General features: G+C 48.8%; 3 protein-coding genes and 1 non-coding gene across 6 annotated transcripts; 2 read left to right on the top strand and 2 right to left on the bottom strand.

Moving 5' to 3' along the window:
• Positions 1–6,975: 6,975 nt before the first annotated feature.
• MYH7B (myosin heavy chain 7B) lies at positions 6,976–35,311 on the top strand. 2 transcript variants are annotated; one of them, XM_064465794.1, is made up of 42 exons: positions 6,976–7,127; positions 7,827–7,930; positions 9,679–9,822; positions 9,926–10,082; positions 10,187–10,214; positions 11,362–11,458; positions 12,301–12,324; positions 14,242–14,334; positions 15,119–15,182; positions 15,300–15,398; positions 16,449–16,552; positions 17,102–17,240; positions 18,529–18,647; positions 19,459–19,608; positions 19,937–20,107; positions 20,805–20,984; positions 21,069–21,201; positions 21,689–21,765; positions 23,283–23,370; positions 23,831–23,948; positions 24,562–24,685; positions 25,179–25,315; positions 25,751–26,006; positions 26,580–26,822; positions 27,222–27,398; positions 27,742–27,887; positions 28,463–28,553; positions 29,188–29,577; positions 30,016–30,142; positions 30,348–30,466; positions 30,696–30,892; positions 31,075–31,424; positions 31,948–32,072; positions 32,385–32,500; positions 32,628–32,820; positions 32,913–33,116; positions 33,248–33,373; positions 33,544–33,714; positions 34,034–34,138; positions 34,564–34,659; positions 34,824–34,961; positions 35,106–35,311. In XM_064465794.1, the coding sequence occupies exons 1-42, from the start codon at positions 7,031–7,033 to the stop codon at positions 35,112–35,114; spliced, it is 5,826 nt and encodes a 1,941-aa protein (XP_064321864.1). In that variant the 5' UTR covers positions 6,976–7,030; the 3' UTR covers positions 35,115–35,311. The 2 variants fall into 2 exon arrangements, with proteins under 2 accessions (XP_064321864.1, XP_064321865.1); XM_064465795.1 differs by lacking the exons at positions 6,976–7,127; positions 7,827–7,930; positions 9,679–9,822; positions 11,362–11,458; positions 12,301–12,324 and having other exon boundaries at positions 10,051–10,082; positions 35,106–35,309.
• A 1,716-nt stretch (positions 35,312–37,027) lies between these two features.
• On the bottom strand, positions 37,028–75,084 carry TRPC4AP (transient receptor potential cation channel subfamily C member 4 associated protein). 2 transcript variants are annotated; one of them, XM_064465797.1, is made up of 19 exons: positions 74,914–75,082; positions 65,120–65,248; positions 64,766–64,882; positions 61,724–61,781; positions 60,586–60,641; positions 58,871–58,999; positions 57,500–57,701; positions 55,342–55,530; positions 53,635–53,777; positions 48,680–48,811; positions 47,941–47,999; positions 45,400–45,501; positions 43,498–43,581; positions 43,068–43,158; positions 42,568–42,708; positions 40,870–40,978; positions 40,535–40,647; positions 40,090–40,296; positions 37,028–38,452 (listed from the first exon to the last, which is right to left on the bottom strand). In XM_064465797.1, the coding sequence occupies exons 1-19, from the start codon at positions 75,058–75,060 to the stop codon at positions 38,315–38,317; spliced, it is 2,346 nt and encodes a 781-aa protein (XP_064321867.1). In that variant the 5' UTR covers positions 75,061–75,082; the 3' UTR covers positions 37,028–38,314. The 2 variants fall into 2 exon arrangements, with proteins under 2 accessions (XP_064321867.1, XP_064321866.1); XM_064465796.1 differs by lacking the exon at positions 37,028–38,452 and adding an exon at positions 38,459–38,890 and having other exon boundaries at positions 74,914–75,084.
• Positions 75,085–79,473: 4,389 nt separating this feature from the next.
• Positions 79,474–87,514, bottom strand: EDEM2 (ER degradation enhancing alpha-mannosidase like protein 2). Its single transcript, XM_064465798.1, has 11 exons — positions 87,366–87,514; positions 87,178–87,288; positions 87,054–87,093; positions 86,593–86,698; positions 85,401–85,526; positions 84,449–84,660; positions 83,129–83,270; positions 82,702–82,826; positions 81,834–81,978; positions 80,534–80,655; positions 79,474–80,120 (listed from the first exon to the last, which is right to left on the bottom strand). Exons 1-11 carry the CDS (start codon positions 87,476–87,478, stop codon positions 79,629–79,631), a joined length of 1,734 nt encoding a protein of 577 aa, XP_064321868.1. The 5' UTR covers positions 87,479–87,514; the 3' UTR covers positions 79,474–79,628.
• Positions 87,515–132,139: 44,625 nt separating this feature from the next.
• Positions 132,140–132,211, top strand: TRNAE-UUC (transfer RNA glutamic acid (anticodon UUC)). The gene has a single exon. It is a non-coding gene; the product is annotated as a tRNA-Glu (tRNA).
• The last annotated feature ends 8,980 nt before the right edge of the window (positions 132,212–141,191 follow it).

The raw sequence follows: 141,191 nt of genomic DNA on the forward strand, positions 1-141,191 counted from the left end.
CTGGTGCTGTCCTTTTCCCTGTAACTGAGAATAAAACAATACCCAAGTATTGTCTGCATTGCTGGAGTGATGACATTGGAGTCTCTGCCAAAAGAGCATCTAAAAGATCAATGAAACCCAGGTTATTTATAAATGGGTAGTGTCATTTCTTCCCCAAAGTAATTTCACTTCCTTAGCTTTTCCACCAGGCCTTTCTGTGCCGTGAAGTGGCCACGGAGTGAGGTATAAATAGCACTGAGCCAGGCTGCGAGAGAGGCAGCAGGACTGGCTGGTGGAAGACAAAACTGCCTTGCTGAACCTGCCTTTGGCTGCACCTTTACTTCCCTGAGCTGTGCCCAAGCTTCTGCAGCACCAGGATGGGGACCAGACGTGGATGCTGAACCCCTTCTGCTTGGGGGGGAGCAGGTCCCTGCAGGCGCAGCCACTATGCCAGTTGTGCACCGACCCAGCAACTGGTCCCCTGGGGCCAGAGTCCCACCAACACCAGGACTTGCTTTCCAGAGTAGCTTTTAGGGAGGTTTATTTCTCCCACCAGCAAACACGCAGTAGCATGGGCTACGTGTGTGTGTCCAGCTCAGCTGCTGCGCTGGGATGCCCAAATGTCGTGGGGCAGAGCCTTGCTTAGGGACAGGGGACATCTTGTAGGGGAAAGCCGCTGTCCACGAGGCGGTGTTCCACCAGGGCATATCCAGACTAGAGGCTGGAAATCAGACATTGCTGATGGCTGATGGCCCATAGTGATGCGGGAAAGTCTCCTGTCGTGATGTGAGGACATGCAGGAATATTGCTGCATCCTAGGTGGCAGCCAGTCTTGAGGAAGGTTCAGGTCCCATGAGGAACTCCCATGTTTTTTGCCACTTGAACAGCTGTACCTTGTCATGAGAGGATAAGCTGAGCTCAACCTAGTGTAAGGCTTGATGACCAAGGGCAGTGGAGTGGGGAGGAGAAGCTGAGCAGTGGCTGAGCCCCCATGAGCAGAAGGCTGGCTCAACAGGATGGGAAAGCAAAGCCATGGCCTTCATCAGGTCAAGGAAACAACTGTCTTGTGGCTAATGGCCGCTTCCATCAGCTTATCTCCTCAACACCACCCTAGTCTAGTTTCCCATGGAGAAAGAGACCGTGTGTGAGGAGTGGAGAGAGCAGGAAGCTGTGATGGGATCATCCTGAGGACTGATGCTCTGCAAGCGGCTGGTTGTGTGGGCTGGCTGTATGTGCCACCCACCCTCGTGCTCCCAGATCTCAAAGCAGATGAAAACTGATGCAAAACGGCAAACAGCTAGGGCACTGCAGGGGCAGACCCTGCACACGGACTGGCAGAACCATGTCCCAGCTGTGGTTCTGCTCTGTCTCAGCACCTCTCTTGCAGCTTCCAAGGCAGATCTTGGCTGTGATTTCCAATGGCTGCTGTGTGCCAGGGCCTGTCCTGGCAGGCCAGCTGCAGTTAAGGTGCTATTAAGTATTCAAATGAACAGGGCAAGATTCTCTGTTCTCTCGTTGTTTTGAAGTGCATTGGCAAGACCTCAAGCATCTTCACTGAAGGCTCACACATTCCTGTAATTTTTGTAGTGTTTAGTACAACCTTCATTCCTAAACAGATGCTTTACAGTGGCAATCCCCAGAAGAAAACCCCTCGAACCACAAAGCTGGTAAATTCAAAGCAAACAAACAAAACCTCTCCAATTTCCCCAGCCTCTAGGTGGTCTCACTGCCTCCATGCCTGCATGGAGACTTGCTTGCTAAGTCTGGACACTAATTTCTCACATCATATCTCTTCCACGTGCTTTCTCAATCTTCATATTAATTTTGGAGACTTTCTGCATGCAGTGTAAGCACAATACCCCGAGGCTCAGCCGCCAGTGTGCCTATGCTGCCCAAGCCTCGTGCCATGGCAAGGTGTGTATGGCTGCACCAAGGAGGTCATGGCAGCAGCAGCTTCATGCATGAAGGGTTATAGAGGCAGCACTTCACCCCTGGCCAGAGGACAGCCAGCTCAGGACAGGGTGACCAGCACTGTCCCTGGGCTGAGACGTCCACGCAGCAGGCCACTCGTGCTGGGAAGTGCCCAGGGTGCTGTGAGATGAGGGGATAACCCCATCCCAAGCCCCACGGGAGCATCTCCCCTTTGGGGTCCCTGCAGTAGCATCGCTGCTGCACCCACCTCCTGCTGATGTTGAGGGGTGCATGGAAAGCTGTGCTGTGGTGGTGGCTGCTCTCCCTCTTGCCATGGTAGGACAGGGCTGTAGAATCTAGGGGTTTGCTTTGGAGGGAGCCTTGCATGGCCAGGCTGAGCCAGAGGGACGCTGTCGGACTGGCAGTGCTGGCCTGTCACCTCTGCCTGTCTCGCTGTAAGCAGACATTCTTGCTTGATGGAAATATGCCTGAAATAGCTCCTCTGCAGATTGTCTTTATCTAATCAGCCACCTTCGCACTCCCCTCCAGTGCATTTCAGGGAGCTGATAACGGTGATATGTTAAGTGTGGAAACCTCTAGTGAACTGCCCAGCATGTAGAGTAATTCTCTTTCCTGCCACTTATCAGAGCCTGCTAATGGGAAACATTCCTCCCAGGGGTCAGGGAGCAGCCAGGGGATTTCTCTGGAGAGGACAGCTGAGCCCCTGGCACCCTCCTGGCTCTCTGGGGCTGGGTAGGAGCTGATCTGACCACAAAATGCTCATTGGAGGGGCAGCTGGTGGTGTCCTGTCCCATGGGGAGAGGCTTGTCCAGCCCTCAGGGGCACGGCTGAGGAGCCCCATCCTTTTCCATCATATCATGGGACACCAACGGGGCAAGCACAGAGCGACAGGGGGAAGAACGGGGGTGACTCAGTGACCAGGGGAGGTGCTCCCACTACGGAGGATGGTTGTGCAGGGCTGGTGGGACATTCGGGCAGGCTGTTCACTTCAGGCAATAAAAAGCTCCCCTCCGCTCAGGCTAAAGCTGTGGGTTCCTCGCTGTGCCCGTGGGGTTTCGTGGGAGGTCTATAGGAACCCTCTGAGATCCCTGCCCCACTGAGGATGCCCCATCACACCTGCCTGAGCAGGGCCCAGCTCAGGCCTCGCCAGCAGCGAGGATGAGCTGCCTACCGCCCTGAAAACCACATCACAAACACCAGCGCCGAAAAGGCCTGAACCCAGCGGAAGTGCACTTCAGCAGCTGCTGGAGCAACCATTCCACATTTCCCTTTCTACAGATCTGCTCGGCCTTTGATGGACCCTGCTGGAACCTCTTCAAAGAAGAAGAGAAACTAGGGCGAACAGAAGGAACTACAGAAGGAATCTCCGAAAATAAAATCGCTTTAAAGATAAGGCAGGGGAGGGGGTGAGCAGAGCGCGGGGCGAGTACATGCCCTGAGAAGAATGTGTGAGGCTGGGCCAGCTGGTAGGTCTGGGCAGAGAGCTCATCCCACTGCCGGGGCACTCGTGGCAAAGGTACTTGGCACTGGACCCACCAAAGGCCTTGGATCCCTCCAGGGTGTGGGTGGAAACCTGACTCCAAGCCCAGGACAGACAGGCAGCAGACCACCATGGTAACCTCAGAGGGACCTGTGGTCCACCAGTGCCTGTGGCTCTTCAGGACACTGAAACTCTGCCATCTTGGCAAGGTTGAGCACCTCTGTGATGCTGTGGTCAAGGGATCTCAGGACTGGTGTCACCATGATGGTCTCCCCAGGGGAGTTGCAATAGACACACCCACAGAGCCCAGCTCTGCACCAACTACTGCCAAATCCCCATGAGGACCTGAGCTTCTGAACACCAGCCTGGTGAGAAAGCCCACATGGGACATAGACATGGGAGCTTGCACCATGTTTTAGCCTGATGTGCTCAAAGTCACCTTGTTCATGCACAGACTCCCTTTCATGGGAGCATTTTAATTCACGGGGAAGACTGGGACCATGCAAAGCCCCTACGTTACACTGTGCGGCCAATGAAAGCAACATCCCTGAGCCCAGCCATCTTCTGTGCTGGGGCTCCAGCCACAGGGGACAGGTCTGGAGTCCACCTCCATCCCATCAGTCTCCCAGACTTCACTCCAAAGCAGGGTGGGAGGGCAGAGGACCCGCCTGTCGGAGGTGTGTGGAGGAGATGGCACTGGGAACCCAGACTTGCAGGGTGTAACAGCAAAGCGTGCCTGCCTGCTGGATGGAAAGACTGAACACTGCTGGGGCTTCAGCAGAAACCCCCTTCAGTGCCTGGCTTAGGTTCAGGGCAGGTCCTGGGGCTGCAAAAATCCCTCTGCAGCCTGGGCTGTGTGCCCAGCCTGAAGCCACATGCCCTAAGAAGCTCTTGGTGCTGCAATTCTGGCTGTGACAGAGGCCATGCCACATGCAGCCTGGGCACAGCCCTGTACAGCTCATCTTTAATCACCCCATGCCTCAGTTTCCCCTACTCTCAGGAGGCTACAACGACCCCAAGTTACTTTGGGGCATGAGGGTACTGAATAGGGAACAGCAAAACCCTGCAGCCATGAGCCCTGGTTCTCCAGTAACACCTCGGTGGGGTTATTTCTGATTTCTGTGTCCCCAGGAGATGACCACACGGCTGGGGAGCCAAGAGGCGGTTTGGCACCGAGGCATTCCCCGGCCAAGGATGGGGGAAGCAGCCATCCAGACCATCTAGGGGGGCCAGATGCTCCTCCTCCCTGCACGTGCATGTGGGGGTCCCAAGTCACCCAGCTCTGGTTAGGCTGATTTCCAGCTCTGGAGGCAGCTGCAGCTCGTTTCACACAAGTCTGCATTGAATCCAAGCAGCCCACGAGTGCCCCTGCTCCCACAGGGGACACGGAGTGTCTTTGTGTCCGGGAAGGAGCAGAGCAGCGCTGCAGAGAGGAGTGGCCGTGTTCCCCGGGGGCTGAGTGGTGGCAGCCCACCCTGGCTGGGCGTGCACACGCCGGCAGCAATCGCCGGGCTGTTCCGGGGGCCCTTTGCCCTGGGAAGGTGTGTGCTGGTCCTGCTCTTGACAGCGGCACGTCCTGGCCTGGCGTGGGCAGGAGGGAGATGGGGTGCAAAAAACCATCTAGCCCTGCTGTGCTTTTTAAATGCACCAGAGCGAACGCAAAGAAAGGAGTGGAGCACTTGATGGACAGGCATGAGGGTCCTTCGGGGAGGCAGCAACATAGCCAGCCCAGAGGGCAGAAACCTCACTGCAATTCATATGCCAGCAACTAAAATGGCTTTTCCTTGAGCCTGGCACAGAAATCCCTGTGGCATGGGTGTAGGTCTGGCTGCCCCGCTCCGGGTCCCATTCCCATCTGGGACAGCCCATGGTAGTGCTGTCAGGACAGAGGGGTGCTCTGGGCTGCGATCACTGTGTTGTACATAGTGTCTCTGGGTGCTGCCCAGGTGAAATAGTGTGGAGGAAACCCAGAAGCCTCTCTGTAGAGAGAGCTTTAAGCTGGTCTAGCCATGAACCAAACTCTCAAGCCAAGGCGGGCGAGCTCTGGGAGCAGGACCCGGGGGTCCTGGCAGAGCCCATCCATGTCAGCAAGACAGAGCAGGCGGCTTAAGCCCATGCGCTGCTATGGCTGCGGGGCGCATCCCACCCCTCTGACAAAACCATCGAGATTCACTTGCCTATAACCAGAAAAGAAAATTCTGGTGTTCGTGAGGTTTGGTCTTAAATGGGCAGCAGCCGGTGTGCCTCAGGAAACAAGCTGAGCCCTTTGAGAAGAAGACAGGGAGGTAGCAGAGGCCAAGCCCCGAGGTCCTTCCCTAGTCCCCGGCTTCTGGTCTGTCTGGCTGGGGAGAGGCTGAACCAGAGCTGAGCAAGAGGTTGGGATGCTCCAGCTTGGAAAACCAGTGGCTGCACACATCCCGCTAGGCAGCAGCTCTCCCAGCAGGATGCGAGGAAGAAGCAGGAGGACCAATTGCTTAGGTGCAGGAGGAAACGGTGAAGTTCTTGTTCCTCTGCTCTCTGCTGGAGCAGGCAGCATGGGCAGGCTTGGAGTGCTGATCTGCCTCCCGGAGCTGGAGCCTCTCACTCTGCCTTTGTACTCGCCTGACAATACAGGAATAAAAATAACCAGGCTGCATTTGCAGAGAGATAAAAGCGAAGTTTGCCTTTTGTGTCTCTCCAGGCAGTGGGACAGCAGCACCAATGGAGCTGTGTGGACATGACACATGGGAATTTCTGACATATCTTTTCCCACTCTGACCTTGACAGACACAATAAAAAGGGGCTTTGCTGCACGCACACAGCCACTCAGTCCTATCACCAAGGTTGGTAATAAAGAGCATGTCTGTGTGCACGCTTGTCCTCTGCTACTAACCCTCTTCACCTCTGCAGGGTGGATGTTCCTGGAGGAGAGGGGCTGACTCTAGCGGTATAGGGGAGGGTGGGACAGACCTGGATCAAGAGCATTTTTGCTAAGGTCTGCACGCTTTGCCAAGTTGCTGGCTATCAGCAGTGGCTATGTTCGTGATAGCTGTGGCGTTTTGTAGCTCTGCTGTGTGATACCGCGTTAGACAGATTTTTAGAAAGCACTCTCATAAAAGTGCTTTTACAATCAGCTGTCACAGCGGTCTTCTAGAAGGGGTCTTCCCAGGGGTAAAACCTCCAGTCTTGCTTTTATCTTCATGCAGTTTCACCCTACAGCATAGACCGGGTCTTTGCAGAGGTTTTCTGCAGGGCACCAGGGCTCCAACAGGTCTGTAGAGCTGGGTTTTTAGCTGAGTTTATCAAGAAAAGGGGTGTTGTTGGCAATCTCTGATGATGCCTAAAATGCGAATGCGGATTTTGACACGAAAGTGATGCTGGCTCGCCCAGCTGGCACGTGCAATGTGGGGCTGATAGCAGCAGAAGGGAAAGTGTTCAGTAATTGTCTTGTTATTATAGTTATTAGCTAGTATTGTTGTTGCTGTCTTCTCTCACTCTCTAAAATTAAAAGCGCATTTGGTGACTGTGTTGCTCTTGGTTAGCAGCCCCGCGGCGGGTGCTTTCCCTGTGCGCTGACTCCTTGTCCCTTCCCTCCTTTCAGCATTCAGGTGTCTTTCATTCTTCCTTCGCTGTTGCCAACTCTTCCTCCAGCTGGGCAAGATGTCTATGCTGGACATGAGCGAGTTTGGGGAGGCTGCTGAATACCTCCGGAAAAGCTACACAGAGCAGCTGAAGCTTCAGACAATCCCGTTTGATGGTAAGACCCCACGGCAGCTCTCAGCACAGTACCGGGGAGCCCTTGGCCACGGCTGTCTTTGGAGTGCGTCCCCGTCCCTTTCCCAGTGCTGGTACCCATGGTATTGCAGTGCTGCAGAACTGCCCCATCACCCTGAAGGACAGGAAGCTCTCAGAAGTAGGAAAAGCAGGTTTTTGACTGTCCCTTTTTCTGCTGAGGTGTGGGCAGAGGCGGCTGTTGGTCTCCCCCGACCCTGAGGGGCAGGAGGGCTGAGGGAGATGGGCTGAGGGACTGGCAGCAAAGCCTTCTCCAGCTCTGTTTTATTTTGGAGGCGCCTGCTCTGTCCCAGCCACCCCGCTGTTCTGCAGCTCGCCATGCTCGATGCTCCAGGGCCCAGCTTTCTCCTCTTGGCTTGGCAAACAAGGGGAGGTTTGCTTTCTCTCGCCGTCCTTTTTTCATGACGGTCCGAGTACAAGCACACATGAAACAACAGAGTTCTGTCAGACTAAAAGTTGACCCTGGCAAATTAAACAGCCACCAAACACAAAAAAGGTAAAGAAATCCCAGCTCCTATGACCAAGAGCATAAGAAGGAATAATCACTGTCCTTCCACGTTATCAGACTGCATTTATGTGGCTTTCAGTTGACAGTTTTGAATGGTTTCCTACATTTCAACCTGTTTTGTGTCTTCCCTTCCCTTCCCTCTTTTTTCTCCTCCAGGAAAGAAGCGAGCTTGGATCCCAGATGAGAAAGAAGCTTATATTGAAGTGGAAATCAAAGAAAGCTCTGGTGGCAAAGTCACTGTGGAAACCAAAAATAAGGAAGTAAGCAAAATACCTTTCACTTTCCAAGGGCTAACAAGAGTGTGCGGAGGGGGGGATACGTGTGACAAGATCACGTCTGAAACTAGCCAAGCTCTTGCTGATAACCCTTCTACGCTCCTCCACCAGTCATGCCCCGAGGGGACACACACCACAGTGTGTCAGGACACGTAGGCCAATTACTTGCCAAGAGTGGCAACGGTTCAGCATCCCCCCATCGAGTGATTGCTTTCAAGCACAGTTTACTGTGTGAGACAGACCGAAGGGGGACGGTCGGGCTGGGGCCGTGGGAGGAAGGTCTGCCTGAAGTCAGCGCCTGCCCCAGCACAGACCTTTGCAATGCTGAACCGCTGCCTGGCTCATCTCAAAGGTCAAAGCAAGAGGTAAGGGGCCAGCTGGCCAGTTCCTGTTGTTTTAGCTGAGGTTTGCAGCAGAGTAAGCAGTGCTGTTGGGAGAAAAGGCGCTGGGCAAAGAGGTAGGACCAGCACGTCTAGTGGTGAGGCTCCAGCTTTCCAGCAGCAGGAGGGAGGCAAAGCGAGCAACAGTCAGCCGATGTTTGTCAAGGTGATATCAAGTACAAATTCCTGCAAATGAGCTTAATTAATATTCTTTTCTCGGGTATGCGAGTCGTGTGGCCTTGCAACATCATTGCACTAGTGCAAAACTGGGAAAAAAACCAAGGACCTGACCAGGCAGTAGATGGTAGACTTTGTTATTTCTATTTCTTGGCTAGTCTGGTCATGTCTGCTGAATTTAAAATAAGTATACATAGTCGTCTTTGAAAAGTGTCAAGGTTTGGAAAATATTTTTGTTTGAAATCGGGGTAAAAAACCTTTTGCTATCCCAAAAGAAAATTTACTGGGGGTGTGTGTCAATTTGAAAAGTTTATTCTGATGTTTAAAATACTGTGGTTAAAGATCTTCAGCTTCTGCAAACAAAGCTGTTTCCAAACCTTTTTGCCATTGTCTATTGAAACTGTTTGCTTGTTGGTTTTTTTTAATTAATAATTTGTCATGGATTTACAAAATCTAAAACTGTATCTGCTTTCCCTGGGTCACCATTTCCAGCAGAAACAGTTTCAAGAAACATAACCCCACCCTTATCCTTCTATCTACCTTCCCACTTTTAACACCTAACATTTTTTAACACCACGCTTTTCCTATTACATATAAAAAAAAAACCTCTTTGAAAGGTTTCATTTAATCTTTATTAACAAGACCATTTGCTAAATCCATCTTCTTCTCTTCAGGCGAGATATGTAACGCGATAGTTTCCCAGCGCTTGGCTTTGCGGGATTAAATAAATCCAGTTATCAGTGATGGGGTACAGGCTTCAGCTGTTTGCCCAAATAACCAGGATCTCTCCAAGCGAAAGACAGCACTGCTGCTGGATTTGAGGCTGTGAAGAAGAGTGCAGGATGGGGGTGTCGAGCCCATTGTGGGGTGACATCTTGGTGCCCCCCGGCTTGGACCCCCTCCGCCAGGCTCATCCGCAGCCCATGTCCCTGGGGAGGGGACAGGCTTGGGGCTTGCTTTTCCCAGCTGGACTTTGAGGCTGGGGTGCTGGCAGGGCTCCCCTAGCCTTGTCACCCCAAAATGGAGGGCAACCCTGTCTGGAGGACAGTGGCCACGGGGCCAGGGATGTCCCCAGCATGGGACTGTCAGCATGTCCACCCACCCAGTGGGTTTTGGGGGGAGAGGGTGTGTGGTGGGTGCTGGGGTCCATCTAATGTGTCCCCCCTCCTCCGGAAGACACGGGTGGTGAAGGAGGATGAGGTGCAGCCCATGAATCCCCCCAAGTTCGACATGATCGAGGACATGGCCATGCTGACGCACCTCAACGAGGCCTCCGTGCTGTACAACCTGAAGCGCCGCTACTCCCATTGGATGATCTATGTAAGCCGATGGCACCCAGGGCACCGGGGCTCACCCGTGGGGTGGGGAGGTGAAGGGGTGTCGGGGCCCCTCCATCCCTCATCCACCACCTTTCCTCCTGCAGACCTACTCGGGGCTCTTCTGTGTCACCATCAACCCCTACAAGTGGCTGCCCGTCTACACCGCGACCGTGGTGGCAGCCTACAAGGGCAAGCGGCGCTCCGAGGCGCCCCCGCACATCTACTCCATCGCTGACAACGCTTACAACGACATGCTGCGCAGTAAGCCCTCACCTTGGGGACCCCCATTTTTGGGGGTTCCAGGCTCCTAGGGCAGGGGGTGAGACGGGCAGCACCAGCCTAATGCCTTGCTCCTTCTCTTCCAGACCGTGAAAACCAGTCCATGCTTATCACGTAAGTGCCCCTCCATTCCCTTGCCCTGCCTGGCCCCGTGTGAGCGCTCGAGGCCGCCCGTGCTGCCCTCCCAGGGGGGCCCTGATCCAGCACCCCGTGCCCTGGGAGGGCCCCCCCGGCCGCGTGCCCCCGACGCCGGCAGCTGCTGGCCCCCCCGTCCCTTCCCGCCCAGCCTGCCGCCGCGCCAGGTGACAAAGCCCTGCGCAGGCCTGGCGGGCAGGCTCCCCCGCACCCCGACAGCTGCGGAAGCTGCCGTGGGGCGCTCCAGCCGCTGCCGTCCTCCAACGAGCGAGGGGGAAGGAGAGATGGAGGCCAAGGCCGGAGGGAGATGGCGGCAGCGGCCGGAGGGGCGGCGGTGGGGGAGGAGGGTGACGTGGGAGGGTGTAGGCCAGGTTGATTTCAAGTGACATATAGATAAGGGCTATATAAAGGACTCTAAAGGACCCTATGCCGCTGCCAGGAGCCACGGACATTTTTAGCCTCGGCCATAGCCTAATTAGGAAAGGCAGGGGCTGCGGAGAGATGCTTGGCGCGTGTACGGCTGCGGCTCCGCTCCCCAGCTCCCCCCCGGCTCTTTGTGATCTGGGATTACAATGGGAGAGCAGCTAACTATAGGCATGAGCTCAGTGGGGCCCGCCGGCCGCCCGCACCCCGCGCCGGGCACGCCGGGCCCCACGCTCGCCCAGGCAGGATTCGCCCCAGCACGGTGCCGCTGCCATCTCCAAGCCCCCCCAACAAAGCGGGGTGGGCTGAAACTACCCGAGCGGGAACAGTCGAGGCCAGTTCCTGGCTGATCCCCGACAGCTGAAGCCCCGGGGCCAGGGCCGTGCAGCCTTGGTGGGCGCCAGCACCTCCCACCATATCTGCGGCGGGCAGCTGACCCCCCGCGGCACCTTCGAGGAGGCAGGCAGAGCCTGGGCTTGCAGCCGGAGGACACGGCGAGGATGGAGCTGGGTTTCGCTCTAAAGACAAGCACGTACAGCCCCAGCCTGGAGGGGATTGATAGTGCTGGCCTCCCCGTCCCTCCGATACTTTGCTTCTCCCTCCTGGCACAATGAGCGGGGTGGCAAGTCGGCAGGGTCTCTGTTTGAAGTGTTGTCTGTTCTTTGCCTCATGTCCTTGATCTGTGTATTTCTGTTACTCTAAGCGGAGAATCTGGTGCTGGTAAGACTGTAAACACCAAGCGGGTCATTCAGTACTTTGCCATTGTCGCAGCCTTGGGCGACACGCCGGGCAAGAAATTAGTAAGACCCTCTTTTGAAACAAGTTCTTGCTGTTTTCTTCCTTTCTTTATTTCCCTCCCCCCCCGCCCCTTTCTTCTTCTTTTTACTTTTTTTTTTCTTCCCCCAACTTTTTGCATTTGGAAGCGTGTTTTCGTCTTACCCACCCAGGGCTTGGCTTCTCCCTGACTTTTGAACAAGCAAGGCTTGAAATTATTCTGCTCAAGGGGAAATGGATTTTTTTTTATGTGGCTGCTCGATCTGCGCAGCCTGGAAGGGGTGCTTTAGATAGTCTCTTTATCTTCTCTTCCTCCTTCAACACCCCACAGATCTTCTTCTTAAGGAGCATTAAAAGAACGGAGTAAACCTGCCATTTCCCACCTTGCCTCTTTTAAGCCTTGCTTTTCGTCCTTTTCTCCTTTTTTTCTCCTCTTGTTCATTTTGACCCTTTTCTACCTTATGCTTTTCTTGCTCTTGTTTTGATTCTTGCATTTCTTTGGTGCTGGTTTTTTTTTGAGCTGCCCTTGCAATTGCTTATTTCTTCTTGATACGTTGAGGGCCCAGCCTGCTTTTCCCTTGTAGAAGCAAACTGGCTCCTTTAGGTATCAGACAAGCAATACTTCTGCATTATTTTCTTTACTCTTCTTTGGGTTTGGATTTAACTGTTCTTGCATTTTGACGCATTTCTTTATTGAGCTAATCTATTTAACAACTTTTTGGCATCTCTTATAAATTTTAATCCTCCCATTTTTTCTTGGACGGTTTTTGGCACTAAATGGTCATGCCCTGCTTTTCTGACCATGCTTCTTGTGGTTCTTGCCTGGCTTTTCTGGGTTTCTAAAGACAATTTTCTTTCCTTTCTCTAGGCAGCTGTTGCCACTAAAACTGGGGTAAGTGTTGTAGACTCCTAATCTTTAGTGCTGAGGACAAGGTTCTGCTGCACCACAGAGCTACAGCGGGGTGATGGGGAATGCCTGTGTGGGGCATCTGCCTTGGGTCTGGGCGCGAGGGCCACCCCAGCACCTGGGCAGCATTTAGTTCTCCGCTTGGCTTTGTATCTCCCACCTTCCCATAGTTTGAAGCTTTGGTGTTTCATCTCTTTGTGACGTTTTACCTTTCTGAGTCCAACCTCTCCTTCAAGGGATCATTACTCTTCAAACGCTCATTTCTAACCAGCACAGTGTTTGCCTGGGGGCGGTGTGGGCTCCTCCAAAGATAAGGTGAAGCCTCCACTCTCTGAGCCGTTAGTGTTTCCCCAGCCTCGAAGCCCAGCTGAGGGCAGCGGTGCCGAGGGGCAGGGGAAGAGCCTCTTTGGCACAGGCAGCAAGGTGGTCTGGCTGCAGACCAGGGCCCTGATGAAGCCTGGACATGCCACCCCCTGCAAAGACCTGAAGTGTCTCAGTCCACCACATCGCAGGCAGCTGATGATGGGGTGCATTTCTGAGGTGCTTGCTCAGCCCCAAGGAAACAACCGAGTGCCTTTGGAAATCCAGCAAAGGTTCAGTCCCTGGCGCTCCAAGCACCCCAAGGGCTCAGCTGTTTCAGCAGCTCAGTCATATGTCCTTGGCCCTCAGTTTCTCTCCCTGAGCACTGAGGGACAGACTGTAACTGATGCACACTCTTGGTCAGGGGATGCTCATTAACCCATGAGTCTCAGTCCACTTGGGCAAACTTACTAAGAGTGAGATAGCTGGGGGGCTGAATCTGTGGGTCCCAGGGCAGCCCATGGGGCAGCCCCCACTGACTCTCACAGGCCAGGAAATTTAAAGATAACACATCAAAGGATATCCAAGTGACAAAGTACAGTTTGCAGTAAAGCTGTGGTTCACAGCTGCCCCCTGTTTCTTTTGCCCTGTACATGCCTGGACCTGCAGAGGTGGGGAGCAGTCATGGGCTCAACACTGAAAGGAAAGCGCGGCTCTTGGTGGGCAGAGCCCAGAGCTGGTGTTTCTCACCTGAGGAAAGCCCTATGGACCGTAGTGTGTCAGAGCATGGGCAAAAGCTCTCATGAAAAACCCTGCAGGTGCCTGTGCCACCAAACTATACTGCTGTTGTCAAACCCTGCTGTCCTTCGTGTGGCTTGGCACGAGTCTCTTGCTTCTCTCCTTGAATTCTTGTCCTGCTTTGCCTGCATTAGGTGGAGGCTGTCTCTTTATCTTTGAACGGTGCATGTGAAACATGAATGAAAAAACAAGGTTAGGGGAAGATTAATCTTGGGGCTTTCTCAGGAGAGCTCCAGTGAGTTCAGCAGATCATGCCAGCTGGGACCTGCGGTGTGTTCACATCACACCGTGACCCTGCTGTGCATGTTGTTTGTGCAGGGAATCGTAGATCAAGCCTGTTTTCTGGATCTCTTCTTTTGCAACGTACGGTCATTTGACCTGTCCAAGACTTTGGTTTGGTGGAAGAGGAAATGCCTGGCAGAGTCACAGAGCCTGAAGTGTTTTGGACTGTTGTGGTGACAATGCTTGCTTCCTCTTGGTTTGCACATTGTAGCAGCCTAAGAAAGGGGCTAAGGACTGCTGTGTGCAGAGGGGACGGTAGCCTGGATCTTCAGAGGAACCAGTTTAGGCAAGGAGAAGCCCACAGAGAGCACTGCTACAAAACCTAACTCTACTGACCCCTAAACCGAGCTGCATTGCCTCATGAGACAAGGAGATGCCTCAGGAGCAGCAGACTCTTAAAGACAGCTAACGAGCAGCAGGCAGATGGTGCAAGGAGCCCCACTCTCTGTTTCCCTGTGTTCTTGGTAACAGATCCCCTCTGGCTGGGTGGGAGCTGACACATCCTTTGGTTTTATTTTCCAGGGCACCCTCGAAGATCAAATTATCGAGGCTAACCCAGCTATGGAAGCTTTCGGCAATGCCAAAACCATAAGAAATGACAACTCCTCGCGTTTTGTAAGTGTCTTAGCAGAGAGCTGATGTGCTGCGTTTACGTAAGCGGAACACATTGCTTGTGGTATTGTGTTTTTGTACGGTGTGAGCCAAAAGCACGTAGCAGGAAGATACCGCTGCTTCCCAGTGGGAATGGGCTGCTGAGGCCGAGCTGCTTCTGGCTACATCAGTGCAGTAAATGGTGTGCTGGTCAGAATGAATCACCCCGGTGTCATGGCCTGTGGCTGGAGAGAAGTCCCTTGTGGGACCAGAGTTGAGAGGTCCAGTAAGCACAGCCTGGTACGCTGCAGCTGGGACAGACAAGTGTGCCCCTTCCAGGGAGCAGCATCGTTTTTGCTAAGTCCAGCCTGGGTCTGCTGGGGGATGCAGAGCTCCTCAGCCACAGGGGCTTTGATGCATATTCTTGTGCCATGGAGGGAAAGGAGACACTCCTGGGTGAGATTCCTCAGTACACCACAGAGCAGGAGGCTGTGGGCAGACTTAGTATCTCGCTGCCTCGCAGAAGTGCTTAGCTTTAAGAACAGGCCTAAGGACAGGCATTTTTCTGCTGTGAGTGAAATTTCTGCCTGCCTAAAGCCTTAGGCGATGCGGTCTGGCCCTCTGCACATTACAAACCAGAGAACTTCACACACCTACCCCTCACAAAGCCCAGTAACTTGCCTGGCATCAGCAGAAGCTTGACAAGTGGGAAACTACGTGTCTTGTTGTTGTCTGAGGTTTCTAGGAGCTGTTCAGAATTGTACCTGTGTAGCCAAGCCCAGCACTTACCTCCTGTGCACGTTTTCAGGGCAAGTTCATCCGGATCCATTTTGGCCCCTCAGGGAAGCTGGCCTCCGCAGACATCGACATCTGTGAGTAAATGCGTGCCAGCTGCAGCGGGGAGGGATTTTATCTATTTGTGCTGATGCTGGGTCAGCTCCAGGAAGGAACAAACCCTCCTCTAACCCCTCTGCTCTATTTGATTCTAGATCTTCTGGAAAAATCAAGAGTGATTTTCCAGCAACCCAAAGAGCGAAGCTACCACATCTACTACCAGATCCTCTCTGGGAAGAAACCAGAGCTGCAAGGTAAGGCGGGCAAAGATGCAACATAGCCTTTATAGCACGATGGCCTAAAAATAGCCACAAAGAGCTCTGTTGTCAGCTTTGGGGTCCACAGAGAATGAGCAAACCCAGCTCACCGGGCAGGTACTGCCCTTGAATGCTTTGCAGTCTGCACAGAATCATAGGATTGGTAGATAAGTCAGGGTGGAAGGGATTTCAAGAGGTCATCTAGTCCAGCTTCCTTTATCCTCACAGGCTGAGAAGCCAGACTAAAGCTCTTCCCGCAACTGTCTAGCAGCAAAGAAGTAGTCACTCAGGGTTCATGTGCAGGTGGGAGCATGCTTTGTAAAGCTGCCTTGCATAGAGTCCTCACTGTGTCGTGGGTACAGCGCTGACCTCAACATGTGCAGGCTGGAGATTTACTTACTTTGGAGCAGGGGTTTTGAAGTCTACCCTGAGCTCCTTCAGCCACCCTAGTGAGATGACCTGTTTCAGGTGAGCTTGAAAACAGCTGCACAGCTCACTCAGCAGCAGCCCTGGTGTAGACATGTCCTAGATGTGTTCCCCAGGACAGTCCCAGCTGACCTGAATTTGCACTGGGGCAGTCCTGTGCTCGGAGCAGCCCTGCCCTCTGGATGCCAGGTGACACGGCGTGCACAGGAAACCTTTCCACGCTGCAGAAAGATGGCTGGCACAGTCCCCTGGGGTGGTCAGCCTCTTGGCTGAGGGCTCTTGAGCTTATTGCTGGCTTGAGAACAATACCTTATTAGGCAGGTCTGGAGAGCTGTGCAGAGCAGTAATCTTATCTGGTGGTCACAAGGACATGGATGGCCACTTCTAAATCAGTCTGCAGCTGAGCCATGTCCCAAGATAGCAAGCAGGAGGCACATCACAGAAAAGACGGACCCACGTGTGGGCCTGCCTGGCCTTGAAAAGCTGTTCCTACCAATGGCTGATGCCCTCTAGTTGAGGCTGGTGAAGCCTTACCTCTTCATCTGTGTCCAGGGTTGCCCCTCTGCTCCAGCTTTGTCTCTGTCAGACTGGCCTCACCCCCTGCATGTCTTTCCCCAACAGATATGCTGCTGCTCTCCCTCAACCCCTACGACTACCACTTCTGTTCTCAGGGTGTAACAACTGTGGACAACCTGGATGATGGTGAAGAACTCATGGCAACAGATGTACGTGTGCTTCCTTCACACAGATCAGCTCGAGGCAGGGGCCTGGGGGAGGGCACAACCTCCTTCTGGGCAGACATGGGGACATGTCCTGGCTTTTCTGTGTCATTTGCTAAATTATCTGTGAGTTGCCCCTGGTTTGTTGGCAGTTACTCTACACATGCTGAGAGCCTACAAGAAAGAGCAGAGTGACTCTGATCTCCACCAGCAGCCTTCTCCGGGCAGAGAAGGGAGAGTAGTTCCCTGCATTTCAGGAAGGGCCTGTAGCACATGAGCACTTCCCATGGCTCCCATGTGAAGATGAGACCTCAGCTTGGAGAACCTCCTGCTTGTGGATGCTAGGCTAGTCCTTTTGCATTCAAATAGATCTTGTGGGAGCTGGACTTGCGTTCAGAATTCCATGGACAGGATTCCTTGGCTAGGTGCCCACTGGATAGAGCACTCTGCCCAGAGCCCTAGGATAGGAAGAGCACCTTAGGAGAGAGTGGGAGGACCAACCCTCACCTCAGAGTGGTGATTTTGTTCTGTCTGTACTGCTTTGTCTTTCTCCAGCATGCCATGGACATCTTGGGCTTCAGCAATGATGAGAAATACGGCTCCTATAAAATAGTGGGCGCTATCATGCACTTCGGCAACATGAAGTTCAAGCAAAAGCAGCGAGAAGAGCAAGCAGAGGCTGACGGCACTGAAAGTGAGTTTGGCTCCATGCTGGCAGATCTGCTCAGCCTGGGCTGGGCATGCAAATTCCTCCGAGGGCAGACTGTGATAACTTCCCCGGCCTGGTCTGTGAAAGTCAGTGACCATGATCCCAGGCAACCACACTGTCTTAGGACTGGCTGTAGGTGCCCAAAGGGGCTTATTCTTGAGCAGGCATATTTAGGACAGCCTTTTCTGCAAGCACTAGGTGGTCTCATCCGCATCAGACTTGCCTCAGCAACATCATAGGCTGTCACACCCTGACTGTGCTTTACCTTGTTCAGTCTTCTCCTACCCTTCATCACCTCTTCTCTTGCACTTCATTAGACAACCTTCCAGAGCAGGTCGTCCACAGAATATAATCCAGGCCACGATCAGCAAGAACCTGCTCAAGTCACAGCCTCCTGAAGAGCAGTTAGAGTAGGAGACAGTCACTGTCTGATACTTAGCCTTGTTTGTTGCTTAGGAAAATCTGATGCAAATTATAGATTTAAGAGAACAGTCATGCTGCAGAGCAAACCTGAATATTCAGAAAAGTCAGAGCTCAAATATTTTCTATTGCTTTTGCACTGCTGCATTATGCCTGCCTCCCAGGCATCATAGGGAAAGCTTCAAGGAGAGGGTGACTTTCCAGCATGTGGAAGGACAAGAAGGGGGAGCCCTGTCACTTAACTGAAAGCTTAAGCAGTAGCTATACATCAGCTGAGGCAGGGATCCAGCAGAAATGACTACCTGGATCAGGCCTTGTCATCCTAACATTCATGAAGGAAGAGTTCCCCTTGCTTGAGGAATGTGAACACAGGATTCAGCTGCTACCTGGTAATTAAAGAAGATTTTGATCTAGGAGTGGTTTCCATACAGAGGTGATTTTCTAGCTACAATCTGCTATTAGGAATCTATGAAAGATAAGCGAGAAAAATCACCTCTCTTCCAGTCAGTTCAAATTCACCGCATGGGAATCCAGGCTTCCACTGGAAAATGCATAGAGATCCCCAAATCAAGAAGACTCAAAAACCTGATAGGCACCTGATAAGGTGCAGCAAGTCTGCTACGGTCATCTCCAAACAGTAACTTCTTAGGCAGGAGGTCTAGACATTAAAAGCATCACACAGTATCCAAGATGGGAAATCACACTGGACACTGGAAGAGACTCTGGAGCAGGTGGGAAAACTAGTATAGTTAGCATTGATCAGCAGAAGTGCTGGTAATTTTTTTTTTTAATTTTCTTTTTTCCTTCCCCAGGCTTCCTTTCTGGCTCCTCATGACTTTGTACTGCTTTACAGGTGCTGACAAAGCTGCCTACCTCATGGGAATCAGCTCAGCTGACCTCATCAAGGGGTTGCTCCATCCTCGGGTGAAAGTGGGCAATGAATATGTGACCAAAGGTCAGAACGTGGAACAGGTGAGTGTGCCAGGACATGGGCTCCCTGCTCACACGGGTATGTGACTCCTCTGCAGGCAGGCCCATTGTGAAATGTTCTCCACACAGGGTGACTGGTGCTTCAGTTCACTCTATTGGGTTTAGGAGGACACTCCAGAGCGGCATGAGAAGATGTATCTGCAATTACTGGCTTTTAGCAGCTGGGAAGGATGGTGGCAGATCTGGCAGATAGCTTTGGGTATTAACCAAGGCTGGAGGTTCAGTTCAGTATCTTTGAAATGTGGGTTGGATCACAGCCAGAAGAGGTTCAGTTTCTATGGATCTGCTTCAGAGATAGTCACAATCCCATGAAGAGGTCAGCTCTGGAAAGTAGAAAACTCTTCTAAATACTCATCTAAACTGATCTTGCAGGAGATTCAAATTCACCAAAAATGTATCTTGCCAGATTCCAGCCACATCACAGTTAGGAACCCACACCTGTCCTGAATAGTGCAAGCCAGCCGTTGAGTAAAATTCAAGAGGACCTTAGGAGCCGGTATCTTATCCAACGTGAGTTGTAGGCTCCTGCCATGCACAAGGCTTCTAAAAATATCACTTTAGACTGAATCTGTACCCTAAGACCTTGGAGACTAAGACCAGGCCAGGGACACAAGAACACTCTAAAGAGCATGTGAAAACTAATCTTGGAGCATATACTGTAATCATGAACACCCTGGATCTGTCTGTCTGTCCTTTGTGTGCCAAGAGGAGCTCTCTTCTTTGGCCTCTAGCTCCTACAAAAACAGGGAGAAGCATAAGTGCTCATGGCCTGATCTCTGATTTGCTTTGGCAGGTTGTCTATGCTGTGGGAGCCCTGGCTAAAGCCACCTATGATCGCATGTTCAAGTGGCTGGTGACTAGGATCAACAAGACCCTAGATACCAAGCTGGCCAGACAGTTCTTCATTGGAGTACTGGACATTGCAGGCTTCGAGATCTTTGAGGTGAGTACTGCAGGCCCCCTGCAATGGGTTCAGTGGAGTGTTGTAGCTAGACAGCTCAGTCCCCTAGTGCCTGACTGCACGATCTCCTCCAGGAAACTGCTGGCCTTGATAAGAAAAAAAGAGCTCTTGTCTGAATTACTTTATCTGGACACCAAACAGGCAGCTCGCAAGGACTGTTCTAATATTGCTGTGGACATATCTCCAATGATTCCTGGCTGTTTGCCATGGTAGCAGCATCTGAGCCTAGCTGAGATCACTCTTCGCACCCAGACAAAGCAGAAGAGTCTGGAGCTCCTCCTTCTGACTCAGGTTTCATTTGTTCTTGCAGTTCAACAGCTTTGAGCAGCTGTGCATCAACTTCACCAACGAGAAGCTGCAACAGTTCTTCAACCACCACATGTTTGTCCTAGAGCAAGAAGAATACAAGAAGGAAGGCATTGAATGGGTCTTCATTGACTTTGGCCTGGATCTGCAGGCTTGCATTGACCTGATTGAGAAGGTAAAGCATGAGTCAGGGCACAGGAATGGTACTTCTGGTAGGTGGCTTGTTTGTAAAGACTGGAACAGTGAAGGGTTCTGCTACCAGAAATGAAGTTATTCCCTCCCCAGTCAGTGGCAAGTGCCCAACTTTGTCTTCCCCACACTTACAGCTTAGAGCCTGCGGCCCATTGAGTCCTTTTTGACACAAATTTTGACTTCATGAAACCACCAAAATTCTGTTCCTACCCACTGGTGAACCACAAAACCTGGTGCGGCCTTTTACTCTGGAGAACAGTGATGTCTGCCCCTTTTTTCCTGCCTACTTGCTGCCCCTCAGTGACTCCTACTTCAGTACCTGCTGATTCAGAGCAGCTTGTATCAGAGATTTCCACCACTGCATGGAGGAAACTCACCTTTATTTTTGAATGGAGCAAACCTGTCAGGATACTGGAGAGGATGATGGACCTGGGTGAGCCCCCATGTCTTGCAGGCCTGGCCAGTCCCACTCTGACTGGCTGGAGGTCAGAGGCAGCCTGGAATACACCAGTGATAGTTTGCCCCATGGTCAGTGTCCTCTACCATTTCCCTGAATGAGGACGAGGTGTCCAAAGTCAAGCCTTGCCTCACCTTGCTCAATGGCATGGAGAATCTCCCATTCTGGGATGGGACATGGCAACACTGAGCTCAGACCTCTTTATACCACCTTCTCCCTGCAGCCGCTGGGAATCCTGTCCATCCTCGAAGAGGAGTGCATGTTCCCGAAAGCCTCCGATATGTCATTCAAAGCTAAGCTCTACGACAACCACATTGGGAAGTCGCCCAACTTCCAGAAGCCCCGGCCAGATAAAAAGCGGAAATACGAGGCCCACTTTGAGCTCGTGCATTATGCTGGTGTGGTACGTCCCCTGACAGCACTCCACAGCATTCACACCCTCTCTTGCAGGGCTGTCCTTACCTTTGCCTCTCTCCTCTGGTGACAGGTGCCGTACAACATCATTGGGTGGCTGGACAAGAACAAGGACCCCCTGAATGAGACAGTGGTGGCTGTCTTCCAAAAATCGCAAAATAAGCTCCTGGCCTCCCTCTATGAGAACTACGTGAGCTCTACTTCAGGTGAGGACCAACCTCAACCCTTTTTCGACCTCAGTCTCTCCCTCCCTTTGCAGCCAAGCCTCCTCACCCCCACGCCCAGCTATTGGTGCAGCATTCCTGCACCTAGCATCCTGGGCAAAGGGGAGACCCACACTGACCCCTAAAAACCAATCTGAGCTGGGTAGGTGGGTACTCTGGACATGCAGTGCTGGCCTAGGGGCTTTAGGTGGGTGGTTAGGCTGAGCTTGTGTGGTGCTGTAGCGCTGTCCTGGTGGCCCTGTGATGGGGTCTCCTGCTACCAAGAGCTGAGGAACAATACCCAGAGCTGGGTGCTGTGGGAGGTGTTTTTTGTGGTCTGTGGATTTGGTCTGCAGCAGGGCACTGCCATCTCTGCTTTACAGAGAGTGGGGGCTGTGGGTGTTTCAGGGGTGTTTGGGGGTGCTCCTGAGTCCTCCAAGATGCAGCAGATGCTTTGCTGATGTAATTAATCAATATTTCAACTCAACAGAGGAACCTCACAAGCCGGGGACCAAGGAGAAACGTAAAAAGGCAGCTTCTTTCCAAACAGTGTCGCAGCTGCACAAGGTAAGAGCTAGCCCCTCATCCAAGGTCATGAGGGAAGCAAGCTCAGAGTGTCCCAGTATCAGTCCCACTTCCCTGCCAAGACTCTGGGGTATCTTGCACATGAGCTCCTGGGGCCTGAAGGACTACCAGGGCTCCTGAAGGACCACCACTAGGCAAAAGGTCCTAACACCTTCTCATCCCTGGGCAAGGGGCCTGTGCCTGGCAGAGTCCCAGCCCTGTCCCCGTGCTGCTAGGGAAGGACACGAGGCTCCAGGCTGGGAGAGCAATGGCTCCCTTTGAGCTCGGGCTTGTGCTGCTTCTGCCCACGTGATGCTTGTGCTGCTCGGCAGCTCCTTCGCCTTTGAGAGAGCGGCAGTTAAGACTTGTAGTGATGTTTAGATAATGTATTACATGAACATCACTTTAAGTCTGTGCTACTTCTCTCCTCATTCTTGTCGGCGGGAAGGACAGCCTTTGGGCAGAAGAAAATGGAGGAGGATCTTACAGGTCTCTGAGCAGGCAGCTCTCTGCTGTCCTGTCCAGGGAGGTGACCTGAGCTATTATACAGCTCAGGATAATACACCTCTCCCCCTATTCCTATGCTCACCACAGGAGTTATTAGTCCACCTCAGAGCTTAAGCAACTGGAAAACAGCACAGAAGGGTGTGTGAGCCCAAAGCTGTGTCCTGCCGTGGCAGCCTTGTGGTGACAGGGTGCTCAAAGAGGGCATTGCTTGTGTCAGAGCCCCCATTCAGGGAGATATGTGACTTTCTTCCTTCTGGACGAGTCACAGGCCTTGGGGAAAGGTGTCTGGTGGGAAGTTCCCCCCAGATGACATGGAGCTGTGGGAAGGCATTCTCTTCCCCAAGCTGGTCCTGGACAGGCTGAGCCTGTACAAGGAGGGCAGCCTGGAAAGGTCGAGGGTGCAGATGCCTTTCCTACAAGAAAAGGCAGGGCCGTGTTTTGGCTTGAGCCCTGCCTTGGAGAGAAAAGGACGCCCAGGCTGGATCAGCAGAGCCCTCTGTCACGGCCGAAGGGCATGGGCAGCACTGTGGAGGTGCAGGGAAAACCTGATGAAATGAGGACTGCAGCCGATGTGGATGCCAGCACTGTATTTGCAGGGTGCTGAGCACAGGGCTGATGGGCACCAGCAGAGCTGTTTACCAGGAATATACTCACTCCTGTGTTCCTGGCTTTCCTGTGCAGCAAAACTTTGCCTACAAATACTTGGGAAGCATCTGGCTCCTCTCTGGTGTTGCAAAACCTGCAGATGCCATTTGGCATGTCTGCCAGCCCAGTCCCCTCTGCCATTGCTCCCACCCTGGCACAAGGCAGTGGTCCTGCTGCAGGGCTGGGAATTGGCAGGATAGCACAGAGAGCAGCCAAGCAGGAGGAAATTCCTCCTCTCTCATGAAGAGTGGTAAGGGGCTCTCAGTGTCTGCTGTCTCCTTGCCTGTAGTGGGGAAGGGGCTGGAGAGAAGTGTTATGGGGGAGCAGAGCTGTCACCTCATGCCTCATCCCCTGTGTCTGCTCTACAGGAGAATCTCAACAAGCTGATGACCAACCTGCGCTCCACTCAGCCCCACTTTGTCCGCTGCATCATCCCCAATGAGACAAAGACCCCAGGTACGCATGGACTGAGACGGCACCCTGGCAGTTTACTTGGGTGAAATCCACATGTGGGAGCTGGCAGGGACTCTTGCACCCACCTTCTCCCCAGTTCTTCTATTGTAGCAGTTCTGCTGCCACTGAGGCCTGCCCCCTCTCGGTGTGGAAACCCCTGTGACCCATGCCAGTCTCCTCTACCAGGGAGAATTAGTTTTGCCAGGCTCCAATTTTGGCTGTGCATTGGTGGTTGGGCTGCCTTGCACTTGTGCATAACAGCAGGCACAGATGATTCTTTCAGGCTGAGTTCCACCATCCGAGGCCCAGGCTGTAGCACTGGTGCTCAGCATAGGTCTACAGGACAGGTTAACACCCATGTTCAAAACCACAGGCTGTTTCCAGAGTTCAGGTCCGTGCTGTAGCTCCATTTCCCTTGCCCTCTTGGGCTGAATGTCTGCTCCATCTTTGTTCTCACTCATAGGAGCCATGGATGCCTTCCTGGTGCTTCACCAGCTGCGGTGTAATGGTGTCCTTGAAGGTATCCGCATCTGCCGTAAGGGATTCCCCAACAGAATCCTCTATGCAGACTTCAAGCAGCGGTAACTCCCTCTTCTTCCTTGCCCAGCATCTCATATGTGTTCTGAGGCAAGACACACTTGCCCTGGCTCTGACCTGCTCCCCAGCTTGTGCAGGGCTGCTCTAAACCACCATAATATGCCCAGTGCGCGTACAGTTTGGGATAGCTTTGCTGCTGGTTCTGTGGTGCCAGACATGGGTAGTTTGGTACCAGATGTGATAAGACAATAGGGCTGGTGATGTTTGAGATGCTGAATGCAGGGCTGGTGCGGGTGAATGGTGGAAAGGCTCAGGTCCTCCGATCCTAGCTCAGATTTCATTCTGCCCTTGGGATACTTACCATTCTCCAGCTGGCCTCATCCAACCTGCCTGGCCTGGGCTTGAGGTCAGTGGCCTCCTCCTGCGCAGTCTTTCTTGTGTTCAGGGACTAAGATCTAGCAGGGTTCCCTGGTGTCTTCTCTGCAGAAGAGCCCATGCTGCACCCTGGGGTTCCCGTTTCATACATGATTCCAGCCTGCGCTGCAGCGACATGCTTCCAGAGGGAACTGGGATGACTGGGGTACAGGGATGATGATGGAGCCATCAACTCTGTGCTGCGGTTCTCTTGCATGTCCTCCCTTTGCTTTGTCCCTGCAGCTACCGTATCCTGAATCCAGCAGCCATTCCAGATGACAAGTTTGTGGACAGCAGGAAGGCCACAGAGAAGCTGCTGAGTTCCCTGGAACTGGACCACTCACAGTACAAGTTTGGTCATACCAAGGTGAGACCAGGCAGCTGGTCCTTGGGAGGGAGACATTGCCCCTCCTGTCTCTTTGCAATCCCAGTTTGCCCTCCGTGTCCAGCTTGCGCTCTGCCTGGCCACAGCCCTGCTGAAGCCCTATGCTCTGCAGGTTGCCTGTGGTCCTTGAAGGCACTGAGGAGGGCAGAGGAAGATGCAAGCTGGGAAGAACAGGTCTGAGCAGAAGGTCACTGCTGCCTGAGCTCATACCACCCAACACAGTAGCTAGTCCCCCCTGGGGAATGTGATGCCCTCAGGGCAGGGATGGCCAGCTGTGCCTGCACCTTGCATGGGTGCACCTCCAACCCGTGCAGAGCGCGGGTGTGTGCCCATGCAGGGGGGCACCTAAACCTGCAGTACATAGCCCTCACTGCTCTGTGTATCCCTTTTTTGGGCCACATGTAGCCCAGGTCTGCCTGACAGGTTATGTTACTCCTGTCTGCTGTTGACTCTGTTCTCACTCTCTTGCCTGCAGGTGTTTTTCAAGGCTGGTTTGCTGGGCTTGTTGGAAGAGATGCGCGATGAGCGTCTGGCCAAGATTCTGACCATGCTGCAGGCCAGAATCCGTGGGCACCTCATGCGCATTGAGTATCAGAAGATCATCAGCAGGAGGTAGAGTTGTGACGGGGCAGAGGCAGATCTTTGTGTGTGTGTCCTTGTTCCTTCTGCAGATTTCACTGGGTTTGACCTGTGTGACTTGCCTATGGCTGGGAGTGGTTGAGTATGGCCCTGTCCTGAAGGAATGGAGGCAGACCTGTAAGAGGTCTGGCATGGGCCTGGTAAGGAGGGTCAGTGTATCTAGGTCAGAGGAGCCTGTGGCTTCCACTGGAAGATTCAGAGGGATTCAGAGCCAGACCACACCACCCACACCCAGCTAGGGCCATTACCGTGAGCAGACAACGTACTGTTCATTCAGCATGCTGCCATTTGTTCAGCTGGTGGAGAACAGAGCCATGTCCAGGCCTGCAAAAGCCAGGTCTCTGCTGCAGTGAGGATGGGATGTGGGGATTCTACACCCATGATGATGCTGTGCTTGTATCCCTCCAGGGAAGCCCTCTATACCATCCAGTGGAACATTCGGGCCTTCAATGCTGTCAAGAACTGGTCCTGGATGAAGCTGTTCTTCAAGATCAAGCCTTTACTCAAGTCTGCTCAGACTGAGAAGGAAATGTCCAACCTGAAGGAGGAGTTCCAGAAGCTGAAGGAGGCTCTGGAGAAGTCTGAGGCTAAGAGGAAGGAGCTGGAAGAGAAGCAAGTCACCATGATCCAGGAAAAGAATGACCTGGCTCTCCAGCTGCAGGCAGTGAGTGCCTCACCCCTTCTCTGGAAGTGTAAAGATAGTGCAGGGTCCATGGGTAGAAGGAGGAGCAGAGCGTGCTGGATCCCTCCTTCAGCGTCTTGCAGTTCTCAGACCCCCCTCATTGCCACAATCTGTTTACAATGTTAGACTTGGTGCAAACCTGAAGCAAAGTCACAGACTTGCCGTCTCAGGGCTGCCATGGGGATTCATGCTCTCCTGGCTCTTGAAAGGAGGATCTCCTCCCAGGGGGGTGGAGGGATCTCAGTGTTTGCTTACCAAACTGTGGCTAATCTGTGCTGTTTCTGCATCAGGAAGTGTCAGTCCAGTGTTTCCTTCCTCTGGAAAGATTTAGTTGCTCTTAGCTCTTTGCCCCTGGTTAGTGTTTCTGGTTGTTCCATGGACCTTGAAAATGGGCAGTGACTGGAGCTGTCTTTTTGTGCACCTGAGCACCTTGGGCTTGCTCGGCCCCTTCCACAAGGAGAGCTTCAGCTCTGGGCAGGGATGGCATGGCTGAGGAGCCTGCTGGTATGCTCTTGGGGCAGTGGATGAGCACTGTCTCTCCTCTGCCTGTCCCAGGAGCAAGACAATCTGGCAGATGCCGAGGAACGCTGCGACCTGCTGATCAAGTCCAAGATCCAGCTGGAGGCCAAGGTGAAGGAGCTGACAGAGCGTCTGGAGGATGAGGAGGAGATCAACTCAGACCTCACTGCCAAGAGACGCAAGCTGGAGGATGAGTGTGCAGAGCTGAAGAAGGACATTGATGACCTAGAGATCACACTGGCCAAGGTGGAGAAGGAGAAGCATGCCACAGAGAACAAGGTAACTGATCCTCCCTGTGCAGTACAGCCTCATTGCCCTGGGGCCTCAGTGCTTCTGGGGGCATCAAGGAGAAACATCAGGGACAAGGCTGCTGATGTGTAGGAGCAGGGGCAGGGGAGAGTGCAGAGAGGTGTGGGAGAGGGCAAAACCCTCCGGTGCCCTGCCTTATTGCACAGGAGTGGTATGGGCAAATGGTTCTGTGCAACGGCAAGTGATCTGGGGGATTGACAAGCCACCTGTTGGAACCAGCCTGACCAAGGGGAGAGGGGCTGGCTGCTGCTGTGATGCCAAGCTGCTGTTGATCCTGGACTCCTGCCTTTCATGGGCCAGGCTGCTGTATCAGCCTTGCATCCCCTCTCTCTGAGAAGATGCGCTCAATTTTTGACCTTGCTAATCTAGGTTAAAAACCTGATTGAAGAGATGGCTGCTCTGGATGAGATCATTGCCAAGCTGACAAAAGAGAAGAAAGCACTGCAAGAGGCCCATCAGCAGGCCCTGGATGACCTGCAGGCTGAGGAAGACAAGGTCAACACACTGACCAAAGCCAAGGTCAAACTGGAGCAGCAAGTGGATGATGTGAGTATTAGACCAGTGACAGTGAAGTGAGAGGTTTGAGTCACACCTCCAGGAAACCCAAAGGCTGTACCTGGGTGGGATCTGGAGGGCGTGATGGTTATCAAATCCCCATTTAATATGTCCCATTGATGAATAACCCGACTGACAAACTCCCCCGAACCAAGAGGTGGTCCAGAGTCCCCCATGGAGAGCAGTCCTGGGCTGAGGGAATGGGGCTGGAGACCAACTAGGAAACAGCTCTGGATCTGGGGGCTGGGTGAAGTTCCCGCAGCAATGGACATGGGGAAGGTTGGGGCTACAGAGGGCCCTTTCCCTCCCTATCCTGTCTCCCTTCATTCTCCAGCTGGAAAGCTCACTTGAACAAGAAAAGAAAGTCCGCATGGACCTGGAAAGAGCAAAGAGGAAGCTTGAAGGAGACCTGAAGTTGACTCAGGAGTCTGTAATGGATTTGGAGAATGACAAACAGCAACTGGAGGAAAAACTCAAGAAGTGAGTGTGTGATATGCACCTGGGCTGTGTGCTTACTGCAGCAGGCCAGTGCCCACCTCTAAATCAAGCGGACATGTGGCCTCTGCAGGGGCCCCTGGGATGTGCTGGTGCCATCAGTCCAGGCAAAATGAGGGCTTAATTTCCCTGGGCGCTGTGCAGAGATGTTGAGGAGCTTGCCAGCTGCACAGACTGATAGATCAGGGCACTATAGACCTTCCTCTGTGCATGGGGTTGGAGAGGAGAGACTTGCCTGGCAGGATCATAATGCGGAGCTGGGACCTCAGCTGCAAGTACACACTTCATCACTCATGTTCCATTCTCCCAGAACAACTCCTAGGGCTCTCATAGACAAAACCACAGCGCCAGGTTGTCCACCAGTTTGGCCACTCCAACCCTCCCTCAGGGCAGCCCATGCACTGCTTCTTACCCTTCCAGTCCTTTTCCCGTGTGGGTTGGTTTGTCCTCTGGGCCTGGGTGTTACAGTGCAGGAAAAAGTCTTCCTCTGGCTTCAGGAGCCAGAGGGACTTGGCAGAACAGTATTTGTCTGACCAGAGGCTCTGCCTTCTTCTGTACAGGAAAGACTTTGAAATGAGTCAACTGAATTCAAGGATTGAAGATGGGCAAGTGACTGAGGCCCAGCTGCAGAAGAAGATCAAGGAACTCCAGGTATGGTGGAACTGGTCTCACAGCCCAGGAGTCCTAAAGTTCCATCAGATGTAACGTACTAAGGAATCCGTATGGGCCAGTCCCGCTCTGAGCACAGGGGCATTTCCTTGGGGCATTTTATCACTCCAGAAGAGTGATGAAAAAAGTTGGCATTTTTAGCAGAAGCAAAGCCCTCTGCCAAAATGTGGTGGACTGAAAATTTAAAAATGAGCTGTTGAGGTGGACGATAGCACCAGCAGGAGGAACAGCGGCTAGGATGTAGTTTTCTGTCCAGACTAAAACCTTAAATCCAGTGCCCAAACTCTGAAGATCCAAGTCTAGTTTGTTGGGCTTCTTCCTGTCAGACAGGCCCCCAGATTCAGGCTGTCATGGAGGTTCCCACTGAAAAGAAGGTAGTATCAGCCTGATCCTGATGGCAGGGTACAGAGGAGAGCAGGAGCTGTGCAAAATATGCTACCAAAGAGCACCAGGCACGCCTACCTCTGAGAATCCCAAAACAGCCCAAGCATTTGCTCTAGACTGGTGGCTTGTTGCTCCCCAGCATCAGAGGAGACACTTTGCTCCTTTGTGGTGAGCAAAGATGCTGGAGCTTCACCTGGTGCATGGAATATCTGCCGCCTTCTGTCTCTGCCAGGCCCGCATTGAAGAGCTGGAGGAAGAGCTGGAGGCTGAGCGTGCTGCCAGAGCCAAGGTGGAGAAGCAGCGGGCAGAAGTGTCACGGGAGCTGGAGGAGCTGAGCGAGCGGCTGGAGGAGGCTGGCGGGGCAACGGCCGCGCAGCTGGAGATGAACAAGAAACGGGAAGCAGAATTCCTGAAGCTGCGGCGGGACCTGGAGGAGGCAACTCTGCAGCATGAGTCCACAGCAGCTGCCCTGCGGAAGAAGCACGCAGACAGCGTGGCGGAGCTGAGCGAGCAGATCGACAACCTGCAGCGTGTCAAGCAGAAGCTGGAAAAAGAGAAGAGTGAGATGAAGATGGAGGTGGATGACCTGTCATCCAACATTGAATACCTCACCAAGAACAAGGTGGGCACTGGTTCTGTACAGGGCAGGTTCCTCTCTTCTGTGAACATCAGTGCGACTGGTTGCAGTGTGTTCAGCACAGCCATGTCCGTGGCATGGTGCTTTAGGTGGCTCTTTGCCGTGGCCAAGTCCCTCTTTTTCGCTGGCTAAAGATCGTCCCTGTGTCACTATGGTAGTGCTTGCAGGATGCTTTGCTTGCCTTAGTCAAGTCTGGAGGATCTGGGAAGACATTTCCTGGGAGACTGACTGCAGAGAGCCACTGTTAGCTTAGCAGAGACACAAGAGCTCTGGCAGGCTCCTGCCGTCCGCCTTGTGTGCACATGGGATCAGCTGAGCAGGGCAGCGAGGCCCCAGGGTGGTGCAGCCGCTGAGCCCCTTCTGGGAGAACAGTGCTCTCTGGCCAGGGCTGGGTCTCACACAGCCTTTGCTTGGTGCGTGCAGGCCAGTGCCGAGAAGCTGTGCCGCACCTATGAGGACCAGCTGAGCGAGGCCAAGTCCAAAGTGGATGAGCTGCAGCGACAGCTGACTGACGTGAGCACGCAGCGGGGCAGGCTGCAGACCGAGAACGGTAGGTGGGGGTGGCAGCCAGGGGACACATGGCTGCCCTGGGGCTGGTCTTGCACTGGGGAATCCTTGTCTGGGTGGGGGTACAGCTGGGACTGCTGGAGGTCTCCATGTAGCTGAAGGCCACATGGACTCAGGGGGACTGCGAGCTAATGCAGGTTGCAGCCCTTCAGCCCCAAAGTAGCTGATTTGGCTCTGTTTGACCCCAGGGGAGCTTAGTCGGCTGCTGGAGGAGAAGGAGTCCTTCATCAACCAGCTGAGCCGTGGCAAGACCTCATTCACACAGAACATTGAGGAACTCAAGAGGCAGCTGGAGGAAGAGACCAAGGTGAGGTTTCTAGGGCATGGCTTATCTCTGAGTGACACAGATTACAGGGAACAGGACGTGTGTCCCACTGTGGGAGTGGCCCAGATTCTCAGCCTGGGGAGGTGGAACATACCCTGCACACAGAGAGCCCCAAGGGCAGCTCTTTCTGGCTGCCCCCAGGCCTGGTGCCATGGCTGGCATCCCAGAGCCTGAGGCCAGCTGCTCCTCTCATAAGTTCTCCCTTCCTTAGAGCAAGAACGCCCTGGCCCATGCCCTGCAAGCCTCCCGGCATGACTGCGACCTGCTGCGGGAGCAATATGAGGAGGAGGTGGAGGCCAAGAGTGAGCTCCAGAGAAACTTGTCCAAGGCCAATGCAGAAGTGGCCCAGTGGAGAACCAAGTATGAGACGGATGCCATCCAAAGGACAGAGGAGCTGGAGGAAGCCAAGTAAGTCTCATGGCAGAAGTCAATTTCTTGAGGTGATGAGTTTCCATTCAATGATGGGGCTTTCCCAGATCCCAGGGTGAGACTGCACCCTCCTGCTGGACTTGAGGCTGTTTGGGCAGGCTGTGGCCTCCGCTCCTCAGAGCAGTGGGGTGGGAGCACTCATGCCTTGCTGTCGTTGGCAGGAAGAAGCTGGCCATCCGGCTGCAGGAGGCAGAGGAGGCAGTGGAGGCTGCTCATGCCAAGTGCTCCTCGCTTGAAAAGACCAAGCATCGGCTGCAGACAGAGATCGAGGACCTCTCGGTGGACCTGGAGCGTGCCAACTCAGCCTGTGCTGCCCTGGACAAGAAGCAGCGCAACTTTGACAGGATCCTGGCTGAGTGGAAGCAGAAGTATGAGGAGACCCAGGCAGAGCTGGAGGCATCACAGAAGGAGTCACGCAGCCTGAGCACTGAGCTCTTCAAGCTCAAGAATGCCTACGAGGAGTCCCTGGACAACCTGGAGACCCTCAAGAGGGAGAACAAGAACCTGCAGGGTAGGACTGCGCTCAAGCTCTCCCCTTAGACTCTTTGCCCAGAGTCCTGTTGTCATGGGCAGCCTCTGGGTCCCCTGTCCTCAACCATGTGGTGGGATGGGGGTCCCGTGTAGGCAGGGAGCAGAGCTCGCTGCTCAGCCAAGCCTGGCCCTTCCCTTGGAGGGATGCAGCAGCCCAGCAGGAAGCCAGCATGTGTCCTGCCCTCGTGCGGGGGGCAGTCAGGCAGTGCCACTTGGCTCGTTTCCAAATGGTGTGTGTTCTGCTGCCGAGAGTGCTGTGGCGGTGGCCTGACACTGGCTTGGAGGTGTTGCTTTTGGTCAAGCAGGTCTCTGTGGGTCCTTAATGCCTCTTTCATGCCCTCTCCTTCACCCAGACTGCAGAAACATCCCAAGCACAACCTCAGCTGCTCCCCAAGGGGCTGGGGGAACATCAGCCAAGTCTGGGCAGGGGGATGGGGAATTCACCTGCACGGGGCTGGCCCCACAAACTCGTTCCTGACCAAATGCCCTTCTGTCTCTGCCAGAGGAAATTGCTGATCTGACTGACCAGATCAGTCTGAGCGGCAAAACTATCCATGAGTTGGAGAAGCTGAAGAAAGCCCTGGAGAATGAGAAGAGCGATATCCAGGCAGCTCTGGAGGAGGCTGAGGTGGGCCCTTGTTTCCCACTGATGCTTGCATGTGCCTGCTGCCCTCAGGAGCCACTGGCTTACCCCACAGCTCTGGTTGGGTACTGCTGGAGCAGCCAGCCACACCGTGCTGGCAGGTTGACAGTCCTGAGCCGGGCTGCAATCCCTGAGCCCCTCGCTCGTGCAGGTTGTGCAACTACAGCAAGGCACTGGGGTGGCTCCACCTGCCCTGCTCCCCATAGCTCCGGGCTGGGGGACAAGGCCAGGCTGGGGTGGGTGGCTGGAGCGATCCCCCCCCAGAGGCCACCTTCCCACGGCTGCCACTGTCACTAGGGGGCCCTGGAGCACGAGGAGAGCAAGACTCTGCGCATCCAGCTGGAGCTGAACCAGATCAAGGCTGATGTGGACAGGAAGCTGGCAGAGAAGGATGAGGAGTTTGAGAACCTGAGGTGTGTATTGAGAGGGGAGGGGCCAGGCCATCGCTCTGGGGACAGGGCTGGCACCGTGGCCCTGATGGGGCTGCCCCAGGCTGGGTGTCGCCAGGTGGCTGGCACTGATGCAGCATCTCTCCCGCAGGCGCAACCACCAGCGTGCCATGGACTCCATGCAGGCCACGCTCGATGCAGAGGCCCGGGCCAAGAATGAGGCTGTCCGGCTGAGGAAGAAGATGGAGGGAGACCTGAATGAGATGGAGATCCAGCTAAGCCACGCCAACCGCCAGGCCGCCGAGTTCCAGAAACTGGGCCGCCAGCTCCAGGCCCAGATCAAGGTTGGGCGGCCGCGGGTGGGACAGATTCGGTGCTGTCCCTGCTGCCAGCCCCAGCTCCCTCCTGTCCCCGCTGACCCCGTGCTGCCCGGCAGGACCTGCAAATCGAGTTGGATGACACTCAGCGCCACAACGATGACCTGAAGGAACAGGCGGCTGCCCTGGAGCGCCGCAACAACCTGCTGCTGGCGGAGGTGGAGGAGCTGCGGGCAGCGCTGGAGCAGGCAGAGAGGAGCAGGAAGCTGGCAGAGCAGGAGCTGCTGGAGGCCACCGAGAGGGTCAACCTGCTCCACTCCCAGGTGAGGGATCACCAATCCCACGTCTCTGCCAGCACTGGAGAGCCAGGAGCCTGTCCAGCACTGGGGCTGACAGCCACGGTGAACGCCGGCCGCGGCCAGTCACTGTGGCACTGAACCTGCTCTGTCTGCAGAACACGGGCCTGATCAACCAAAAGAAGAAGCTGGAGACAGACATTTCACAGCTGAGCAGCGAGGTGGAAGATGCAGTGCAGGAGTGCCGCAATGCTGAGGAGAAGGCGAAGAAGGCTATCACAGATGTAAGAGCGTGGTGGGGACTGTGCTCTATGGTTTGGCAAGGGTTCCCAGCACCCTGTGGAGCTGGTGGGTGGGAGGAGAGGGGAAGGTTTCAGAACTTCTCCATTGAGCCCCTGCATCGGGCAGGGCTGACTGGCCTTGTGGCAATGCTGCTGTGCTCTTGGCCTTGCAGGCTGCCATGATGGCAGAGGAGCTGAAGAAGGAGCAGGACACAAGTGCGCACCTGGAACGGATGAAGAAGAACATGGAGCAGACCATCAAGGACCTGCAGATGCGCCTGGATGAAGCAGAGCAGATTGCTCTCAAGGGGGGCAAGAAGCAGATCCAGAAGCTGGAGGCCAGGGTGAGAAGGCAGGGGCAGAGCCCTGGATGTGTCCCCCAGGAGCTGAGCCCTGGTGCTGCCCCAGCCCCTGTGGCACCGCACCCTGCAGGGCACCAGCGCTGCCCCAGCCTTCTGGGGCCAGGCTGTGCCACAGGGGGACTGTGGTCAGTGAGGGACAGTCCCTGAGGACCTGCAAGCTGGGGCCTGGCTCCCAGCCTTTGCTTGGGGTGGCGTAGCCTCTGCTGTGGCGTCTCTGAGTTGGGAAACTGGCTTGGCCTCAGCTGGAGCTGGTGCTGGCACGAGGGAGCGGAGAGCTGAGCTGGCCTCTACCCACCCGCAGGTGCGGGAGCTCGAGGGAGAGCTGGATACAGAGCAGAAGAAGATGGCTGAAGCCCAGAAGGGCATTCGCAAGTACGAGCGGAGGATCAAGGAGCTGAGCTACCAGGTACGGCAGCACTGGTCCCAGCTCCAGCCCAGCAGGACTTGGCCCAGCTTTCCCTATGCTCAGCCTCTTGTGTTAGCCAATAACACCTAAGCCCAGCCCAGCCTGGGCTTGTTCCTGGCTCTGCGTGGGGACTGGCAAGGGTGGGACAGGCTTCTCCCTGTCACAACAGCCACCCTCCGCTCTGTGTCCTTCTGCCCATTTGCCAGCACCTCCGGAGCCGGGTGCTGGGACAGAGCAGGGGACAGACCCTGCGCCATGGGGCTGGGTTAGCGGGGTGGGTTGGGCTCGCTGTGTGTGAGAAGGGCCCTGGCACCACGTGGACTCTTGGATAAAGGTATGGGGGCAGCCAGACCCTGGATGGCAGGGGGCGGGCAGGGGGGGTGTGTGTTTCTGGGGTCCTGCTAATGGAGCCGGGGCACTTACAGGCTGAGGAAGACCGGAAGAACCTGGCACGGATGCAGGACCTGATCGACAAGCTGCAGAGCAAGGTCAAGAGCTACAAGCGCCAGTTTGAGGAGGCGGTAAGTGCCCGTTCCCCACCACTGCTCTCATTCTGATGCAGAGGACAGTGCTGCCTTCCCTGGGCTGCCTGGGATGGCTGCAGGAGAAAGGGGCCATGAGGTTGATGAAGGGAGCTCACAGCCTGGGGTCCCCACATGCCCACCTGTCCCCTCACCCCATCCAGGAGCAGCAGGCCAACTCCAACCTGGTCAAGTACCGCAAGGTGCAGCACGAGCTGGACGATGCAGAGGAGCGCGCCGACATCGCAGAGACGCAGGTCAACAAGCTGCGCGCCCGCACCAGGGAGGTCATCACCTCCAAGGTGAGCCCACCGAGCCCAGTCACATCCTGCCCAGCGCTGCCGTCCTCCCCCGCCGCAGTTGCGAGGACCAGAAGGGTGGCAGAGCACTCCCTGCCTCCAGGTCCAGGCTCTCACCAAAGCTCTTCTGGTTCTTTTTTTTGCCAGCACGAGTAGTAGCCCGGCTGCCTGCCCTGTCCCCAGCTGCCTGCTGTAGGTTGGAGGCAAATGGCTGCAACAGTCACTGCCAGCTTTGCACCACGCGAATAAATGTAGCTCTGCCAGGATCTGCTCCGTTGTGTCTGTCATGGGGTAACCAGGGCCTTGGGCTCTGCTGCTGATGTGGGGGGCAAGCTAGGGCCTTTGGGGACATCATTCACAGCCAGGCAGGGGTGGGAGAGAGGCACAGGCTTCCCCTCTTCCTGCTCTGCTGCCCCTGGCTTGCTACAGGCAGGTCTGGGAAAAAGTCTTTTCCTCATCCCTTACCACCAAAACGCTTCAGCCCCCTCTCAGCTGCAGGGGAGCAGAGCTGAGGCAGGGTAGGGGCAGAACGGTGGAGGGGCACAACACACCTGACAGAAACCATTACTCTCGGGGAGAGCACAAAAAAATCCTAACTGTGGCCCTGCAGGGCAGAGGGAGGGTTCTTATGGCTTTGGCCAAGGGACTGCAAAGAAAGACATCTCCACTCATTTCTTTAAAATAGATTTCTTTAATAGTTTCCATTTAATATGTTTATTTGCAGTTAGTAAATTGGCATTAATCTGGGCAGCACGACCCTCAGCAATCCACGGGGATAGTGCAGCGTTCCACAAGTATGTTAGCGACAGGGGTCCCACCTCCCAGCCCGGTCCCAGCGTGCAGCTCCCGGTCCCTCCGCTGGAGCCAGCGAGCTCTCCCCGGCACCATGCGGGACGCTTCCTCCCCGTGCTCTCCATAAATAACACAAAACAAGGATGAAGGACAGAGGTGTCTGGTCCCTCTCAAAATGAGATTCTTGAGGCATCTGGCACAGACAGATGAGCCCGCAGGAACACGGCCCCCCGTTACTACTTGCCTGTGACCCTCCCTGCCCGCTCAGCCCCTGCCCGCTGCAGGCAGGGCCTTTCCCCCGGAGAGCAGCGCTCCTTTGCTGGATGAGCCGCTGTGGGTTTCTTTCCTCTGCCCTTCTCTGCAGGCGGCCAACTCGGCCTCCTGCGTCGGCCTGAAGGCGAAAGCAAAGCCAAGCTGCCTCTGGCAAGCAAGGACCCAAAAGGTACTGTGCTCCCGTGCCGGGGAGGAGGGACCCACGAGCCAGAAGGCAGGCTGGCGTCGTTTCAGCTCAGCCTCACGCAGGCCGGCAGCCAAGGACAGACGCAGCTTGGCCCCTAACTGTACGTTACATAAATACAGAGATGTAAGTGGGACTCTGCAGGTTTATAGCAGCAATTGTTGGATGCACCAATTAACTAGACTATGGAAAAGGCATCCCTTAACTTAAAAGCCTTTTAATTTGAAGCATTTATTTTAAGTGTACATCTATTACAGTTAAGAAGCAAAGATACACCAAAAACACAAATACCCAAGAACAAAAAGTACAGGTGAGAAAGAAGGAGGGAGGGGGCAGGGTGGGGGCGACCTGATGAACAGAGAGTTGCAGCTGCTGCAGGGAGGAGCTCCCCAACAGAAGGGCTGCAACCAGGGTAACCTCACGGGAGCAGGCAGAGCCTGCCCAGGGGATTCGGCTCCCCGGGGAAAGAGACAAGGATCCCCAGGAGCTCCTCCAAGGCTCCAGGCTTATGTCCGAGCTCAGCAGCCCTGACCACCCTGCAAGCAAAGTAGTGACTGCAAGTCCACTGCAGGACACCGAAGTGGGAGATAAGCGAGAGAAGGGTGATGTTTAGAGAGCAAGCCCTGCACCAGGGCCTGGAAGCCTTGTCCACTCACCCAGGCCCCAGCATAGGGATCCGCAGAGCGGGTTTCATTATGCTGACAAAGATTAGAGAGACAAAATGCTACAGCTCTGGGCCATCCTTGCCACCGGTCCCTCTCCAGAGCCTGGACCGAGCTGAAGTCAAGTCATCTCATCAAATAAGTTAAGAAAATTAAAAAAAAAAATTCAGATACATGTTTCAGAGAAAACTGGTTTCTTCTAGCCAGAGCTGCGAGATGCGTATTTCTTTACTTAAATGCAGTGGCTCAGGACTTCAGACTGTATTTCATTCCTGGGAATCAGACTGCCTTGGAGCAACACGATTAACGTTGGTGAGCAGGCAGAGCACGTGCAGGTTTGGCAATTGGACTGCCAAAACCTGATTCCCCCTTTCCCAACACATCCTACAAAGTTAATTTCAACCAGGAGTGTTTATTCCCAGCATTTAACACATTCTGATTATAATAGATCCAGGAAAAACTGACATCTCCAGTAAATATTGCACTTCAAGATTAATGTGTGTGTTGATATTAAGGACTGAAAGCAGAGACTGACATAAGACTTCCAGGCATAGCAGGTTAGCATCAAGATCAATGGTCCTGAAAAGGATTTTAAAACCAGATTAGTTACCCAAGAAGGGACAAGCCGCAAGTGTAGAAAATTAGTACATTTTAATGCTAGTGCTCCGTGAAAAAGCCAACCCTTGTTGCAATTCCACCACTGCTGAAATGTCTCTGTTCTCTGCAGCGTTGTAAAACACCTTCAGATGGGATCTGCAGGAAAGACAGCAGGAGCAGAGGTTCTCTAATGCAGACAGATGGATTTAGTACCAAATGATCCAAAAGTAGATGGTAAAGAGGTGACTGGGGCTAGGGCTCTCGGGAGTTAGAAGCACACACACGCACACACGCTCACACTCTAACCAGCCCGTAACCCCTGATTCCAAACCCCAACAGAAGAGACTCACAACCTGAAGGGAGTCCTCGTGGTGGCTCTGCCCATGGCTGGTGTGGGGGGTCCCAGTCAGACTGGCTCCTTGGACCTCACATTTGGAGGGCAATTTCTGTGCTTTTTGACTTGTTCATTCTGGTGGCCGTGAAAGAGAGCCAGAACTAAATTGGCACATGCAGAGTATCCTCCTCTGTCAGCACAAAAATCTCTGACCAGCCACGCTGGACTGGGAGAGAGGAAAAATAAAAATAAAGAGGCTGGTTTTTGCAAGTGATTATTTTTATCCCAGAACAACTGGAAGATACATCCCTGAATGTGTTGCCCAGAGAGCTTTCAAAGTCTCATCCATTAGAGATCAGAGGTGGGGACCAGAAGGGGTCGGGGTTTGACAATGCAGTAATGCTCCACGGTTCCAAGCCGCACACGCACACACACACTACTCAGCGTATCCCTGAAAATCCATGGGCTGCGAGGTACCCTCCAAGCGCTGTCCATCAGAAGCCAGAGCGAAGAATTACTCCTCAGAAAAGTCTCTGTCAATGTCCATATATGCCTCATCGATGTAGCTAACTATGGCACAGGGGGATGTCCGGTCTGGACTGAGCAGTATAGATACAGTCTCTTTCCAGTAGGTAAAACTAATACATGAGCTCTGTGGGAAGAGATGAAGAGGCTGGTTAGCACGGGCCTCAGGCACCAACATGTAGCAGAAGACACATCCCAAAGGCATTCAGCAGAGAGGAAACTGAAAATCGCTTCCTATTCAGCCTGAGTTTCCCAGCCACACAGTTTCACACCTCTGCTTCACCACTCGGCCCATCCTCCCCGGGGAGTGGAGCAGAAGGGGTGGATGCTGAACCAACTATGCCTTCTACAACCAGCCTCCCACTACCCAGCTACAGGCAGGGTCTCCCAGCACCTGTGGCAACCATAGCCCTGCTCAGAGCAGCACAGGGTCGGCAGGCAGGGCTGCCCATGAGCAGCACACACACGCGCAAAGCCCAGACTGGACAGCAAAGGCGAAGTGTGAACACAGATTGGGACACGGTGGGGCTGCAGAGCAAGCCAACGCTGGCAGTAGCTCCCACTCCTAGGGAAGACACAAAGACAGTAATACACCCTCCCTGCTTGCAACCCTCACACATCATTCTTTTACGACCAAAAGGCCTCTCCAGCAGCCCTACACCACAACAGGTATTACCCAAAGCCTTTACACGCTGGACACACAAGTAGTACCGTAGCGTGCATGCACAGCACAATGTGACCCTGAAATGCAGAGAGCTTTGGTCTCAGCAGAGTCTCCCCTCTGCAGCCCAGCGCACTGTGGACGTGTCAAACCATGGCACAAAAACTGTGACTCAGCACCCGGGTGTTGCAGGCCCCTCCCCAGGACTCGCTGGCTCGGTCCAGCACTGGCCCAAGCGTACTGGGCCAGGTAAGGCTGAGAGAAAAGCGTTACACGTCTACACCATCCACTGCAGCTTCTCCTTCCCACGTGGACTCCCTCCAGTGCACTCCTCCTTTCTGGGGACTTGAAGCTCCTTACTGTAACTACTTCCACGCCCTAACACTGCTCCCCTTCAGGTACCTCCTCTATAGGAGACCGCCTGCACTCTGCTCGTGTCACAGCTGTGGGGCTGTGTGCTGCAGCGCATGCACACACCAGAGAATAAGGGCTTTTCCATGAGTACATTAAAGGCCCGTTAAAACTACCACCCAAGCACTGAGAAGTCAAGGAAGAAACCCGTGCAATCTCACTTTAGCCTTCTTGGGCATATACAAGGGAGTCACCCATGTCATTTCCTCCTCTCAGTGCCCAAGACTGAGCAGCTCAGGAGTGGAAACCTGCAGGCTGCTTTCCACAGGGCAGCTGCCTTGTCTTCTAGCAGCTACACCAGATACTTTTCCTGCACTGTTTGCCACACCATGAAGAGAGGGGACAGCCTGGTTAAGGCGCTAACTAGCCTGGGAGCTGGACTCTGTCCTGCTTCCACATGCCTGTGCAGGGCTGGCCATCTCACCACTCAGCATCAGCAAGTCTCACTTCTGCATGCCAGAGCCTACGGTCTTGTTTGCAGGGAAACCTGGCCCCTACCTTGTGGCAGCCTGACTGCTTGCAGAAGGGACCTGACTGGGTAAGATGGTGTGAAAACCGCTACAGTAAGTTACACTGGGGGCAGAACTTGCTCCCTTCTTTCCCTTACAACCTCCGACTCCCCATTTGTGCTAGGTGACCAGTAGAGAGATACTGCTATGATTGATTCTTGCTATGTTAAGAGGTTCACATACATTTTCTAAGCAGGTGCTGTCCTTATCCTTGTTGAGGTAATGCTGTTGCCAGAATCGCAGGAGACTGTGGAAGTTGTTCAGGATGAAGCCTGGGTATTTTTCTGTATATTCCATCTGTTGCAAAGTGCGCAGATAAAAAGGTAGCTTTTCTTTCCTTCGGGCCAGCATTAGGATAACTAAGCTTGTGTTCAAACAACTGACATTTTCCTAAAAGTAAGAATGACGCAGTAGGTCAAACAACAAAAAAACCCAGAGAGATCGGTCATACGCACATCCTCACAAAAGGGGCTTGCAGTAAGCATACAGAGGGATGTGCTCCTACATGTGTCAAGAAAGAAGGGACAAGGGTCTCCTCAAGAGAAGCCAGGCTCCTCCCTGCTCCCAGCCCAGCTCATCACCACACCATATCAGCAAGATAACTGCAAAGTTACTGTCAGCTCTTTACCTGCGTAAGTGTCTGTACATGAATAATATTAATGAGACGGAAAAGAAAGGACATTCTCATGGACATCTGGGACATATATGATAACAGGCGGCACTCTGACAGGACTTCTGCAACTGCGGCGGAAGGAAAGAGACAATCATCAGGTGGCTTAAAGTTCAGGCACATTGCTCGAAACAGTATGGCAGTGAGAACTGGCGCTCAGGCTGTAGCACCAAACCTGCAAGGTGGCATTTCTCTGTCTCAAACAAAAATTTTCAAAGCCCAGACTTAAACAACCATTATCACTACACCAAACACCACCCCCACCCCACCACCCCCGATTTATTATTCTTTACCTTTAGCATCAGACTGATTCTCAAATCGGTCCAGGGACAGTGTAATGCAGCGAACAAGCATGTTTGAGTCAACCAATGAACTGTTGATCTGATTTAAAAATATCTGGAACTAAAGAGAAATACTTTTTAGTGTTGCATTAAAAAAAAACCCCAAACCAAACACAAAAACACCCCAAAAATCCATCCTACATGAACACTCACAGACGAGGCCTGACAGAACAGCATCTCATACCCTTTTCAGAATGCGCAGGGCCTAGAGCTGTACTGAGCCAATTACTCTGTTGGCGCAAGGGACCAGGTCAGCGAACCCACGTAGGAAGAGCCACTAACGGGGTTTGGCGAGTAGGGCAACACCCAGCGTTCTCCAGATTTTTGACATTGAAAGAGTAGAGTTCTTGAAGGTTATTGGAGAAACTGTCTTGAATTCTGAGCACAAGCACCTAAAACATCCACTTCACCAACATAAGGCTTCACAGACATGAACAATTTCCCCTCCCCTTCAGAAACAAGAGTTAGGTTCTGAATGCCAAAATACTCAGGGTCATCACCTTTTTGTTATCTCTAACAAGAACAAGAGGAGATATACACTCCCAGGCCTGCCTCATCCAGTCCAAGCCAATACTGGCACCGAGGGCTGACCAAAGGATCCCTAAGGCAAGTACCTTAAAAACACTACGGACTAGAAAAATGCCAAAGTCCTGGCACCACTAAAATCTCTTTTGAGGTTGTGTCGCTTCAATGAGACCAAGATTTCATACACTGTTTGTTTTGAAACAGGGAGATGAGACAGCATGGCTGCTGGCCTCTGTATCTCCTCCAGCTGCATGTTTTCCTACACTTTAGTTTGTCCAGCAGACAGCACTAGGGAGGAACACAGTGAGGGACTCATACAGAATGGTCATTAAAAAAAGTTATAGATCGATAAATAGAAAGTACACACAAAGTACAAAGACAGATTCTCTAGAATGTGTGAGTTCATTTAACAGAAAACAACCTGAAATTAAAGACACCTTTTTAAAAATACATCTCTGCTTCTATTCTCCAAGGTCTGCCAGACCTAACAGCAACGAGAGAAAAATTACAGTAACATAAGCAAAAGTATGAGGTCATTCAAAACCTACCCAACAGCTGATGCTACATGCAAAGCGCACAAAGGCACGAAACTACTTTGCATAGAGCGCTGCCCATTCTTGATCTACATTTGCAACTAAGTTTTATGGGTAATTACATCAGCCATGACTTCTTAAAATGTCTGTAAGTTCAAATAACATAGAAGATGAGTCTTTTTGCAGTACCAAATATTAATGAGTATTTTAAGTCGTCTCTATCAAGAGCCGCCCCTGGAGCCTGTCTCAATGTCCACAACTATCAGCTTAACCCAAACCTCAGTGACTTCACAGGAAACGTCCTACCATCTTCGAGCCCTGACCTTAGACCTGCCTGATCATGTAACAGGGCAACATTTCCTGAAGAGCTCAGTGCTTGCTGACTCAGAACAGCTGGGAGCTCGTCTGAAAAAACAAGTGCACACAGCAACATGCTTGCGAAGAGACTTTGGCAGCTCGCTCCTTAGCGTTTGCTGTGCACCAAGCTCAACAATCACACCAAAATCAGCAAATGAATCTGAGTTTTAGTGCTACATTTGGTTATAAACGCATGTAATTTGACCCACTGGGGACAGCTTTTACAAATATTTACCTTCTCATCTGTGTTGATGTACTTGTTGAACCTCTTGAATGCATCAATATTGAATTTCATCAGTTCTCCCAGAAGGTCAAAGTAACTCTGAAGCACATCTCGTGATTTGCACTCACTATCCACAATGCAGTAGAGAATATGCTGGCATGGGAGGAAAACATGTTATTGCCACAGTTTGGCTCAAGCCAGCAGTACAGCATAGACTCCGATTTAATCGCTATTTAAAACATTTATCTGCAGGTTTAGTTCTTCGATGACAGAACTAAAGACAACAATTCAGGTAAGTCCTCTGTTAAGCTCCCAGTGATGCAGGCTATAGAACTGGCCACCCCACATCTGGTTGCCACAAGCGGAATTCCCAAATACTTCTCAAAAATTGCCCTATTCCTAGTGAGTATTTAGCACTACATTTTTACGCCCTTTTGAATTCACTGCAGATAAATCCTTCTTGATTGCTGGGGAGATACGTTACAGAGGAAGCCTGCCATCTACTTCATTACCTCCAGGAGCCCTCTCTTCAGCAAGAACATCTGGTCTGCATAGGAGGTAGTGCCTCGCAAAAAACTTTCAACTGCCCTTGCTTGCCAAAACCTGAGAAACAGAAGAAATGAGGTTTTAATTTTGCAGCACGGGGAGTGTTTTATCACAACTATAATTTAAATACAATTCCCTAACCAGTTTCATTCCAGTCTGAAGCTGGATTCAGACCTGTTGATCCTGCAGAAAATCACTGACTGTGCTGGGTATGAGGTTCAACGCAAGCTTCGGCATCCTCCCTCACCTGCATGGCCACAGTAGCCAAGTGTAACAAAGCCAGACCTTTTCACAGCTTATCATTTTCAAGCATTTTCAACTGCTGTAAGCTGTATGAAAACAAACTGACTCCCCAGTCAACTCAGAACAGCATGTTATAGTGCAAAGTGAACCCACCTGAAGGAGGATTCAGCTGGTTCCTTCTTCATGACCTGAAGCAGTCTGGTCAACAAGCCTCTTTTCCCATCACAGACAAGACTCCTAGAGCATGTGAAGAAGTTACAGCGTAAGTGGAAGGGCTGGCAAGCACTGTACCTTGTAGAATACTGAATCCACTCTCTTCTCCAGAGCTTTTAATGATCAAAATCCCAGTATTATATGTATGGTACAAATATTAATTAACTTTCATTACTAGTTCTACCAGTGGAAGATTTCTCCTCGCTGCCTTTGGTAAACATTTGTGATACCTGCAATATGGCTTCGAAATAAATCCTAAAAAAAAATATTAATTTTAAAAATTGTAATTATTTCAGAAATACCAACTCACAGCTTGTAGGATTTAAGAGATTAGAAAAAACCCATACACCCCATTTGAGCTTAGAAACGAAAGAAAAACATGTCTTTTTTGCTCAAACATAAGGAAGCTCTGAGCTCCATTTAGGAGGCAGAGTGGAGTACTGAAACCTACATGCTACATGAGGTAGTCGTCTTCTGTATGTACTAGTAAAAGTACAAAGCCTGTAGATCCGCAATACTACTTGTATTAAATAGCACCTTCAGTGGAGTATCTACCTACAGTAAAAGCTTGTGCAGAAGCAATGCCTTTTATCAAGAAAAGCGACACGGAAACAAAATCGTAAGGGTGGAAAAGAAACCAATTTTAGGGCATGAACTCAGCAGTGCTGCCTGGCTGGCTATACAAACCATCCCGCAGAGGTGGAATAAGACGCTTCAGGTGACACTCTTCTACTCAAACACACCCCACCGTGCATATTCAGCAGATGCACCCAGGTTAACGGGTGCTGTATCAGCACCTTTGCTGGGCAGTCAACAGCCAGCTGACAAAGAGCTTCTGGGAACTGGTTTTCTTGCAGCATGACAGTCTTTTCTTATTAACTCTTGAGAAAGATGAGAAACTTTGCAGTTGGAAAAAGGTGTTTACACCCTTGAACCACTTCCCTTCGCTGTGCTCCTAACAGGGTGGATGTTTCCCCCTAAACAGTTAATCCCTTTTTGAACAAAGCCAGAAAGGTACCTGTGCTCAGAAGGAAAGGATTCGAGTAAATACAGGCACCAGTTCTTCCCAGTTAGGTGCAGTATTATGATAGTAGTTATAATTTAGAAATCCTCTGAGAGAATTCCCTTCTGAAGCGAGGTAAACATGCTCTGTGCAGACCAAGTCCCTGCCGAGACTCGGAGTATTCTGACAACTGAACTCTGCAAACAATGTTTCGTCTTGGGAGGTGGTACCTCAGAATCTTGTATTAAAGAGCTTATTAAATCAAAATGGTGAATCTAACAGATACTCAAATGTAACACTGGAGATTCTCTAAGTGGTTTAACATGTTAATCTAATTTAGCTTATTCTAGTTATTAGCTGCTCTTAAAATAAAGACTCTGAGCAGACACACTTAGATCTGTTTATGCAGACTGCAAATGGACCTTATGTGCGCACAGACTGCTCCTGAATCTCAAAACTAAGATTTATCAGTAGCTGCGATTCATGCATTAGAGGAATCCCAGTTTAATTTCCAGGTCTGTCTGCAATGCCTGGAGTGAGAAAGGCCAAACAGGCAGACCTAGCACACTGTGATGAAGCCTGGGCCATGAACTCGAAACCACCATTTTAGGCTGCTTTTGTTTTTAAAGTGCCTACTCTAAGCACAAGCACACTTCAGATTTGCTTAGGACCATGAACATCATACAAGCCTAGACACTTCCTGCTGAAACACGTCCCTGAAATTAAAACAAGTGAGGTGGACAGGACCACCACAAAAGAAACAGGTAACATCAAACCTCCAATATGAGTGCTTGCAAATCAGTCAAAGCGGCTGACCCGAACCCTCTATCCTTACTCACCTGTCTGTGTTGACAACTGCATCAACTTCGGGGATGTTGGCTTTATGGGAGATTGCACTCAGCTCATTAAGTTCTTGGCTGTTTAAAAGAAGATACTTGTTCCTAAAGCAAGACAGTTGGGGAGTAGGGGAGAAAAATGTAATGAATTCAAGAGGCAGGCAAACATGCAATTCCATGAAGAGTAAAGGCACGTGCCTACGAGGGCTGCAGGACCAGGCAATCAGCTTCACAGCCATTCACACTCCACTCTATCCCCTCCACCACAGCACACTCCCAAGCTAGGCCAACTAGCTGCTGTTTTATAAGCCTCCTCCAAGACGTGCCAAATGCAAGTTTCAACACTGACCAGCTTCGAGATCCGGTTCTTTGCTGACCTGTTCAGGATCTTATGGTTTTGTGAGTATTTGCTTCCAGGTGGCACTCATTTTTGAATAGCAGACTTGAATAGCAAACTTTTTCACAGCTTCCTACAGACTTTCTCTGATAAGGGACTATGCTCCTTATCAGTAATAAACTTCAATTAGAAAGCAGAAACTGCAAAAAAAGTACTCAGTCATCCTAGTATTTTATTACTCTGAGCAAATAGTTTAGTCTGGAAATATTTAAAGACTTCATGAAATGTAGAAAACAAAGCAGGAACAGATATAAAAAACCCACAGAATTCACATGAAATGCTTTATTCAAATACTGAACTTTTCATAATGAAAACCAATTTATCTGTAAAATAAATTAAATGCAGAACAGGTCTGACAAAGCAGAAATGTCATCCAGAGGCTCACTTTGACAAACTCCCTGCCCAACACCCTTGTGCTCCCTTAGAGCTCTCCTGCTTCAAAGTGCTCAGAACCAGACAGCAAAGATTTATTTAGGGGAAACCTGAGGGAGCACGGGATGCTGTGGTGAGCAGGAGGGTGTGCAAAGACAACTCATTCATCAAAACACAGCAACTACACAGAGGGTAAGTTATTTGATCAGAAAGGTGATGGGCATGTTGCCTTGCTTCAAACATTATCTTCCAGATTAGTGCCCACTGAGGCTGTCATATGAAGCTTCTTTTGATCTGGATCAACAAGTTTCTGTAATGAAACTACTGCCTCTCTCCCCATGCAATACACAGTTCTGCAAGTCTGGCTTATACACAGTTTTACTGAAGTCTATATTAGTATGTAAGTACTTGCTCTCATCCTGTCCTCAGCTAACTCAGCTTATCTGTGATTTCATAGAAAGGTCATGTAACTATTTGTTTAAAAACCCTAACCAGATTCCACACATTCCACTTGCTCAAATGCTACCGCTGAAAGATGTTTTCTGTTTAAAGAGGCCCGAGATCAGTGTAGTAACCACTGAAGTAGGAACATAATCTAAATAGATTTTATTGGAAAACCTAGAGCAATTCCTGGGCAAACAACGTCTTGCCTGGAGGATTTACGATAGGTCAGCCTTTCCTCCCTTATGTTTACAATACATCCAGCAGCATTCTTAAAGCTAATATTTCACAATCAAAAAGGCTGACACTTTCAATATGCATATCTAACAGTACTAGATAAAACCTACACAAAAATATCACCCCGGCTGTAGGTAAGACCAGCTAGGCAAGAAATGAAGGCAAATACATATTAGTGCAATATGCCTCAAATGCAGATGGTTGTAAAGAACATGAAACCATCTTGGAGTGCTGAATTAGAGCAACAGGACATTGACCGAATGCAAGAACAGAGCAACAAGTACCTCTGCACCACGAGAGGAGGTGTGCGTCTCGAGTAAAAGCATTAAAATCTAAAAATACATAAATAAGAAGTGTGCATCACCCCTCAACTACCCCAGCAGACTCAAGCTTCTTAAGTATGCCTTCTGAAGGCAAACAGAAGCTTTCTTCCTATTTCCAGCCTAGGTTCCCAATGGCTAGCCGACAGATAATTGCTCCACAACATTTTCCCATCCAGTTTAATCAGGTCTTCTCCATTGCTGGCACTTAGACAGCGATCACTTCTTCCCAGCATTTTTACAAATGCAAGTATTGATTTTTGTATATATAAAGTATGATTGAGTATTGATTCATTGCTTCAGAGGTACACTGTCTTTCTGTCTTTCACCCTGATCATCTCTGTTTCATGCTTGTTCCAATCTGAATTGGACCTGAACGTTTCCCCCCACAGGGTACACACATGCTCTCGTGAGCACGCTGGCTCGCTACCAGCTCTCAGGGAGAAGACAGATAAACAACACCATGAAAGCTGCCTCCTTATTTCTTCAGCCAGAAAGTGTTAACTCATCACATAAATATTTCAGTTTGTTTCAACATGAAGCAAAATGGGCTATTTCTAATCATCAAGAGAGATACTAAGACATGCCCATTGGAGAGCATATCCGTAGCCTTTTCATAGCAGGAGCGGAAAGGCACGTGAGCATCTGAATTGAGTTTAAGGACAGTACAATGTTCCATTCACACAGGGCCTGCACCGTGCTTAGGACACCCGCTGTAAGGGCAACCAGGCAAACAGTGCTGCCCAGCCACAATCTACCACGGCTTTTCATACTCACTCATGGTGATCACTAAAGCTCTGAAGAAGCCTCAAGAACTGTATCTTTAAAGTAATATCCTAAAAAGAGACAAGAACGGTAAAGAAAATTTGCTTTACTATTTTTGGATATCATTAGTTACCAAGCTGACATGAAACAGCTGAATTGAAAACCTATCCAAATCAAACCCATTTGGACAGCAAAGCAAGTGACTTGCATAAATGGAGAAGGCTGCGCTTTGCAGGCTTCCCAAAATAGAACAGCAGTGGAGACTGACTCCAAGCCTGTGCATGTAATAGTTAATAATGTCGTCTTGCTGCAAAGGCAAAAAAGCGCATCACTGTATTGATTCAGAATATCTAGGGTTTAGTGGGGGGGAGGAGGGGGAAGAGAAACACACCACCCAACCACCCCCAAAACCTGACTGGGAACCATTTTGTGTTCTGTGCCTCTGCTTGCTAGACCCCCTAGCTATCATTTCCTTAAGTTTTGGTTGCCTTCTACGTTTGGCCTCCAGGAACCACAGAATTTATTCCTTTCCCAGTTCCCAAACTAGGAGAGAGAGGAGAGGCTAAATTGCCCCCTGCTAAATTGCTAGCATAAGCCAAAGATGAATACTTAAGTGAAAACAATAATTCACAAAAAAACCTGAATGCTACCGCATCTCAATTTATGATACAAGCACCCAGTTACTCAATACAACTCCTCAGAGTTATATGACAGGATAAAAATCCAACACGGAATTTAAAATGTTACTCACTGGGCTACAATCACAATTTTGATTGTGTCCATGCAGAACAAGGGCTGATGCCGAATGCTTTCTCCAGATGAGTTTGTCAAACAAGTTATTGAGGCCAGGAATCAGTTTGAACTCTGCTATCATTTTATGAACCTGGAAAAAAAAAGAGAAGTACATACTCACTTGATGCAGCCTCAAATACAGATATAGCATAGTCTGGTAAACAGATGGGCACAATTACATCATCCTCAGACAACAGAAAGAGGAGTTCTTATCAAGCAGCATGTGTTTTTGTTAACACACACACTAACCATGGTGTATCATTAGATTAGTTTCCATGGACAGAACACAGACATTTTTGGAGAAAGCTGTTAGCCAGTGCTTCAGTTAACCACTGTGCCTCTGGAAGCAGCTTTGGACATCAGGAGATTGCTTACAGCACACTGAAAATACACCTATACCTATGTATCAGAAAACTATGCTGTGAATATTCTGCTGCAAGTCATCCACTGAGCATTCTCTGCCTTTCCAGTTCACACAGCCGAAGCTGAGGGACTCCTCTGAAGACAACACAAACTATCGATACCGTTTTTGTTCCGGTGACCTAGGCAGGAGTTCTGAGGAAAGCAGAGTCCAGCACTAACACAACCACACTGCAGTTCAAGCGCTGCTCCTTCAGGTTAAGGGGAAGTTGAGCTTTTTAGAGAATGCTCAAAAGAGAAGAAAGTGCCAAATTACTTGGGTTTATTCATCAGCCAGCCTGCCAAGCTAGGGCGCCATGTATCATGACATGTTTGAAACAGACTAGAGTTACTCACGTAAAAAAGCTAATAATTTTGGTGTGAACAGCTGTTAAATACCTTCAGTCCAAGCTTTGATACTTTTGATGTAAGCAATTTGGAAGATAACGAATAGGAGAAATACAAAGCAGGACTCTCATGAGCTGTAGGCCTGTGACAAGTGGTGTCCCTTGAGATGTGGTGCAAATGAAAACCATGCCTGGTTGGGAAGCCCAAGCAGCTGTAAAAATTAAGTGCCCAAAGCAGTATTGGACATGTTCCTTAAAATCAAGTCACCTAAACAATAGCCTACGTTGTCCCCAAGATGCAGAATTATAACTAGCAGTATTTCAAGCAGATCACTCAATTTTGTTCCATTTCCTCAAATATGTGAACAAATCAAAAACATTTGAAGCCGATGCTATTTTACACATTTTCATTCTTATTCTTGCTCTCAGCATAGCCGATGGCCTTTTGCACTCCTCTTGGCTGTAGCCACCAACTTTCCCATCTATACCGAAATCACAATCCCACTGCTGGGCAGCTCCAAGTATTGCACCTGAGGAAGCATGCAGCTCCTTCCCACGTTACCCGTAATACCCTGACAGATGGCGAAGCTTGAAGTCCTTCGGTGCTCCCTTACTTTAAAAGACTCTTGGACACTTTGATCTACTCTCCAACACGCTCAGCGCTGAGGAATCTCTCCGAACAAAGGACTCCCTCTAGTTCCTGTCCCTCGGTGGCCAGCATGGCACAAGCACAACAGGATGAAAGCAAGCATGTGAGCTGCCTGCAACAGCCTTGGCCCCTCACTAAAGGAGGAGCTCTTTCTGCTCATTATTTTAACTTGTGAATCCGCTCCTTTCCACACAAAGCAATAATTTGCTTATTCCAAACGTCTCATCCCTAATTTCAAATGTGTTCAGTTTACTTTCAGTTTGCTTAACTCTAAATTCTCACCTGACAGACAGCTGCGCAGCAAAGCTCCTGAGTCACAGTCATTGCCTTTGGACCACGCTCCCTCCCAGACCCCAGACTAATTACAACTTCTCAGCCTGGGGATGCCAAGACAATCCCTGCTCTATATTCATCCTTCAAACTCCTTTGACTTTTTCCTGTTGCTGCCCAGCTTCACATGAATTGCACCATTGCACTCTCGCTACTAAAACTATTATGAGCTCCTGCTGCATGCAGTTTGGCTCCCTATAGCAAGAGCAAGTAAACCAGCCGATTGTCTTTCACCATGATACAGACATGCAAGACAGGCTAGAAAAATATATAAGGAGAGTAATTTAGGGTGTGACCATAATAAGGAAGCAAAGGCCCAGATCTGCAGTGAAACACCACTCATCCCCAAGGGTGTGATCATCCCCAGCACAGCAGCAGGTAGGAGCCAAGTTGCTGCTAGCAAAGTTGTCGCTGTATGCAAGTTAGCCAGCAGCCAAGTTTAAACCAAGGATTTAGAGTAAACATCCAGCAACAGGTTGAGTTTGTTAAGAAGCTGCATCATGCTTCAAGCAAATGCTAGATCATTATGTTGATTATCATAGTGGACTGAAGCAGGTTTGTGATGCCCTTTAGAAATTCTACACAAAATTATTCCAATATAAAGCCAGTAAGACCTTTGGCTCCTCAGACTGGAAGACGGATATCACAGATCCTGTGCTTTTATTCCCTCATAGAAAAAGATACCATCAAGCAGCTGAAATGCCTGTCAGTGAGAGTGCTATTGCAGACACTGCGTTCCCTGCTTATTGGAGCTTTCCACGTAGAACAGCTTGGCTCTAGCTCTTAATCTGACTGCCTCTCAAGAAGGGGACTGGATCCACATCTGCCACACAAGCCTTTTAAAAACTTAATGTAGATTAAGAAATGAAGGATATATCATGTGTTTCAAAGGCAGTGGATTCTACAAAAAGAGCTGGCTCTGGAATGAAGTAACTCAAATCTTTCAAGATTTAATTCCAGTCCTGAATCAGAGCTGGAGAAGTGAGCTGCATGCCGGCTTCATCCTAGACAGTCTCCCCGTTTGCATGGGGGCACAAGTAGCAGAGGAAGAATAAAAAGTTCTCCCAGGAAATTAAAAAAAAACAAAACAAAGTGCCCTGGTTTCAGCTGGGATAGAGATAAATTTCTTCGTAGTAGCTAGTATGAGACTATGTTTTGGATTTGTGCTGGAAACAGCGGTGATAATGCAGAGATGTTTTAGTTGTTGCTAAGTAGTGCTTGCACTGGTCAAGGACTGTTTCAGCTCCCCGTGCTCTGCCGGGTGCACAAGGATCTGGGAGGGGGCACAGCCGGGACAGCTGACCCCAACTGACCAACGGGATATTCCATGCCATGTGCCATCATGCTCAGTGTATAAAGCTGGGGAAGAGGAGGAAGGGGGGGGGACATTGGGAGTGATGGTGTTTGTCTTCCCAAGTCACCGTTCCGTGTGACGGAGCCCTGCTGTCCTGGGGACGGCTGAGCACCCACCCTGCCTGTGGGAAGGAGTAAATGAATTCCTTCTTTTGCTTTGCTTCCGCGCGCAGCTTTTGCTTTACCTGTTACACTGCCTTTATCTCAAACCATGAGTTGCCTCACTTTTACTCTTCTGACTCTCTCCCCCGTCCCACCGGGGGGGAGCGAGCAAGCGGCTGTGTGGGGCTGGGTTGCTGGCTGGGGCTAAACCACAACAAAGTCAGCTTCAAAGCAGCTATTTCAGCAGCATACTTCCCACCTTGTCACATCTGACAGTAACACTCTAGGACTGATCCAGGGAGGTAAGGAACCAGCACCTCCAGCTCCCTGAACAAGCGGCAGCAGGATGAGTGCAAGCTGCAAGTAGTTTCTGCAGCATCTGTAAAACTGCAGCCTTGTGGTGAAATCAGGCAGGGATGAATTATCTAACTTGATACAATGGAAGAAAAAGGCCTCCTAACAGATCCAAGTTCTGATAGTTCCAATTATGTCTTGGGCTTTTGTCAGATATTATTTTATGCCCAATAGAAACAGTACTTCTAAAAGGAATGACAACAGGATTATGAGTTTCTTATGGTAGTGATTGTGGTTTCTGCAAGAATTGCCAGTTTCCTCTGGTTACTATTATATAGAATCTATTTCTCTTTAATTCTGAGTATCTGTTCATAGGTTCGGAGCAAACAGGTTAGTTATGTTAAGGACTGTACTACAAATGCACTTCTATTTTAAATTTAGATTAAGAGATTCAGGAGACTGCCCATGGTATTTGTGACTCCTATACAGTGGGATGTTACCAGCAAAGAACAAAATACTCAAGATAAATGTGCTTAAGCAACAGCCCCCCAACACAGCCACTCTTGCTTAATACAACAGCCCTTCAATAACTCAAAACAATTTGATCCTCCCAGTCTCTAGGGCATCCGAAAACCCCTGTTATTCCAAGCTGTTCTGCTGAGCTGAGCAGACTGCCAATGTTGGAAACCTGTCAAAACTGTACCAACGGATTGCTTTTCTTTCCCCTTCACAATATGCTTTTGACCCATTTAAATCAAACTACAGCCAAGCGGCTGCAATTGGTTCTCCATAAGCCTATGTGAGACAGGGAACTATTTTTTGTTTTGAAAGCAAGAAACACAAAAGGAACAGATGAGTGGGATTTCTAGGCAGCGCCTAGTGCAGACAGCACTGAAGTGTATCCTTCCAGCTGAGAGTTTAACACTACGCTCACTCTGCCGAGACAGGGAACCTACTACAAAAATCACACATTTACAGATCACCCTGGAGGATTTCCAGAAGTGAAAGCAGCCAAAGAAGGGGAAAGCCTGAAGGGGCTCCACCCAAGCAGGTCACCAGTCCTCCAGGAGGGGGAAGAAAGCCTGGCTGCAGCTCCTCCAGCACCCAGGTACATCCAAACACTTCCTCCCACGCAGACAGAGGCTGCTTCATCCAGGAGGCATCCTCCTGCATCCATCTTGCACCACAGCGGCAGCTCTGCAGAGACTGACCACCACCCTGACACTGGTCAGCACAACTTGTGACAAGCCCTGCCCAGTGGCTCGTTCTGGTTCTCAGCAACAAAACACTGTTTGTTTGTGCATCGCTGCAGTGATGGGATTTGCCCAGCTTTATGCCTTGAGCTTTGCCCTTCATGTTTGTGTCCATGACCTAATTAACGAGCACTTAGATTTAAAGAGACATCAACTTGTGCACGCATGACTGTTTACAAGTGCTCACCTGATTCCTTTGTCTCCCCATGAGCAGCACGCAGAGAACATACAACACCTCCAGCTTATACATAATCTCATGCATGATCTTCATGGACTGTGGAAGCTGTGTTCGTGTTGAGGTGTTGGCCAATCCACTTTCATCGGAAGACTCTGAACAAGATGGCAAAGATGTGAGGCAGCTTCAACAGGAAAGGATTTGTTACAGTTATTACTGTTACAGTGAAACAGTGCAGATGACAGGAGGAGATAAAATTAGATTTAAAAAAATTATTCCATTTTCCCATAATGAGCTAAATGGCATCATTACCTAAAATACATAAGTACACCTACATGAATTAATAGGCTACTGCACCAGAAAGGACATGGTGGAAAAGGCAATAGAAGTAGGGGTGAGATCACCAGAAGCATTTACTATTAGTCTGTTTTCATTTCATACCTTAGTACCAGTATACTTAGGCCACAGTTAAATAATTTTCATAGCCCTATCTGGAATTATACTGCTAAGGGCAGAAATACAATACAACACGCCATGACTGCGTGTGGAAAGCATGACAGAAATCATGAGTGACACAGAGAAAGTAAATAAGGACACAGCGAAACTTGCAGGCTGCAGTTCAGAAAGGAGTTAGTTATGTATTGTGTAAAGAGCTAAGTGATTAACTCCCCTGCCACAGGATAGCGTGAATGCTTTTTGAACTCACGTGCAGAAACAGTGACTAGGCATACACACAAAGGAAGGAAACCATCAAAGGGTAAAAAGCACAGACGCCACCTCTGATTCAGAAGTCCTAAGCCACAAGCCGCTGGAGACTGAGACAGTATTCTGGGAAAGCAAGCAAGCCTAGGTGTACGAACTGATGTTGTGAGTCAAGAGCTGTGACCGGGCATGCTTCCCCTCAGCAAAACTGCCTTGTGAATTCTGTTTCAAAATACCAAGTGTTCTCCAGCTTCCACCAAGGTGTGTGTGAGATGCTGCTGGAGCATTCACATACTTAATTTTGTGTATTTTCAGAAGTTTTAATAATTAATTGCTACAAAACTCATGAAGCTGGACAAGGAAGAAAGTGTTCCAAAGAAGCACAGAAGCAAAGATTTGGATATCAAAATTTTGGGATAGTTCTCATTCTGTTACTGAGTACTTTGAGTTCTACAAGATACGCGTTGCATTTTTGTAATATTGAAGGGTGAAGAGACAAACGAGGTGGTTGCTTCAGAACATCTTCCTAAGGTTGTATTAACACTTCCATATATTCACGTGGAACAATTTCTTTTTTCCAATTTATTTAATTTTGCTGGAACTACCTCTCCTTTTTAAAGGAGGGACCACTTCCTTGGTATGAAGCATTTGGACCTAAAGCTAAGAGCCTTAGTTTTAGAGCAAAATGCCAGTAAAGTCACTTACCTCGGGTGTGTGTATTTTTGCCACTCCAAGGGATATTAGTGCCAAGGATGTACAGGGTTACAGTGTTATCTAGGTGTGCAAATGGCACAGATCACCCTAGGACACTTCCTTTTGCTAACTTTAGCTCATGGAAAAAAATCAGTGCTACATGAGAACAAAAGAGGAGTCAGATCTAAACTCTGACATGTCAGTCTTTCGCAGAAGAAAAGGGGAATCAACACCAGTTGAAAGGAAGAGCAACACATGGCAAACACTGAAGAAAGTTAAGATATGCATCAGCTACTGGTGGCTAGAGGAATGCAAGCCGGATACCTGTACTGCTCTGCTCTGCCTCTTCGTTTGCCACTCTCATCAGTGCATCAAGTACTAGTGCATTGTCCAGCCAGGTGTACCATTCTTCCAGCTCCTGGAGGAAGCTGGAAGTACCAGTTGTTTCAGACACCTTCCGTGTTGCCAGTTTGCACAATCGCTCAATGAAGCCTGGAATATTCAAAAGTGTAGCTGAAAAAGAAAAAATAATTTTATTATGAATTAAGGTCATCAAATCCTCTATTCCACAAGATACCAAAACATCTACATCAGTAGTACAGAAGAGTACACAGAAACAAATTCCATCTGGTTAAAAAGATGTGAAGATGGAAGAAGTCGGTGCACACTCCTATTTAGGACTGAAGAGCGTACATACCCTAGGCATAATTCAATCAGTGTTAAACTGGTTTGTGCTGGGCTTACACGGGAAAAAAGTTAGTTCTACCCTACTCTAACTGCTTGTTTCTGGCCAATTCCCTTTTGCTGGCACTGCTGTTTTCCAGTCCCCAGTGAGTCAATATCAAGGAACTGATCTGGCTGAAAATTAAGCTGGCAGAAGTAAAGCAGCAGCCCTTGGAAGGGGCAGCTCCACCTCCCCCTTCTTCTGTGTGATGCCACCTCCTTCATTGTGCCTCCTGTGGTATTTGTCTCATAGCAAACGGAACTAGCTCACTTCAGTGAGGTGGAAAGCTGCAGCCTTTAAAAATATTAGTTTCCTGAATTAGTTCATTATGGAGCACAACAGATGGGGAACACATGGCAGCAGCCCCAAGTTAGAGGGTCTTAATTATTGTGGAACTGCATGCTTAGGAATAGCAGTTCAAGGACAGAATTTGCTGGCCTGAAAAATGCTGGGGGGGCTTGGGGAGGTGCTAGGAGCTGCATTTCATCCTCAAGGTTTCACGGAATAACTTACAGGACCTGTTTATTATAGATACATGGCTAAGTCTTCACTTTGCTACGCACTTGTAGAGGAAGTAGAAACAAAGAACTTGGCCATGAACGCTATGTGAAAGAGTTGTGAGATTCTGCCCGCCAGTACCATCTCTGAAAGAGTAAGCTCCCTGATAAAGTTTTTAAAATTATATGCTTTACAGTCTTAGGCACAGTCTCTAACTGAGCAAACAAAAAATGATTAGTTAAACATTTGCTTGGCTAAGTTCAGCTCTGCAGGATCCAAGCTTATTCAGTTCAACTCACCTGACTTAAACTTTGTACCTACACCTACACACACTTGTGAAGAGCAATGGACAAGCAAGCTCTGGTGATAACAGGGCACAGGACAATACACTCCCCTTTAAAGCGTTTCACTTTCTGCCTGCTGGATTATGCCATCGTCTCTCACTGGACGCTGTAGAGGTGGCAGTGGTTCATGGCTAACAAAATGTTAGAGGATGGGAGAACCAGCTCCAAAACCTTTTTGCACTTCCCAGCATTGTCTGGCACGGGCCTATGCAAATATCTGCTTCAGAAGCTGAAAAGCTTTCCAGGAAAGTAAGAGTTGAAAACAGCAGATCCTACATTTGAGGGTACTTTAAATCTCTTAAATTCATACTCATCCTTCTAGGTAAGACTTCTGCATCTGAGAAGTACTCCGCAAAATAAGGAAACCGCACTGTGCCCAAAACTAGAGCTCAGATTCTGCTGGCGTGGTAAGGGTGGGCAATGTGATTAATACGAAGCACACTTTCCTTGTTGACAAAAGCAGACATCCTGCTCAGGACAATGTCAGATAAAATCAGAGAAGGAACTGCTCCAACAGCAACCACAGTGCATGCGGTTTTAGTTCAGGAATTCATATTTTAAAGAAAGACATGGAATTACTGAGAGTTGCTGAAGGGAAGGACATGGAAGTGACTGAGGAATAGAAAACAAATTCAATTATTTTAAGCCACTCAGTTCCTCAGACAGGGCTGCAATGACAGAAATTTACTCATCTAATTACCAACACCATACGAAACTGAAAGCTAAAAAGTGAGTTTCATTAACAGAAAAGACTGTTTCCAGGAAACTGCTAGAGGAAAGTGAATAATGAAAAAATCCTTTGTAAGACAGAATGCTTTCAGTATCCTCTAGAAACATACACCACTGATATGACATGAAACGAGGGAAACTTTACACACCGGTATTCTTCTGTGGTTGTTCACAATGTAAAAATTACCTTGATTAATTTCAGCTCGAGAAGGACCCAAGTTTTTTTTCTGCTGGGCATTTTTGGCAAGAAGCGTGTGCTTATCATCACTTCCTGTGTCAAGTTCAGAAATCGTGACAGCAAGGATCCTGCAGAAATTCGCAAGCTGCTGCTGATCAAAACTGGACACAAGGCTTGCAAGATTGGGAATATCGTCCAGTTGTATCATTTCCTGGAGGAAGCAACATCACAGTGAGTCACACAAGATGGTCAATAAAGAAATACAGACGCAGCCAGAAGGCTTCAGCTACAGCTCCTCCCTGGTGACATGTGTTTTATTTCAATGTTAGTAAAAAAGAAGCCAACAGGCACTGAAAAGTGAAGAGCCTGAAGAAAACTGGTGATTTGTAACTGGTGCCACTTATGTTTATCATCTCCACAAGTATAGATATTCACCTTTTAAAGACTAAGTACCTACGTCAAATTCTGGGGGCTTTTTTAAAAAAAACTAATTCAACAGACAAATTACATTTAGGTATTGTAAAGCTTCAGTTCAGATTTCCACTTCTCTCTGTATTCTCTTTGAAGCTCACAGATAAGAACTGAGGAAAAAAAAAATCTAGGCATCAGTCTTTTCCATCAAAAGATATTTTAAATATGTTGAAAGCAGTTTTCAGAAAAAAAAACCCAAACCATTTACATTCAGATAAACTAATCTTGTTCCCTACCTCAGGAAGTACATTGTCCTCGACTTTACTCTAAAGAAAACCAGTAACAAGTTACAGAATCCTGACCCTCTCCACGAATGTACATGGACACATTTCATTCAGGGTTGTCCCAGGGTTACACCTCTAAGAGTTTATTTGCTCACCAGTGCTCATCAGGGCACTGAGCTGTAATGATGCTGGCAAGCAAGTTCAAAAACCTGGTTTGTGCAGAAGACCTGAGTGCCCTGTTTCCACGCCTACAGCTTCTCAGAGAGGTGACAGGTGACAAGCCCGAGGTAAGAGAGAAGCACAGGAATCCTTCCAAGTATCAGGAGGCCTACTAAAATATCTGAAGTGTAATCAGAAGACAAAGATGAAAAATGAATTTCTATGAGGTTCATTTTCTTTATTCGAAACACTGGTTGTACTTTAATGACAGCTAGGCACTCACCCCCCATCATCCCCTGCAAGCTATGCAAAAGCATTACAAGTACCACACCACATGCATAATTTGGCTTCTGAATGAAATGCGATCGAAGCTAATGATCACTGCAAACAGTCAGGTTTCAAATAAGCTACAAAAAGTGAGAATGCTAGCTTAGAGGATTATCTTCAGCAACTCTTCAAAGTGGCAGCTCTTTCCTCTACTGGCCTGGAAAGCCATACCAATAAAATTAAGAAACCAGTAACTAACCTTCTTAACTCCCAGGATATCTTCAATGAGCGTTGCAGTTTGTAGGAATGTCTTTTTGTTTGTCATCAGTGTAAACAGGAACAACACAAAGTCATTTCTTTCCGCCAATCGCCTTGTGACTCCCTCCGTCTAGAAAGCAAGCAGACCCCGAGTCAAAGCCCACCCTGACAAGTCGTATGTTACAGGCACATGCAGGAGAGTTTTACAGGTGATGTGTTATGGAATCAGCTATTCCTGAAACCAGGGAACATCGTGGTTAAGGTGACCAAAACTAGCTCCAGTCGTTGTTTGAAGTTAACATGACGCTTGCAAAAACTACAGGCTCCAGGACGTGAGGCTTCAACTCAAGGCAGTTGTTTACTTGCCTGAATCAAAAGTAAACACTTTCCACTGCCTGGAAATTACGTCACAGAGGCTTGTCTCTGCTTTCCCACACAAACTGTAGCCAGCTTCATTTTATGGTATGTAAATGTAGTCCCCAGGTTCCTTCTAAACTGTTCACACCGCTCTCAGCCGGGCAGACTCTGGGCAACCAGAATCAGGCATTGGCCTTAATGAACTTGGTGATGACCCAAAAGTCATGCTAAAGCACGAACTCTGGTTTATCACCAAGTTCATGAAGGCCAGCTTTCACGCTCTGATCTCTGCCGAGAGCACGGCCAGTCTTTTCTGGAATTAAACATAGCTTAAAACTACATCCTTACCACTTGGAAAGCTGTCTATTATGTATGACTGACATTATTACCAGTGCTCACAGAACAAGACTAGCTCAGATACTACCTGAATATTTACACAGAAGCATGAGAACAGTTAATATTGCACACACAACATTTCTGTGATCCTGAACACTTCTTATTCAAGAAAGAGAAGTAAAACTGAAGTGAATTAAAACAGCATCTAGTCTATAAATTGCAAACTTGTTTCTTAGCATATTACGCTATTCAGTTTGCAAAAGCTGCATTACCTGTACTTAAAAAAGAAAGAATCATACAAGTCAAAAAAAGTGTTCCCTCTCTTCCCCCTCCCATGTGTACACAGATACAGTGAGAACATGATCTATTAAGACTCAAACTCTCGAGATCAGGTTGATGCCTTTGGAAGAGCTCCAAGCCAGTAACTGCCTTTTATTAAATTTTTGTTAAATAATGCTCCCTAGGTTATGACATAATAAAATGATTAAGTAAACAATCCTGAGGATGTTCCCTGCATGCATAATCTGATGCATGCGCTCTTAGTTTCAGATTTTTAATGGCACGGTATTTCCACAGGCCTTTAACCCAGCATCTTTCTCAGTACTGATCTGCCATTAACTGAACTGAACTAATATCCAACACATGAAGCAGTTGCAGGATCCAACTTAAAACAACTTGCAAACACCATTACTGAACAAGACTAGCTGTATCTCAAGCCAGCAGGCATCCATTTCCAGCTTCAGATTTTAAGTTTGAATACAACAAAGGCTGGCACAGCTTTCCTATGGAAACAGATACAGAAAGATCCAAACAAGAGGGTTTAAACTTGACAATGTGACTAAGAAAACAGAAATTATCTGAGTAACATAAAAGTATAGGGCAGTCTGGTATTTAACTGATGGAATTTTAATGAAAAGTTTCAGAGTAAGTTTAAATTATGCTTAAGAGAGTCTGTATGTTGTCTTATCAAGTGGCACATATAAAATGACCAGCAGAACACTTTTCCACAGCAGTTGTACTTACACATATACACGTGTTGTACAGTATGCTTAAACAGTCCTTGATGAGGTCATCACTTACTGCAAAGGAGAAAACAGACATTCACTAGCTATGTGGTGCCAAGGACCACTAACTTCCACAGCAGTGACATGAATAGCTGTAAAATGGGTGACAATTTCAGGCTAACTGCTAGCTCGAATCACAGGTGCAAATGCCTCGCAGGCTAGAAACCAGATGAAGAAACACTCTATACCTGACCTGTTCACATGCTTTCTTCCAAAACTACTGTCAGCACTGCCTTGGACCACAGAGATGTACTTGTGGTCTGGTGCACTTCTTAGTCACACAAAAAAGAAAACGGTACAGTTGTAAACAGTGTTTTAGGAAAAATATCATAGGTCAACTCAAAATTTGTCAATGTGAGAAACTGCCGAGGCACCTTAGCTCCAGTTACTACGTATGGGGGAAAAAAATTAGGACAGCTCATGCAGTTTTCTCCACGCAGCATCAGGAATTCATAGAAAAGCTTTCAATCTGATTTACTCCAGCAATTTAATATTTAAAATATGTTTTCAGTACAAACACACAACAGCTGCCTCTAGCTCAAGTTCAAGTTACTTCACCTTTGAAGTTCCCTGGCTGACGGGCACGGAGCATATGTACCATTTCCTTTCCTCAGAAGGGTTCAGGGAACCAGCAGAATCACAGACAGGAGAAATGAAAACACTAAGCTAAAGCTGCTCCAGCAGGAAAGTTGCACTGAAGCGACTGTGCCCCACTGGCAAATTCTCCTTATAGCAGCTTGGAAATCAGTAGTCACTACGACTAGGTCAGCATACTTTTAATTATCTCACATCTCTCTAACTCTTATTACATAACTATGTTTTGTGGCTTATTATTTCCAGTGAGTGCAGATTTACTGCATTCAGAGAAGTACGTTACGCTGAGTGCATGAATACTCCTGAGCTGTGCTTTACAACAGGTGACTGTCCTAAATCCCACCATGAATCAGTACTGCAAGAACAAAGAAACCAATGATTCATTTGGGAACAAGGAATTGCTGGTATGGAAAGACAGTAACAGAAAAAAATAGAATAATTTCTGTCTGAATGAGGACACAAAGCAAGAATGAAATAAAAGGATAAAATGACTGTTTACTTACTTTTCTGTTTCTTTTTCTGTGTAATAAGAGTTGGTCTCATGAGAATTTCTACTAAGAGCTGTAACAACAAGATAAAGAATTAAGGGAATAATCATTGGGATACAAATAACCGACTAATTTGTCAGTGACAAATCCAAACTTAGTCCTGTCTCTGCTTAAGTCACAGAGGTGAATAACGGAAGCTCTACAATTAAAAGCCCACTGGTGTCAAAATTACATTGACAAAAAAATAGTAGTATTTACCCTGAAGAAATAATAACAGTTGTATAAAACAATCTCCCACTGGCAAGTTTTAAAGAATTTGAGTCTGCAATGATTGTTATTTTACATGCGTCCAGATAACATCGAGGATGGCTATCACACATCTCCCAAAATAACAAATCTTTAGCAGTAATCTGCAGAGAGATGCAAATTTTGCAAAGGCTCCCCCCAAATCTTGCTGGGCTTCAAAACACAGTTCAGGCCCAGACATAACAGAATTTAGTTGCTCCAGATTTTAATCTCACCAATAAAGAGCAAGCCACTGCCTGTGTACATGCACCTTATGTGTATACTTACATATACAATTACAGATACGCGAAGTGTTGTCTCATTTCTATTTAAGGAATGCAACAGTCAGCTTTCCAAGACTAGCACCATGATTCTGATAGATGTAGAACTGATCTTTACTTGTTCTAGCCTATACCACCGGTTTATTTTAAAACATTTTAAAAATAGTATTTTATTTAAAAATGAGTTAGCCACTAGAAGGAACTGATGACTTCTGCAAGAAATACTGCAAAAAGCCCCTAGTTTTAAAATTCAGTTAAAAATTGTTAAGAGCGATATAGGCATCACACAGTCAAGTCATGCCAACTGACAATATACTTATGTTTTACAACTTGCCCTATTTGCCCCAACTTAACTTTACCCTTCTGTTAATGAACTATCTACCCAGACACACCAGAAAACATCTGATAGCACTGGAGGCTCTGCTCACATTTTAAGCAAGGACAAATAAACAAACAGGCACTTTAAAGAGGGATACACATTTTCCAGCAATATTTGTAATAGCAGCTGTAGCATCAGTATAGTAGGGAAAAGTGACTGCAGCAGTAATCTAGTACGCATATTAACGGCTTACGTTTTAGGAGAAGAATGCACACCTCAAGGCTTGGTACCCGAGATAAGCATCCAAAGATATCCCTATGCACTGCTCTCCTGGGAAAGAACACCTACTCCAACAAGTGTCTTTTACAGGTGGCTGTGGTTACAATCACTCCTGCCTTGCCACAGAGTGAACCTTTTCAGCCAGTATTAGTTTTTCCTGGTCAATACTATAACCCACCATGTATTTATCACCTTATTCTTACAGAACTGGTATGCTCCTCACATACACTCCAGGGACTGGACTGCAGTGGTGTGAGACACTCCTTGGAGAGGGCTTTCTTCAGCCTCCCTACTGAAACTGCAACAGTATGCACCAAGAAGCACAAGGGTCCAATGGCAGAAAGAGAACAGGTAAGAGGGTGCCTCACCAGAGGCAGAAGGAGCACAAAGGGAGTTATGAGATCTTATTTCTTGGAACGGGGTTGCATTCAGGTCCCAAGTCCACAAGGCTTGTGTATCAGTTCACATGTTTGTACTCAGGTAATATTTTACATATATTCATATAGAGGGAGGAGACAACTGTATTTTTTCCTCCTTGATGTAAAGGCTATCAGAACTCAAAAATAGTTTAAGGAATATACTACCACACATTACAGCATACAGAGTACACTGCAAATTTAGTGTCCTTCGAAGTTACTCATGCTTCACAGTTCAAAATACTGCAACACAGAATCAGCACATGGCATACATGGAACCAGCAGACTAGACTGCTCTTCCAAGTACTAGGGTAGAATTTTCAAACACACATAGCACTCGCTTCTACCACTGCCTTTAACCAGATTAAACCCACTTGTATCAGCCAAACCTGGCCGCTGTGCCAGGTAATAATAGTGTATCTGATATTTACCATCTCCAGCCCAAGAGAAAATAAGAAACCAACAAAACCCAACCAACCAGGAAAGAAACCCAATCCAACCCGACACACACACATGCTTATTCTGTGTATTCTTATATTAAAGCACTTCTACAGGAAGTATCACTATTTCCCTTTAAAAACAAGGGAAATTTAGTACATTTTCATACAAGCTTTTAAATTGCTTGGGTAGCTGAAGACTTTTGTCCTCAGTTGACAGAATAACAGCAACTAAACCAGTGCTACTTTCAAAACAATATAACCTAAATAGAAGTTTTACTTAAGTAAAGGCATGCTAAGTGTAACAAGAAGGGAGTAGCAAAGACACTGTTTAGTTGGACCAAACAGAAAAAAAGGGAGGGGGAAAGAAAGTGTCAATTAGTTCACTGGAAAATAGAAATCATACATTTCTAATGAAAGCTAAGGTCCCAAAGTCTGCCACCATAATGCTGAGTAAACTTGGGTATTATTTGTGCAGTATTAAATATACAAAAAGAAAAATTGCCAGAATGTCTACATAAACCTTTCAGCTCTGTTTAAGAACTTTTCCAGCAATACACACACACAACCTGGCTAAGAGTGCCCCAGTGGGCTTTAAAACCCACCACATATCCTTCATTGGTAAGTGAAATTCTCAGTGCTCCAGTATGAACTTAGTATTTAATCTCACAACTAGAAATCATTTGAAACTATTTTAACTGAGAACTTAGAGGTCTAGCCTTTTTAAGTTAAAAACATACTATCTGAAGAAACAGCCAGGTCTTCTATACCATATATAAGAAGCACCACCTCACTTTTGATGATATAATACCTTGGAAAATACACCCTTTTCACATTTTGATTAACCGGAACAGGCACAATTCTAACGCTTAACATCAAATTGATAGTCATTCTGTAGCTTGCATTTAGATGCTTCAAAGGTCTCAAAGACCTCACTCACAGATTTCCCAGTGGTATGACCATCATGCAGAAACCTTTTGATATCATTGATGAAAAAACAAAAACAACAAAAAACACAACAAACCAATCACGACACTTACATCGACTCCTCCAAATAAGTCAAATGTGTATGTATTTGGGAAAGTGGACTCTTGAGCAGCTTTTCTATCTTCTGTAACAAATGCCATGGCTTCCATTGAAAGAAGTGGAGAAATTTCCTGCATGCAGTAAAAAAAAAAGTTCAGAAAGAAAACTCTTCATCAGTATAAACAAAATTATCTGTGTGATCTGCTGACTAATCAATTGCACACATTCCCAGCTCTCACCTATCAGCCAATTCACAGATATTATCATGCAAACAGTTTCAAAAATGAGTTAGAATATGATCACAGAAGACTAAAGAAAGCAACAACAAAATAACCCCTAACTTGCAGGAAGAACAGTGTAGACAGTACCCGTAAGATGCTTTGGCACTGCGAGAAATCGCTGTTTGGATGGCTATGTTCATACAACTTTTGCAACAGTAAGGGAATCCCATTCCATTTCGCTTGTTTATCTCTTTCCTTTAACAAGGCCTCTGTGATCTGCAACAAAGGAAGAACATAATTCCCATGCATCCAATGCCTCACAACCAGGAAAACCACCTTATCACCTCCCCAGAATATCAGTATCAGAATATGACAGAAAAATAGTTTTTTTGAAGAGAGTACCATTACAAAATCCAGTACCTCTTTCCACGCAGCAATTTATCCAGGACTGGTAGGCGCAGAATCTTACCAACGGTCAAAGTATCTTTAGCAGGACAGGGCTTAAAGCTGATGTTATCACTTAAGAGTACTTAATCTCATTCCGTATTTTTATATTGATCAAATATTTTTAAATGGGAACACATTAGTCTCTGAGTAATTCCACTAGCAGAATTCCGACTGAAGGGACACTGAAGGAGGAAATGGGGGCCCCTGACACTATCAAGAACGACACTAGTCTAAGGTAGACAGAACACCGAAGGTGGGAAGGCTTCATAACTCGCATTCAGCTAGTAATGAGTACTTCCTCAGCCAAATCCCTGAAGCCACTATTGGTCATAGCAATGACCCAAACCACTAAGATTTTCCAAGCAGACGCCAGAATAATGTATCAAAGATACAGTGAAAATTTCCTCTGTAGTCTTGGGCTGGTTATAAATGGAGACCAACAACTAAATCAATAGAACACGGGCATTATCCTCGAGGAAGCAGGCTGCAACCACATAAAGGAACCTCAGCATTTGCTACATTTGCGCAAACTCTCCATTTTCCTCCTTCTCCCCAAAATATATTAAAAAAATTTCTCAATATTCACCACTGTATTTTACACCTGAAAAAAAATGAAGTAGCAACACAAGGCTAAAAAATATTCTGCTTAGAATCCACAAAAGACATTTTGAAGCCTGAACACTTCCAGGTTACTGCCAGCAGATGCTGTAAAGGAGCAGCTATTCATGCAAGTTCACCATCCAGTCAATGCTGACCAAAATTTAACTCCCTTCCTTAATGATACTTCAGAGATACCTAGACCAGCCCCGAAATAGGGACTTACCCTTGCACAGAAAGGTAAGGCAGAAAACAATAATTACAGTCTACAGGATTTCTGGCTGGTTTTACAAAATTTATATGCCCTCCAAATAAAAAAGAAAACATGGAAAAAAAAAACAATCCTCAGGCCAGCAAGACTGCATCTCTGTGCAACACTTGGGGAGTTTCTCTTACTCCTCTAAGCTGCTCTCATTCTGCGTAAGTCACTTCCCCGAACCTTTCTGTGGTTAACTTGCATTGTTTCCCTCCAGCCTGCTTAATGTTCATTGTTAATCGTTAACAGCCAGGAAATCTTGCTTATTGTTTCAGCCAAGACATCCTTCTCAGATAGACCTCAGCCTACAATTCCAAAGGGCTATTCAATTCCTGATTAGCAATTATATGCAAATATACCTCAATTTCTGACTGAGAATTTAACCCTTTTCTCTGCTTGTTAGACAGCATACAGAAGACCAGAAAACTGATGCAAGCACGTGAAAACTCAGACTGGCAACATCAGCTGCTATAGGTCCTTGCTCTTCTTCTAAGCTTCCCAGATAGGGTTCTTTTCTGATATAATACCCAAATTTGTACGTAACTAAGAATTTAAAGGCTCTTGAAGTATCAGGTTTTCCCGCTACAATGGGTGATTGAAGCAACATGAGCAAAGCTGGGACATAAAACACTCCAGTTTTAAACTTTTCTCTTCTAAATAAGAGTAGTCAACCAGCACTGCTGGAGAATGACACAGAGTTCCTTCCGAGGAGGCCACTCACAACAAACGGCAGGATGAAACTACAAAGTCAAAATGGCTTCTCATCGTCTGGACTGTGAGTAATGGGTCAGCTCCTTTGAAGTCACAAATTTCCATTCCTCCTTGGAATACCCAGCACAGAGAGAGCAAGAGGAGCTCTACCACTACCCCATCTCAGGTGCAGGAGGAGTACACACCCCCACAAGCAGCGGGAGGAACTGGATTAATTGCTGGGTAAAACGCAAGGAACGCGCAGCAGAACGCCAGGGAAAGAATCCAACTGTCTGGCTCCAGCTGATGTGGAGATACCACAGGCAGCAATGACGTGCACAGGCTGCAATCTCAGGTTCCAGTAGCACAGCACTTGGATGCTGAATTCTGTGCTATTAGAAAGGCCAAAAACCCTTAATAAATGTTAAAACCTTGTCCTGGGCTTAACACCACATCAGTTAATCGCACGTACACTTCCTGGTCCGGGGCAGGATCCACCTCCATTCTTATTTCTGTACTAGCAGGTCTTCCTCTCCCTATCCCAGACTGAAAGGCAGTCACTTGTGCTGACCTGCAGAAAACTTTCAGAACTGAAATTATGAAAGAATGAAGCAAATGTTTCCTTGCTCTCATCATCTTTTAACTGCTTTAAAAAAAATATTTTCTTTCTCTTGATTTCATACATGGCTTTGGTTTCATTGCAAGCTCTAGCCTGTGATCCCTATTCTGTACTTATGAGGCTACCCTGGCTCTGAATATTTCCATTGTGGCGGGGCGGTATTTGCCAACGCAAAGATTTTGGATTGCATGGAGGGATTAAAATTCAATTAGATTGTATGGAGCTGTCTGTCTTTACAGCCATTTTGGTTAAAAACTGCATCTCATGATTTCTGTAATAGCAGCTAGTCAATGGTTTTCATTTATAAGCAAGGTCGATTTCCTTCTTGCTCTTTTTGGGCAGACATTATTGAAGAGTCATCAAAATTAGCACTGGGTCTTTTGGGGCCCCTTTTCCTCTCCAGCATTTTTTTGGTCTCATCCGAGCAGGATAAGCCCAACCAAACACTGATTTCTCAGAAATTTTCTCCATTCACTGAATAGCTCTGGATAAAGTCTCTGAAATCTTGCATACAAAGCTCGAGAAGATAGATACTGTCTAGCAAGAAGGTGAGGTTGCAGAAGCCCAGCTGGAAATGGCATGAATTAACAGAAGCAGCCTACCTAACCAATGGTTGCAGGGGTTATGAACCGCCGCACCTCACTGGCATTAGCAGACAGAGCAAGTACCAATTACTGAGAAAACAAAAGAACGAGCATCAAAACTTCCCTACCAGCCAGGCACAGTAAACCAAAATGGTACAAACACCAAGACACCACAGAGCCATTTCTCAGAATTTTGTTGTAACACATCCAAATTTTGAATCGCAAACCGAGCAGCCCAGCGGGGCGGCACGTTGTGGCTCTCCAGAAGCAGTTATATTCCAGGCAAGCCTCTGAAACAAGGCAGCAGGCTCTAACTCCAGCCCAGGCCCAGAGCTCCCATCCACGTCATAGTCCAAGCAGTCTACGCGATGCCAGTTTTACACCGGCAGCTGCCTGAACGCTGCTCACCAGCCAGGTGATCGGATGCCTAACCAGTACCAGCCATCTCCCCCACCTCCAGCCGCACTGGTAAAGCCATGGCAGTGTGGTTTTGCTGGAAGGGAAATCAAAGACTTTCAAGAGGATTTCAGTACAGAGTTAAAAATGCGTCATCAAGCCTCTCTGTGACTGCAAGGTAGAGCTGACCGAGTGGTTTTCTCTTTCAAGTCTCCCAAAGGACTGGAGCCCAGTATTTCCCAAAAGATTACCCCAAAGACTGATAAATACCACAGGAATACTTTCCTACTACAGAGTTTAAATAATTTTTGTATAAAATTTTTCTTGAAAGTATACGAAGAGCTGAACAAAGACACTACACACAAATCTACATATTCCTTTTAAATTTCTACCCCTCCTGTGTCATAAATCCTTTTAAAATGCGCCAGCATCCATTAGCATAATAGTCAATAAATAATTTTGAATAATACCTAAATCTTCATCAAGTTATATTAAGTTATATGTTAATATTTACCTAAATCCATCCCTTGATCAGTTTAGTTCCCCTTTCCTTGCTCCCTCTCCACTTTGCTATAGTATTTGCTACTGCTGTTCCTACCTATGACTGCCGTCCTCCAGGTACGGTCTCTCCGACAGAAGCTGCTTATCCTCCTGGCTGCCTTGTGCCCATGTCCCTGCACATGGTCACAACCGTGTTAAAGCCTTGCTAAAACATTTGTTACTGGCCTGAAATCTCCTGTAGTCATGATTGCTTCGAAATCCCTTCCTCTTCCAGTAAGGATTTGCCTTTCCATTTGTGTTCCTGCATTGTGACAATTTTCATTGCCTTACAGAGTAAACCTCTGATTTTCCTAACCTTGTCTCCACCACTTTTCTAAGCTGTGGTCAGTGATACATCTCCATGTCTTCCCATGACGACAGCTGCTGACGAACCGAAGGCCCACGAGCACATGACAGTGGCAGAAATACCATGAGCTAATCCTCCCCTTTGCTCTCCAGCGTGGGGATAACAGTTTTCATAAAATTGTGTTTCTATTTCACATTTTACCCTTCAAACATTCCACTGCCTTGCTGAACGCTTCCTACAGGAGGACATTTTCTGTGATCTTTCAAAAAGCAATGAACAGTGACTCCCGTGTCCAAGCATCCTTTACAGCACTAAAGGGTTTGGGCCGTGGTAGACTTTAAGCTATGACACATCAGTTGTAATTTTTCTTAATTCAGTTTTTTGTTGCAACCATGCATTAAGGTAAGGTTGGAAGCATTTTAGAAAAAGCATAATTTCCATTTTCAGTATTATCCTGACCACTTCCAAAGTGCATATTCAAATGTTCTGAAAGTTTAAAAGGAAAAAGATACACAAGGTTATGGATCTCAAGAAACAGATGCAAGCATGTGGTCTTTACATATTTTTAATAAAATCAAAGCTTTTCCATATCCTTTCCTTCAAACCTTTTTAGGCTGCACCTTTAAAAAACAGGAAACTAATATTTGTGCAATTAAATCTTTAATTTTCCTCTGAGCAGTAATGACTTAGGAAGTCATCTCTGACCGACTGCCAGGAGAATGATTATTCAGTATTTTGGGGAGTGCCCCATCATCCCAGCTCTTCATTATATTTTCCTTTTCAGTCGCTAACAAACATGCATCAGCCTGGCTAAGCCGTCTCTCTCCTCACACGACTTTTCACAAAAAAAGCCCTACAACCAAGGTAAATGCCCCCTGCCCAAGGATTTCATGTTAACACAACAGCATGCTACAGAAACACAGCTTCTGGCCTATACAGTGATTCTGGAAAGCGTTCCAAGGGAGAAGCCACGAACAGCTACCCTGCAGCCGTGGGGCAGCAACCAACGCGGCTGGTCACCTGCATGTGGCAGGTCATCAGGAACATGTCAGAGCCCCCAAAATTATATAATTTTAAAATTTATTAATTACAAAATCATAAAAAGAAACTCTGCTGGGGGAAGGCCACGTAAGAACACCTATTTCCAGCCCATCTCTAGCTCCTAGATTCTTCAAAGTGTGGATCGAGTGTCCCATAACTCCTGTCTCTCCACAACCCTGATGGAGCCCACCAAACTTTCTCCTGCCAACCCAAGAGCCAGGCACGAGCCCAAGGACATGGTGTCCCAGGATACAACTGCCATAGCTCCTAGCCAGCTCTAAGCATCCCATGACTCCCAGACCACTGCTCTGCTCACCACCACTGGAGAAAGAGCCAGTCTACCAAGGCAAATAACAGGTCTCGCGAATCTCCCCACAGCGTTTCCAAGAGCAGAACAACTCCAGCAAAGATCTTTAACACCAGCACCTCTTCAAAACCACTACAGAATCTGCCAGATAGCAATTACGGCTACTAATGTTTGTTTTGATGGTCTTACTCGCAGAGAAAAAAAAATCAACTAATATGTAAAATTATATTAACTTCTCAGTGATTAATTTTTCCTTGAAACTGCCTAAGTTTCTTTAACTGATTTTGAAAGAAAACAAAATCTGTAGGGGTATCTAGCAAAAGCAGAGGGGCAAGGAATATCACATCTACTATAGTTCTCTTCCCACTCATCTTCAGTCACACAAAACAAGACTACTTCAGTCCAACACTACTGCTTTTGAGCATTTCTAGTATGACAGAGCTCTGGTCCCTGTTACGCAAAAAGCATGTCCAGGCCTTCCAATACTCGCTAGCTGCCCTCTACTGAAGAGGCCTGCTAAGATCCATACAATTAGAGCTACTAAAGTGGATTATATTCATGTGAATGTTTTTTTTTCTGGTGGTGATGGTGGTGTTGTAAGGAGGAAACAAAACTTATTAGAGAACAAAATATTTTCTCAGAGTTAGGAAACTACTACAGACTACTCATAACCTGTAATGGTAGGAGCTGGAAATCTGGATGTCTAAGGCAGAAAATGTTTTCCTTCCACAGAGTTTTTTTCAGAGTGGATAGGGACTATACTGCTAAGGGAAGCATCTATTCCTAGGAACAGCAGATCACGAAATACAGCTGGAAAAATGGACTCTCTTTTTCCATCTGATTTTTTCCGCTAAGCCTTGGCAATCCTGTGAGAGTGAGACCAGTGCTGACGATCTGCTCTTGGGACTGCACCAAAAGCACACCAGTTTGCCGACAAATCACTGGTTAGTCCATTATTATACTGCTCTGCCTACAGAGATTCACATAGCTACACCTAAATATCTTCTGAGTTCATGGTATATACATGCTTTTCACAGCTGACTTGCAGCAGATGAAGTGTGTGCCCTCTTGCTACCGGGACTTCAGCTTGATCAGCTGAGCTGAAGTGTTCCTTTGCCTTCAAGGAACCACAGCATAAACCCCATCAGGTCTTATTTACAGTGCCTGCGTGCACACAGCACAGCTGTGCCAGGAGAGGGACTACAGACCAGCCCGCTCACAAGCAACACTGCTCCTTATTAGAAAACGTGCATCACTTCTGGAAAGTTGGTCTGCTTTTAGTTTACCAGTATCTGAAAAGCCACTTTCACTTGCTCTGTACTCAGTGCTAGAGCAAACCTTGGTACAAGGTTATGCAATCTGACACCAGTGATTGCAGCTTGCATCCAGGGCAGCAGCTGATGCGAGCAGTTTGGCTAAAATGGATATATGAACAGATAATAGCAGTATCTACTGAAATCTGCTTTATCCATCAACCTTCTTATTAATAATAAAGCAAAGAGACCAGCCAGCAAGAAAGCTGTGGCTCCTGGTAGGCAAGTACAGCAAGAACACAAAAGGATCCAGATGTCAGAGCCCTAGCTGGCCTCAAAAACTGTCAGATATTCAGGGGGCTGTTGCTGTCGAAAATATTTTTATGTCCCTGTAAGATCAGGCTGATGAACTTTCAGATGTAGGCCTGCCAACAATTACCCTTTGCAATTCAAAGACAAGGCCCCACTTTCCTCATACAAAAATGGATCTTGAGATCACCTAAAAACAGTAAGCAAAGCTTTGTTTAAGGATAAATGCCACTGCTGCCCACAGAAGGGTACTAATTGTCTCCCGGAAATCAGATGTTGAAATATAGTGACAACATTGTGGGAGAACACTTCCCAGATGGCAGGCACCCCAGCAAGGAACGGTGCTTCCCAGTCTCTCTCAATTAAGACCTTGAAAAGGGTTTCTCTTCCTCACAGGATACCAGCTGTGCAGGCCAAGCAGCATATGACCCAAAACTTCCTTGCAAAGAACGGGAAGAGAGAGTTTGAAGGACATTCTCCTGACTTGTTCTTCTAGACCCCGACACAGCAGCTTGGGAACTTGATCTGCTCTCAGGCTTTTCAGGAGCAAATTAATGGAGAAACTTAAGCAAGGGCTACCACACTGCCACTGAGGAGTCAACTGCAGGAAAACTGCAAACATTCTGATAAAAAAAAATAGAATTTAAAAAAAGCACCCAAAATTGCCTTGTACTTCTTTAAAAGTTACATCAAAGTGTTTTATATTTAGATTGTCTACAAACAAAAAACTGCTTCAAGGTAAAAGTACAGAGACACATAATTCACAAAGTTCAAAATCATCCAGGGAGTTCGTTCCCTCCCCTCCTTAGTCTAAGTGATTTTAAAACCTATTCCGACAGCATTCACAAAGCACTGGGAGCCCTAGGCATCTGAGCTTTATGTCTTTTAAGGTAGCACAGCAAAATTTATAAAGTAAAACAAAACAAACAAAACCCCAGCAACAAAAAAAACCCCCTCAGACTCGACGTTATGAGAAGGAGGATATCACTAGCAGAAGTTTCCTCGATTACGGTAAAAGCCTAGTCATTTGCTTCAGCAGCTATTTCCAACAATTCATAAAAGCCCCGAATTAAAACATGGTACCACCACATTTCTCAAGGAAACCAAAGCCCAGAGTGGAGGCACCACCCTAACAGATTATGTTTGTGCACAATGTTGACACAGGTTTATCTGACTTAAATCATTCCGGCTGTGGGGGAGCGAACAAGCAAGAGTGTAGAGGTGGACAGGCAAGTTAGGGAGACAACACGCTGTTTTGCCTACATGCTGTATGAAACGGACTCCTAAAACAATCCCACAGAAATAACTTTTTTCCAAAGAGGCAATATCAGGTTTAAATTCATGCAAAGTATTAACCAAACTAGTATCTGAGCAAGAAGTACAATAAGAACAAGAGAGCTGTTGAAAAATCACCTTTTTTACCCATCTCAGCTACTGAATGAGGCATGGGCATTTAGGATGAACAAATCTTTTCTTAGCAATCGCTCACAATCCCTGTTAATCAAGGAACACACTGTTGTTTGCACTAGTGAAAGTCACTTAGAGAAATACCATTTTTTATTCATTTCAACTAAAAAAAAAAATCACCACCCGACTGCAAGCTCTTTATCCCACGCTTCAGCTTCCAAGTCTTTGCACTATTTTGCATTTAATCTGTAAAATAAATGTCAATTATTCGTTGTAAAAAGAAATAAATATCCATTATCCGTGGTTTAAAAAAAGCCAGCAAAAGCACACGATAGGCACAAGCCTAGGTTAATGAGCTGATTTCATTTCTCGGTATTTCCAAGCATCATCAACTGGGAAAGATGACAAATTTCAAATAGACCTGGAATAGTTTCATGGAAAACCGCCAGCATAAAGCCTACTCCATTTCAGAGCTAAGAGGTCTCCTGAGCCCTAATATCGTGAGACCGCCTTTGTCCACCAAACACGCTTAAGTTTTGCTGCTGCATCGTTAGGGTTCCAAGCACAGCTTCCTTTCTTTGCAAGAGAAAGCCACAACCTCTATCACAGGCGAAAGCAACAGAGGACGGCTCTGTTACTATATGGCAGATGCCTGTCCTGATCCGCGGGCTTTCTGCAGGGAGACCGAGGTGGGAAGGAGGGATAAGGAGCACGAAGGCACAGAGGCACCCTTCCTCCCCCCGGGCGAGGCCGCAGGGCCATCCCCCCGCACGGGCGGAGGAGGACGGGGGCCCAGGGAGCGCTCGCTCCCGGCGGGGGGAGGCCGCTCCGCCAGGCGCTGCCTGCGAGCGGAGCTGGCGGCAGGCCCCGCTGGGCCGGCCGGGCTCCCCCGGGCCTCGGAGCGCCAGTAGAGGCTCGACAGCCCCGGGCTGGAGCTCAGCGGCGCCGCGGGGCCGCCCAACACCCGCTCCCGACCCCCGGCGGAGGGGGAGCCTTGGGGGCCAGGCTCGGCGGCGCCCGTGTGGGCCCTGCCGCGGGCGGGGTGGGGGGGGTGGGGTGGGGGTTGGTGGTGGTGTGTTAGGGAAGGGTTGCAGCAGGGCCCCCCGCCGGGGCCGCGCCCCCCCTCCCACCGGTGCCGGCGGAGCGGCCTCTCCTCACCGCGGGGCCGCCCCCCATCCCATCCCGTACCTGGGCCCCCCGCGTCAGGCCGCAGCCGCTGAGCTGCCCGTGCCGCAGCTGCGCCAGGATGTTGGTGGCCGCTGCGCGAGCTCGTCGCCGGCTCCCCCCGCCGGGCCCGGGCCCCCCCGCCGCTGCCGCCGCCGCCGCCGCCGCCATGGCCGCTGCTCCGCTCGGCCGGAGACAAACAGGAAACGCCCCCTCCCCCCGCCGCTTTGTACGGAGCGGCGCGAGGGTCGCTCGGCAGCGCCCCCGCCCGGGCCCCGCGCGCACCGCGCCACGCCGCCGCGGGGACCGCTGGGAAATGTAGTCCGGGCGGAGCCGAGTGCGCATGCGCGGGGCCGCCGCCGAGAATCCCGCCGTGGGGAGAGGAGGAGGAGGAGGAAGAAGACACCCCGCCATCGCCAGGCGGGGGCCGGTGTCGTCCCCACGCTGCGTAGGGAGGCTCCTGCGGGATGCGGAGGGCTGAGCGCCACGTCCGCGTACTCGCCGGCCCTTCCCCCGCCCCGAGACTCCCGCCGCGTGTCCCTCCCGGCGGCTGCTGAGGCAGCAGGGCCCTGACGGCCACCTCACCTCCACGCCCGGGTTTATTTCCATCAAAATACCGACGTGTGCTTTACTTTTTTATTTTTACTATTAATTTACTGCTACCAGCTGAGGTGAGCAGTCCAGACACGCAGGCAGAAGTAAAGCCCACAGCACAGCACCCAAGGAGCTACTGGAGTCAAATGAAAGAAACCCCAAAGCAGAGGCTCCTGACACCACCAAGAGCCCCGACCACACGACAGACATTTACGACGAAGCTGCTCTGCCCCTGGAAGGCAGAGAGAAAGCTGGACTCAGCGCAGACTGCTGAGACAGGTGCTGTTCTCTGCACCAATGCAAATCAGCGTAAATTCCTCCAAGGGTTAAAAAAAAACCAACTCAAAGGAGACACAGCACCTTGGGAAGACAGACGCTTGGGAGCGAGTTTGTAACTAAGGTACAGGCGGCAGCTCCAAGGGACCCGAGAGGTGACAGGGGTCCCAACGCCACCTCCCCTCCTCCCTCACTTGCTGCTGCCTCTCCGGAGGCTCAGAGCCTGCCCGGCGGAATAGCCCAGCTCCAGCTCCTGGTGAGACAGCAAGGAATGCAGCATGCCATAGGGGTGCCCAAAATCACCCCAGCTTTAAATGCGGCCCTTAGTCTATATTCCATTTTAACTTTGTGGTACAAGGAACAATTGAAAGCAATAAAGATGCTAGGGATTAACATGATGCTGAACAGCACTGCCTAACTGGTGCAGCGATGGCACCCAGGCGACGTATTTGAAAGTTTTACAGCATCACATCTTATATCACTTCTCACCACCATGAATAACGTGTGGGCCTGATGATGATCACAGTTTTATTTGTAAAATGCAAAATCTGCTAATGGATGATTTGCTGTTTAAATTGCTGCTCACAGAAAGCCCCTATGCACTGCATATGAAGAAACAGAAGTACGGCAATCTTTTCACCTGCACGCTCGCACTGCCTCAGATGCAAAAGGCTGCGCTTACTCCCCTTTCCTAGTGCCTCCCCTGGCCCCCAGCCCCTTGCTTTTTGCTGGTTTTGCCATTTGCCAGCAATTTGTGCAAAGGTCTGACTCTTCTTCCTCTATCTTCTCCTTTGTTAGCTCCTTTAAAAGTTTTACACAAGAGGTTTGTCTGACATTTCATCAATCCAGAGCCTCTCCAAATCCACTTACTTCTGAAATACCTCAGAAAATCTGGCCTTCAGTTTTAGGCTTTCCAGGCTGCTTAGGGCGGAGGGGAAAAAAACCAAACCAAACAAAAATCAACAAAACAACTACAAGGACGGCATCAACAGCAGATGCTAAATTTGGTTTCGGTGCTGCATTCACAGCTTGACCAAAATCCAGAGTTTCCTTCCAGCCTTTGATAGAAGCCACGAGTATGCGCTGTGTGGGACCTTTGGCGTACTGACCTGCCTCGTTTGGAAGCCACCCAAAACTGCCACTACCCATCTGTGTTTCCTGCACATCTCATTTTGGATTCCTGACAAAACTGCTCTACATTCTGTTAACACGACCAAGCGCTCACCATATTGCTCGATTGGAGCTTTCCCTCCAGCTGGAATATGCCAAAATAGACCTGCCATCTCTTCCACAGATATCCTTCATTGTGAGGCCCCTGGGAGGAGAGGCAGCCAGAGACCACAAGTTTTAGCTTTATTTTTTTTCCCAGCTGACTTGTGATAGTAATTTTGAATCTGTGAAGTTCTCACTAACAGCAGAACCTCTTACATTGCACATACAGGGGATGGGATCCGATCTCTAGCAGGACAGTCAGCCACCAACATTTCATTCTGCTGTCCCTCAGAGAGAGACTCCCAGACATCTGTTCTCCATCACGTTGCCTATGAAATAGCCCACCTTGTACACGTGTCGCTAAGGCTCAGGCATGCTCTCTGCCCTCCAGCAGTGAGGCCAAGCCGTACAGTTTTCCATGTAAAGAAAAGGCTTACTAAAGATCCTAAGAAATCGCGTCACAGTTCTTTTTGTTAAAAGAAAGTAAGAAGGGAGCCACTGTCAAATACTGGAACAAACCAAAATTGAGGCTGCTTATGTTATTTTGACTCATCCATCCCATAGCACTAATCAAGACCCATCTGATTTCTCACAGTAGAAAGCAGCCATGGACAGATGAGTTCTTTCAGCTCCAGCTGTGCCAAGGAAAGATCTTACCTCCTAAGGCTACCACCCCTTGGTTCTGCTCCCGGAGCCTCTTAGGTGAGGGCACCAAAATGCAGAGATCTACTGTGTTGGTAGTCTGCAGCCTACCCCTCAAGTCTTTAATGTCCCTCTGCTTCATGGGTGGGGCAATGCTGAGAGAGAATCAGGACTGAGCACTGAGCACTGAGAGAAGCCACTGGAGGCGGCCTGCATTTTGTGGTTCTACAGAGCAGACAATGAATAGTGAGCGAGATATGAACAGCTGGAAAAGAAAAATATAACCTTATGGTTACAAGGAGCCACTACCAAGCGCTCCATCTTCATCTAACAATGCCTCCGTTTTAGGGTGCTCCTCTCTCAGCACCCCCCCTGCAACAGTTGCACCAATGCAGTATTTCTCGAACAGCAGCTGTCCCGCCTGCCGAAAGGAAAGTAGTACAGCATGAGAAGGGCCTGTACAGGTCACCAATCCTTCCTACATGTCTGCCTGTCCAAAGGTGCAAGTGGCTCTTAGTTCACTCACAACTGCAACAGGATTTCCATCCTAAAGAGTAGGAGTGCAGATTTTATGTGGCTTTAAAGCACCAATAGAGTTTGAGACAAAACCACTAGTTTCTCAAAGCAACCCCACATCAGCAAACACTGGGCATTGACCCAGTTGTATTTAAGTATTTCAGCAGCCATGTGGATTTATCCTGTATCTCTGACCCACTCAAATGACTATAGCTTGTCTGTGCTCGCTCCAGGCTCAACTTCCAGCAGGCTTGAAAAAAGCCCATAATTCTTCTGCTCCCCACCCTCTTTCTCTTTAAAAAAAAAGGTCTTTGTAACACTACTGATTTCTCTTGTTCTGATCATTGCATACACCTGCCAAAGACACTAAATAACACATTTAAAGGTTTGGATTTGTCAAGTCAGCTGAACACCAAGAGGTTTCATGCCTTTCACCTCTTAAGACAGAAAGGCAGCCTGGTTTCCACTAGAGGAAGGGCCACAAGGAGCTCTCTCACTGCCTGCTGCAGGGAGCAGCCTACAAACATCTCTTCAGCTGTATCCTGCGCCAGGGGAGAGTTGCATTTCAGCCTGAACCAAGTACCCTGCCACCCTACACATACAGCTCAGCTGGTCCACCCTGAGACCAACTTCACCGAGGTCGCCAATGTGGAGTTATGCAAGTGAGGTCCCAAAGGGAAGTTTAAAAGAGGAAGGAAATGGGGAAGTTTCATAGGAAAAGCACGTTAGATTCTGTAAGAAGAAAGCAAGTCCCACTGCAGGGTAAACCAAACCTTTGCTATTCCATGCTCCACCTCAGTTTGCAGATGACATGACCTGGATGCTTACTAAACCGGTTTTGGGCAGCTGTGCTGACCCACACGGGTTCGACGTATGGAGGAACCCAGCAATTTTCTGTGTCACAACTGCTCTCCTCCCCCCATGCCATTCTTCACACCTGACAGACTTGCTAGATCTACAAATCCGAGCCTCCACCTCAAAATTAAAAGGTTTCCTTGGCTGGTCATCAATCTCTCAGGCTAACTGTGTATTCATAAAGAGGCCGAAGATAAAAGGTGGAGCACGTCGCAGAGGAGGCTTGTAGCCTCAGAAGTGAGGCTACAGCCAGTGATCCGTGCTCTTCCCCTTAGGACAGGGAACCACTCAGGCTCATTTTTACAGAGCAAAGCAAGCTGTGGACTCTGCATGAGCCTGTAAAACTTCAAGACAAACTCACAATGAAATAAACAAGGTACCTCTAACCTGTAGGCTTTCCTTTCTTCTCCTGAATACCTGCCTGCTACTCAGGCAACCAATTGGCTTGAGATTAGCAACTTTCCAGCATTAACAGCTGATATCTGAATCTCATTTTATGAACCAGCAGTAACAGAATTTAATGGGAAGCTGTTTCACTTCATAATACAGTTCACATTGTGAGGTACAACTTTTTCCATTATGAAACTATAAAAATATATTCCCAGAGTCTGAATCAATAATTTAAGCTGCTAATGAAAATAGAATCAGGTGTTATCTAGGAAGACCTGTCCCAGTACTGCAAGTTTAGAGTTAAAGGATTGACTGGGGCAACTCAGGAGGGAGTGTGAGCTCTTCTTAGAGGTTCCCTTCTTTCCACCTTTCTCTGAAGAGGCATCTTCAGAGTCTTTTGCACCTTCCCCTTCACCATGGCCAGAAGCTCTTTTTAAAGTGAATTTCTTGGGTTTTTTCAGTGAGTAAAATTCCCGCATCAAGTCTTCCACCTCCCACTGCTCTTCCTTACGCTTCATACAGCAGTGCAGCGCGGCAGGGTCTATAGGATGAGCTTCAGTGTTGAACACGTATCCTCCAGCATTCAAGACGCATTCCCCGTATGGTGTAATCACCACATCAAAGGCTGAGCCGTCATTGTGAATGAAGTTGTCTGGGTCAAACAGCAGGTACAGGTATTTTACTGTTTCAGCCAAAAAGAAGGATTCCATGCGATTATCCAGTCTGTGATCTCTTAGGTCTTTGATCTGCAAGTTAAGAAATATAGTGGGTTACAGTTGTATTGAATTCAGTAAGTTGTGATCTTAGGGGGAAAAGTAAAATCGGTTTGCAATTCATTTCAGTTAAACAGCACAGGGTGGCACCAATTCACCCTGTATTTTGATGCCATGAAAAGCTTTCCCATGTTTGGTGCTCTGGTGCAACAGCCAATACAGAAATTGGCCCGCTGTTCCCTTGAGGGAACTTACTACCAGAAACATGACCAGCGGTTACGACATCAGCTTCACAGAGAAATACCAGGGGTTTGTTTGAAAAAGAAATCATGTTTCAAACAAAGCAATCACTTGACCCAATGGTAAAACATCACTCAGGAGAACACTGCCTAAAAGCTGATTTTTAGCAGCCATTTAGCCGACTTAGCAGTTGATTAAGCACTTACAGTTGCAAATCCACAGTCCACCTTGCTGATTTTCTCTATTGACTCCACCGCGTCTCTTCCCAGTTCTAAGAGCGTGGGATCTCTTGTAGCACGGTACAGATACATCGCACTTTCAATCAGCTCTGCAAAAAACCCAAACGTTTGCAAGCATGAAGATTACCAAACCATGTACATAGGGAAGACGAGATATTCCTTGAACCGATTTAACAGTACTACTTTAGGACTATCAGGTAAACAGCCTAGCTTGCCTTGTATTTCCTCTGGCTCAAAGCAGATACATGCTTTTACTAAGGCTGTGCTACAAAGAAATCCACTCCAACTTGCATCAGCTCAGGTAAGAGTGACTAATGCTCCGCTCCCACATTCACAGGGTGGGAAGGGAACAAAGAGAGAGAAGGATTAAAACTCAGTTGCCAAAGGAAGGAGAGAAAGATGCTTCTAGAAAGGATTACGAAGAAGAAATTCAACCCCCAAAATATAGTGTTTAAACAATACTGTAATACCTCTGTTTCAGAGGCTCTAAAGCACCGCAGAAATAGGCACTGTGAAAATATTCTACACAGGCAACATATACACTGTGCTGTGTTCACTTACTAAAGAAACAGGTCTTTCTGGATGCTCTAACACATTTGAAAATTAATGCTGATGAGTATTTTTGGTAGAAGTGTCCAATTTGGATGTCGCCTGAACGCTCAGACTGAAAGGAAATTAATTATTCTCATTTACAAAGTTTTACTGACATAATAATCAGGTGTGAATTTTTTTTTTGGTCAGAGTTGTCAAAAAAACCACCAACCAAAAAGACAGATCATTTCATTGCAGTATCACAGACAACATCTACTCCCTCTTACATGTTGAGCTGTTTGAGCGCAACTAGAGTTAGTTTATTTCAGGAACTCAACAGAACTAGAGTGGTCTGTTCATACTCACTTTCACTTCCTAAATTTAAAGGACACAAGCAGTCACATAAACATTTCATATTACTTTTGAAACATCCCATATCAGACAGTCTAACACTTAAGCATGTCAAATCCTACCTTGTGAATCCAATTCATTAACACGCCCCCTTTATATAATAACACTACTGTTCGCCTCCTTTAAAAAGTAGCCTTGCCTTTGTGAATGGCAGAAAGCAAAACGTGTAGCTTTGACTACGGAAATCACTGGTGAAATGCAGGAGGGAACTAAAGCAAAGCAAAACTCGGGAGAAACTTTTGGAGGGCAGGTTTTGCTAACATTTGGTCTTGCCACCAGAGCAAAGGCAGGAGTCCATGTTCCTTTTTATTTCATTTCTGCTTACCGGGCCTGAGCGGATATCCTTCTCTCTTGTCCACCGTATAGCCCTGGGGAATGTTGTAGAACTCAGGCAGCCCACCAAACTGCTTCCAGACAGTGTAGTAGTTGAGGAAGGTTCGCATGGCATTATCTACATCCCCAATTAGGCTCTGAGGGAGAGAGGAAACCATTAGCAAAGTAACATCTGGGTGAAGAAGAAGCAGCACAGGAACTGATGCAATAACATGCCTATAGTCAAAGCAAGAGATGGCGACAGAAATGGGTGGTTTGGCAGGTCTGAATGGAGTAAGTAATATTTCAGCATGATGCCTTAAGAACAGGTAGGACTAAGGAGATAGGTGCTGCTTTTCTGTCGGGTCACATTCCGCACACCTGAATAATATGAAGAATCTTTGATTTCTATTCAAGGAAAGGATGGCGTCCTTCAGTCAACATTTCTTTTAGCCAATCACAGCATCCAGTCTATTTCAGTCGGAAAAACAAAGACCCAGACCAAATGTAAGTCCTGATGAGAAAGCAAACCTCTCAATGGGAAAGCGTTCACACAGATAAAGCATTTATAAGGTGGTGGAAAAAGAGGAGTCATTATCTTTTGCCTTATGTTCCCATCTAGATTACGAGACCACTGTCAGTGGAGTTTGCTACAACAAAACTGCCCTCCCATCATGCTTAACAGGAGACTTTTTTTATAGCCCACAGATGAAGTCAACATCTGCCCTTCCACAGGCTCAGGCTACCGCAAATTTCACCAGAGATCAAAAAATATTTTTACACCAGCACAGATGAGGGTTATATTTGTAACTTTTATGTTAAAGACCAACCCACGACAGATGAACAAAATCACCGTATGCTACTGGTACAGCAGCTCTTACCTGCAAGCCTGGCCAGTAGGCCTCCAGGGACTGAAAAACAGGCATGGACACTGTTCCTTTGTACATCTGAACCCAGAGGTACCAGTCATCAAACTTTGTGTAGTTTTTGATAGCTTTGTTATATTCTATAAAGAAGCACAGATGGATAGGTAATCCAACAACAAAAAAAATCCTTTCTTAAGAATGAGAGAAGCCCCTTTTTTACTTGCACCATGTCAAATGAGCGACTTCTCAGGATGCTCACTTTGGTAACTCTTTGTTATCACAAACCGTTCAGAAGTATTACGGCAAAGGCTTCAGGAACAGTCTTGAATGTACCCTATTAGATTCTTCATTTTTTCCTTCCACAGTCCCAAAGTCCTGAGTTTTTACAGGTGCAGTCAAGGGGTGTTCCTGGGACCCTTCACACAGAAAACAAACTGCTCACCTAGAAACATGGACATCAGCTCCTCGTCCTGCAGGAGGATGGCTCCTTTAACAAGGTATTCAAAGTAGGAGTCCACTCCGGCCCCAATGCCCGCATCTTGGGCCACCCACTTGGCAGTTACCACATCAATGTGGTTACCAACCTGGAAGAAGTGAGGGAGGAGGAAAGAGGAAGTTAAAGTTGAAATAAAGCTTATCTTTAGACCAGTAACTAAAACAAATTCCTACACCTCCACCACACAAGAAACCCTTGACCTTTTTTTTTTTCAGACTGTCCATTTCACAGATTCACAATGTCCTTTCCAACTAGCATTTTCTCCATTACAAAACACATTTATTGGTATCAGAGAAGTACAAACTGCAGAAAACACAACTTTGGAATTTTATGCTTCCAATTTAAATGCTGCACTGGCCAAAACAAAACAGCATTATGCTACTGTACAGATGCACCATTTCAACATGATGCATCTGGTCCTAATTCCGATGTTATGAAAGAGTAGAGGAGGATGAAGATGGACAGATACAGAGGTGGAGGCCAAGGACGTCAAAGGCATGAGAGCTGCCATGCTAATATTTAAATAGATCATTGAAACCTGGGACTCTTCTGCCTGGAAAAAGACTCAGCTGATGGAGAACAAAATACACAATTGTGACTTGCTTAGCAAAGATGAAAAAACCCAGCTATTCAGATTCTGTTTTGAATGAGGATTAGGGGTATAAACCAAAAATAAACAGATCCCAAAGCAAACAAAAGGAAATGCTTCTTCAAACGGCATATGCATAAATCTCTTCCACTTCACATGTGCAACCCTATGAGTTCGCACAGGTTCAAAAAGCAGCTACAGAAATTAACTGAAGAAAGACTGACCAGGAGATAGTGAACATGGGGGTAACACTTCCATCTCTGGCTACTCCTAAAACACCAAAGCTGTAGGGGCTGGTGGTATCTTGGTGCACTTGCCACACTCTTGTTCTCTTCCACAGGGCATTGTCCCACCAGGTATCAGACAGAACTTTTACTTAATCTGTTACAGCTGCTGTTACAAAAACTGCTACCCAGTAGAAGGCATTTGTCTCCCAACCACATCTGTTGTGGAACAGAACAATGGCATGATGTTGGGTGGCACCACCAAAGCAGAGGTGTGAACGCTGCACGTGTTCGGGAACTATGTCAAACACGCGACTTCAGCCCAGTTATTAGCACTGTGGTTACTGATCTAGTTCTATCGCCTCTCTGTTTATGCTTTTTTTTCACCTAGAATTGCATCCACAAACTACACAAAAAGCAGCCCAGTGAATTCGAAGCCCATTCCTCACTCACCAGTCCAATATCTGAGCGATTTTTCCATAGTGCCTTCAGAGCCTTCCTGGCAACATCCTCGAACACTGGGTCACCAGTTAGGTGGCTTAAAGTGGCAAATTCCACTATAAATGTACCAATTCCAGCAGTACAGGTAACTGGGGTCTCCCCAGGGTTTACTCCGTGCTGCAAGTTCACTGTTCCGTATGGCATCCCAGTTGGGGTCTGAAATGCTGAAACATAACATTTTTGGTTCACACGAGTGTTCGCTGTTATATCTGACAGACTGTCATGCAAACATGCGCCTCTCATTCCACTACACCCAGGCAGGAAGCAGGACGGGAGCAATCGCAGTAACTGCAAAGAACGGAATGAGAAGTAGAGTGTGACCCTGGGAGGGGCAGAGAGGGCACTCCAAGCTACACACAAGTCCTGGGAAGGTACTGCAGATCTCTTCCACCTTGCCCAGAGCAGCAGACTGCATCCCTACTTTTTTTACAGCATAAGCAGGGTAGTCAAAATTGAACTAAACACACCACTCAAAGCGCAAACACCGAGCTTGCGATTACTGTGGTAGCCCAGGGTACACACCACGCAAGGAAAGAGCGCCATGCTATAAGGGCACGCATCCCAGCAGCGGCCCACAACGGCGTAGATACAGCTGCATCTTCGTGTTTTTACGAACTGCTGTTTCACAGCCTTCATTTGTTATTTATAGTAAACATATTTCCCCTCAACAAGCAACAAACAAATGGATGTGCTAAGCGCGTACAACACCCGGCACACATATATACAACTGGTATATATCATAATGTTTTGCCCACAAGCTAAACTTGCATTGAGCTCAGGGAACACAGGACTGTTTTAGGAGTTTACACATCAAGCAGTGTAAAGCAAGTTTACACATCTTCAGCAAACACACCAGTTACCTCACGAACTACAGCACCGCAACACAAACCAGACAAGTTCTCACCCGGCAGGAGTTTGCGAGCTGCCTCTTCCGCCATCCTGAGGAGTGGTCCAGAGCATGGCCAGCCCGCTTCTACCTCAATGCCAGCCTTCTTCGACAGCAAGTGAGCAGAGAGGAGGCCACCCACCACTGGAAGACGCACAGCAAGAATCCCGTTAAGGAATGCAGGGAGGAATGAAATCTGAAACCCGTTCTATTTATTTGTATTTACCATGATGCAGAGGGAGTGTTTATGGAGAAGAACAGTGAGATGGCTCACCTTTAACAGCCTAATTCAGTATGCCACAAAAGAATTGTGGCTGGTTTGTTTCCTCCTACCTGCTTGCAACAGGTAACAGATATACACCTTCCATTATTTTAGAAACATCAGATCCTACTTGCCTTACTATAGCTGCACTACCCCGCAGACAACCAGAAAGCTAACAGCATAATGAACAAGAACCTCTGAGAGGAATTCCATTTCATTTCTTCCAGACAGCATAACGGTACGTTTGTGTAAAGTAGCACAGCGTACCTTCTTAAATCCCTTGGAGAAAAATGTCTAGGCCAATGTCAGGAATTTCAGCGTGACTGATGGGGCAGAGAGTTACTAGCCCTTTTCAAAGCCTTGTCTACTGTCACATAAGCACAAACACAGAGTAATTACAGTGCTGCAAAAACTGGCTCAGCATTATTCAGCAGGAGAAACAAAAAAAGCGTAACTAACAGTTTTGTTCCTGCCAGTGTCTTTTAGCTGGACAGTACTGAAGCAGTCAGATGTTCAATCGGGTACAAGACTCCAAAGGCCTTTGTGATTTTCAGGAAAAAAAGACAAGTTTAACTTTATGACCCTAACACAAGAAATCAATAACCTCTATTCCAAAAGTAGTAGGTAGACAATTTCTACCATTTCAGCGGAAAAGATGTTTATTCTAAAGTTTAAAACCTGGCACCGGAATACTGAAACTGCCATGTCTACTTCTGTTTGTGCTGAGGCAGGAAGCAGAAAGGTGATGCGCAGAGACAAAAAGGAAGTGACATTTGTTTGGGATTTTTCTGTATGTTTACACATCCTGTCACACTGCCTTACAAATTCACTCTGACCGCTGTTCACTTTGCGTTACCTCCGTGGGCAGTTCAGAGACTGGTACAGAAAGGTAAAACGTAAACATATGTTTATACCCAGCATAAACACCACGGGAAAAACCCGCCTCACCTCGAATGTTAGTCTCAAAGACCGACGCGTTGACATCAATATCAAAATCCACCCCTTCCTGCAGTACATTGACGACTCGCTGGAACTCAGAAACATTTCCCAAGATCTGCAGGGGGAGGGGGACAGCAGAGAACAAGGCTCAGAGTTCACAGGAAAACAGAGGCGCAATTCAATGTTAGGGGCTAATTCTAGTTTTGTTTTACTATTTTGTGAAACCGTTAACCGCAAAGAGCACTAAAAAAGCACCTGACCGTTTCATCTCATTTCAAAACATTTTCATTCCAGAGCTGGAAGGGGTGAGGGGCGAGGAGCTCTGGCCACCTGCCTCCCAGGGCCGGAGCAAAACCTCCGTGGTCAATTAATAACTGGCTTTCCGTCACCGCCACTAAGAACCAGGTGTGAGGGAGGAGGCTGACGGTGGCCGCGAGCGGGCTGAAGGCCGGGTGACAGCTCGTACTCACTAGCAGGGTGTCCAGGGCGTCGATCAGCGTGAGGGAGAAGCTGTGCGAGGAGAGAAGGGAGGTGAGGCCCGGCGGAGGGGGCGATGCCCAGCAGCCGGGCCCCGTCCCGGGGGGCGGCCCCTACCTGCCCCAGGTGTCCTGCCCGTCGCAGGTCAGCGGCCGCAGCTCGTCGTAGGGGAAGGCGCTGTCCAGGTAGTGCTCGTAGGCGTGGTAGAACATGGCGCGCACCCGCTCCCTGAGGCACAAGCACAGCCCGCTCAGCCCCGGCCCGGCTCGGCCCCGCCCGCTCCCACCGCCCGGCCCCGCACGCACCGGTAGGAAGCGACATCCAGCCTCCGGGGGGCCGCGGCGGCGGCGGCCGGCGGGGCCGGGATCCGCAGCGCCCACAGGCAGAGGAAGGTACCGAGGCAGCGCAGCAGCGCCATGGCCGCCCCCGGCACCCGCCGCGCCCCCGGCCGCCAGCCAATGGGAGCGGGCGGGCCGGGCAGCGCATGCGTATTGCGGCGGAAGCGGCGGAGCGCCGCGGGCGGAGGGGAGGCGGCGGGGAGCGGCGCCGGGAGGGACGGTGCCGCCGCTGCTGTGGGGCCGCCGCGGGGCGCCCGCTGCCGTAATCACCGCCGGGACGGGGTGTAACTGCAGTCAGGAGCACAGCCGCACAGGAGCGGCGGCTTGAGCCTCCTGGGTGGCCTGTCAGGCGCGGGGGGAGCTGGCAGTGCTGGAGGCGTAGCGCTCAGACCTGAAAAATAAATGTAAGGAACACTGTGGTGGTTTTATAGCAATGGTGTGTTACCAGCGCTGGTCCCAGCTGCCCGGGAAGGCGCTTAGAATCATTGAATGGTTTGGGCTGGAAGGGACCTTTCGAGGCCATCTAGTCCAACCCCCCCTGCAGTGAGCAGGGGCATCTTCAACTACATCAGGTAGCTCAGAGCCCCGTCCAGCCTGGCCTTCAATGTCGCTAGGGATGGGGCCTCCACCACTTCTCTGGGCAACCTGGGCCGGTGCTTCACCACCTTCATTGTAAAAAAAATTTTCCGTATATCCAGTGTAAATCTGCCTTCCTTTAGTTTAAAACCATTACCCCTTGTCCTGTCGCAACAGGCCTTGCTAAAGAGGTTGCCCCCATCCTTCCTATAGTCCCCCTTTAAGTACTAGAAGGCCACAGCCTTCTCTTCTCCAGGCTGAACAGCCCCAACTTGTCCCTTGTGGGATGAGGAGATGGTTCCTGGTACCGCTTCTGCACAGTTCCTCTCTGGAAATGAGGCTGGAAATAGCCCAGAATATTTGCGACACGACTGGGAGTTTCCTAGCCCGTAAGCCTTCCTCTAGAATCGTCCTCATGCTCTTCCTCCCTCCTCTTCAAATCCAGCTTTCCGTGAGGTTTGCGTGATGCATCAGGACGCGCTTCAGAGAAGCCAGTGTCCGAGCCCGTGCGTGGAGCCGTGCGGTGGCGTCACCCTTCCGGGCGGGCAGCGGGCTTCAGATGCCGGCGTGCACCCTCGCGTCCCAGCGGGGCTGGCTCCGAGGCAGCCGGGCTGCCGCAGCCCGCTTCCCTGCCAGAGGAATGAGCACCTGGCGCATCGGTGCTGTGGCTCACATCAGGGAAGATTTCAGAGCCTGTACCCCCAGTGTGATTACACTAATTTTAGCACGCTGCTGTTTAACCAGCAGGTTATGTTTTAACATAGAATTCTAGAATGATTTGGGTTGGAAGGGACTTAAGATCGTCTAGTTCCAACCCTCAGCCGTGGGCAGGGAGCAGAGTGATGGGCAGAGATCTCTCTCCGCTAGCATCGTTAGACTTTGATTGATCCACAGTAAATCCTTCCCTTTCTCCCCCGTCCATGCCCATGGGTGAGGGGGAGTGAGGTGGGACCCTGGCAGGGAGAGTGGAAACAAGAAGAGAAGTACTAAGGCAGTCCTTTGCCTGGCAAAGGCGCAGTGTGTAGAAATCAAAACTAAAGCGGCTTGCTCACAGGAAAGGAAGGGGCACAAATAACCCCATGCTTCGTTGTCCCATGCTTAGCATCAGGGAGGGCTGGCTGTTGATGTGCTTTAATAAAGTAAACCCACTTTAGCCCAAGGCTCCTGGCCCGAGGCTATCCCACTAGGTGTCAGTGCACACTCGTGTACCGGCCCGGCTGCCCACAGCTCTGCTCTGTGGTGGCAACAAAAAGCCACCGAGTAATTTCAACGTATTGTTCATTTGCTGCAGCTGTTATTTGCGTTTCTGGGGACATTTATCATAAAGCTGTCTGCTTTCTTATTCCATGGCTCAAGGCTGCTGGAGTATATCTCTCTGCATTTCTGGGAGAATCAAACTATTGGAGCTGATTTCACTAAAAGCTGTCACAGTACATTACTGAAGCGCATTTTATTAAAGTTCATCTTCCAGACTTAAATTTAACAGTGTTCTAGACCACTGTCATTTACCATATACTGGAACAGTAATTTCTCTTTCAAAGTCAGTTATTGAATTCTAAAAGTTGCTTGAAGTATTTTTGAAGCAGATACAGTATGTGAGTTGAAAGAAAACCAGGACACGGCAGAGGCAGAGCCCTACAGCGTCTCTCCAGTGGCATCAGAGAGAGAGCCGGGAAGGCGGGAGCACGCTGCCACCATGGCCATGGAGGAGGCGGATTCCGTGGAGCCAACATCACGGGCACTAATTGCACTAACTGAAGTGTGGTAATTACTCACTGCACCCCAGCAAGTACTTCTAAAATATTTTCATGGAAAAAAAAAAAACGTAGCTAACTAAAACGGAGTCAAGCTGTCCACTGCAAAAGAGCTTTCTTTCCCTTGACCTGCCAGGGCTGTGAATAGCAAAGATCAAAACAAGGGATGAGCAGAAGAGGATGGTGTCAATGGGACTGAATCGCTGCTCCAGGGAGTGACGAGCAAGAGAGCAGCGGCTGGGAGAGGCAGCTGGATCAATACTGAGCTGGTTGTGGAAAGCCACTTTTGGTGCAGTGTTCATCACCCTCCTTGCCGTTTCTGAGAGCACTTTAGGCAGCTGAGCACCCAGCTGAGCACCAAACAAATCTGGGAGGCAGACGGTGCTATCTCCTCCCATGCATTTGCTGCTCTGCCTCCTGACATAGCCACAGTTTTATTGCAAGCCCCACTGATGGAAGGTGACTTTGTTGTCGCCACCACACGCCCCACCACAGAGGGGCTGAGAAAACTGGCAGTGGAGAGCCACATGGGAGCAGCTCCCATTGCCAGAGGGGAGCGCGCCCTGCCGCAGCTCGGGGTGTCAGAGGGCATGGGAGGCTGCTGCTGCTCAACCCCTGCTTCTAGGTGGTGGTGTAGCAATCACCCGCATGTTGGTTAATAAACACAAATACTGCTGGCGGGATGGAAAGTATTTGGGGGAAAGGGTGGTGTGGCTGTGGCATATGGCTGTGGCATATACTAAAGGAATATTTATGTGGTGCGCACATAATGTCATACAAGTTACGTGGGCTTTGATGCAATAAATCAAAGAAGATGCAGGGAGCAGTGCTTTCAAATGGACAGAACATGTTACTAAAATATTTAGGCTGCATCAGAGCTAAGTGCTTCTTCAGATGCCTCACTCCAGCTTGTCAGGCTTTCTGTCTTTATGAAAAGGCCACTGGCAAAATAATATGAAGTTTCATTTGGATGTGGGGGAGGCTGTAATTATAGGGGTGTTTAACACTTTGGTTTATGACATCTTCAGGCTGAGGACTTGTTTACTACTTGCTATTACCATAAGTGGTGCTGTTGCCCTGCTTGCAATTTTGATGCCCATTAAGATGGAAACTGTATGTAAATCAGGATCGCCCATTAATATTTATAATTCATCGTGGAATGTAGGAGTTCGTCTGTTATGAGAAGAACCGTAAACAGGAGTTTTATGAACACTGAAAACTGTTGCTAAGGTGGTTCTCTTGAAATAATTTTCCTTTGCAGCTGAACATCAATTCTTAATTTTAGTAGCACGCAGAGCAGGATGGAAACGATGATTGATTTTTCTCCAAGTGCTGTGGGCTGCTGCAGTCGAGATTTCACTATAAAAGACTAGACATTTCCAATTGCTTTTTATAAGTTCGGAATTGATTTTATTTGTTTAGCACCTGACTAACATAATAAAAGAGAAAAGAAATACAGCCAAATGTAAGACACAGACAACTCACAGGCTGCCTGGTTTCTGGTCTTCCTTTTGGTGCCATGATATTAAGCCATGCTGCAATTTACAAAAGAAAGAGCTGGACTCCCAGCTGCCTAGCTGTGACTGGCGAGGCGTCCCAGTGCTGCACAGCCCTGCTCTCTCAGGCAGGGAGCACCAACAGATATGTCCCACCAAGACAGCAGAAACAACAGCAAAAGATGAGGAAGGGAGGGGTGACGCGGCATCACTCCACCACGCAGCTTCCCTGGCTCCAGCTGGTTCTCTTTAAACATCTTCTTGATTTTTCTTTCACTAACTAACTTAACTAACTACATAATTGCAGGAACTCTAGATACGCAGCAACCAGAGAATTAATGCAGCGAAGGCTCTCGTTCTAAACAGATATCTTCTAAACAGGGTCGTGCAGAAGCTGTTTGCACTGTCTTCACAAAGAATTCACTCCGTATAGAGTTTGAATATTTTATGCAAGTCTGGCTTACTGTTGAGATTTTGACAAGTGAGAAAGCAAAAATAAAACTGAATTAGCATCAGTGTGTCTTGGTTTTTAGTATGGGGATTTATGGCACCCACATTACATGACATCAATAAAGTCCAAAGCTGCCACATTTGCGTGAATGAGGTTTGATTTTCTTGATCCGAGCTAGGATTTTCCCATAGGCATTGTGGCTTTGTTATTTTTTACCAGGAAGATTTAGAGATGATCAGATGATTGGTGTCTGAGAATACAGACAGGTGAGTAGGGGACAGGCAGCATTTCCCTTTTACATTAATTCGCCCCATCCCTACAGCCAGGGAGCAGGTACGCAGCCGTTGGTGCGGGCAGGGCAGAGGTGTGCGTCTGTCTGCTGTCAGCCCCTTACATCATGACGGTCAGGGACGTCTGCAGAGGGACTGCCTCTTTTATTTTTCTTGGAGAGCTTGCAAAGATAGAAGAAAAGCAAATGGGACAAGAAGGGTTATTCAGCCTTACGCCTGGTGGGAAAGGGGTGGGAAGTTTGATGATCAGCTCCAGCACTGATAGGATTTTGACCCTGACGTTTAAGAAGCTTGTATGTCTGGGAGAATCCCCCATCTTTTACATTTGCACGGCAAACGTGATAAGAAGGGCTGAGTTTACGGCTGGACAGAAGCAGTGAGAAAACCCTCCTGTGGCTCTCTGGAAACACAGAGAGGTGGCAGAGACATTTTATTCCCTAGTTTATGACTGTGTAAAACAAATTCACTGAAACTTGTCACTGAGCAAGGATGTCCTGCTGTTAGGTAAAGGTCAGAACAGAGGTGAGCTTGTTTCTCGAAGCGGGAGACAAGGACTGTGTGCAGAAGCGTGTAACTGCACTGGTACCAGCTGCCAAAGGGGTGTGGGACCGGAGGGAGGCAGGTTTGGAGCCGCTGTGGGGATTTCCCTTGTGTTTGGGAAAAGGGAATTTTTGGGGGGATAGGGGAGGAAGGGGGGCACCACCAGCAGCCACGCTGGGGCGGTCCGGGCTCAGGCTCGGGCTTGCACAGGAGCCCGAGTGGCAACGAATGCAGCCTGCTCCCAGCTGACACCTTTCTGTGGTGTGATGTGAACCAGACGGAGATGCAGTATAGATCTGGAGGAGTCACTTCTCTCCAGCATTTATCTCCTTTTTGCCTTTTCATTTTTGCTTCCAACCTAAAACTACTATATTGCTGCTACACAAGGTATGTCATATAGATGACATATATTAAGGCAGTCAGGTGGCAACCCTGATGGCTACTTTCTGTCCCTAGACTTATTTTTTGACAGGGTTAAAACAGCTCCTCCCTGGTAGTTCTCTCTATCTGGTTGGCAAAACCTGAAAGACATTGTTCTTTCTGAAAAGTACATTGATATTTGAAAATTACCAACTTTGTGACACAGAAATTACCATGAAAACAACACAATCAATCTTTGTAAATGGTCATCAACAGAAGCAACTGCCGTGAGGTGCTTGGGAAGGAGGTGGTTGGCGGTGGGAGGCCAGAGCAGAGGGAAGCCCCATCCCTGCTGGAATCTGTAGGGTCTGGTCACTGGTTTCAGTGACATCTGCCATGGGGATGCCTGCTCAGCAGGGCTGGCTCACAGGAGCTGTGCACAGCAGCCAGAGCCACCTGAAGACCACCGGTGCCTGGTCTTGGCAGGATTTGTGTGAGACCCATATGCTGGCCACACCGTGTTCCTCCCTGCAAGAGGAGTAATGATCTGGGCAACCAAACACTGCCCAAACACAGCTCAGGCTCTCTTACCTCTCCGTCTTTCAGGGATCACATCAACTGGCTGGGAGAGAAATCCCAGATGGGTTTTTTGGAATAAATACCTGCTTTTTCTGTCCATGTTGTTGGCACTCACTGCCTTCAAAACTTACGCCCCCCTTTCTGCACTCACACACTGAATAGAGTAACCTGCTCCTTGTGAGGTCCCGGCCTCCTTTCCTGGGGATCTACCGTAATGGCATTTTCAGTGCCTCATCCATGTTTGATGAGAAAGATTCAAGCAGCGGGCTGATTTTGTTAAAAGCTCTCTCCTTCCTGCCAGGTAGAGGCCTCTGAAGAAGAGGTGAGTTCATTAGCAAAGCTGGAAGGAAATCTTTGTATGCTGATGGGCTGGACCGGACCCCCCTGGAGAGAAGGTGAGATGTGCATTGCAGGAACCCCCTCTAGCATGGCTGAGGGTTGGAGCAGAGCCTGCAAAGCAGTGAGGCACGGGGACCAAACCATGGCATGTCGGCCCATTTGCAGGGCTGAACACATGTGAAAACAAAACCACAAAGGTCCCTGAATTAATCTTGGCTTCATTATTCCAGTGGCAGTCTGTAGGAGAAGCAGAGGTTTTGCTGGCCATGGTATAGAATACTGCTCTTGATGGGGGCTGTCATCTGTGTGCATATATAGCTGTCAGCCACGGCGGGGTTGGCCTGATGTTTTGTAGGCTGGTCTGATGCCTCACCACCATGCTGCACCCCCACTCTGCGGGTGAGGAGCTGTGGGTTTCTGACCCTGTCCTTCCTGACGCTTGTTCCCACAGAGCCATTTTCCCCTCCTGCAGTGTGGAAGGAGATGGAGGGGTCGCCCTTCCTCTCCTCTCCACATCCTACTCACCAGGCTCCCACCATGACTAAGATGGCCAGATGTTATGGTCTTGCAGCGGGACACCTGCCTTGACTCCCAGCTGCTGTATGCAGCAGATCGGGGTCTCCCTTGGTGCGCTTGGCTGCAGCAGGATGTTGTGGCAGCAGATCAGCTTCCTGCCAAGCTTCAGCCTCCATCCGCCGTCCACAGATTCATGCATCAGCCATGCCCGCCTCATTGCTCCTGCCCCAGACAGGAAAGGGAGAGGGACGTGTACGGGGTGGTTTCCTTAGTGCTCTGGTCCTGCTCACATTGTATCTCTTGACTTTTCTGTGCAACCGCAAAGGCTCAGGAATTGCAATGTGTTTATAAGCAAGCTGAGATTCTTGGAGACCCACAGATTGAAGGAATTGGTCTTGAAGGAAGAAAGAAATCCAGTGCCCAAAACTTGCTCGAAGGTCTCCAGTAAGGGAGGGCTGTGGCTGCCTGCTCTCCTGGCCTTGGTGTGGGGCATTGCTGGGCTGTGCCAGCTGGAGGGTACTCCCGTACACCCCCAGTGACTAAAGGAGAGCCCCAGGGGAGCGCTGGTGAGCTGTGGGTGGGAGCGAGCTGTCAGGGAGTGGCATCCCCCATCCCAGCAACCTGCGGCATCTGGGAGCTGCTTCTGCATCCATGGGCTGCCACCTGAAGGGCTCCCCTAAGGCCTCGTCTATGCAGAGCCCAGCAGGACTGTAGGGATATTTTTATCCCCCCTTCTGCTGCCTGGCAAATCTGTGGACAAGGACAGCTTTCAATGGGGAGAACCAGCTCCGAACTGGCCACCTCTGTGACAGCCTGGACAGAGATATCAGCCAGAAAGTGAGGTGCTGGCAAAGATACTTGTGTTGAAACCTCTCTGGCAAACCTTTGGTGGTTTGTACAGAACTGAAAGAATGAAAACTGATTTAAAAAGAAAACTTTCAGTTTTCAGTTGTTAGTTTGGCATTATTGATAAAAATCAAGCATGTTTTCACTGGCAGTGACGTTTCAGAGCAGGGTTTGGTGGCTAACCACCTGCTCTCTTCGTGGTCAACCAGCACTATTTTGAAGGCAGTTTTGCACCCCCAAGTCCCTGGCCTGTGTCCCCAGAGAGCTCCTGCCCCTCTGGACAGTGCTGTGAGATACAGCCCTGCCACCATGACAGCATCACAGAGGTTTATCCGTGCCTGGCACAGGAAGGGATGCCATGCCTTTCTGTCTGCTGCTGCTCTGGTCCTCTTCAGTGATGGGGCTGTCCAGATGGGTCCCCAGTAACCCAGCCCTCCAGGTTCCCAAAGCTTCACTCTTCTTTCATTCCTCAACTTCTCCTTTGTTCCGCTGCTCCTTGCCGTCAGGAAAGGGCAGGAAGCTTCTCGCAGGAGTCCCTATAGCAGCACTCGGGAAAACACCTTGCTGTCCAAACTGGGCTTAGACAACTGCCCCATTGCTCCCTTTGTCCCTCTGCTGTCAGCCCCCCACGGTAGCTCCTGGGGCCCTGGGACCATGGGGCCCCTGGGAGGGACTGCTGCTTTTGCTGGGCCCTTGTGATGCTCTGGTCTCCTCTTCTCCCAAGGAGAAGCCTGTTCTGTTGCCGGCTGTGTAGGCAGGTGAATGACCACAGTGCTGCAGAGAAGTCAGGCAGCTGCCAACATGGAAATGATTTTTAAAGGAGTCCGTGTGCCTTTTTTGTTAACAATTATATAGGTGGACAAATAGCATCTGTGTCATGAGCAGATTGTTTTCATAGCAGTTCTGCTACTCCTGTCCGAATCCTCAAATGTCAGTGGGCTGGAGGGCTCCTTCCTCTCTTATTTAAAAATTATATTTATTCCTCCTCTGGTAATGATTTTTAGAGCCTGCTAGAGAGCCTCAAAGACAAGTGCTGGCTCTGCTTTCACGTCAGACAAAATGAATGTACTGAGTTATTCTTCACCGCTCCAGCTGTGAAGCTCCTTTGAGGCAGTTAGGTGACACGGTGGAAACGGACTCTGAAAGGACAGGTTTCCAGATGGGAAGATGACAGGCCGGCAGCACAAAACTCCCTGCAATGACCTTCCAGCTCCACCAAAGCAGAAGCAGGCTCCCAGAAGATGTCAGCGTGGCAAGAGACCTCCTGAGGTCCAGAGGTGGTTGTCCACTTTGAGAGTGAGTGAGCAGAGGACAAAACCACCACCTGCCTCTGAGCTTCTCATCCTTGGTAAACCCAACCGTTTTGTTTTCTGGTGTACAAAGAAGAAACCAGCAGTGGTACAAAGGGATACCCCAGCCGCTCGTCCATCATAGCATGGTTATCTGCAGCTTAGAGGATGCCATGGAGGGTCAGTGCACAGCACCTTCCCCTGGAGCCTTCCCACGGCGTTTTGAGGGTGCAGTGCATCTGTAACTGAACACTCGTTGCCTTTGCGAGTCCCCATTTCATCCACTTTTCGGTCAAACATACTCGTGCTGCGGCTTCTGCATCTCAAGTGTTCAGTTACGATTTCTCAAAAATTGGATAAGTACCAACAAGCTGATAACGACAACAAGGCACCACCCAACCACAAAAATACACTATAATTTTGGGACCAGGTTTGGTAGGATTCTGCCAACGGATCTGAGTTGAATTTTGCTCATTGTGAGACCTAGTTGTTGGGGCTCATTTCCTGTCTTTTCCCCTTTCTTGTTTTTTTTGTGGTGTAAAAAAACTCTGTGAAGCTTAATATTAGAAATGGGTTAGGACTTTACTGAACTGTGCATGGATGTTTTAAAGGTATTTTGGAGAATATCTTGTATCATTCACTCAAAAAATGTAATTAACTGAGTAAAATGTAGTCAAAATTCAGATGACTAAGCTTATCTAGGTTTTAATCTAAAAAGTCTTTGTGGTTAATACCTTATACCAACACATACTTTCTGAATTTGTATACATGTATATAGGTGAAAGAGCTGTTTTCATAGCTAGAAGGGGAAAATATGACCTTTCTGAAATTCTGAAACATCCCCCTGCTTTCTGAAAATAGAAAAAAATCCAATGAAAAACACTTTGAGAGATTTCTTTTGCAGATTAGGGAGGGATCTTTTAACCTACAGTCAAGGGAAGCTCAAACTGTGTTCTGCAAGAGGCCTCAGTAGTCCATGCAGCAGATGATAAATGGTCCCTGTATCAGGTTTGAGGACGCAGCAGGACTCTGCAATCAGATGGGCTACGAAATTATGAGGTTTTAAGACTTTTCAGCTCCTCCTGTTTGCCTCCTTGTTTCAGAGTCTTAAAGGGTCAAAGACCTTTTCAAACTGCCTCTTGCTACTTTCAGTGTTAGAAACATAACATTTTTCTTACTGACAGCTGAGATTTTTAACTGAACCGTGTGGCTTCAGGCTGAGATTTTAGGAAACAAAGCAAATGTCCTGGGAGCTGCTGGTGCTTGGGGAAAGCAGTGGAAATTCAGGGTACATCACCGCCCCAGAACCTGATCCTTTCCAGGCACTGCCATGTGCGTTGCTTGGCTCTTCTTGAGATTTTGGATGAGTTTGGTTGTGGTAGGGCCGACACCTGAGCATCGTTGGCGTGAGCGCCCATGCTGCCTGCACTGCATGCACGCCAGCTGGGGCTTGGCTGGGGTGGATGTGGAGCAGCACTGCAGGCAGGGAGCACCAGCCGAGCGATGCACCAGCCCACTCTGGTGTCCCACTGTGTCTGTGGGGCTGGCCACCCCACAGGGGCTGGAGTCGTGACTTTTTTGGGGGGCTGCTGGTGTCACCTGAAGCACGCAGCTTGACCCAGGAGCGCCCTGTGGCTCTCGAGCCATGCTGCTTCCAGAGCTGCCACAGGTGCTGTGGAGGTGAACCGGCCAGCTCATCTCATAACTACTGTCATCACAGCGCAGTGTTGGGAAATGAAGCAGCACAGTGATAGAGATCAGAGGTGCTTGTGCTCCATGCTGCGCACTGTGAGAGGTGGGTGAGGAGTGGTTACTCCACTCTGCAGTGCTCGTTGCAATTACAAACACGTTCCCACTACAGGTTGTGGTGGAAACGTGACTTTCTGATATTTCTCATGAGAAGCGAGACTTGCCCCTTCCAGCCCTTGGCACGGCCAGTAGCCAGGCCAGGACAGCGCCGGGGCTGTGGCTGCAGCTCTCCCCTTTGCACCTGTGCTGTCTCCTGCCTCCTTCCAGACCCACCTGGGAGCAGATGGTCCTGGCGTGGTCCTTCCCCACATCCCCTGGGAGGCTTGCTCCTGTCCAGCCCATGCTGCAGTGAGGGTCTCCCTGTGTCTCCACTCACCACTCTCCATTTGCATAACTAGAAAGGGTAAATGCTCATTTACGGGAGCAGCCAGCTCGAACTCAGTCATCAGCCTCCTTTCTGAGAGCCCCTTAACACTGGTGTTTGTGTTTCACCTCTGATTTTAACCAGCTGTTCTTCCCAGACCAGAGAAACCTTTTTCAACAAAAATTTCAGAAAACCTAGCACATTGCGGGAAAAAATCCAGTTCTGACAAATCCCCACTTTCCAAAGTAGAGCAATGTTGCCAAATACTCCAAAATAGAGTAATTAGGAAATTCTCATTTGGCTTCACCTGGCCTGGTCTTACTAAAATAGGAAGTCCTGATCTTGGATGTTTCCCCCATTAAGAGCATGGCCCCCGTGAGGCTCCTCCAACCTCAGTTCGCTGCTGTGGCCAGCTGTGCCATTGACTGTCTCTGGATGATGGCGTTGCAGGGGCTGATGCCGTGACCCGCTGCAGAGCTGACCTTTGTTTTTAACTGTACAATCAACCACACTTGTTTTTGCTGCCTGAACAGGACTTATGACCAGGTGGAATTAGGTTGCAAGGTACAGCCAATTGGTGGAGGTACCATAAAACATTGCTGTCAAAAGAGGAGAGAAAGAGTGAGGAAAGACGAAAGGGATGTTTTGTTTGCAGTGAAGCACCTCTTTGTTCATACGGACTCGAGCTGAAAAGAGTCCATACGCTTTTCATGGCTATAGAGACCTGCCCTTGCTGCTCGTTTCCTAGCCTTGCTTGGAGCTCTGCTGCTGCAAGGACAGAGGTGTTTTGGGACCATTGACCCCTGTAGCACCTGGAGGCACGCCTGGAAGGGCTGGCAAGAACCCCTCACTGTTTTCATGAGCAAACGGCGAGTTGGGTTGGTTGGGTATGCCCAAGCACCTGCCCTGCTCTGTGCCTGTGCAGACATGGGGGCTGTGGCAGGAGGCTCTGTGACCTGTGGTAGGCAGAGGGCAGGGCAAGGTTTGCCTTGCCCATGGACACTGCCAGCCCATGAACAAGCCTTATGCTTTCACTGTGCCCCTCAGTAGCCTCAGAGGGTGATGGGATGGCTGCAGAGGGGCGATGTTCATTCTGCCATGTTGGTACCAAAGGGTGGGATTTCCCTTGGGTTTCTGTGGGTTTCTGCTGGTAACAACAATCAGGTCACTCTGCTGTCATTAAGAGAGATGCTGGATGTGTAGAAGAAAGGTTTTGGAGCCCTTTCCTCTGCCTTGCAATGCCAGGGAGATCTTCCTGGTACCTGCCTGTGTTTTTTAGCAGCCTCCCCTTCCCCACCACAGGGAACAATGCACAGCCAGTGTAGGACATGGGGACACTGTACCTGCACGTCTCCTGGCCCAGGCTGGCTGGGATGCTGGTGCAGACTCTGTGGGAAGCGCCTTTCTCCATAAGAAGGACCATGCAGTCACTCTGACTAAGTGATTTGGGGACCACTGACCAGCCCGGCAAGTGCCCAGGTGGGAAACTCTCATTGCTCACCAAGGAGAAGTGGCAGAAGATGACTTTTTCTCAAAAGCCCCATGAATACTTTTCCCCTTCTGGTCTTTGTCTTGAGCCTTGCTGGACATGTGTCCAGCAATCAGCACAGCAAGGCCTTTTACTGCACTTCCACAGCCTGAGTGGGAAATGCAGTCATACGTCAAAGCCAGCAAATATGAAATAAAAAATGGGTTTTAAAAAAGGCTACTGAGGAAACAAAGCTTCCAGATGTTGTATAACCCCTCTTGTCTGGGCTGGCAGCAGCAAGTGAGCTTTGGATCCTTTGACCACCATTTTTAAGGCATAGAAGAAAAAGAGGCATTACAAAATCATAATGAGCTAGTGGCCCTTTCTTTGGGAAGGCTTAGCAAGGCTTTGGAGCCTGGGAAGGGATGGCCATTTTGCCATGGGGCTGGTTTGCTTTTCCTATGCACATGTGCTCCGATTTGGCTGTATCACAAACCTTTGGAGAAATCTCATTTTCCATGCACTCGGTAGGGGGGGACAGTAACAGTTTTGCATCTCCCACCTACATTGGCCAAGGCTGGGAGGTGGGTTCTCCTGGGTGCTCCATGGCCCTTTCCCAGGTACTGAGCAGGAGAGCTGGGCTGCACAAGCAGAAGGCATAGGAAGCAGTCTATGATAAAGATCCTAAAGCTTGTGAGGAGCTGGGGCTGGAGCTGGGCAGCTGGGAAATTGCTTGGCTAAGGGAGCTGTGGTTGGGATGGGAGCAGTGCCAGCATAGTTTGGTGAGACCCACAGCTTCTTTGGCAGAGGTCTGTGAAGTTTCCAGCTCTGCTAATAAATCACATGGGCATGACAAAGGAAATAATTACTTCATTGCATTTTCTTCTTAAGAATTTCATCTCCTCGCACCCCGGTGCCTGTGAGCAGTGCGGTGAGGAGTTTGCAAGTCCAGAGCATGGGAGTGAACTCCGACTGCCAGAGCACAGGTCACCTGCGCCAGCTGCGAGAGCAAGACAGCTACAGCAGCCAGGGCTCGAGTCCTGCAGGTTGAACGAGGTCGTTCAGAAGTCACTGTAGGGCAAAAAAACTGTAAGCCCAATCCTGCCTGGTGCTAAGGCAGCTCTTCATTTTCTGGCTAGTCCCAAATCACCCTCAAGTCAGCCAGCTGTCTGTGAAGACCTGCTGAGCACCCAAAGTCAGCAGGTTTTGGCCATGAACACCATTACTAAGCCCTTAGTGGGACAGCACTTTCAGAGAGCTGATCTAAGCCTGGCCACTGTATAAGCAATGGCTTTATTTAGTACGTGTCTATCTCAGCCTGCCATTAGAAGTTAACATCATTCCTTACTGATGGGAAACAAAACACAGCTTTGAAAAAAATATGTGCTGGTGATGGGCTTTGTTTTGCATTTCTTTGTGACAAAAGTGATTAAACTGCTAAATCACAGCTGCTTTTCTCATAAAAAAGACAAAGCATCTTTAGATCCCTACATCATTTCAAGAGTTGCAGAAAGCTCTAGGTAAATGGGAGTGATTTAATCTGTCTTGGTTTTATCACTGTATCTCCTACACCCACAGGCTGCTGAGCAGGGTGTATTTGCTGTCTCATGGCCTAATAGCTTCCTGTGTTACTCATAACTTAAACACTGAGAGAGAGATAAGGGATTGGGTTTGGTTTGTTTCCTTTAAGAAGAAATGAACATTAATAAATATCTCATTACCAGAAAGTATCATAGTGAAAGTACAGAGCTTTCTCCTGTTCCACAGTTGGCTCTTTAATATTCACCGTGGTTAAAGAGCAACGTGAAAACCCTGAAAAATTATCCCAGTCACACTCAGCTGAGTTTTCAATAACTGCTGGATCAGATAGGGCTGAGCACCTATCGCGGGAGATGATCAGATAGGGGCAGCAAACTGCTGCAGCCTTTGCTAGGCACAAATTATTCCCCTGTAATGTCCACTGAAACAGTGAAAATTTGCTGCCGCAGCACCCGTGTTCTGTGGTATTTCAGAAAGTTCCTGAGCCCTCGGGCCCCGAGGTTGGTTGTGAGGAGCCCTGGTCCTGCTGTGAGCCACTTCCCGCGACACCTCCTACTGTAACCGTTGCTTCAGCTCGTCTTGCTCCAGAGAGAGCTGCTGACGAGGGTCTTCTCCACCAACCTCCTTTCAATGGGTGTTGATGCTCCAAAAGCATGGGCCAGCCATGGAGGTGGCCAAAGGATCTGCTACACTGGAAGGCACTTGTGGCGGCTGTCACTCCTGACTCTAATCTTCTGGCCATCAGGCTTCAGTCATGGTTGTCTCCCAGGTGGGAGTGAAGATGTCTCTGCTGCGAAGGATGGCTGAAATGGGCACCAAGAGGGGCTGCCCAGAAATGAAGCTGAGGGAGGCAGAAAAAGAGGGGACCACCAAGCTTGGGGTGAGAGGGAGCGGTGCAGAGGGTGGGAGAGAAGCAGTGAGGCAGGATTGTCCCCAGGCAGAGGACATACAAGACCCCCAGGAAGGAAACTGTCTCTTGTCCTGTCTTCAGCCACACTTGGGATGTGAGTCTCTCTGCATCTAATCCCTGGGGACGATAAAGACAGTCATTGCCAAAATCACCCCAGAGAGCCCCAAATGATGACATAAGCCAAAGAGGCACCACAGGCTGTCCTGGATAAACTCCAGCAAATCCACTGCTGATTGGAAGAAGCCAGCGACAGGTGCCAGAGAGCATGGCCATCCGCGCTTAGTTCCCCATCGGGGAAGGGCGATATCAAATCCAACAAGCAGCTCCACGCTGAGCACTGGTGGCAGGGGTGATCTGATGCCTGGGTGTGGATGGCAAATGCTGCTGAGCCAACCTTGTTCTCTAGCACTGTGAGAACAGGAGAAGTGAATAAACAGCGTGCTGCTCATGTTTGAAAGGTCCAGGTACTGGAGTCGAGAGAGGAACACCAGGTTCCTTTTAAAATATATATAATATACAGGATTGGGGAGTAGAGAGGAAAGCTTGAAAAATGGGTGAGTGAACAAGAAAGGGTCAGAAAGCAGAGAAAGGTCCACCACCTAAAACTGCTAGAAAGGAAAGATCTCATGAAATTGAGGCCAATCCCCTGACACATGACTCTGGATTTTAGAACACGTGGGGTTGACAATACTCTAGATTATTTGTTACAAATGATTTACAGGGCCCTTCAGAGGGAAATAAATTTCACAGGACAGTGCCTCCAGGGAAAATAATATGTATTTGGATGGGTGATTCATCATTCTGCATTAAGCCCATAAGCTCAGCTGACATCGAAGTATACCTGATAATCTCTTATCTAAATAACTTCCCCTTGAAATCCTCCATCTGTGCAGCATCGTGCTGTTGATGTGAGGATAAACTGTTGGTCTAGAACTTCTGATGGGGAAACTGGTCTTGTCATAGCATGGTTGGGATGGAGAGCTGCTGAGTCCTCCCCAGAAGACCCCACACCGTGTTAGGTTACATGGAAGGCAGCAATGGTGCCAGATAGCCCCAGAGAGGTGGTGGAGGTAGGGGTAGAGGCCTGCTCTGCATTTTTTTTTGAAATCTGGGTCGCTCTAAAGCTTCTGGGGATGACCTACATGGTCTCTTGGCTCATGATCAGTACCAGAGGAAGGCTAAGAGCTTTCCGCAGAGCCTTCATCTAGCTTGGCCAACAGGGAGTTTTCCTCACACTTTGAGAGATAGTAATTCAGTCTTCATCCTGAGACATTTCACCAGATGTCTCCAAATCTTTTCTTTGCCACTGTCAGTCTGGGTCATCGTTGTGAGCCATCCTGGGATGAGATCAGGCCCAAATTCTGGGCTTCCAAACCATCTTCCACTGGTGATGTTGAAAAAAATAGACAAACTCCAGCCCTCAGTAGTCTTCCCCAAACTCCTTTTTTTTGCCTTCCTCTTTTCTCTGCTGTTGCAGACACAAGGGTTTCTCTGTCACGGAGCTCCAGGGGCTGTTTTTTTGTGGGGGATGCTGGCCGTGTGTAGGTCATCATTATTGTGTGCTGTGTGTTGGGGCAGGACAGCTCCAGCTATGATGGGAGTAGAGCTTGGGAAGACTGTCGTGAGTTTGGACACGGGCCCTTCGGGGGTTCTACAGCCCCACAGCACCCTCCCATCCAGTGCCTTTACAACCATGCTGCAAAACAGAGACACTCACAGGAGGATGTTAAAGATGCAGCATTTCCTCTGGCCAACCTGCCACTGTGGTCTGAGCATGGCTGGCTGGGACCTGGCTTGGCAGGGTGACATGATGCTTGTGCTACCGAATTCAAGAAATTATTCACTAATTATAGCAGCCGCCCACAGTGTCCCCAATAATGTAGTATCTGAGAAGGTTGTGAACCCTGTGAATCACCTATGAATCCACATGTAACTCCGCTAAAATAACAGGAAATATAGGCATAATGAGATGACACCCCATCGCTGATTATGCTGATAGTATGTACTGTGCTTGTTCCTTTGCCATGGAAACAGGTTTGGATGGGACCCAAAAGGGTAAATGCTCTGCAGCTACCTCTCTCTTGAATTCAGGCTGCAGGTTTGCCTCCTTGCCTGTCTTGCAGGGTCAGCTGGGGCCCCACAGCTCACAGCCTGCTGGACCTCAACTAGCCTTGAGCAGCAGAGAGGACATCTGCAGAAATCTGCCATCCGGCCCCAGTTATAACCCCATAGTCATGGTCAGCCTGGAGCGGCTGAGGCATGCAGCCAGGCTCTGCATCGGGGTGAATGCACAGAGCCCGCCGTGCAGGGAAAGCAGGGACCCATCCGCCCTGGGCAAGCTCTGGGATGGAGAGGTGGGGAGCAGCTTCCCGCAGTGCCGGTGCCCGGGTCCCCTTCCCAGCGCGGCTCGCTGCTGCTGACACACTTTCTGTGCTGGCGTAGTGTGCGGCAGCAGGGCACGGCTGCCGGTAAGCAGCGTAAATAGAGCCTCTCAGATGTGGTTATTTTGTTTTTCTCCCATCTTCTCCACGGGGAAAGCTGCAAGCAGATCTTGCTGCTGGTGGTTCTGATGCCGCAGGAGAAGGGGGCTTGCAGTCTGGGAGCACCTCAAAATGTTTGCGTGGCGTGGCTGGCAGCAGGGATGGGTCTTACTCTTCCACCCTGCACCTGTCCCACAGGTAATGGGCACAAAAGCTGTGTCTGGCCCCATGTCAGGCAGGCTCCTCTGCCCATCAGCATCCGCGATGCTCCCTCTGTGCTACCTCATCAGCCCCACCACCCGCACCCATGAAGCTGATCGGCTCCTCTCTATCCCTGCTGGGAGCCCCTCGCCCTCTCCTAGCTTCACCCCACCTCCTCCTCACCAACCTCCTGGCGCCCCATGAGCCACTGTTCCCCTCACTTTTCCCTTTCTGACTCCTTAGACCCCATCTTGGTTCCCCCCATCCTCCCTGCCCCTCGCTGAACCTGTGTGGCTGCATAAGCATCCCTTCTTCAGCACGAAATTCAGCAACCCAGGGTGTTTTGGAAGGGCTGAAGGGATCTGTGAATTTGCTTTGAATATAGCAATGTGTTTTGGCTAAAGGGAACAGGAGAACATTTTGAAAATGTCAAAATATTTTGTTTAGGCATTTTTTAAACAAAATGTTTCACTTGGTAGTTGACAAAAAAAAATAAAAAGAAAAAAGAAAAAATTGGTTCAAAATCTCCAAAGCAAAACCTTCCCACTTTTGTTTTGAGATGGCACCTGCATGTAAGAATTCAAACTACAAAGGCACAAAAGATGTTTTCAGTAGCAAATGTCCAGACGCCCAAGGGAGTTTCTTTGGTGGAAGTCAAAATGTTTCAAAGGGAGTCAAAACATTTTCTGATTTCATTTTTTGCCGTGTCACTTGCGGGGGGGAGGGCGGAATCTGTCCTTGCTGGGCCTGGATCAAGGACTCCTGTTTATTTTTATGTTGGCTGCTAAGTAGAAATATTTATGACAACACATGTGGCTTGTTAGGGAGCTCAAATGTACTTCTTGCATTAGAGAGGGAATTAATGCTGGGGTCAGGTCCTCCACGATGACCCTCTCTTTCTCCGCTACTCTACCTTGGCTTCTCAGCCCATAGGATGAAGGGGCCAGAGAAAAATCTCTTTTCTCCGTGTCTAAGTTTGCTCCAGCCCATGCTCTGCCCTGGAGATCTTGTAGCTTTTTCTCAAGCGAGGCTGCAATTTCTTTGTGATTTCCAGAGCCTTTCTTATCTCCTGATGTATCTGGCTGTCTGGCCCTTGTCTTCCTGTCCTCTCATCTCCACCAGCTCTCCTTGAACGCCACCAGTGGCAGCGGAGCCCATGGCCGTGGTCTGTCTCCCGCCGCACAGCGCTGGGTGCATCGAACCCCTTCTGAAAAGCCTTCAGATGACACACATCCCATTTTTTTGCCTGGTTTTCTAAGGCAAGGATGTGCTGCAGTCGTGCCAGCTGCCTATTTGTCTTTCTGCCATCTGTCTGTCAGTCCCCCACAGAGCTTTTAGAGCCGATAACTCATTTCAGGCAAACTTGCCTGAAGACTCGGAGGTGGGAAGTTCCTACGAGCACAACGACAGCCGGGAGCGGGGCCGGGAGGGCCAAGTGGGAATGGGCAATCCTATGGCATTTTGTCTCCTGGCGGCATCTCCAAACCTTGGGTGCGTCTTCTGGTCCTGCTCAGTGTGAGCTGTCAGATGAAACAAAACTACTCAAAGGCAAACATTTTTGGTTAAACAAACTGTCCAGGTTCAGTACAAGGAAAGTGCAGAGGAGAGCCCTAAGCAAGCAAGCCAGGCCGGTGACTTTGTGCTGTCTTCACACCAGAAGCGTCAGGGCTCTGTTTCTGTCCATAATAATGTTTTGCTATTTCCCTGCAAGGTGGAAGGGTGGAAATCAGACAGGTGCAGGGTGTGTGTCCCCTGGCCAAAGCCCCCGGCCCTGGAGCCTGGTGGGCGCGTGGCTGCGCTGGCTCAGCTCTCTTTTGGAGTGACAACCCAACCCTTTGAGCAAAACCCACAACCCTCCTTGCACGGCAGCCTTACAGGGTGGTTGCAAAGAGACCTTTGTGTTGGGGTGAGCAATGTCTGAGTTTTGCCAGGGCATATTTTTGCTGTTATAATTACAAACGTATTGACCAATGTTTAATAAATGTTGATCAAACATCTATTTTGTCATATCTAGTCACTAGATTGCAGAGACTCACAAATTTTTGTATGCTGTCTCTTTTGGTGTTTAGGGGTTTTGCAGCAGTTTTGCAGATCACCGTCTGTTGTGTTACAGCTTGTCCTTGGACCTCTGTGATGTGAGTGTAGCTTTGAGTGTAAACTCCTAGGCATACAGCCCCATCTTTCCTGTATGTCTATTATACTTGGTCTTTCAAATCCCTGAATTGCCAGGATTGTCCAGCGAGTCTTCATGATATCCAATGTTTTTCTTATAGCTGCAGCTCCTGAAGCTGCCCTTGTACCAAAAATTCATATACAGTTGGAAAAAAATATTCCAGTAGAGCTTGGTGAATGTTTTTGCACAAAACTGTCAGGTGGTGAAAGCTTCAGCTCATCAGCAGTGCAGCTGTTTCGTGAACCAGCACTGTTCACTAAAGCATTGGAGCTGACATGCACCGCAAAGATTACCAATTTTTATTCTGCATCACCTTCGTGTCCTGGTGTTTTCACAGAAAAATGCAAAGTGATATGGATGTAGTTTAAAGGCTTGGAAATCAGAATATGACCAGAGGATCCCAAAGGATCCATAAGTGTGAGAAATGAAGTATATACCTGTAAATAGCAATCAGAGGTAGACCATATGAAGTTTGCCATCATCTTTGATTAATAAGGATAACTAATTGGCACAATGATATCCAAACAGACACTGCTATGGCTTGAAAGAAATCTTTTAATTTCTTAGGCCTGATGTGTATCACCTCATCCTTAGTTTGAAGAGTTTGGAGGGACACCAGTGATGGCTGAATGACACTAAGATTTTCCCTGTCATAGGGGAAGCTTTGGGGGTGAGGGAATGATGTCTGCACTGGCTGGGACTCACTGGGACAGGGACAGGGTTTTCTGCCCACTCAACATCAACCACACTTACTCCTGCTGGTCACGTCCAGCACCCCAACCCTTCCCTGCAGGCTGGTGCCAACCCTGGTGAGCTTCCCCCAAGAGGAGCTGGGCCAACTCTTCAGGCTCAGCCCCGGTGTTAACCTCACCATCCCCAAGAAGCTCATTCACACCCTTAACCCTGCACCTGCAGAGAGCCGGGATTTGGGGATTTTTCACTCTCTGCCACTTTTCACATTGGGCCAAGGCAGAGGACAGGGCAAAGCCCTCTGAAAACACCATCTCAGAGCAGCAAGGAGGAGGAGGTGGCCAGGCCAATTATCGGTGTGTGCACAATAACAGGAAGAAAAGTGCAAACATAGCCCTTGCCCTGGGGTGGAGAACCGGATACGGCGACGAGAGTAGAGCCTGCCTTGGTTTTGAAGCTGCCTACTGTCTTCGTGATGCAGGTGAAGGGAGAAAATGTACAGAGGAAATTTGGCCCAGAGATGTTGTCTTCAATTAATGTTTCAGGTCATATAGTCCATGGTTGCAGGAAATAAGTGGTTGCGCCCAAAGCCTCCATCATTGCTGTCAAGCCGATGTTGAGGTTCAGGTGGGTTTTCCCATATGAGAACAGCCTAATAACTGAGAGGGCCTCAGCATCTCTGCAGGAATTGAGCAAAACTATCTGAATGACAAGAAGAAAATGCATGGAAGTGGTTTTGGGGTACAAGGTCAGTTCTGGCTTTAGTACTCATTGTGAGACCGAGGGGGGTGGGCTCAGAGGTCTTAGCATCACCCTGTCTTTCTGTGGCTTTGAACAGTAAAATACAGCTCAGCAATGGGAGTTCAAGGGTCTTTGCCAGTTTAGTACCATGGCAAATATATTAGGAAGTTCATGGCAGTGTCTGGAGATGTTTAATATGAGGGAAAAAGACAGAAGTAAAACCAAGTATTTGTAAAGCAAAATTTGGCATATCTGACTGGAATGTCCACGGGTTGTTGTGATGGGAGGGGGCACTGAGCATTCCCCCCATCAGGGCCAGGCATTTCTCCTCTGAGGAGAAGCAGCTCTGCTGGGCATCCACCATGGACAGGATCTGCTTTTGGCAAAAGCCAGGGAGAATAGTGGGGATGGAAGCTGGGAGAGCACCAGCTTTTCCTCTGGGATGCCAGGCAGCTGCTCCTGCCACCCGGGCATCTATTGCTTGGTGGTAGGAGGATACCATCTCCAAAGGAAGCCAAGCCCCTGGGCCTTTCTCTGGGGAATCCTGGTGGCCTGTTCCCCACATTTGGCTCTCAACATGCTCCTTCAACAGCTGTGAAAAGCAATGGGTGATGGGGAGTAGCAGTTCCCACCAGTGATTGCCACCTGTCCTCCCATGGCCCAGACATGAACAACCCAGCTCAGTGCTTCGGTCACACCAGAAGCCCTCCTGCTTGGGCTTGTCTTTTTACCTCCTTTTACAGCTCCTTTCACCAGCACCTGCTGCATGACACCATCACAGCCACAGGCTTCCCAGATGTCCTGGAATTCAGCTCCCAGCAAGGCCACAACTGTGGCAGCCCCCATCCTGCACCTCTCCAGACAGCTTTTAACTTTTCTTCTTTCCTTTCCTTTCCTTTCTTTGCCTTGCCTTGCCTTGCCTCGCCTCGCCTCGCCTCGCCTTGCCCTGCCCTGCCTTGCCTTGCCTTGTCTCGCCTCACTTTTCCTTTCTCCCCTCCTCTCTTTCTATCTTTCTTCTCTCTCTGTCATCCTGAAGACAGTAAACAATTCCTTATCCCACTGCTATTTGTGCCTATAGCTTAGGAGATAAGATAGCATGTTTGATCAGGCTCCTAAAGCTGTAGTGATTCCTTGGTTCATGAGTGGCTTATTTTCTCCCTGCCGGTAGCTGCACTACCTAAAGCTGCCCATGAATCATACGTCAGTGCACTTGTGCCCAGGGTGGCCTGGCAGAGCAGGAGAGGAGGGAGATGTGTGGAACGGCAGGGGTTTTGGGGCTTCCTGTGGCCATTTCCCCACTCTCTCCAGAGATGATGGGGCTGACGTTTCTGCCCTGCTGCCCTGCAGAGCTGCCTCCTCCTTCCTGCGGCCCCGACAGCTCCAGGTGGGCTCTACCAGGAGACCTGTCCTGGCTGGAGACTTCCTAGTGCGGGCTTAACTGGGGCTGGTTGGAGAGGTGCTGAATCTGTCAGCTGCCTGGTGAGAAGGCAAGGGCTGGCAAAAAGCACATCTGAAAATGTGGCACATTTACCGTTCCCCACAGCTGGAAAGGAATTGGAGTAAAGGATCAGATCCACTTGGGAGGGAGGCGATCCTTCGGGGTCTGAGCAGGAGGGAAGGAGCTAACGAAGGAGCACAGCAGGGCTCGTGCCCTGCCTCCCTGCAGAGCAGAGGGCAGCAGGGTAGCTCTGCCCTTGGTCCAGCTCTTCAGGAGGTCCTGGGTCCTGGCTCTGCTGGTGAAATACCTAAAGGATCATCTCCATTAACAAATATAACATAGGTGCTGGATGCACAGGTGGAGAGGAGTCTTTGGAGGTTGGACTAGAAGACCTCTGACAGTCCTTTCTAACCCAAATTATCCTCTTAGCCTATGAGATGGGGCTCAGTTGGCTGTTGGGCAATCAGACTCCCCAGGACTGTATTTCAAGAGTTTCCTCCCTTGCTGGCAGCTTTCCCCATGCACCCTCCCACCTGAGCACAGCAAGAGGCTTCACAGGCAGGTAGGGCTCTGGCTGTGCTTCAGTTTGAAGCTGCCAGTGAACCAAGCAAAACTACTCATGTTGGAAAGTCTCCTTATTTCAGGAGAAATAAGCCCAGGCCTTTGATTTTCACTTGGAGTCCTAGCTCATTTGCTCTTCAGGCTTGGCAGAGCTCTCGCTTTCAGCATCTGCCAGGTCACAGCACTGCTCCTGTCCGTGGTCAGGTACCTCTGATGGAGTAATGTTCCCAGCTGTCATCCGTGCCAAGCCCAACTTTTCTCTGCCCTGAATTTTCAGAGAAAAGCTGGGGTTTTTTCAGCTTGAAATCCCAAGCCAAATTTTTTTCCAGTTTGGGAGTCTTCTTTCCAGATTTCACCCAGAAGTCAGCCCATTTGTACCCAGTAGGAGCGATAAGTCAACAGGGAGGGGCTATGGCTTTCTCAAAGCATCACCAAGCCTCGGAGCTCAGCTTGCTTTTAGTTACACTGCTCCACTCAACTTCACAGTGAGCTGATTTGTTTCTGCCAGAAAGGAACAAGGAAACTCATGCAGTTCAAGTAATGAGAGAGAAATCGCCTGCAAGGGTGCACTGGGGTTAAGTATGGCATAGAATAGCAGGTCGTATATATATGTGTGTGCATATATGAATACATGAACAAATAGACACATATGTGTGTGTGTGTATATACTGACATTACCTATATAATCTGTGCTGTCACCCATCTCTGTAACGCAGCTCCAGAGTTAATATCACAGAGGATTAGTCTGTGCACCACTAGAGGCCAGTGTGTGCCTTGAATAAAGAGGCCAACACACTAATTAATAACTGCCTGTTGGGAGGACAATGTTTCTTGTAGGATGAGGTCTTGTTGCACAGGGGATGCTGGCCAAGTCAGGGGAGGCGGCTGCCCACTGCTGACAGCCTGGCGGGATGGGTAAAACCTTCCAGCTACGGGCCCTGCGTAGTCCTGGCTACTTCTTGCAAATGCCTGCTGCACCGTGATGGCTTGAGCATGGTCCTGCCTGGGACCTGCTGCGTGTCCGGGGTGTAATGCAGCTGTGGCATCCTCTCCTCCAGCCCTGTGCAGCCAGGCAGGCACATCCACCAGGATCCAGCCCTGTCCTCACCGCTTTTTGGGACTGCTGGGACAAGGCGGTGGTGGAGCAGGTCCCACAGGTTCCCTTCCCTATGCCGCTGCTGCCTGGGTACCAGGCTGGTGCAGCAGCAGAGCTCCAGGCTGGAGATGGGCAAATAACCGCCTGCCTGCTTCTCTGGCTGAGCCGCAGTTTTGGATGGCCCTGAAAAGTAAAATCAATTTCTGAGAGAAAATGGAAGATGATCGCAACACTTCGTTTAACTGAAGATGGAGTGTTTCATGTTGTTTCACAGAAGTTTTCACCTCGACGTCGGCAGTAGCAGCAGCAAATTGAGACGCCTTTCTCCATGCGAGATCATTTTGACACAATAACAGCAGAACCTTTGTTTAGTGAGTATCAAAATGAAACATTCAGCCTTTTAAAATCTGCTCTGAAATGGGTACATTTTAGGTCAAATTATTTGCCAGCCCCAGACCCATGGGGGTACCCTGTTTGCAATGGGGAGATGAGGGGGGAGATGGGGGTCAAGCACTGGGGTGAGAAGCGGTGCTGGAAGGGCAGGGAGGAGGGAGTGCTTTGCTGTGTGAGCTCCTCGATAAAGCAGCTGTATTTTGGGAACTCTTCATTCACAGTTGGTGTTGTTTAAAACCATGTTTATTGCTTGGCTGCTTTTCTCTTTGGGAGATGGAGAATGAGACCAGAGCACTGCTCCTGCGTGTAACAGCTTCTCTCCATTGGCCATCCTGGGGAAAACAGTGAGGTTCAGAAGTTGACTTCATGTCCTGTTGGAAACCCAAAACCTAATACTTGGCCCTAAGTCCATTTTTTTTTTCCTCTGGAGCAGAAATAAAGTCAAGAAACAAAAAACAAGGTCATTTTTTCCCCAGAATCCTTCCAAAATCTTTTCTTTCTGCCTCTTAGGTACATACTTGTGCTCCTGTTCACAACGTGGAAGAGATTTACCTTGACATGACCTGAAACAGGTTAAGGTCCCAGGAATGATCCCTCGGGTTGAGACTGAGTGTCCATCCCGGTGGTCACAGGCAGACACCAAAAAAGCAAGAACGGGGCAAGTGTATATGATATCCCATCTACCTTTCATCTCTTTTCAGATCAGAGGGTTCTCCTGCTTAAAAACATGCATTTTCACTTGCCTCATGCTCCAGAGCTGGCAGAGAAAACCAGGGATTCGATATAGCCCAGCGCCAGCACACCTCGCTCAGGATCGCCCTCCGTCACCTGGGCTCAGAGGAACTGCTGGAAAGTGGAAGAAAAACCATGCAGGAGAGCCGTCTCCTTGAGGCTCCCGGGAGGGAGATCTCCCCTCACTGTCTCCCTGGAGCGGTCACAGCAATTGCAGGAGACGTGGCAGCCTCTGGGCCGGCTGTAACCTTGGGTTTCGTTGAAGTCTGATTTTGTCTGGAATTGGACAACCCCCGTGCTAGGCTGGGGTCGCTGCTGCCCGCAGCTTTGCCAGTCAGAGACCTCAGGGGAGCAGACGGTTTGTTTAACCTGGGACACTTCAGCTGGGAAAAGTCGGGCTGAATGAACTGCCGTTTCCTGCGGGACGTCACTCCCCGTCACTCCGCTCCAGTGCAGAAGAGGAGGGTCAAGGAGGGAGGAAAGCTGTGGCCCTTTGCTCTGGGCATCTCGCAGTGCGTGGCACGGCCATCCTGGCATCCCCACAGCTGGGGTGCAGCGTCAACCCATCGCCTTCTGCAGCTGGGCACAGAGCCGCCCTGCTGGGATGGCTGCATCTCTCAAGGAAGTCTGCTGGGTGCTGAGCAGGGCTCCTCGTGCCAACCAGCACAGCTCTGGTGGAGATCCGTCAGGTCGCAGGGACATCTGCAGATCTGTCACTCTGGCACAGACCATCTGAGGTCATCACTCTGGCAGCCTCAGCTGGTACAGTCTGCTGGACTGGCCTTGCCACCCTACTCTTCCACTGGTGCAGAAACTCCTGTTGTCTGTGTCTGGCAGTAGGGTAGGAGCCTGAGGAGCAGGTGGAAGATGCTTGGGCCACCATACTCAATGTCCGTCCTCCTGCAGGACCTGCCACGGTGACGCTTCTATGAGCAAGGAGATCCTGATTGTTGTTGTGTTGCATGGATGGAGCACAGAGCTGCGTATTCACATGAAAACCAGCATGGCAAGTGCCTCTTCTTCCTCCTCCAGAGACCTGCCAGGGAAAGATGTCCCATGGCACCACACATGTGTGATGTGTGGACCACACAATGGTCCCAGCGATCCCTCGAGCCTGGGAGCACCAGAGTCCAGGGCCAGCGCAGGAGCCCAAAGGAGCTTTAACCCCCTATTGCTTTTACAGAAAAACCACAATCCAGGCAAAAGCCTCCCAGGGGAGGACTCAGGGTCACCGTGTCATGGCCAGAACAAGCAGGAGCAGCCCTGAGAAAAAACAACATTATTAGATGCACCCTGCTTTCCCCCCAAATCCCAAAGCACAGCTTGTTGCTGACAACAGCCTGAGGGAGGGGGCCAGGGGCTGTGCCTGGAGGCACGTGTGCCCCAGCAGGGTTTCACAGGCAGCGCTGCTCCGGTCACCTACCCACATCCAGGGCTGTGCCAGCACTGCAGGCAGGAGCAGGGCCCAACGGGGTGTCTCAAAGGAGCGCAGTCACACAGGGGTTAACTGGGATCCTCTCTCCATGCACGGCTCTCCTGCCAGTCTGCTGAAATCCACTAACAGAATTAGCACTGGAAATTTGTACACTGTACTATGTTAAAAAAAAAAAAAAGGCATGAAATATATTTAATCTCTCATTTCAGAATTGCATTTGACATCTAAGTTAAATAAAATGTTCCTGAGGTCATTAAAAATCAGAAATAGTACAAGATTTGGGTTTACCATAGTTTCAGAATGAATCAGGTTTCTGAACTTGTTTTAATCTCTGTGTAATTGCTTTTCTGTATACGGTAACCTTTAGAAAATGAGTTTAATAATTAGTCATCTCAGACTAGTTAAAGACAACATCCTGCCCTCAGTTCAGTTTTATTTTCAACAAAAAACCAATGCCAAAGTAAAGTCTTCACTATAGCTGGAAACACAGATTCAGGCTATGTTTGGCAGGTGAAACAGCTAGTATTAAGCCCCCTAAGAGCTTGAAAGTTTAGCAATGCTCATCTTGATGATGGCTTTTCACTCTCCCTCTGCAAGAACTGGAAGAGAAGTGGAAAACATCAAGAAGCAGTGCCAGCCATGGCCAGTCCCTTGGCTCTGCCCTTCCTGGGCACAGAGCCCCAGATCAGTGCAAGGAGAGGGTTTAACCAAATGGTGAAACAAGGCCCCTTGTGCCTGGACCCCCTCTTTTCCCAGGACAGCAGGTCTGGGCAGAGTCCAGGCACTGTTTCCAAGTCCTTTGGGCCCATGCCTGGTGTCTGCATTGCTAGCATGATCCCCACGGCTGGGGCTTGCTCATGGTCCTAGTAATGCCACTGTCTCCCCTGCTCCCTCAGCACCTCGCTCATCTATATTAAAATCTCATCTGCTTTCTCTCTCCCCGTCACATTTCATACCCTCATGCCAGTCTGGATCACTCCTGCGTTTATTAGTTTCCCAGTGCCCATATGTTATCCTCCTTGGCAAGTCCACATCCCCCAGGTCACCAGCTCAGTGGTGTCGGTGGCCCCTTGGTCCCTCACCACTCCTGAAGCATGGGGTGGCTGCAGGGTTTGGTACCTGCTCCCCAGCTTCTTGCAGGGTGTGGGAGACCATCCCACACTGCAGGGACTGCAGTGAAGAAAGAGGCAATGCCCAGCCTGTGCTGACGGCATGTGCCGTGCATGGGCACTGCAGGGTCACCCTGTGTCCCCAACTGCTCTGTCCCGCAGGGCTGCCCTTGCCCTCGGGAGACAGAGTTGCATCCCGACACTGCTTTCATCTATCCAGCCTCTCTTCCCGCATGACTTCTGGCAGTCCAGTGCAAATCTGAACTGCAGGTTTCCTTCAGCATTGCAGAAGGCAGTGGAAGAGGGTTGTCCTCCTCCAGGTTCCATTTCTTCATCACATTGGAGAAGGCACTGCAAGTACATTCCTCTGCATTGTCTTGCACTTTATTTAGTTTAAAGGGATGGACCTGCCACCATGTTCCTGGAGAGATTATTCCAGTATCTGATAGATCTCACTCTGGGAAATGCTTCCTGCTACTCACCTTATATTTTCTTTTTCTTAATTTCATCTCATTATTCTCAGCTCTAACCCCTTGGGTGACAGCCATCCCTTTCCTTCCTGCTGACAGAGCCTCTGGTTGGATTTGCAGAACTCTTGGCATTCGTTGACCAGGCCATTCCTACTGAAGCCAATAGTTTCCATGGTGCACAGGCTAACAGCGAGTGCTGCTGGCTTGGAGAGACCTTCTTCATCATCCTGTCCCCCTTGGAGGGACTGTGCTGCCGTCCTGTTCACCTGCTGACTCCAGAAATGGGTTAACCCCACCCTGGGGACTCCAGGTTACTGATCTGGTTCCCAGGCCTGAAGTGCCCATTGAAGTCAGTGGAAAAGCTCACATCAGGGGTGGGAAGAAGCTGTAATCCCACAAATATGATAATCTTTGGATCAGGAGCACTCAGCCTCTCACTGACGGCTGAGAATATGTTTTGCTAAAGCAAACTGCAATTACATTTAGTATCTTCAATTTAGCTTGACATGTTGCCTCTAGAAAGATGGCTTGTATTAAGGGCTCTGCAGCACACAGTGTCTTTGACCCTCTCCCGTCTCCTTTTGCAGCCCCCCCAGACCCTCTCCCAGGCCGCATGACCAGGAGAGCAGAGATGATGGTAGCGGCCAGTCCTGGCCAGCAGGAAGGGGCTGCTCATGCACAGCTATTTGTGTCACAGCAAGGAGCACTGTACAGCACTGACCAAGGAAATGAAGCCAGAGCCTGTGTGGAGGCCAGAGCAAATCCAGGAGAAAAGGCCAGTAGGAACCAGCTACTTCGCTACAGAAACCAGAGGAAGGAGCTCACCAGAGCACAGTAATGGATAAAGGCAAGCACCAGCACGCTACAGCTCTGCACTGGTCATCACATCTGGGGCTGTGGAGCAAGGGAGTTTTCCCCAAGCTGAGAGCCCACCTAGCAGTAATGGAGATGGATTTTTTTTCCACTGTCTTCATGGAGTAAAGCTATAATTAGCATATCCTCTGTATTGTCCATGTGCCATGCAAAGGTGAAGGTCTCATCACTCTAGACCTTCTCAGGGAAGAGCAACACTGGACACAAGGCAATGAATTAGATCCACCTTTTGCTGCTTTCTCCAGGAAGTTATTTTTGTTTCAGAAACATTACATGATCTACTAACTCCTTGTAAATGTAGCAGTCCAGCCCCCTGCCCTGTCCCATACACTGACACTCATGGTGGCCTTTTTGCCACCACCTTCCCCTCTCCCTTTCTTGTTACAGTTCTCTAACTTTTACAGTATATGAGGCCATGAAGTTTCCCATTAGTCCACTGTTAAACTGGACTTTGGAAACAGCCGTGCCATAAGTAAATCTCCTTGAGCTCATGGAGAGGAGCAGACTCCCTAATGGGTCAGACAATAGTCTCCTAATACAACCTCATCATGTCAGTCCAGGTTACCTGCAGGAGTATTTCTGTTGCCAAGTTTTCTATGATATTCTTTCAAACCACTCATAGCTTAGGTCAGTTTTTGACCACATTCCCGCCCCATGGTCCTCTTATACCACATCCACCACGGATATGGTAGTCCCCACATCCCACCTGTGGGATGCAGGTGTGCAGCAGATCCTGTATCCACCACTAAAACATTCTCTCTGGAAGCCAAAGAGAAGACAGGAGTGTGTGAGTAAAGTGCCTTTAAGACACATATCTAAGGTACCTCAGGATGTCAAGAAGGGTGTGGGTATCCCATTGCATCCACGAGGCAGTCTCACCTACCCCATGCAATTTATATGATGCAACTCATCTATGTTTAGACACCCAGTCTCTCCCTAGGTTTCTGGAGTCCCAGGACTCATCAGGAGCTGTAGTGCCATGTGTTTGTATAGACCTCAAAGACAGAGCAGGTCTGAGTTTTTACAGGAAAATTTAAGCAATGAGAATGCTGATATCTGGAAAGGCTGATGGTTGGCAGCAGGAGTTTTCTGAAATGCTTTGTGTGAAACATGTTTTCAAGTCCACAGTGAATGTTGAACATGAGGAAGGACAAAGCACCCACAGGAAAAGAAGCAAACACAGCACTTGGCAAGCATCTCCACAGCAGGGTGGCATCGGAGCGTGGCTGGCTCCATCTCACACAACCCCTGCTTTCCTGGAGAGCACTGCACAGGGGGAGGCAACTGGAGTGACAGCTGTCCAAGAGCAGCCATGGGCTGGGGTTTCCAGGTGCTCACCTGTTGGTGCCCAGGGAAGATGAGCTCACACGTGTGCTCAGGTGCTTGCCAGTGCACGAGCTCTGGGATTGCCGTGTGTCTACCCAGTTTTGAAGGCTGCACATTTTGAACCCGCTCCTCTTCTTAAGACCCAGTGACACAGCTACCCCTTGGAAGCAGCACGTCTCACTGAGGTTGTCAGAGATCCTGCTGGCAAAGCACCCCTCCATCTCATCCTGTCTTTTATATTGCTCTGATCAGCAAGGCTCAAAGGCACTTAGAAGTGGTGGATCCACTGTCCTTGGACTGTTGTCACTCTGTCATAGTGGGCTGATATGTTTATATGCTGACAGGCTCCAAAGCTGCGGCTGGGATACGCCCAGAGGAATTCACCAAAGTCAGCATCTAAGTAAGGAAATACTGGACTTGGAAGGCTGGTCTGTAGTGTGTGTGGAAGAAATGTCAGCAGAAGAAGGTCCCTTCCCCCTCCCTTCATTGCATTAACGTTTGTTTTCATTTTACTACTGAACAAATGAAGACAACAGCTGTGTTATTTAACAGTGTGCGTTTTACTACCAACAAAGAATGGCCCTTCAAAACATGCAAAATGCTGTGTGCCCTTCCAGTGAAAAGTGGAATTGCAGGTTTGGACAGAATGACCTAAACAATAAAAGTGCAGCTGGAGCATTAAAAACATAGTTGGTGGCAAGGACGGTTGGGTTTGGCTTGACTAATCTTAATGACGATCAAAAGGACAATTATGCTGCTTTAGGAGCAGAGCTGTTTGCCACATATTACAATAATGGCAAATATTAAGCATTCGTGGATAGTCAAAGAAGTGATCCAAAGTAAAACCCCGTATCTCTATTGCTACTATTTTTCTAAAAGCCGTTCAGATACCACAACAGTTGCTTCGCAATGAAAACCTTAGACGCAATAAATGAGCAGAGGTTATCGTGCCTGTGCTGAGTGAAGGCGATGAGAGCAGCTCTTGGGGCCAAAACTGAGCTGTCCTGAAAACAGCCACTGTGGGTACCAAAAGTGGTGAAACCGTGGCAGCGCTTGACGCCACACATGCTCAGTCAAAATATTTCCCCTGCTTTCAGCTTACCGCTTGCATTTACCTCTTTGAGCTGCCTTGACCCCAAAATTGTAGTGTAGGCTAGCACTGAGTCTGGGGAAAAGAGTAAGCTTGAATATTCATGCTGCAGTTGCAAGGCAAGTTGTGCAGAGAATAACTCTCTGACATGAATGACACAACACATCCAACATCTTGTCTGAAGCACTCAGAAATGAAGCCTGAGCGTGCAAGGCATTTTGAAACCTAAATGGGAATGTTTGTGTAAGCTCAGGTGACAGTCAAAGGAGATACGATGCATCTTTGGGGTTAGTTTGATGCAAATGGGCACTTGAAAAGAAATGTGATGGTTGGTTAGCCAAAGGCGAGCGGTAATGTGTGCTAAAAAAGCTATTGTATTGATTGAAATGCATCTAGAAAACATCAGTCTGATGTAAAACATGAGTAATCAGCAGAAGCTAAAGGCTATTTCATAGAACTCACGAACATGTGTTTTTGAACACCCTTCATTAATAAATCAATGAAATGTTCATGTTGGCAAAGGGTTCAAAGCGAGCTGCTGGAGGAGGTGGCTGGACCTCAGCTGCTGGAGGAGGTGGCTGTGCCTTTGAAGGGGTGGTGGGTGCCAGAGTACTCAAGGACACCAAGGTCTCCACTGGCAAATGACCAGCAGTCACAGAGGACGTTGGCCCTGGGATCTGTCAGGGATAAGATGCCGCAGCACACTAATTGCAGAGGGAGGGATCTGCCTGCAGAGCTGGGGCTCGCTCAGGACCAGCAGCCAGTTCTGGACCATGGACTGGGAAATCCCTGCACCCCATCAGTGCAAAGAAGTTTGATTGCAAAGAGTAAATCCATCACTCTCATCCTGTATCCGTTGCAAAGGAGATCTCCAGGGGCTTATTACAGAAGTCTCTGATCCTGGCAGCTTGCAGACAGTTGGAGAGATGCTGAGGGTCGTGTGAGATAGAAGTTTAGAAGATACACGCAGACCTTGCATGGCAGAGAGACCTGTGATGTGGCCCTTAAAAAGAGTATGTTTTCTGATAAATGACTGAACTTTCACTGCCTCCTGTTGGTGCATCCACTGGCTCCTCAGCACTTCTGCTGCTGGTTGCCTGACGGACCCAGGCTGTTTCTGTCTACAGGACCTTCTGCCCATCCTGGGGACCAAGTGGGCTCCCCGAGTCCTGAAGAACAGGCAGGACCCCTTCCTCTCCCACGCTGGGACCACACAAAACCCTTGGGAGGTTTCACTATAGAACTGACAAGCTGGGTCTGTCCCGGGTCATGGGTCAGGTGCAGACCCCACGTGAATTTTTTTGCATTGTGAGTGCTACCGCTGCAGCTATTCTGCAGCTTTTGTGGCCCTGGAGCTTGACTTTTGCTCTCCCCCAGCCCAATGAGTTGCCCTCAACGCTGGCCTGGAGGTCTGGTTTCCCCCCATGGTCTCTTTCATACTAAGTGATTTGTATAAAATCCAGCATCTCTGTCTAGAGCTGGTTTTGGAGGGAGAGGCCACAAGTGAGTGATGGGACCAACTTCTTCCCCAGGGCATGGGGTACGGATCTGTACATGTTTGCCTGTGTAAGCTGGAAGCAGAACCAGCCAAGGGCAGAAATAAAGGTGTCTCCTGGCTGCCCTCCCCTCCACAGCACCCACTGCTTGCACAGCAAGGCACGTTTTAAGAACTTCTCTGTGCTGCTGAAGATCTTCTGTCCTGGCAGCATTTTTATCTACTGCATTATTCCACTCCTGGGATTTTCAGCCTGTAAATGTAAGTTCCCTGTTCCTGCACCTGCCCGCCTGCATCTCCTGCATGCTCCACTCCAAGGAGGAGCAAGGCTGGGAGCAGGCTGTGCTGGCAGAGGTTTTGGCGCAACAGTGAGGTAAATGTCTTTGGGATCTCAGAAAACATTGCTTTCTCCACGCTGTTGGGTCATGTAGCATGAGCTGCACTCAAGCTTCCCCCTCCTGACTGTAATGCAAGCTGATGGCCCTGTCACGGCAAGAGGCTGTGATGTGGCCCTGGGGAGTAACCATGCAGCGGGTGTGTGCTGTGGCAGGGGTGTCACTGCATCATGACAAAGATGCCATAGGAAGCAAGGCCATCGCAGCAAGACCGCAATGAGCTGTGACGGCTCCTTCACAGGGACTGGCAGCAGCGACTGGAGAGCTCTGCAACGTGATGCTGATGCAGGAGGAGCGTGATGGCACTGCAGTGCCAGTGTCCATCATCTTCGGTGGGTGAAGAAATAGATGTAACAGGTGTATTGGGTTGTGAGGACCAATCTCCTCCATCAACAGCCTCCCTGTGTGATCATGGGCATGTCTCCAATGTTGAGCAAATGGTGGAGCCGTGGGACCATATCCATGCTGACCTTGCTTGAAGGAGCTTGAGCCACCTACCAACCCCAGCTCTCCAGCACAGGACGTTGGATGCATGCCCTGCAGAACTCCTATGGCTGTGATCTCCCTGAGTTTGCAGTCTAAAGCTTGAGTTTCCTAAGGAACCTAGAAATTAATGTGTAAATTAAAATTCAGTTTGGTGCTCGTGGCTTCATGCCTCTGTGGTCGGCAAACATTGGACTAAGGACTCACATGTCTGAGCAGCACATCTTGGTGTGCCTCTTTCGCCATGGTTTCATCCAGGCACAAGCAAAACTCTCCAGTAGAACATCCATCTGCAAGCCTAGCTGGTCTTGGCTCAGCACCACAGCCCACCCTGATTTCCTTGGGAGGGGGCTTCCCTCAAGAAGAAATGTCGACATCTGCATTCATAGCAAAGACTCAGCACCACCACCCCAGAGCACATGCTGTAAAGCTAAAGCTGAAAACAAAGTTGTCCTAAACATCCATGGCTCCCGGCCAGCTCATGGCTCATTTTTGCCCTCCTTGCCTAGGAGGGAACTGGGAGCCGATGGGAGCCCTGGGAATGAGGTCCTGCAAAATTCTGGTTTTCTGACCTTTGGACCTTTTGGACATAGAAAAGTTTGGGATGGTATTTTTTTGGAAAGAGTTGCAGTTCAGTTGCACATGTAATGCCTCTTGCAGAGACCCCCAAAAGCAAGATACTAAAAAATGAAGCAACCTGACTATTCTTGGCCCTCTCCCTCTTTCTACCACCAATTTGTACAGAAAAATAGAGGGTTTACATCAAGTACTATACATTTTAAATAGATTTTATTTACATAATTTTTCTGTCTAATAAGATGTGTTTTAAATACATTAACTACAGCATAGTTCTCAGACCTTTGGAGAAAAGAAATTACAATAAAGATTCTTGTCTCCTAATGTTCTGGGTTTCAGGCAAAAATTATAATATAAGATAGGGATGCTGAAAAAAAACATAGTTCCACTGAACAAGAAAATCTAGTTAGAAAAAACTGTATTGGAAAACATCTATTTGCCCACAAAATAATGTAAAAATAATGAGTCCATATTCCTCTTTGATGTGTGTGGCACATGCTCCTTTAAGGAGAAATTCTGTATTTCAGAGATAGTGTGCATATCGTGGAATGAAACGGTTGTTATGGCAACAACTCTCAAAAGCAAGTACTTAACTGAGAAATGTGTTCCACATAGCCATAGAAAAATGAAAACATGAAAACAGAGACAGGAAGAATGGACAAACAGAAGCAGTATGAGACGGCAAAGCCATTTCTGATTTTCAAGCGCGCTGAGAAGCAGCACCAAACTAGGTTTTGGGAATTTTTTTTTCATTTAAAGCCAAAGTTTATAGCTGCATCTCTTCCTGGAAGGTTTAATATATCTTTTATTTGATGTTGGTGGTCTAATAATTAAAAAGCGCCATATCATATTAGCCCACCCTTATTGCGGTGGACCAAAGAACAGGGTGCAGTCAGGGCAGTGTTTATGGCTGCTGTGTTCAGACAGCACACCCAGCCCAGGGGCAGGGGGAGGCAGCACCCTGGGGTGGCTGCAGCTCCAGGACCCCGGGGTGGCCAGGTCCAGGCTCCTACGGCTCAGAGCCCATGGGGCCGGGATCCCTGCCCAACAGGACACCGGGGGGGCGGTGCAAGCAGCTGCACTTAACCACCTGCACGTGGACTTGTTGTAAGGCTGAACCCCAGACCCATGGGCCAACCTGGTCCATGCAGCCCCTGGCCACCACCCAGCAGAAGGTCAGTCTGAAGCACTGCAGAAGAAAAATGGAGAAGTGCAAAGCATTGACTGCCCTTGATATTGCCGGTGTCTTCTGCCATCACATTCACATTGCCTGGAGACCAGACCATTTCCCAGTGCTACAGAGAAAACCCCTCTGGTCTATGTTCACCTGGGAAAAAAGTAATTCCTGAGCCCAAATCTAGTCATGGGCTTAGCCTAGGACAAGGAAGTGAGGCAGAAGTTGCAGCCAGACCCCATTTTATCTTGGTATCTCTTTCAGCATTTCCAGCATTGCCAGCACTGGCAATACCTTCTAACTTCATAATATCCCCCATTTCATAAGCACACAGCTAGCTGCTGCGTGAAGACCCCAAGGCTGGTCCCTGAGCAGCGCTGTTCAGCATTCCTCTCTAGGCTGAGAACTTCGTCCTGTACAGCCTTCCCTTTAACTGGATCCACATCCACTTTGTAACTCCTGCAACAGCTTCAGTAGAGATTCTTCCCAGAATCTCTTTTGAAAGACTAATTTCCCATCAGGCTCTGTATGTAATATTTTGTTTAAACCTAGATAGATTAGCTCCTCTGCTCCTCTCTGTTTTCCTATTATAATGATATTAAATTAGTCTAATGTGATCTACTTTTGATAAAACCTTCCTGATTTTTTTTTCCACTCATTTTGCATCTGTTTCCACATCCTCAGAGGTCCATGTCTCAGTAAAATTTTCTAGGACAAATGGAAGGGCCTGAAACCAGAAAGTGAAGCAGCATATGAAAAAAGAAAAAAAGATTGAATAAACCCTCTAGTATTTGAGGTAACCCAGACGGATCCTCCTGATTTCTTTAACTACCCTGTTACATACTGCTTATCAAAGCACCTATAGACATGACAGAGCCATAGGAACTGACTCAGTTGCAAAGTGAAACGTGTCAGTGTGTTAGGCTGAAGGTTTTTACTTTGCAGTTGTGGTGGGCTAAATGCACGAGCAGTAACCAGGTACGCTGCTGCAGCTCAGCTGTTTTGCCTGCACATCTATACCTGTCCTTACTATACCTGCTCGCCTGCCTCTTCCTGGCAAAAGATGCTGGAAGCCTGACTTTCTGGAGGAAAACATGAGTTTGTGGTCTCGGTGACTTTGCCCAGCCTTGTTCTGGCTTTGCTCGGCCTCAGCTGGACTTGGGTAGGGTCTAGGATGGGATCTTGCTGGAGCGGTGCTGGCTGTGGCCAGTTGCTGCTGCACACCCTGCCATGACTCGCTGCACTGAAGCACCCAGGGAGGATGAAGGGTCATTGCTGGTGGGTGGCACCTTCTGTTTAGCGATGCCAGCTGTATCCACGGCTGGTGGGACCCCCCTAGACCCATCTCCAGGAGGAAGCACAGCAAAAAGACACTGACAAATGGGGATGGCATCACCTGGATTCACCACTCCTACCCCTTACTGGCCTCCTCAGACCAAATCTGTGAAGGTGTTTGTGATCCTCAGCTTCACGTCTAGGGTAGGGCACATCTCACCCAAGCTCCCTCACTATGAAGCCTTTCCTCTGAGCTATACATGCTACTGTTGGGGAGAAGAAGCATCTCCAGAGCACAGACATCCTAAGATGGTGTCTAAACGGGGAGGCTGACACCCCTCCAGAGCATCCATTCCTCTCCGTTGACTTTTCTGGATCTCATTACTAACCCCAAATTTCCTTTGGGAGGCAGATACAGACTGGCTGGATGAGGATTTATCCTATGTTGTGTGTGATGAGTGAAGGGAAGGATTTCTCAGTGTAACCAGGTCTGCAGAATCCTCCTTTGCAAATAAGTCACTTCCATGTCCCAAAGGCAAAGCAAGAATTTGTAAATGAAAACTTTTTCAAATAAATCTTTTGTAGGATTTACAAACCTTCTGATCGGATTTGTAACTCCAGACACAGATTTGTATACTTGCTGTGAGATTTGAAGGATTTAAAAATCCATCTCTTGACTTGTGAAACAATCTAACGTTTTAGAAACCAGGTAGCTAAACCTAAGACTAAAAGCACACAGCACTTGGGCCTGAAGGTTTAGTGACAGGATTTATACATTAGAACAGGAAGATAATGTAACTCAGGTGTATTAAATCCTGATTTATTAACAAACTCAGAAGTAATAGCTTTACAAATAACTCCCAAGACATTTAAAAGAGCTTAACCCTTAGAGTACTAGCATTTGTCAGACTGCCACCTCTGTGAATGCCAAGAAATATGTTTAAATATACTCGTGAAAATTCAACTGCACTGCGGACAAGCCCTGCAGCCCCTCTCCCTGGTGTTTCCCTCTCCCACAGGCGCCAGAAGCACCTCCCCAGGGTCTAGGAAGGGGCTTCCCCAGGTGCTGCAGACGCTCCTGGCATGTTTCTGGGGTGCTTTTTGGTCCCTTCGTGCTCAAACACTTATCGTGGCTGGATATCTCTGCCTGCTCAGTGGGATGGGGCCCTGTCACATCCCTCTCCTGGCATGTCCCAGTGCCACCACGGTCTCTCTGCCCTTAGGGGAGTGATGGTTGGGCTCAGAAACCTCTGCTGGGGAAGGTGTTCTGGTGGGCTGAGATGTGGGGAGAGGGCTGGGAGCACGTGGGGACCTGGGCAAGCTGTCTCCCGTATTGAGGGCTCTGTGAAAAAAGCCTTTTTCTGGGATGCTCTCCCTGCATCATCTCTTTCTCCTCTCCGGCAGTCTCAGTTTTTTTCCAGTTACCTCCTGCGTAGGCTACATGGCTTTGAGCTCCTCAGGGGGTGAGATGGGGGACCTCCACTTTGGGATGATGAGGCAGGACTTCATCCAGCTGTTCAAGCGGCCTGTGTGCTCTCATATCTTTAAATTGCCTGGGTTCAGCAATAACTAGAAGCTGATCTCTTCCTGGTCACAATCAATGCTGCAGCAATTTTTCCTTTCGCAAACCTGTTTGAAGATAAAGGTTTTCACTACAGAATCACCTCTTCTCCATTCATGTTTATGCCAAAAGCACCAGCATAATAAAATGGCACTTCCAGAGCAGTTGTAATTTTTAAATAGAAAAACCATAATTACCTGGAGGACTCTGACAGCGCTGCTAATTCCCCTATCCTCTTTCCTCTGGTGCCCTATTAGCTTTTGTTTAGCATAATTGAGTTCTCATGGCAGTGGCATGCCCCAGCAAGCAGCACGTTTCGGGATTGCCCTGGGCACTTGACAAGCTCCGCGGGTATCCAAACCCTCTTATAGGGAGAGAAGCCCGGGGTGTTTTCAGCCGGTGAAAGAACTCGATGCTGTTTGTGTCCAAACTTGCTTGGAAACAAAATGACCATTCACAACAGCTTGCTCCGTTAATGGTATAAAGTGCTCTAGAAAATGATTGTGAAAATAATAGCTACTTCTTAATGAGAGAGGCAAGAGCAGCAGGCAAAGGCTGGAGCACCGCGTGCAGGGGGAACTGGGATGGAAAAGGCACTTGACATCTCTCGTGGGTTCTGCTTGCAGTTAAACATTTTTAAAACTTAACTCTTATTCCCTTTGGTGAACTTTTCTCTCTTCCTTGTATTTGGCTCTTCCACAAACAGCTGCTCATTATTTTTGGAATGGTTTTCTATCGTACTTTGATCAGGACTGATTATAGGTAGCATGGGAGCACCCAGAAACCAGCCGCTGAGTAAATGCGGATGAAGTCTTCCCTCCTGCTGAGGAGTATGTGCCAGTGCTCTGCCTGTAGTCACTGCAGCATCTCTGAGAACCTCTCCTTGGCCTCTCCATGTTTTTACAAATATATTTAAGATTTTAAATACATTAGGGTTGGAGTATATCTGCTGCGCTTCGCTTTATGTGTTTTGCTTTTGCATTTTTTATGTTAGACACTGAAAGGCATCAGGAGGGTTTTTCAGTTTCTCTCCCAAGTTGGCTCAGGCTTGTGGCGGACCAAAGCCCTAATTCAATAAAGCATTCAATCACCTGCTGAACTTTAACCACATCCTTAAGCTCAGCTTTATTTAGGAAAGCTCTTAAGCATGAAATAAAATCCCAAGAGTTTGCAATTATTTTGTAAGTATCGAGTGATGGGGTGGGCTGCTCCTTTGTCCTGCCAAAACGCTCAGCGAAGCTCTCACTGAAGGCAGGACAGGTGTTGCTGTCTCTCAGTGAGCGTGTTTTTTTGTGGTGCTGGGCCAGGATGCAGTTCCCAAGGGCACCACAACGGCTGATGCCTCACAGTGAGAGAGCAAAGAGCCTGCTCCTCCATCCATCCATCCTGGGCCACCCTGTGTTGAGTCCTGCCCTACACAGGCTTGAACACCATGGTTGCATTGAGCAAGCAGAAGAGCAGCTCCTCTAAACATGGCAGCAGGCAAGGAAGAAGAAGAGGTGGTGATGGCACTTATTGATTTAACCCAGAGTGGCCGAAGAGCCCTTGGGTCACCCATGCGTGCCCGGCTCCATCTGGGCCATCTCCCAGCAGAGACGGTGCAAACACTTGGGCGGACACAGCGGTTCTGCTGGGCTCTGCCTCCGCTTCCATCACCCTCGCAATTTAGGTGACCAGAAGAAGGGATAGGGTTAAAAAGAGCGTAATTAATATGAGAAGACTGTTCATTACTATAAGACGTCTGTGTATCATTAAATTTCATGTGAGCTTTAATTAGGCGATTTTTTTTCTCATATAAAAGTCTTTGTTGTGTCAATTAGTTGATTGACTATCATCTGGTTTCTGGGTTAGTGAAACCTGATCTGTTGTGAATGAATTTGTTTATCAGGGAAAAGGGACCAGGGGATGGAAAAAAAATTCAATTAAATGTCGATGTGTGGAGTGACAAGTAGCATTCGATAGGGCTTTTAGTTTAATTGGTTGTATTTCATTAAGAGATGTATTTATCAAGAGAATTCTTCATTTTCAAAAGATCTTGGATGTCTTCTTGTTTGCTTCTGGCTTTTTAGGTGCTCCTGCAGTAACCAAAAGAACATAGAGAACTCTTTTTAAATGAGAAAAAGTACTTTATTGTGACATGTCCTGAGATTGTTCCATCACTGACATGCAGTGACAGGCTTTTGGTGACATCCACATGCAAATTGCAGGGGACAGGGTGTACCCCTACATCATTTGAAAGGCTATCACCAAAGATCTGCCGCTCCCTCTGCTGTTCCGCCGTCCGTGACCATGCTGAAAATAGTGTGTTAATCCTGACAGTTCCCAGCCCTGGGAACATTTTGGAAGGTCTGTTTGAAATCTTTTAAAGGCTGTCAATCCCTTTGGGAGGAATGGCTTTCATCTGTGTTTTATTTGGAATCCAGCTCATCACTTGTGGTTGACAAATGAAAATGAAATAGCCTTTGGTAGGGGGCTGGCAGGCGCCCTCATACTACAGCATGTTTGGCCTAAGCTGGTGTAGTTATATAGGGGCATCACCTGGAGTATATACGGTCACACTGGAATAACGTGCTGAGAGCACCGAAGTTTATTTTTATATCTTTCTGTTTTTTTCTAATCCAGCCTAAAAACTATGAGCAGGTAAGCATGCAGCTGGGTTGGTTTGAGTGATGGCAACAGGATTCCAACAAGGCTTTCAAAATGCTAAATGAATGGTTATTTTCCTGAATGTCCAAGGAAACAGCAGGAGTAAGGAATTCCTGCACCCAGAGCGTGGTGGTGAGGGCTCACCTCCAGCACGCCTGCTGCCATGGGAGGAGTGGTGGGACATGGATGCAATGGCATATGCCCCATTAGTGTAGGACCTCCAGCTGCACTGCTCAAGGGCAAGACATCAGAGCCCAGCTTTACTCTTGTAGGGCACTGGGGACTAGATCCGTCGTCCAGCAGCTTTTGTGGAAAGGAATATCTTTTGGCCTGGGTGTGGGAAAGTACCCGGCCAAGTGATCAGTCTGTTGGGTATGGAGGAGAACTGGAGCAAAGGAGGCCCTGTGACACCAAGTCCTGCCCTCCACTTGTGCAGGAAACCCTGTGGTGTATCCCTTTGGTAAAGTGCTCAAGCTCCTCCTCAAAACTAGTTTAATTCCTTGCCCTTGGGAGATTGTCTTTTCAGATACTAAGGCTTGGGAGTGGGGAGTGTCTCTCTGTGTATTTGCTCAGTGCCCAGCAGAAATCCTGGCAGGGCTTCTGTGAGTGCCTGTATGATAAGTAGCTCTAATGAGTACTGATTACACCCAGCACATGGGTGATCAAGCTTTTTTCTGAAACACGTCAGTACAATTCAGCGTTTTCTGCCATGTCTGTATTTTGTGCCCCCATTTTCTTGGAAAGTACAGCCAGGATGAGCGCTGTTCCCAGATACTCATTATTTCTTTCATTCTGTGATGAGAGTTCACTTTCAAAGAGTCCAGATAAGATGTTGGGAGGCAACGCATGAAGCAACCGGCCGTTATATCCTCCCTGAATGTTTTGTCTGCAATGCTACACCAGCATCAAGACAATGAGCGGGAAGCCAGGGCTTTTGCATGAGCAAACCAGAATGGCACAGCATGTAAAAACGCTCCAGGTTGTTCTCTCTGGGGGCAAATGATCACTTTACAAATGTACTTGGAGAGACCAGAGGTTTATGCAAAACAGAGCTGACATGGGTGAAGAGCCTGTATTTTACCCAAACCTACTGAAGAAGGGAAAATAAAAACTAGACTAGCCTTTCCAAGAAGGCTTTGTAGCAGCAGCAGCAGCAGCAGCAGAGCAATGCTGTGTGATGTTTGGGAATAATTATGAAGAATCCTACTCTTCCAGCACCGGAAAAGGACTCTAGAAAAGCAACTGGAGCATGCTCTGAACATCATACACCTTCATCCCATGCTCTTCCATGCTTCCAGCTGGGGTGGGACTGGCAAACCTGGCTTCATTTTGAAGGCTGAAGGAGGCAGCTCAAGGTCTTTAGGTCTGGCCCTGCTCAGCACCTCCTCCCCTACATGGTGGGAGGAGGCATGTGGGGCTCATCTTCCCCATCTGCCTATGAGTGGCAGTGGTTGCACAGCTGTGTTGTGCAGGCATGCAGCCCGGAGAACCCCCAAGAGGGTTCTCTGCTGACTTTTTGGAGCATGTGGTCCTGCAAGGTGCTTCCCTGTGCCCATCAGGAGCTGGATGTTCAGAGTCAAAGACCACAGGTTTTGATACCTGGCTGGGCAAGCCATGGTCCTTCTAGATAAGTGTGTCTTCATGGATGTCCAGATATGGACGGACTGTGCAAGCTGACCCGGGGGAAGCAGAGGGGCTTGTTCTCATTTGTTTCTTACCACAAACTGAGTTCCCATTAAAAAAAAAAAAAAAAGAAAAAAATTAGAAAAATAAATCTTGTGAAAAATGTCCTAACTGAGAAACAAATATACACCTACTCACCTCCCCTGGAGCAAGACCTGCCTGGCCATGCCCATATCATGTCCCTAGGAGAGGTCCCCCATCCGGGCAGCTGTCTGCAGTGTCACCCCCAGGTGCCAGAACAGCCTCTTTCCTCTTTCTTTGGCAGCATTAGTCAAGCTTGTGGGATCCATGCCTAGATTTTTTTAACTATTACTTTTTCCTGAAAAGTAAAAATATTCTGCTGGGAGAATAAAGATTTTCCAGTCATGCCTCCTAAGTGTCCCCAGCGAGCTGCTGGTTGTGTGCAGGAGATGGGGTATTCATACCACTCTAGAAGTCTCCAGCCTGGTGGAGACCCCCACGGTGACTGGGCAAGCTGACAGCCCCATGGCTTCGAACCAGGGCCTCTGGCTCATTAGACAGACATCATTACCCTAGGGAGTGCCTGAACATATCAGACTTTGTGGATACTCCATCTGTCTTGGCTTCTGTGACAATTCAGGGGTATGGAAAGGTTCCCTGCAAACCATTCAGACCTGCTTCACCCTGTTAGTTTTTGGGGTTTCCCTGGTCAGGGGAAGGAGGGACCATGTCCCACGTGTCACCTACTAGGCTTCCTCATCCTGTCCTTTGCTCCACAGAAGCTCCTCCACTGCAGCGTCCATTGAGCCATCTCCAGAGGGCCTGGCTGCGAGCCCGCGGTGGAGAGGGCTGCTGGGGGGTGCGGTAGGAAGCCAGCTCGGTGTTCCAACCAGCTCCAGCCCCTCAGCCACAAACACTTTGTTTTCATCTCTAAGTAGCTGAAGAAGTGTAGGCCTATCGGTAAATCTCCATCATCCCAAGTGCAGCGTGTCTCCTCAGATAAGGGTGCTGTGTAATGGCAATTATGTTTTCATTTGTTGTGAGAAAACTTAATACGCACAGTGGCAGAAATGTTATTCATCCTCTGTTAATTATGAGCTACTTACTGTAGGGAATCATGCAAAAACAAAAAAGTGTAATCAAATGAAATAAAGGGGAAGCAGCTTGTGCACTTGCCTTCATGCCGGGTGGAATTAGCCCCTGCAATGCTCTGCCACCATCACTGATAATGCCACAGGGCCCCATGCGTGACCTTGCCTGCAGCTCCGCAGCAGCACAGCTCCCTGGGGAGATGGGTGCAAGGGCCTGGGTGTGGGCAGATACCAGGGACTGTGATCCGGGGGTGCTTGATGCAACAATACTCTCATTGGACTAAGCTTGTCCCACCGTGAGCTCTGAAACGGAGCTGCAGGAGAATCCCAGCAGAGCCCCAGACGGATCAAAGAGCTCAGGCTGTTGCCTTTTTTATGTTGCAGTGTTTTCCCCCTCCAGGCTGTGGGATGCACCAGGAAAGAAAAGGATGGGGTGATGCTGGGGATGGCCACAGGCCCGTGAGCCCAGGAGCAGGACTAGCTGCGCCTGCCGGTCCAGAGCCAAGCAGATGGCAGGGCAGCTGTGGTCCCACATGGTCTAGCGGTCAGGATTCCTGGTTTTCACCCAGGCAGCCCGGGTTCGACTCCCGGTGTGGGAAAGCAGTTGTATTTCATATTGTGCCTGTTTTGGGGCTCCCCGGGACAAGGAAGTTGGTTGGGGTGCCTGCTGGACGGGATCCAACATCTGCTGCCAAGGTGGCCGGGGCTGGAGCACAGGATAGGATGGATGAAGGGAGGCTGAGGGACAGAGCCGCTGTCTGTTCAGCCCAGAGAGAAGGTGAGGGGAAGATTTCGTTGCTGCCTGGTGAGAAGGTGCATGGAGGATGGGTCTAGGCTCTTCCCAGAGGCCCGCAGTGGGAGGCTGAGAGGCACCAGCTGGGGCAAGGGAAGTTCTCCTTAGTTATGAATAATAATTTTATCACCATGTGGTGGTGAAACACTGGAACTGGCACTCAGAGACACTGTGGGATCTCCATTCCTGGAGGTATTTGAAACTCAACTGAACCAGGCCCTGAGGAACTTGCTCCAGCTGGACCTACTGGAGCACATAGGCTGGAATAGACACCTTCAGAGCACACTTTTGACTGATAAAGTTCATTCTTGTAAGGTGTTAGGATGGTTTTAATTTCCCCGGGGACAGGATACTTGGTGATTCTTCATCCTAGTGGAGCTGCCTGAGCTCTTTTCACCACTCTGGTGACCCAGGGGATGGCTCCATTGCGATACTGGGTTATATTAGAAGTCAGTGAGACACCAAATCTGCCTTGGAAGGAGTGAGAATTACACAAAAACATTTATCTGAGATGGCAAGGAACAGACTGTCAAGGAGGCAAGGCTGGAACACTGCTTCCCTGATGGAGCTGCTGCCCCAGCAGTGTGCCCCTTGCCCCTGCAGCTCGCACATCGCTTACACCAGGCCTGTGTAATACTCGCACATGGGTATAAATTTGTCCTGTGGGTAAGCAAGGAATGAAATAACTAGGGTGTGATCTGTACACCAGCCTGGCGACTGATGAGGATTGTCAGTAATGCATTTTTGAGCACTGTAAGCTCAACAGCCTGACGTAAGGTAGCAAGCACTTTAATTCCTGAAGAAGGATTTTTTTTTTTCCAGAAAGTAATACATAGCAACCATAACTTATCTAAGGGAAATTTCACCACAGATCTATGCCATACCCAATGAGAAACTTCCTTCTGAGCTCATACCATTCAGAGGAGGGATGCTACCTACATTTTGCATCCTCTGTAAGTACCTCTGCGTAAAGAGACGCTGTTGCAGAGGTGTCCAGCTAATATGTCTGCATGGTGTTACAAGACACAGATTTTTTGAGGTTCAGTGCTACCACTGAGCAACTTTGCCTTTGTCACACAAGTATTCCAGCTGAGTTCTCCAGGCCATAGCAGGAGACTCACCAGACCTAAAACCCCGCGAGCACATTCAAGCCTTAAAAGGGACACAAGCTGCAAACAACATTATTTGACTCATTTGAATAATGACTAAATTCTTGATTACTTGGATCTTTCCAGGAATGACCAGGAACAAAAAAAAGAAGTGAGATTCATCATCTCAGCCCTCAGCTGTGAATTTTCTGCTCAGTTCTGCTGCTGATACCAAGAGAGCAGATGCTTCCTTACTCTGCAGAAACACAGCGTGTGAAACAGTATTTTAACAGCTTTATCTGATATTTTATATCTCACTGTCAAACATAGCAATGATTCCACTTCTATTTGGGTAAGTAATCTGAAAAGAAGGCAGCAATAATCTCTCAGGAGAGCCAGGCACGGGACTAATTACTCCAGCTAGAGATTTGTAAAGACACATTTTCAGTGCTGGGATTTTATCATTCCACAGGGTAATTAAAAGACAACCCTGTCAAAGGAAGTTTTGCAGCCTTAAATATTCTTTTTCCTCCAAGAAGAATAACCCTTTCCAATCTCAGCATTGGGATGGCTTTATTTCCCAGTGATGAATGAGGGCTACCCCTGGTGCCTGCCTACCAGACAGCTCAATGCCGCGCTTGGGTGCTTGCAGCGGTGTTCCTGTGTCACCTCTGGATGTCAGGCGTTGGGAGGGAGGGATGCTTTTGCAGAGGGATAAACCCAGAAGAAGTCATCTGGCCACTGAGGAGGTTTAGAGAGGCACGTGTCTTGGGCATGATGGTGGGATTGTCAAGTGCCGTAAGCTGGAGTTGTGCATCAGCGACCGACCGGAGGCAGAATTTCTGCTTGAAATTTGTGTCTTCCGTGAAGCACTTGCTGAAATCAGAACAAGGGAACCTGCTCGTTGCAACTGGTTATGGCTCAGCCACCTCTGGAGCAGGCGTCCACAGCCTGTGACCAGAAGTAACATCCGTGGCTGCTGCAGAAAAGGGATCGGTGTGCGCTGTATGGACAGATGTTGCCCATAGGTCATTCCCCTTACCCCGGGGTGGGAAACAACCCTCATATGGGATGAGGAAGGTGTTGCTGCTTTGATCCCCTTCTTGAAATTTATACGGCACCATGCTTTCTGCAGCAGGCTGGCCCAGTGCAACCAGCAATGATCGCAACAGGAATATAAAGCAGAGTTCAAAGGATGACTGACTGGGAGAGGGGACTTAGGCACAGATTTGCAAATGTCACGAAGGACAAGTTACATTCAGGGCAAACTATGTGGTTATCCAAGACAGTTCAGGTCTCTAGTCAAAGAGTCAAACTGCTTAATATCCACAATCTCCTCCAGGGCTGATGCTGGGTTTTCCAAAAGGTATCACTGAGCCATTTACTCTTGACAATTTGGATAACTTGAAAATCTGAATGTAGGCATTGTCTCCAGGTCCCCGTCATTCCCGCATGACAGCGGGGCTGCTTGTGCACAGTATGGCAATGATATGGGATGGTCCATGCAGATGAAAGCACGAGAAGCACATCTGCACTGCCTGCTCCCTGGGATGCCAGGTCAGCCTGAGACCTCTGCTTCGTGCCCGCGTCCCATGCAGCCCCTTCTGCATCTTCCTGCTTAAACCCCCCTGTTTGTGTAAGATGGGTTCTATGTCCAGTAAAGGATTTGGAAGTTAAGGAGTTAAGTCTTAGAGAAACAAAAACTTTGGAGCTGGCTTTAGTGTCCTGGAGTAAAAAAGAAAACCACCGGCCATAGCCTGAGAACGAGGCACTGCACCTGCACCTTGTCGCATTGTCAGCTCTTCCTTCTCCTCTCCATTAGTGCCTTTTGATGCATATGGGGACTGGGGATACGACAGGCCAGTGAGACTGATGTGACAGGTGTAACGAGAAAGAAATAGTATAAAATGTGATGTATCACAAAATTAGCATCACCTGACTGCCTGTTCCTTGGCATCCTGCCTGTTTCCATCTTTATCTGGGCATTGTTTAATTGCCTGATTGTTATACTTAATTTATTTATTTTTAACTTGCCACGAGCATGTAGAAATTTAATTTTAGCATTAGAAGATCACTTGACAAAGGATTCCTTTTCAGAGAGGTTGACTCTTCATACTGAAGCTTGCAACTTTTTTTCCCCAGGCTGTGAAAATTTTAGGCTCCAGCTGTGCCAGTTCCAGCCAGACCCTGGCGGATGGCGGTGCAAACTGTGTGGCAAGGCTGGCAATTGCAGAGTGGGTCCGGTGCACTGGGGGTGCATGGCCAAACTCTCCGTTTCCCTCTCTCCCCCCTGCACAGATCATTTCTCAGCTTGAGGCTTGTTGCAGCTACGACAGGAGGAAAACGTGTCAGAGAGCTGCTCAGGCTGCAGAGGGGACTTTGTGGCACGAGCTTTGTTAATTGGTAAAAACTGCAAAAGTGTCCTCGAGGAGCGCCACACTCCCGCGAGCCGAGTTCAGCACCTAAGAAGTATCAGCCTCTGAGCACAGAAATACACTTCGCCGTCAGGCCTGGGGAGGCCAAGTCTGGGCTGTTCATGCCCCAGCAGCCTCCAGATTTCCACTCTGATTTTAGGAGTGGCGAAAGTGGAGGGACTCCACATTCCTGTGAGCAACTCGGAGCCTCTGGAGGAAGAGTGAAATGGCAAATTGAGAGAGCTTCCCATTTACTCCACCCTAGTGAGGCCGCAGAGCCTTCGTGCAAACGGCTTTAATCTGTGCAGTTATTTACTGTGGGTTTTTTCCAAACCAGTATTTAGAAACTTTCTCATATTTCTATGAAGACAATTCCTCATCACTCTATCTGCTGGGCAATGCTCTGATCAACAGGAACTCTATGCTGGGAATGGCCTGATTAAGTAAAATTAGCATTTTATCATATAAGACTAACATTTAATCCTATATTCATGCAGTCTACTTTAAATATACTCCCTGCACATCCTTTCCTGTAAGTCTCTCATGCTATGCCAGCTCCACTCTGTTTTTATCTATAAGGAATTGAGCTCGTACCTGTGACAGGTGCAGAGTGTGTTAAATCTTTTGATCATCACAGAAACCACTCATCCTGATGTCCTTTAATCTAAGCAATGCAAAGAAAATCCTATGCACTAGCTTTATGCTTCTTCCGTCTTCCTGAGTTTAAACAGGAGGCTCCGCAGCTACAGATCAATGGACCTAAATTGTTTGTCTTTAACTTAGGTGGGTTTAAAGGAAAGCTGCTCAGCCCAGCTGTCTGGAAGTTCACAAGATGGGAAGGGCTGTGTGCTGTCTAGTGATGAGGGAATTTGAGTTACCTTTGAAACCTGGTTGAGTTTTTACAGCAGTCGAGTAATTAAACAGGAAAAAAAAATCACAACGAATCACTTCTGCTACATTTTTCACATCTTTCTTGCTGTTATTCTGAAACTAATAGTGAAATTATTTATCAATTATCAAGAATTTCTGTAATTCACAAATGTGGTTAGGAATTTCCCCCCCCCCTGGGAATTATTCCTGAGCAATTCGTGTGGAATAGCCGATATTCCAATATTGCTATTGGTTCACACGGGTGGCGTGAGCCATCTGTGCATTCCTGCCTCGAGACTGGCTGCTTCTGGTGCCCAGCCAATGAGGCATGAAGAGTGGGATGCTGGAGGATCCCACTTCGTGTGATAAACCACATCTCTGCTTCTGGTGAAAGGTCCGTTCTCACATTTTCTCTCCATTAAGTGACTGAGTGTTGCGGGAAAAGGAGAGGACTGGGTCAGTGCCTGCACGTTCAAGGGAGGGTCTGGGGCCGGTTGTGGTGCTCACGTGCCTTTGGTGCAATCCCTGCGAACCAGACGTTTTCCACAGGGAAGGGAGACACCAGTTAAATCCCAACCATCATTTTTTGCTCCTTGCTGCTTTCCTACAGCCTCAGGCTCATGGGCACAAACACATTCAGGTAACTCCATACAATCATCTTATTTTGCCTGCCCAAATAAGAGCGTGTGGAGAGCAGCTCCCCCGGAAACTGCTGAAAATAAGACCCACTATTTTATAACTAAAAAGTTAATTTCAAATGTGAATATGGTTCTGTGAGTGTGGAAAAGAGTTTCTCACTATGAGACCAAAAATTCCTTATCTAGAAAAAATAGGTGCCATTCCCTTTAACACTGCCGCCAGGATGTTACAAGCACAAAAACCTCCCAAACACAAAAACCCCTCCATGCTATGCAAAATATTGCAGAAACGTTTTTTCCATTACAGTGGTCACAGGCCATTTTGCTCTTCACTGGTGACAGGGGACCATTAGAATACAATCCCTGATGCCTGCGTATCATAATGAAAATCAAATTTCTTCCTGAACTGGTACATCAATTGTCTTTTTAGTAACCTGGGAAGTGCAGCTGTATGCAAACCAGGGAACGGTCCTTCACTCTTAATCTGTTCTCCTGCAAGATAAGTGATAACTTCTTAATGTAACTTTCCAGTCTGGTAAATAAGAAGTAGCTACAACATGATCCCATGGTTTAAATAGAATCGTCTTCCTGAGGCCGAGTAGCTGTTTTCCATCCTCCCCTGGGCAGGAAAACTGATTTTGATAAAATCGGAGCATTCCTCTCTGTCTATCTCTCTCCTTCCCTGGCACCTGCCTGAAAATCTGTAGGCAAACCCATTTGCATTTCTAAAATGATGTGCTGCAGGATCTATTCCTAAAAAAAAATTGGTGGCAAGACTGTCACAGCCTCTTGCTGCAGCACTGTGTCAGGGGGATGGACAGAGTGAGGAGTCTGGGGCTGGCGAGGGAGAGAAAGCTGAAATGATGGTGGTGGGGGACGAAGGAGACACAAACCAACCTGGCAGCTCCCCCGGGGTCCCCCACTGCCACCCCTGCCACCAGGTGCCGGTGCCACCAGACTGTCCACATTGAGAAGCACCGATTTCTTTACCTGTGACCTGTTTGCCTGCTAAACCCCGTGTGGTCCCTGCATCCGCTGAGCAGCTGGACATCCCGGATCGAAGCAGAGCGCGGGTCGGGGCTGGTCCCCGTGGGGTGCCGGCAGGGGCACGGGGCAGGCAGCCAGGCACACCCTGACCCGCTTCGGAGATCGCCCACCACCAGCCCGGGGGTGTTTGTGGGTGTCCAGCTCTTTGCATGGGCTGCAGGCTCAAGTGCTGCCTTCTACCTGTGTGGTACAAACGATTCACTCAATAGGAGCGACCTTCGAAGGGAATTTCTCTGTGGATACTCAGATGCACTGCAGGAAAGTGGCCCCCAGCCTAATCTCTGCAACATCTCCTGTGGGACGGGGACAGCTGCCCAGCTGAGGGGCAGAACTCGCTCTGTATGTGAGCCTCATCTCACGCCCGGAGGCAAAACCAAGAAACCAGGGGAAGAAATTTGAATGAAAAAACTGGAAACATTTTATTGTGAACACCATTGTAGCTGGCTTTGGAAAGGTTTTCCTCCTGGGGGTTTTATTTTTTTGTGTTTCTACTTCTTCACTGCCCCAAGCCTGCATTTTTTTAATAGAAATGATAACATTTATTTTTTGCAAAAACTTGCTTGGCTCCAGGCAGCGGGCTCTCGAGTTGTGCCAGCCCCTCCCAGGAGAAGGAGCCAGCAGAGGAGCGGTGCCAGCTCCACGCGCCCGCCTGGCTGCACTCGCCACCGCCGGCAGCTCCCCAAGGGCCTCCACTTCTTCAGATCCCTTTTTCAGGCACCCTGGTCTGCACCCAGCCGGGAGAGGAGAGCACTGGAGCAGCTCCCATGGCACTGGAGCAGCTCGTGGCTTTTTCTCGCTTCCCTTTTCCCCTCTTATTCACGTGCACAGGGAACCTCGAGGAACAAATAATTCAATCTGCTGCTGGATTGCCAAAGACTTTAATGAAAGCGCTATTTATTTAGCATCGTCTGATACTGCGTCTACAGTGACAAGGCGGGGGACTGAGTAATACCAGGTCTGGAAGCAAAGCGTGGAGCAGAGTGTGCCACCAGCATAGGAGTGTTCCAAAAATATATGATTTCAGTTTCTGGTTTAATTAGAATTCATTTTAAGTGGGTTTGCATCAACTAATGAAACAACTGTCATTGATGAACTGCTGCTGGGCAGGCTCGGGTAGATTTTAATCTCTAACCAGCAGCTCAGGCAGCTAGTGTAAGGGGAGCCTGAGGAAAGTCTATTAGAGATAGACATCAATTTAAAATTACTCATCTTAAGGGAGTATTGATGCAGAGGGGAAACCATTACAGAACAGAGAATTATGTCATTAGATTACTGATCCAAAATCAGGGCTCACCTCAAAAACTAAATGATATTGTTGACAGCTTGTTGCATTAACTGCTGAAAGGAGGGTATTTCTTACCAGATCATCATGCCTCGAAAGTTCATGCTGTGCATGGGGAGGAGTTTTGGAGGTTGGTGGCAAATGGCCAGCCGCAGGCCAGATGTGTACCCCCAGATCCCCCACAGCTGGTTTTGCAGACAGTCCAGGGAAGTGGTATCCAAGGGAGGATTGAAAAATGCCATCCTGCTGATGGATAAACTGAGACACAGCAAAGCTATGCAAATTCGTCAGGGCTAACCATCTATGGAAGACCACAATAATAAACCTAGCTGTGCTGAGGATTGCTCCTGCATCCCAACACCTGAATTATCCTTCCCTCTTCAAGAACCTTAAGTACTTCTCCCTGGTTATTCAAAAATACTTGGATACTCCCATGCTTTAAAAAGGTCCTGGTGTTTGGTTTTCAGACCTGAAACTAGCAGTTCCCTGGGTGGGTCCTGGCAATGGCTGATGCAGGGACATCCCCCAGGGCAGTGGCCCCAGCAGCTGCCCTGGGGCAATGGGCGATTCAGGAAAGGTGTGAAATCACAAGTGTCTAAATTGCTGTGGATCATTAAGCTGCTGTTTCCCATCAACTTTCACTGAGGCTCGGGATGAAACGCTCCGTCAGACTTCTGGAGTCAGTTCTCAAAGGTGGAGAGGGCTCCCCGGGGCTGGTCCTTCTCCCATGAGATGTTCATGCCAGATATGGCTCCTGGAGGTGTCTTTCCAGCAGCAGGTACCAGAAACAGGCCTGGCCTGTAGGATGGGTGCATGGGAGCACAGTGCCCGGCTTCCTGGCGACCCACACAGGGCATTTCCCACCTGCTTTTGCGGAGCTGTGCGTGGTGCTTGCAGGCACCAGGGGATGGAGATGTGGGCTTTGTCCCAGGGGAGACCCGGGACTGTTACACAGAAGCTTCTGCAGCAGATGCAAACAGAGTCAGGGCAGGAAGGGAAATCATCCAAAGGATGTTCGACACAGTAGAATTTGTTTTTACCTCTTTCCTTTAAAAAGCAAAGCAAAGTAAAGCAAAACAAGCTAGGAAATTACATGCATGCTTTTGGAATGAGACAGTAGCTCAGGGTCATCTGTGTTTATTTCCAACATTTTATCTTATTTCCGTGTGCAGTTTTTCAAAACAAGGCTTTTGGGTTTTGCCTTTTCCCTTCTATTTAGTCTGCATGCCCAGCAGGCGGAGGTCTGAAAGGTACGCTTAGCACTGAACTGTCATAAACAACCCGAAATCACACAGCAAACACATTCCTCCTTCCCTGCAACTGTCACTCTCCTGTCCACTTTTTCCTTCACCATTTACAGTCCTGGAGAAAAACAAGGATGGAAACACAGCCTGCGCTATTTGGGAGCACTCTGATGACCCCCGGATTTAGGTGATGCTGTCTCTTG

The sequence above is a fragment of the Phalacrocorax carbo genome, chromosome 14, assembly GCF_963921805.1.
Source record: "Phalacrocorax carbo chromosome 14, bPhaCar2.1, whole genome shotgun sequence".
NCBI lineage: Eukaryota > Metazoa > Chordata > Aves > Suliformes > Phalacrocoracidae > Phalacrocorax > Phalacrocorax carbo.

Bases quoted from the DNA above. Each gene is read 5' to 3' on its own strand.
- TRPC4AP (XM_064465796.1), bottom strand. From the start codon at position 75,060: ATGGCGGCGGCGGCGGCGGCGGCAGCGGCGGGGGGGCCCGGGCCCGGC. The intron at 59,000-60,585 runs GTAAGTACAACT...CTTGCTTTCTAG, and splicing joins TGTACAACACGTGTATATGT to ACGGAGGGAGTCACAAGGCG. The intron at 53,778-55,341 runs GTATCCGGCTTG...CATCTTGTTCAG, and splicing joins GGCAGAGCAGAGCAGTACAG to AGTCTTCCGATGAAAGTGGA.
- EDEM2 (XM_064465798.1), bottom strand. From the start codon at position 87,478: ATGGCGCTGCTGCGCTGCCTCGGTACCTTCCTCTGCCTGTGGGCGCTG. The intron at 85,527-86,592 runs GTGAGGCGGGTT...TGCGTCTTCCAG, and splicing joins CTTTGAGACTAACATTCGAG to TGGTGGGTGGCCTCCTCTCT. The intron at 81,979-82,701 runs GTAAGAGCTGCT...TCTCTCCCTCAG, and splicing joins CCTACTGGCCAGGCTTGCAG to AGCCTAATTGGGGATGTAGA.
- MYH7B (XM_064465794.1), top strand. From the start codon at position 7,031: ATGTCTATGCTGGACATGAGCGAGTTTGGGGAGGCTGCTGAATACCTC. The intron at 10,083-10,186 runs GTAAGCCCTCAC...CTTCTCTTCCAG, and splicing joins TTACAACGACATGCTGCGCA to ACCGTGAAAACCAGTCCATG. The intron at 32,073-32,384 runs GTGGGCCCTTGT...CACTGTCACTAG, and splicing joins CAGCTCTGGAGGAGGCTGAG to GGGGCCCTGGAGCACGAGGA.